At 42.8% G+C, this 128,392-nt stretch overlaps 1 protein-coding gene across 2 annotated transcripts; it reads right to left on the minus strand.

Annotated features, from left to right (window-relative positions):
- Positions 1-2,691: 2,691 nt before the first annotated feature.
- LOC140199640 (bile salt export pump-like) lies at positions 2,692-94,973 on the minus strand. Of its 2 annotated transcripts, XM_072262059.1 has the most exons (26): positions 94,957-94,973; positions 94,797-94,845; positions 85,526-85,767; positions 71,351-71,438; positions 64,472-64,605; positions 61,004-61,175; positions 57,670-57,794; positions 56,298-56,472; positions 53,366-53,479; positions 53,169-53,279; positions 45,333-45,458; positions 41,725-41,928; positions 35,606-35,776; positions 34,579-34,780; positions 34,395-34,470; positions 30,508-30,622; positions 26,011-26,166; positions 25,813-25,917; positions 22,462-22,623; positions 17,718-17,921; positions 17,372-17,613; positions 16,243-16,399; positions 10,800-10,997; positions 10,491-10,697; positions 9,405-9,551; positions 2,692-3,320 (listed from the first exon to the last, which is right to left on the minus strand). In XM_072262059.1, coding segments are annotated over exons 1-26 (3,885 nt in total). In that variant the 5' UTR covers positions 94,959-94,973; the 3' UTR covers positions 2,692-3,119. The 2 variants fall into 2 exon arrangements, with proteins under 2 accessions (XP_072118160.1, XP_072118161.1); XM_072262060.1 differs by lacking the exons at positions 94,797-94,845; positions 94,957-94,973 and adding an exon at positions 26,814-26,828 and having other exon boundaries at positions 26,011-26,160; positions 30,511-30,622; positions 34,395-34,467; positions 85,526-85,749.
- Between the last annotated feature and the right edge of the window lie 33,419 nt (positions 94,974-128,392).

Below are 128,392 nucleotides of genomic sequence, written 5' to 3' on the forward strand. Positions count from 1 at the left end.
CCCAGCACTCCAGGTTTGCATACAATGTGGAGTCACGTCGAAGAAAATATGCTATTGCTTCTAACTACTTGCATTGTTTCTTAGCTTTGGGTCATATTAGTGTATCTCCAGAGTTGGTGGTTGCCTGAGATACTGGGGACTGGAAGTACAGTACCAGCATGTGCCAAATTGACATGCACTCTATTAGCCCAGGCTTGTAGATGTGGTCCTCCTACTAAGCATGTAAGCTGCCAATTCAGTTCAAGTTTAATTGCCTTTCAACCATACATGAATATAGCCAAACAAATTATCTTTACTCCGGGGCCAAGATGCAAAACAAAGCACAAGGCACACGTAGCACGTATAAGTCAGCAGTAAAATAGAGTCACAGAAAATATAATCCAAGTCCCTGAGTCTGTGATCTGGTACATCTGGTCTTCTACTGAACAAACACCAGAGGCACTGACTCCAACATGTATGCCACGCCATGCCACACCGCCTCCAACGCTGAGCGTACCAAGTCCAATGCCTCCTCCCTGGGTGGCTGCAAACGTGTGACAATCAGACATCCCACCCTGCAAAAACTTATTTCAGGGAGGTAGCACCCCCGACCCCCACAATCCCATACCCCCCCCCCACCACGGTCGACCCCCAAGGGTGTATGTAATACTTTGTTTAGTGATTTTGTCTAATCTGTAAACCAAGTTGGGTATATGCAAAAAATGTGACATTAAAATATGTACTTATATTTATCATTTTATTCTATTACAATTTTAAGCAAGTCTACAGGGAGTTTGGACTCATCACGTAGGACATCAATAGAGTATCTCCTTAGCAGCTAGCCAGCTAGTTTAAATAACGTTAGCTATGCTAATGAATGAATGACACCTGTTAAACTCACCGCAACATGTCTTTTACATTTTAACCCACCATGGGCAATAGAAAAGTCACTGTTGCAAACAGTGCAGCGAGCAACACTGTCATTATTTTTGAGGTCGACTGTGAAGCCCGCCCACAGAGAAAACTGATAGGTCTACTTAGCAGGGGTTCACAATTGTTTTTGCACCGCAGACCGGTTTAATATTGACAATATTCTTGCGGACCGGCCAACCGGGGGTGGGGGTGTTAATCACAACCGGACTATAGGTGATAAGTCAATCGCACCATAACATTTTAAGTAACACAGCACATATTAAACACACAGCGCATGTTTTCCCCATATGAACATATAAAATCATTGCAACACACCAATATCGCTGAATCAGTGGGAGCCCTGGGCTTGTTTTCCTGCAACAACACAGTCCTATCGAGGGGTGATGGGAGACAGCGATACTCGAAGGGGGTTCCTTATGTCCAGTCTATTCCGCAAATTAGTTTTCGTTGCATTCATTGCAGAAAACTCTGCTTCACAGAGATATGTTGGAAATGGAAGCAACGTTTTCAGTGCTTCCGTGGCTATCGCAGGATATTCAGCCTTGTCTTTGATCCAGAATGCTGGCAGAGATGTTATGTCAAACATACTTTTCAGCCCGCCGTCATTTGCAAGCTCGAGGAGTTGATCTTTTTCCCGCGCTGACATGGATGATTCACCGGGGACATTCACAAATGGGTTACGGACCCATTCCTTTGCATGTCTTGGGTTACTGATGACCTCGCATGCGTTAAAATTCAACAGTGTGTGATAGGGAATGAGGAAAGGTGCAGCTGACTCATATCGTTTCATACCGCCAAATCATATTGTTTCCTCGTGGCTGGGGACCACTCTTAGCATGAAGAGAGACCAGTCAGGATGCTCGCTCTCCCTCTCCCTATCCCGCTCAAAAAAATATATTTCCGGGATATTGTATATAATTTCCGGGTGTCAAGGAGCCACTATCGATTTGCGGGAGACTCCCGGAACTTCCGGGAGAGGTGGGATGTCTGGACAATGCAGCCTGAGGCCTAGTTCTCATCACAACTGAGGCCACACAGCTCCCCCACTGTCCAGCAACAAATCCGTGAATCAGATTTGCAGCATTCCACAGTGACAATGTCCAACAGGGAAATGCATCTAAGACTATCGCTGTTAAATTGCACACCTCCTTCGCTCACCAACTCCAACTCTCCGACGCAGGCAGCTGCACAATCCACACCAAGTCCATCTCCTTCAGTTTCTCCGCCAATGAGCAACTCTCTAATGGGGTAGATCTGCAGTACTTTAAGTTCTTTCAATTGTAAAAAATACATTTAAAAAAAGACAGATACACCTTTGGTTGGTCCCATAGAAGCTGCTCCATCCAAACACACCATCTTACCGGAATTCAGCGTACATGGCATTAGCTAGGGTGATCCCAGTACATCTTCTGTGATTGCAACCTCTGTAGTTTTAGGTTCGTAGTTTTCAGTAATTCTTCAGTTCCAAAGCATTAGCATTAACTAATTTAATAACAATCACAAAAACGTGAAAGAACTCGGCAGGTCAATCATCCTAATAAGTGGTACGTTTCTGGATTGTGGGAGGAAACTGGAGCACCCTGAGATATCCCAAGATCTCTTGAGAAGGATGTACGGACTCCTTAAAGACAGTGCCAAAATTGAACTCTGAAACGCCCAAGCCGTAATAGTGTCATGCTAACCACTACGCATTGGTGAGATTGTTCATACCTTTTGTTAAAATTGGATAGTTAGGCATAAAACCAAGTTAGTATAATATTAATAACACTACATCCAGACAACCATACACTGATTTTATTTTAGATTCCGATCAAGCACTTTAACTCTGATTAAAACATGCCATTATTTCAGGTATATTTGTATTTTTTCTATATAATTGAAACTTTCTGAACAAGATTATCAACTGTCTTGCATTTAATGCAAGTTAGATAGCTTTGACAGTCATTGACATTATAGAGAAATAATAATGTATTTTACTAGCTCACAGGAGCAGAGCTAAATATTGTTCTACCAGTTTTCAAGATCTAACACAATGTGTGAAGAAATTTTACTTGGACAAGCAGGCATAAAAATCTATGTACAGTATATATTTTTATATGTTGCTATATTTAAAACAATGGGCCGTATGGAGAAGAAAACTGGAATAGAAATCAATGTTTGAAAGGGCACATTGTTTAACCAGTAGAGTGAATATGACTTGAAGTTATTTAACTGATAGGAGCACCAGTTGTGACAAGTTTATAATAAGCCCCTTGAGCAGCCATTAGTTCATCATGAGTTCCCTCTTCAATGAGTATTCCTCGAGACATGACTGCAATGATATCTGAGTTCTGAATGGTTGACAGACGATGCGCAATCACAATACAAGTTCGTCCTTTTCTTGCTTCATCTAAAGCAGCCTGGACAGTCTAAAAGAGAATATATTAAAATTTCAATGAACGACCCTGGAATGTATCTTGCAACACATTAGAAATGCTGATAATTGCTGGTTGTGGCAACTGGTGGTACTCTGTCAAAAGGCACAGGTTCCTGAGACAATATTCAATTTTAAATCCTAAGAAAGTAGTGCTCATGGTACTTGTGTTATGAACAGCTGGAAATAATGAAATAGAAAATGGTGCTGTTGGGTCTTTGGTTGCCTGCAGGTTGTGTAGGCAAATGTTGATCTTTTAATGTCAATGGTAGTAAATGTCCCTAGGAATCATATCCAGAAAGAGTTGTATAGACCTCAATATATGAATGAAGTTAAGAGCTTATTTACTAATTGCCCATTATGCTGCAGGCGTTTGGAGCAACAGTGAAGGTCCTCCATCTCTGTCTGTGTAAAAGGATTCTTCTTTGCTGTTTCTGTAGCAACTGTTTTTTTGACCAGTCAGGGTTGTTAGCCCTGAGCTGAACCCCTGAACCTGGAGGACTGTGGACTTCTCTCAATCTGGCCTCTACCCTCTGACCTGTTTAGCATGGATGACCCTACCAAGAGCCAAAGCACAAGGCCTCGACTCCAGCCAACATAGCTCTCCAGGATGTTTAGGCACGCAAGCCTCCAAACCATAACAAGGTTGTGGTCCCCTTGGAGTGGAGTTAAGAAAGTATATATAAAAGGAAACCAAATAAGTGAGAGAAAGTGGAAAAGGATACTTTAAGTTATGTGAGTAAACTATTGGAGAAGATTCTTAGGGATAGGGGCCCCTGTCTCCTTGTGCTTTTTATAAATGAATTGGATGAGGAAGTGGAAGGGCAAGTTTGCAGAATTAATAAATTGGTGGTGTTGCAGGCAGTGTAGAAGGATGCCATAGGTTACAGCGGGATAAAGGTGGGATGTAGAGTTGCAAAGAGAAGTGATGGATAGGGTTCAATCCAGAAAAAGTATGAAGTTGCAATCACAAACAAGAGGAAATCTGCAGATATTGGAAATCCAAGCAATACAAACAAAATGCTGGAGGAACTCAGCAGGCCAGGTAGCATCTTGGAAAAGAGTATAGTTGACGTTTCGGGCTGAGACCCCTTATCAGGACTTGTGAAGTTATACACTTTGGGAAATTGAACTTGAAGCTGGTAAATGGCAGGATTTTAGCAGTGTGGAAGAACAGAGAGATCTTGGAGTCCAAGTCCATGGATTCCTCAAAGATGCTGTGTAAGTTGATAGGGCGGTTAATAAGGCATACGGTGCGTTGGTGTTCACTAGTTTGGGATTGAGTTCAAGAGTATGAGGTTATGTTGCAGCTCTGTTAAACTCTGGTTAGACTACATTTGGAGTATTGTGTTCAGTTCTGGTCATCTCATTAAAGGGAGGATATGAAAGCTTTAGAGAAAGTACAGAGGTGATTTACCAGGTTACTGCCTGGATCAGCAAATATATCTTATGAGGAAAAGTTAAGTAAGCTAGTGATTTTCTGTTCAGAGTGTTAGAAGATAAGATGCAAATTGATAAATTCATATAAGATTATGACAGTCATAGATAGAAGGGACAGACATAATCTTTTTCCCAGGGTAGCAATGACCAATACCAGAGGACATCTATTTAAAGTAAGTAGAGGAAAGTTGAGGGGAGATTGAGGTAGTTTCTTTTTCACAAAGAATGGCAGGTGTCTGGAACACACTGCCAGGGTTGGTGGAAGAGGATGATAAAATAAGAACATCTGGAAGACTCTTAGAAAAGCACATGGATGTAGGAAAAATGAACAGTTATAGGCTGTGTAGGAGGGAAGGCTTAGATTGGTCTTGGAGTATGTTTATGTACAGTACCGTGCACGTATATACATGTATAGCTAGGGTGCCTAAGACTTTTGCACAGTGTTGTATTTGTCAACATGGAGAGGAGAGTGAGCTTGTAAATCTGGGGAGAGCAAAGAATGTTGGGAATGGTGAAGGCGGAGCGCCATGGGAGAGGAGGAAGTGAAGGAGTGCTGGGGCGGGGGTGGCACAGATGAAGACACACCCATCCCTGAGAAACCAGGCAACGTGATTTGATTCCAAACAATTGGTTTATTGATCATTACACAATGTCTGTCTGGTGCTACCTGCTCCCTCTCCTATCCCTTCCTCTTTTCCCAACCATGATTCCCCTCTCCCACTCGCAGTCCATAACAGAGACCCATATCAGAATCGGGTTTCTCATCACTTACATGCCATGAAATTTGTTTTTTTTTTGCAACAGAAGTACAGCATAATGCATAAAATTACCTACAGTACTGTGCAAAAACCTTAGGCGCCCTAGCTATATATAAATACAGTGCTTATAAAAATTATTCAGCCCCCCTTGGAAGTTTTCATGCCTTTTTGTTTTACATCATTGGATCACAGTGGATTTAACTTTGCTTTTTTGACACTAACCAACAGAAAAAGACTCATTTGTGTCAAAGTGAAAGCAGATCTCTACAAAGTGATCTAAATTAATTACAAACATAAACACAAAATAATTGATTGCATTAAGTATTCACCTCCTTTAATATGACACACCAAATTATCACTGGTGCAGCCAATTGGTTTACAAGTCACATAATTAGTTACATGGAGATCTGGTTTTGGAAACCTGTGTGCAGTAAAGGTGTTTCAATTGATTGTAGTAAAAATACATCTGTCTCTGGAAGATTCAACTGCTGGTGAGTCAGTATCCTGGCAAAAACTACACCATGAAGACAAAAGAACACTCCAAGCAATTCCACAAAAAGGTTACTGAAAAGCAAAGGTCAGGAGATGGATACAAGAAAATTTCCGAGTCACTGAATACCCCTTGGAGCACAGTTAAGTCAGTCATCAGGAAATGGAAAGAATATGGCACAGCTGTAAATCTGCCTAGAGCAGGCCATCCTCAAAAACTGAGTGATCGCGCAAGAAGGGGACTAGTGAGGGAGGCCACCAAGAGACCTATGATAACTCTAAAGGAGTTACAAGCTTCAGTGCCTGAGATGGGAGAGGCTGCGCATACAACTGTTGCCCGGGTGCTTCACCAGTCGCAGCTTTTTGGGAGAGTAGCAAAGAGAAATCACTGTTGAAAAAACTCACATGACATCTCAGCTAAAGTTTGCCAGAAGGCTTGTGGGAGACTCCGAAGTTAGCTGGAAGGAGGTTCTATGATCTGATGAAACCAAAACTGAGCTTTTTGGCCATCAGACTAAACACTATGTTTGGCATAAGCCACACACTGCACATCATCAAAAACACACCATCCCTATTGTGAAACATGTTGGTGGCTGCATCATGCTGTGGGGATGCTTCACTGCAGCAGGCCTAGAAAGCTTGTGAAGGTAGAAGATAAAATGAATGCAGCAAACTACAGGGAAATCCTGGAGGAAAACCTGATGCAGTCTGCAAGAGAACTGCGACTTGGGAGAAGATTTGTTTCTCAGTAAGACAGCGACCCCAAGCATAAAGGCAAAACTACACAGGCATGATTTAAAAAAAAACAAAGTTAATATCCTGGAGTGGCCAAGTCAGAGTCCAAACATCAATCCAATTGTGAATTTGTGGCTGGACTTGAAAAGGGCTGTTTACCCATAATCCCCATACAATCTGACAGAGCTTGAGCAGTTTTGTAAAGAAGAATGGGGAAAAATTGCAGTGCCCAGATGTGCAAAACTGTTAGACACCTATCCACAGACTCAAGGTTATAACTGCTGCCAAAGGTTCATCTACTAAATACTAACTTGAAGGGGGTGAATACTTAGCAATCAATTATTTTGTGTTTTGTATTTGTAACTAATTTAAATCAGTTTGTAGAGATCCATTTTCACTTTGACACAAGAGTCTTTTTCTGTCAGTTAGTGTCAAAAAATGCCAAATTAAATCCACTGTGATTCAATGTTGTAAATAATAAAGCATAAAAATTTTCAAGGGGGGGGGGTGAATATTTTTTATAGGCACTGTATATACTGTATGTGTCTAAGACTTTTGCACAGCTCAGCACAATATAGAAACATAGAAAAAACATACAGCACAATACAGGCCCTTCAGCCCACAAAGCTGTGCTGAACATGTCCCTACCTTAGAACTACCTAGGCTTACCCATAGCCCTCTGTTTTTCTAAGCTCCATGTAGCCATCCAGGAGTCTCTTAAAAGACCCTATTGTTTCCGCCTCCTCCACCGCCACCTGCAGCCCATTCCATGCACTCACCACTCTCTGCGTAAAAAAACTTACCCCTGACATCTCCTCTGCACCTATTTCCAAGCACCTTAAAACTATGCCCTCTTGTGGCAGCCATTTCACCCCTGGGAAAAAGCCTCTGACTATCCACATGATCAATGCCTTTCATTATCTTGTACACCTCTATCAAGTCACCTCTCGTCCTCCGTTGCTCCAAGGAGAAAGGCCGAGTTCACTCAACCTATTCTCATAAGGCATGCTCCCCAATCCAGGCAACATCCTTGTAAATCTCCTCTGCACCCTTTCTCTGGTTTCCACATCCTTCCTGTAGTGAGGCGACCAGAATTCAGCACAGTACTCCAAGTGGGGTCTGGCCAGGGTCCTATATAGCTGCAATATTACCTCTCGGCTCTTAAACGCAATCCCACGATTGATGGAAGGCCAATGCACTGTATGCCTTCTTAACCACAGAGTCAACCTACGTAGCAGCTTTGAGTGTCCTATGGACTCGGACCACAATGCCCCTCTGATCCACCACACTGCCAAGAGTCTTGCCATTAATACTATATTCTGCCATCATATTTGACCTACCAAAATGAACCACCTCACACTCATCTGGGTTGAACTCCATCTGCCACTCCTCAGCCCAGTTTTGCATCCTATCAATGTCCCTTTGTAACCTCTGACAGCCCTCCACACTATCCACAATACACCCAAACTTTGTGTCATCAGCAAATTCACTAACCCATCCCTCCACCTCGCCGGCTGGTGGCGTAGTGGCATCAGTGCCGGACTTTGGAGCGGAGGCTCCCGAGTTCGAATCCAGCCGGCTCCCTTGCATGCTTTCTGTCTGTGCTGGGTTGAGTGTCGAGCTTGCAACTCAGCCTCATAAAAATAAGAAAGCCTGCTAAGAAAACACCATCATGACAGCATCTGATGAGTCCACTCGGATTTAAGGGCTTTCTTCTCTTCTCCTTCTCTCCACTTCCTCATCCAAGTCATTTATAAAAATCACAAACAGTAGGGGTCCCAGAACAGACCCCTGAGGCACACCACTGGTCACTGGCCTCCACGCAGAATATGACCTATCTACAACCACTCTTTGCCTTTTGTGGGCAAGCTAGTTCTGGATCCACAAAGCAATGTTCCCTTGGATTCCATGTCTCCTTACTTTCTCAATAAGCCTTGCATGGGGTACCTTATCAAATGCCTTGCTAAAATCCAACATTGTGGACTGTAGGGCCTGTACTGTGCTGAATTTTTTGATGCTCTGTGTTCTGTGTTAAATATCAATGGATATTTATTGTGATTTGTATATATAAAATATATATTTTTTATTAATTGTTAGGATATTTTAATTTTAATGGCAAAAGAAGAGACCAAAACAACTGTGGAATGTCAGTTGAACAGCAAATGCTTGGTCAAATGGTAATTATTTATTAAGTTAGACTAGTAGTTATTGCCCTGCTACGTTCTTGCTCCAAATCACAGTGGAAACCTATAAACTTACAGTAGGAATGTCTATAATTCCATCTCCTTTATTTGATGACCTTACAAAATATATTCTCTTCAAGCTTAATTACAATATGGATTATAGGGGAAAAATCAAATAGTAGAAAATGAAATTACTGAAAACAAAATATAGTTAAGACAGAGTTTCCTAATCTTTTTTATGCTATGGACCCCTACCTTTAGCTAAGGGTAGGGACCAGGTTGGAAACCTCAGAGTTAAGAGATAACTGAGGGTATGGAGAAGATGGCAACATATCTGAGACGACATAATTTTGGTGAAAGCTTTTAATGAAAAAATAATGAGCTAATATGTCTTTTATAAACTATTGCTTTGCCATATATTCCTGCTATCTTCAATATGTTAACTAAACAAAACACAATTTTCATTGTTGGTACCTTTTCGCTCTCCGTATCCAGTGCAGATGTTGCTTCATCGAGGAGAAGAATTTTCGGATCCCGGACAATGGCACGGGCTATAGCAATACGCTGTTTCTGTCCACGGGATAATTGAGAACCTTGGGCACCCACTGATGTGTCATATTTCTGAATGGAAGGAAAACAACTGTGTATACCCGGCAGTCTCTTTAAACGAGGGAACACCTTGAATGTTCTAGTATTTATACCTGATATGAATTTTTTAAAGTATTTCCACACATGGCCCCATAATGCAAATTTTTTTTTCCAAAGGAAGTTAGTCATTAGGTCAATTCCACCCATCTACCATTGCTCAATGACTCTTTACACATGAACCTAATTCAGTTCCATCTGAATACCCACAGACGCACATTTAGAACTCTTTCCAGGTTGCTCCCCTTTGTTATTTCAGGAAGACATCGGTCAACTACATGCTTTCTAATGCAAGTCAGATATGGCTTAGGTAATAGTCTCTCCTTAGATAATAGCACTCTTGCCTTTGAAAGAGATGATGCACAAAACTCTAGACCAGGGGTTCCCAAACATTTTTTTTGCCATGGACCCTTACCATGACCTGAGGGGTCCACGGACCTGAGGCTGGGAACCCCTGCTCTAGACTACTATTTGAATTTATTACTAGGAATGCTGCAGGGTCAGATACACCGATGGGATTATAAGCAAGGCCCCACCTGCTCATAAGAAGGTTTGAATCAACAGTCTTCTCATTGAGGTCACTTTCAATGGCTTTGTGGTTGATGCTTTATAATCTGTATTTTTCACTCTTTTTTTGCCATTTGTGCAATTTTTTTGTGCATTGGGAAGGGGGAGGGGTTAATGTTTTTCTTTGAATAGTCATGGTTTCCTTTATTTCATGGTTGTCTGTGGGGAAGATGTCAGGGTTGTCTGCTGCATATATACTTTGATAATAAGTATACTTTGAATCAATAGGAAAACAAGCAGCTATGACACAATTCCACTGGTTTCACATTACACAATTTCCCAAGAGCAATGCTCACATCTTGTAAAAAAAAATTCCCAATTCCAGTTCAATAATGTAACAAACCGTACATCTGGTAATGACATCACAAAGTCATGGAGCTGGGCCTTCCTTGCAGCTGCAATGACTTCATCCATACTAACTTGACGGCTGTTGTCACCATATATAATATTGTCTGCGATACTGCAGTTAAAAAGTACAGGTTCCTGGGACACGATTCCAATCTTGGATCTTAAGAAGTTAGTGTTTATGGTCCCTGAGTTGCGACCGTCAATCAGCTGGAATTAATGAAAGAGAATAAAAGAAGATTGGTGTAAGGAACATTGTTGGAGTAATTACAAGCAGATATTACATTTTCCAAACAGGATATATTCCCTCACCAGTTGTCCGTCGTTAGGATCGTAAAATCGTTCAAGCAATTGCACACTTGTACTTTTTCCACATCCACTACTGCCAACAAAGGCAAGTGTCTGGCCAGGTTTCACTGAAACCGAGAGGCCATTTAGGGCTTGGAAGTCTGGCCGAGATGGGTATGTAAATTTGCAGTTAATGAATTTAACTTCTCCTTTAAAATTGTCCTGTTAAAACACAGCATAAATTTAGATGTCATCATTAAAAATAAACTGGCTGAAAAACATAATGGTATTACGTTCATTCACTGTTAGGCTGCACACCCCCTTCGCACATTCACTCCAACGCCTCTCTGAAGCCGGCAGCGACATGATCTGCACCAAGTCCAGTCTCCTTCCTATATTTAAATCAATTTTCCATAGTGATATCGGAAACCTGTGTTAATTAGTGGCTGTTTGAGCTTCCAAGGGTTTGGAAAAGGAATCAAGAGCTATTGGCTCCAGAAAAGGATGCATTTTATAGGATTTCCTATGGGTCAGGAGAAGAGTGGGAGCTATCTTCAGAACATTAAACCAAGTCTTTTGTCTCTCCTTTCTCATTACTGGTGTCTCTCCAGCCACTGCCACAATCATCGACCTCACCCAAGCTTGAAACTTCAACCTCACCCATGAATGGTGAAGTGCTCAATGCCAACTACAACCATTCCATGACTATAGCCATTCCTATCCTTCAGTTCTGATATTGTGATTGCTGAGGCATTCCTGCCAGAGCTTTAGGTGTAGCTACCACCTTTTCATTTCCCCTACTGGTATCTGCTAACCAGGCAGATGGGAAACAGAAAACAAACTTACTATGATCTTGTAATGTTAAATTCAATTCAGAAGGACCTCAGCTGTCACATGTGCCTCTGGCACAGATCGATTTCTCAGCACTCTTGTAGCAACTTTTCAGGCACCTCTTTGGACACCTAAAGCTAATTTTAAGTTCTTATACCACGCACAACTGCATTCTTTTATTTATTTGTTAAGATAGAGCACAGAGTAGGCCCTTCCTGCCCTTCAAGCTATACTGCCCAGCTATCCCCGATTTAGCCCTAGCCTAATCATGAGACAATTTACAATGATTAATTGACCTACCTACTGCTACATCTTTGTACTGTGGGAGGAAATTGGAGCACCAGGAGGAAACTGATGCGGTCGTGCGGAGTCCGTATAAACTCGTTATAGGCTGTGATGGGAATTGAACCCAGGTCGCCTGTGCTGTAAAGCATTTTGCTGTAAAGCACTATGCTACCATGCCACCATAATATTATTCTGCATAAATAATAATGTTAATAATTCTGCAAATAAGCTATTTACATTTGAACCAGGTTCATTAAGGGAAAGTTTAAAAATAATCAATAGTTTGATTAATAAAGTGGGAACATTTGAAAGGATGAGAAGTTTTAAAAGAACAGAATATCTGACTAAAGTATACAACATAGATACAACTGTATATGCATAATAAAGTCCAGAGTCATGGGGGACACAAAGGCTGAATGTTTGCAGGTTTCATCACAGAAAATGTTGAAATTGACCTGCTAATGTTTCACTGAAAAGGACATTTATTTTATTTAAAGCAGTCATTTCTTGCTACAGGGAATTATCAATTATACGCAAGGTTGACTGAAACATTCCGCCTGACCTGTAGATAAACAAGGAAATTGTTTTGTTTTGCAACTTCAAAACATTAAACTAATTCAAAGGAAAGTGCCAGAGTCCAAAATGTGAGTCTAACTTTGTGCTTACATTAAGTGAGGCGCACATGTATCACGTGGTAGCGTGATGACATATGCAATTCACATATTTTTACATATAACCAATAATGAATTATTTAAACAAACAAGAATGCTCACTCAAACAATATCTTTACATTACTCAAATATTACTTATATATTAAATACGCAACAGAAATAACTATTAAAATTGCCAAACATGAAAAGAAAATACTGCAGATGATTGAAATATACAGAAGTGCAACTTGCTGGAAATGCTGAGCAAGTCAAAGACGATAATCTGTGATGAGAGAAGCAGAAGTAATCTCTCAGGTTGGTGATTAATCTGAAAATCAGAAAAAAACTGCTAATGCTGGTAACCGTATATAGAGACAGAAAGTGCTGGAAATATGCAGGGGATCAGGCTATCTCTGCAGTTTGGGGAATTCAGGATTAAACAGTTTATTAAAAAACCGAGCTAGGTTTCCCAGGCAGTTAGAAAGGTTAATGGCACATTAGTCTTCATTGCAAAGAGATTTGAGTACAGGAATAAAAGTCAAGTCAAATTCAAAGTAAATTTATTATCAAAGTATGTATATGTCACCATATCAAGTTCAGGTTTAATTGTCATTCGACCATACATGAATACCCATGAATACAGCCAAATGAAACAACATTGTTCCATGGTCAAGGAGCAAAACACAGTACCAATAGTCACACACAGCACAAGACACATATAGCACATATAAGGCAGCAGTAAAATACAGTCACGGAAAAAATTAGTCCAAGTCTGAGTCCATGAATATTGCAGCAGAGCACTGTTCACGTTGTTTGTCAATGATTGGATAATGGAATTGCTGGCCTTGTGGCAAAGTTCGTGGATGATACGAGGACAGGTGGAGGGGTAGGTAGTGCTGAGGAAGCAATGTGATTGCAGAAGGACTTAGACAAATTGGAAGAAATGGGCAAAAAAAGTGACAACTGAATACAGTGTTGGGAAATGTATGATAATATATTTTGGTAAAAGGAACAATAGTACAGACTATTATCTAAATAGGGAGAAGGTTCAAATACCAGAGGTGCGGAGGGACTTAGTGCAAGATTCCCAGAAGGTTAATTTATAGGTTGTCCGTGGTAAGGAAGGCAAATGCGATGTTGGCATTTACTTCAAGGGGAATAGAATATAAAAGCAAGGAGATAATGAAGACCCTTTATAAGACACTAGTCTGGCCACACTTGGAGTATTGTCAACAGTTTTGGGTCCCATATATCAGAAAGAATGTGTTGTCATTGGACAGAGTCCAGAGCAGGTTCAGGAGGAGGATTCCGGCACTGAAGGAGTTAACTTACAGGAGCGTTTGGCAGCTTTGGGCCTGTATTCACCGGAATTTAGGAGGATACATGGGGATTTCATTGAAACCTACTGAATGTCGAAAGGACTAGATAGGGTGGATGTGGAGAGGATGGGAGGATGGTGGGGTATCCAGAGCTAGAGAGAACAACCTCAAAAATGAGGGGCAACCTTTTAGAACAGAGGTAAGGAATTTTTTTAACGAGCAGGTAGTGTACCTGCAGAATGCTCTGCCACAGACTGCAGTGGAGGCCAAGTCTATGGGTGTAGTTAAGGTGGAAGTTGATCATTTCCTGATCAGGCAGGGCATCAAAGGATATGGCGAGAAGGCAGGTGTGTGGGGTTGAGTGGGATCCACGTTCAGCCATGATAGAATGGCGGAGCAGACTCAATGGGCTGAATGGCCCAGTTCTGCTCCTAAGTCTTAAGGTCTTATGGTCTCATGTTGAATGTCAGTACAGGTTTGAAGGTCAAATGACCTACACCCCTTCCCAGTTCTTATGACTAATTAAGGAATATTTCTACACACAAAAGTGGTAGATGTTTGGAATTCTTTCCCATTTGATGGCTCAATTGATAAAAGGACAACCTTTTTTAGGAAGTGTTGCTTGCTCAGAAGTTTTTTTTGTTTATGATAGACTGCTTGAAGCCAAATACAAATATATTTTCAGACTACTTATATCACCTAGGAATTTGGACAAACAAGAAATTAATTTTTATTGATTATAATTGCATAACGGTATTTATGCTTTGCAATGGTTCAATTAAGCTAAAAATGTTTCATTGATGATTTTCCTTTGTACTCAGTGTCTGAGGCTTCTCGCTTAGGAGTCCAACAATAATCAGCCAGCATTGATGGATTCCAGTTGCCCCGATACTATTTCTCCATGACCACGATGTCCTGGTGAAACCTTTCACCATGTTTATCACTGACAGTGCCAAGATTTGTGGGGAAGAAGTCTAAATGGGAATGCAGGAAATGAATCTTTAGTTACATGTTGCACTTCTTGGTTTTGTAAGCTTGAAGTGTGTTGTATGCTTGATGCACGTAGTTTGGTGCTCTGTAGTTGCCAAGAAAATTATCAACAACATCCATGAATGGCTTCCATGCGACTTTCCCTGGTCCCACTAGAAGTTCTCCGAATTGCCTGTCACTGATGATCTGTTTGATTTGTGAACCAGCAAAAATGTCTTTCTTAATCTTGGGATCAGTTATTCCGGGAAACATCTGTCTCAAATATGAATATACTTCACAGAAATTTATAGCCTTTCGGTAAAATCTGTCCTGCCATGCAGCGTCTGCTTTGCCTTAGTATACCCAGGCATGCCTGGCCAAGATACAAAACATTCCAGCTTACCTTGTTAGCAGCATTTTAATTGACTTGAATTATGAATTGAAGCAACAAATATTGGTGATTTCATAATAAATATTGTGTGATAGGGAAATATCATGGAGATTTTCATGCTCAGCAGCCCAAAATACACCCAACAGTATTCAGGAAGTAAAATCTTTGTTGTACAGTGTATTTTTAAGTGTGAGGTTGATAGTTTTCGATTAACCAGTGGTTTTAAGGGATATGTGAACTAAGACTGAACATCAGCCACGTTCTTACCAAAAGGCAGAATAGACTCAAGGAGATAAAAGGCCCAATCTACTTCCTACGAGGGGTGATTGATTAAGTTTGTGGCCTAAGGTAGAAGGAAATGAGTTATACAGCTCTTGTTACATGCACATGCAGTTCAACTCTTTCAGTGATTATGCCGAAAGTTTGAGGTTAATAACTAATCTCCTTCTACCTTAGGCCACGAACTTATCAAACACCCTTCGTATATCCTTTATTCTGTTTTAGATTCCCGTGTGTCTTTTTTTGTCTTCTTATTATTGCCCTTAACAGAGTGAGTGAGTGAGGCCTCTCTCAGTCAGCGTTGACCATGAATGTTACATCCCAGTTGTCTAGATACACAAGCCTGGGCAGTACGATATGGAGAGTAAGCTGTTGCCCATGTAGCAAGCTCCCCTTCTCCATGCATCTGATGAAGCCACAGGAATGGCAGAGGCTGATGCAGTCTGGCACCAGCAGCATCACAGGAGTTGCAAGTTGATGTTGAACTCAAGGTAGCATGGCCTTAGTGCTTCAGCTCCAGAATTTTCCCTCAGGGTTTACTCCTGAAGTGTTCCCCTAAGACAGCAGAGGTTTGAGATCAGAGATAAGCTGCCTTCTCCTAGATAAGCTGCCAACCACGGCTGTTGAGCCCCATCTGCCGGAACTATTATCATTAAAACAGTTAAATGTAACAGTAATGATATATGCAGCACTGTTTTGATACTACGGCCTAGCCGACTACCAACAAAAGGTTGTTACAATACCCATTTTTCTCCTTCATTGCTGTAGGTACTGATTTCAGGAACACGATCGATCAGCTGGAAAAATCGCGCTGCTGCAATTTTTGCTTTTGCATAGTCTGGAGTGTACGAAGAGGCTCTTCCCAGTGCTGTCCCACTCGTTACAATGGCAGAAATCACTCTGCAGTAAAATAATACTGATCATTTTAAAATGATGAAACCTTGTACGTTACACATGAATCAAAGAATCACAGAGCAATACAGTATTGTGCAAAAGTCTTGGGCGCATATATATATATAGCCAGGTTAACATTACACAGAATGCTGACGGAACTCAGCGTGTCAGGCCGCATCGATGGGAAAAAAGACAGTGACGTTTTGGGCCAAGACCCATCTTCAGGACAGAGAGGGAAGGGGGGAGATGCCCAAATTAAACAGTGGAGGGAAGGAGAAGGAAGACTAGCTATAAGGTGGTTGGTGAAGCCAGTGGGTGTGAAAGGTCAACGGCTGGAGAAGGAAGAATGAGACTGGAGAGAAGGGTGGACAGTAGGAGAAAGAGAAGGAGGAGGGGACCCAGAGTGAGGTGAGAAGAAGTGAAAGGTCATCACGTGACATAGTCAGGGCACCTAAGACTAGCTAAGTATAGCTCGGGTGCCTAAGACTTTTGCATAGTACTGTATTTGATAATGTGGAGCAGAGAGTGAGTTTGTAAATCTGGTGGGAGCACAGGATGTTGGTAACAGTGAGAGGGGAGCGGTGCAGGGGGGGGGTCATGGGTTCAGACACACCCAGTCGTGAGACACCAGCCAAGTTCATTTGATTCCAAACATTTGGTTTATTGATCATTACAGCACGTTTCTCTGGAGCTTCCCACTCCCTCCCCTCTCTCTTCCCCTTTTCCCAATCATGATTCCCTTCTCCCTACCCCTTTCCTACTCTCAGTCCACAACAGAGCCCGGTATCAGAATCAGGTTTATCATCACTCACATATGTCATGGAATTTGCTTTCTTTGTGTGGCAGCAGTACAGTGCAATACATAAAATTACTACAGTACTGTGCAAAAATACTAGGCACCCTAGTTATATACATGTGTGCCTAAGATTTTTACACACCACTATACAATTTTTTTATTATATAATGGGGGAACCTTACCTGAATACAATGCTGAAGTGAAGGCTTTCAGCAACAACCAAATGACCACCAAATCTGTATGATGCGGCATTGGCCAAGAAGATTACAGACTGAGCAAAACCAAAGCACAAGCCATAAACATTGGCTTTCTTAATTGCAGCTTGGTAAGGGGCCTCAAGCTGTGCATCATACAGTTGCACAAACATTTGTTCTTTTGCCAGACCAGCTATGGTTCGGATGTTAGTCAGTGCTTCACTGGATATCTAAAGAGCAAGAGGATGTTGGCATGAGAGTTTGTTCATTTGATGGTGGCGAGGGGGTGGGGAACATCTAACGTTTAAATAAGATCATCTGAAATATACTGCACCTGGCCAGCAACTTCAAGGGCCGCTTTGTCCTGGTTTGCAAATCCTGTTAACATCTTGGCTTGCAGAGCACCAGAGAGCACCAGAAAAGGCAGAAAGCAAAGTATAACTAGCGTTAGCTTCCAGCTGAAGTAGAAAGCAATGATCAATGACACTCCTATGTTGGTGAGAGAATTCACTATCATTCCAATCTGAGTTCCAGTTGCCTGAGGGAAGAAACAATAGAAACGTAATTATTGGGGTTACATACAGTTACCAATTTTCAATTATATAATTATTTTTCAAACTAAATAAAATTCTTTATCCTGACTATAGCATTGTTGTAGAATTGATTTTCAACATAAAATAGATATAATATTTAACAATCCACGGTAGCATAGTGGTTAGTGCCACACTATCACAGCCCGGGGCATTGGGGTTCAGAGTTCAATCCTGGTGTCATCTGTAAGGAGTTTGTACATCCTCTCTGCGGAACGTATGGGATTTCTCTGAGTGCTCTGGTTTCTTCCCAAAGTCCAAACATGTACCGTTGAGTAGGTTAATTGGTCATTGTTTCCTGGTGTCATGGATTCTTGATTACCTGACTAGCAGACCACAGTACGTGTGCTTGCAACACTGTGTGTCCGACAGAGTGATCAGCAGCACTGGGGCTCCACAGGGGACTGTCTTGTCTCCCTTTCTCTTCACCATTTACACCTCGGACTTCAACTACTGCACAGAGTCTTGTCATCTTCAGAAGATTTCTGATGACTCTGCCATAGTTGGATGCATCGGCAAGGGAGATGAGTCTGAGTACAGGGCTACGGTAGGAAACTTTCTCGTCACATGGTGTGAGCAGAATTACCTGCAGCTTAATGTGAAAAAGACTAAGGAGCTGGTGGTGGACCTGAGGAGGGCTAAGGCACTGGTGACCCGTTTCCATCTAGGGGGTCAGTGTGGACATGGTGGAGGATTACAAATACCCGGGGATACGAATTGACAATAAACTGGACTGGTCAGAGAACACTGAGGCTGTCTACAAGAAGGGTCAGGGCTGTCTCTATTTCCTGAGGAGACTGAGGTCCTTTAACATTTGTCGGATGATGCTGAGGATGTTCTACGAGTCTGTGGTGGCCAGTGCTAGCATGTTTGCTGTTGTGTGCTGGGGCAGCAGGCTGAGGGTAGCAGACACTAACAGCATCAACAAACTCATTTGTAAGGCCAGTGATGTTGTGGGGATGGAACTGGACTCTCTCACGGTGGTGTCTGAAAAGAGGATGCTGTCCATGTTGCATGCCATCTTGGACAATGTCTCCCATCCACTACATAATGTACTGGGCGGGCACAGGAGTATATTCAGCCAGAGACTTATTCCACCGAGATTCAACACTGAGCGTCATAGGAAGTCATTCCTGCCTGCGGCCATCAAACTTTACAACTCCTCCCTTGGAGGGTCAGACACCCTGAGCCAATAGGCTGGTCCTGGACTTATTTCGTGGCATAATTTACATATTATTATTTAATTATTTATGGTTTTATATTGCTATATCTATACTCTATTCTTGGTTGGTGCAACTGTAACAAAACCCAATTTCCCTCGGGATCAATAAAGTACGACTATGACTATGACTATTGTAAATTGTCCCGTGATCAGAATAGAGTTAAATCGAGTTGCTGGGTGGCTCGGCTCAAAAGGCCTGAAGGGCTATTCCCCACTGTACCTCTCAATAAATAAATGAAACAAAATGGATTTTCAAAGGATGTAAGGTGACAAGGAACATTAAAATGGTGATGAATTCTACAGTATAAATGAACAATGAAGACACACACTACAGTGTAAGCACAACTCAGAATTCTGCTGAGCATCTATGGCCACAAGAATAAAATTCTTAATGTTTTTAGGACAAACTCTTTCTGCGTTGTGATACTGATATATTATTAACTGATATTATCTATGTAAAACAGCTTATACATCCACGCTCTGCACTATTCAATCCATTTGATAGAAAAGAAAGAAAAAAAACATTTAAAGACATTTATATTGTCCTTTTCAAGCCTGCATAAAGACACCTCATAACCAACAAATTGTAGAAAAGTTGCTGGATAGGTTATCAGGATGTTGAAATTTGTGGATACATGGTTGGGACTTTAACTTCTAAAATTAAACAACTTTAGTTTCCATGGATTTCGAATTGTAAAATTTCTTAATCTTTGCTCCACACTGTCCATTTCTAGCTTTAACAGGCATGGACAACTTGTTCATAATAGATGAATCCTTCAAAATTTATATTACTATATGATTTAGAATTAGCTGCAAGTTTAGCTCAAACATGAGTTAGCCAGACCTTAGGTATCCATCCATGTAAGGCAGGGTTCATAACCTGGTGTCCTCAGAGGTCTGTGAGCTTGGTTGGGATAAAATTTGCATCTTTATTTTCACTAACCACTAGTTGAAATTTAGTATTTCCTTCAATGATGAATGTAGGCAATAAATTACTGTAGTATTAGCAATACCTGTGACTTTGTCACCAATAGAAATCAGATATTTTCATATCACATTACAGTTATTACAAATATCTCACAATATTGTTTACGGCATTCTCATCACAAGTTCAAAATGACGGTAGTTATTGATCCGCTGCTAGGTCGAACGTAATCGCTGCTGACATAGCCGGCCAACTATCGGGCAGTCCTGTGATTGGATGTCCAACATGGCATGCGTGTTGTTTTGTCAAAGACCACCCCTCAGCTTGATGTTCTTATTCAAAAGCACCAACAGTCTTCACACTGATATGGCTTTAAAAAATAATTTTTAATTTTAACTTGCCAATATTTTAAATGTATAGTCTTGTTATTTAATAAAGAAGCACATATATTACTCTATCACAAATTTGTTTTTGATATTTTGATAACTGTATTTCCATGTAATTGGTTTATTTTGTAAACCTGTGTCTTTTATTTTATATTGATCGTGTGGATAGTCAGAGGCTTTTTCACAGGGCTGAAATGGCTAGCACGAGAGGGCACAGTTTTAAGGTGCTTGGAAGTAGGTCTAGAGGACATGTCAGGGGTAAGTTTTTTATGCAGAGAGTGGTGAGTGCTGGCGACGGTGGTGGAGGCAGATACGACAGGATTTTTTAAGAGACTCCTGGACAGGTACATGGACCTCAGAAAAATAAAGGGCTATGGGTAACCCTAGGTAATTTCTCAGGTAAGGACATGTTTGGCACAGCTTTGTGGGCTGAAGGGCCTGTATTGTGCTGTAGGTTTTCTACGTTTCTATATATTTAAATACATTATTCTGAGAAGGGATCTCTAGGCTTCACTGGACTGCCAAAGGGTTCATGGCATGAAAAAGGTGAAGAACCCCTCATCTAAAGGGAGATAAGAGCTTGCCCTCTTACCTGCTGAACCTTGTTTACTTGTTTCACCCATGCCTGTATTTAGTATGTTTTTATGAATTTGATTTCCTTTCCTGCTTCTTTTCCTCAGTGTGTTTTTTTTAAATTTACCACTCCAAACTCCTGGCTGATATTGTGGTCTTTAAATCCCTAGTGGAGTCTGTTCAATATCATTCTCCTCTTGCCACTTTCTGTTGGGGTTTTGCAACGTCTTGCAAAAATCTGTGCAGGCGATATCATAGGCATTACTTATCCCATCTCCTCAAAAAATTCAAACACGGGTTAAGTTTGACCTTCCCAAACCACTTTTTGGGTCAGATTAAGCCATGTCTTCCTGAAGTATAAATTATACAGTCCTCTGGCTTTTTTCTTATAATTCAGCTAAGTATATGTTTAATTTTTCCTTAAAGCTGTTATAGCCAGGGGCCAGAATGGGGACAAGCTCCCACCACGTATTAAATGCTCCTAATGACATGTGCCTCAAATAGCCTCTGACAACCATGTCCAAGTCCTGGCCTTCATATGTGGCTTAACTACTAAGCCCAGTGGAACCATTTTTATTGACAGGAGAAGGAGCAAAGGTGGCTTACTGGTGCCTTAAAACCAGTCGCTTCGGGCAGATGGGAATCATTAGCTGTAGTTGTCAGTTTATCTTGGAGAAGGAAAACTCTGATCTGAAATCTCCGCTGCCTTGCAGCTATATCCACTGATGGGGAAGGCTTCAAGAGTAACCCTGGCCCTGGCACTGGCCAGGCTTGTGTATCCAGTCAGCTGGCATGTAACATCCATGGTTGACCCTGACTGATGAGGGCCTCATATGTTTAATTATTTTCTCCCTGTATAATCAATAATACCTTGGTAACACTATGCTCACAGGCAGAAATGTTGGAGCATGATGGCCAGGGCCTCCTCTTTCCTCGTTTCCCTTATCAGGCTGGACAAATTGCATCAGAGGCTTGTGATTCAATGCTCGGAATGTTTTAAACCAACCTGGGGTCTACGGACTCCTTGCTTAATGGTAATGGTCCACAGCATAAAAAAGGTTGGGAATCCGTGTCCTAAACACTTAATGTTCCTTTATTTGACCCAAGCCAGGGATGTAATGAACCCAACTTTAACTCCAGCACAATTCTCTAATACAATTTGTCCACAAGATTAAATTAATGACAACTATCCGTCCTCCAGTTGCTATTAATTTATTCTTGCGGACCTGATGTCAGAGGAGTTTGGGTTTCATTCCCACCCAACTTCCATAGAGTTGCAATCCTTTGTATTGATTACAATCATCTTTTTTCCGAGTCTTTAAGATTTATATTGAAATAATTTTTACTTCTTAATCTTATTGACATGAATTACCATGGCTTACCCCTTGAACCTGTGACGCATCTGTGGCCAGCCTTGTTGTTAATGTCCCAGGGCTATTCTTCCGATTATCGAACCAGCCAATTTCTTGTCCTAACATGGCCTGGAATCCCAATTTCCTCAATCTCCGTGTCAGCAGTTCACCAGATTTCGCAAAAAAGTAACCCTTGTTAAGGAATGTACAAGACATGGTTACTATTAAGCTTTCAGGTAACACTAAAATAGATAATATTTTATCCTGTTAAAGATGGTGCTGGCAGTACCTGCCATCGCTTTGTGGGTAGCAAACAAAAACCACTAACAATTCTATTAATTATACTTTTCTTGGACTACAGTTACTGTACCCGCAACCTATAATTTTCCTTTTGGGGTTGTGCTTTTGAACCTTCTGTGCATCTTGGTGTTTTTGCAGTATCCCGAAGAATTTGGTGAACTGAACTTTCAGGAGTGCAGGTACTGCCATGGCAGCCATTGCTACAGTGGATTTAGGGCCAGATTGAACTGGTGGGGCCTGGGCTGGAGAGCAATAAATGAACTGATGTTTAGCCAATTTAAGAGCTGAGCCAGATTAAAAAGATGAAGGTGTTGATGCTGAGGGCGAAATATGAATTGATGGTTAGCTCACTACTCCATGAGGCTTTGCTCACCTCAGCACTAAACTGGCTCCACGGATATGACCTGCAGCCATTGGCACTCGTCTCAGCACTGAACTGGCTCTGTGGCTGTGGCCTGCAGCCATTACACTCACCACAGCACTAAACTGGCTCCACGGATGTGACCTGCAGCCATCACACTTGTCTAGCACTGAACTGGTTCCGTGGCTGTGGCCTGCAGCCATTAGGCTCCTGGCCCAGCTACAGCGCTGAACTATCTCCGTGGCTGTGGACTCATTTCCAGGGTCTCTGTAGTTCATGTTCTGAGTGTTATTTGTGTACCTTTTTATTGCTTGCACAAATTGTTCTTTTATTTTGCACATTGGGTGTTTAATGGTTTTTGTTGTGTGCTTTTTAATGGGTTCTTTTGTGTTTCTTTGTTTTGTTGTTGCCTGCAAAAAGAGCAATCTCAAGTCTGTATATAGTATACATACTTCGATAATAAACGTACATTGTACTTTGAATGAAGATGGTTGTCCAAAATTTAAAGAGGCATCTTGATTATCTAGATACGAGGACCAAGGAAAGGCAAATGGCATTCAATAAGTTTGAGCTGTTGCAGTTTGGGAAGTTAAGCCAGGGTAGGACTTCCACAGTGAACAACAATATCCAAGGGAGTGTTGGAGAACAGAAGGACCGAGGAGTACAAAGACATACAGTAGCTCCTTAAAAATGGCACCACAGCTAGACAGGGTGGTGAAGAAGGAATCTGACGTGCTGGGGTTCAGTCAGGGCATTGGATATAGGATTTTGGACAATTTGTTGCAGTGGTACAAGACATTGGTGAAGCCACACTTGAGTATGGTATACAGTTTTGGTTGCCATTCTAGAAAAGATGTCATTAAACTGGAAAGAGTGCAAAAAAAAATTTACAAAAATCTTGCCAGGAGTCAAGCACCTGAGTTACAAGCCTGAATTGGGCAGATTAAGGCTTTATTCTCTGGTGTGTGGGAGACTTGTGGGGGGGGGGGGGGGTGGGAGTGATGAGGGATACCTTGTAAAGGTGTATAAAATCCTGGACATAGAAAGGGTAAGGTTCTTTAAGGTTGTCATAGCCAGGGGTGATAGTGGGACAAGCTCCCACTACCTATCAGATTCATGGACAGAAGGAAGCTTGCTACATGGGCAACAGCTTGCTCTTGCTCTTGCTCTTGCTCTCCATATTGTACTACCCTGGCTTGCATATCTAGACAGCAAGGATGCAACATTTACGGTCGACCCTGACCAACGGTGGCCTCATCATCATTAGATAGGGTTAATGCACAGTCTTCTTTTTACCTCAAAGGCTAGAGAGCATAGGTTTAAGGGGGAAAAAGATTTAAAAGGGACCTGAGTGGCAGACTTCTCATGTGGAGGCAGGTGGTTATATGCATTAAGCCGCCAGAAAATAACTCCCAAATGTAGAGCATCTCATGGTTCTGGGTCTCTACTCACTGGAATTCAGAACAATGAGAGGGGATCTCATCGAACCCTATCAAATGGTGAAAGGCCTCGATAGAGTGGATGTGGAGGGGATGTTTTCTATGGTGGGATAGTCTAGGATGAGAGGGCACAGCTTCAGAGAAGAGGGACATCCATTTAGAACAGGGATGAGAAGGAATTTCTTTCGCCAAAGTGGTGAATCTGTGGAATTTGTAACATGGACAGCTGTGGAGGCCAAGTTAATGGGTATATTTAAGGCAGAGGTTGATAGATTCTTGATTAGTCAGGACATGAAGGGTACAGGGTGATGGCAGGAAGAGGGAAAATGGGCCAGCCATGATGAAATGTTGGAGCAGACTTGATGGGACAAATGGCCTAATTCTGCTTCTATATCTTATGGTCCTATTGTCTTATAAAGTGTTTGAGGCAGGTACAATAATAATACCCGAAAGACATTTGGACCGGTATGTGGATAAGAAAGGTACAGAGGGAAACACACTTCCTACAAGAGAACCACAACCTTGTCGTAGGGTTTGGAGGCTTGCATGCCTCAATGACTCAGAGAGCTATGTTGGCTGGGGTCTGGGTCTTGGGCTTTGTTTCTTGGTAGAGTAACTGATGCCAAGCAGGTCAAGGGTAGAGGCCAGACTAAGAGTGGTCCACTGGTCCTCCAGGCTTGGAGGTTCAGCTCAGGGCTAACAACACTGGCTGGTCAAAAAATTGTCACAGAAACAGCAATGAAGAATCTTAATCTGTGTGCGACGATATGGACAGACAAAGATGGAGGATCCTTACCTACTGCCCATTACATCGTTGGCATTTAGGCAGCAATGGAGGGAAATCTGGGTAAGTTGTTGGGCATTGTGAGCCACTTGTACTGTATTCTAGAAGCCAAAGCTAATATTTGGTGGCATGAAATTAAGTACAATTACATTGTATAATAAAATTGAATATATTACTGTTGTTTTGTTTGGCAGTATCCATGTCTGCAGTTAAATGACCATAAACTTGACTTGATATTATATCTCGCTGGATTACAATCTCTCAGGAAAGTTGACAATGTTTTCTGAAAGGTCACAGGAATGGTTCTGTGGACAATGAGAATCTTATGCATCTGTAGACATTGAAGACAAGACATATTTTTAACTTGGAGAGGAGAAAACATTTTCATACACCTAACCCACGCTACATTCGATCTTCTAGGCTACAGAGTACAAAGCATTAATGAGAACAGAAAGAAACAGCAAGGACATGCTGGAATCAGTTGTGACAAAATATACCTGCAGGAACTGTGTTACGAATGATACAAGTCCAACGATAACAAAAAACATGCATATTGAATTGATTTGATTTCTTTTTTCTTCTTCATTTTGCAGCGAAAATGTCTGGGGGTCATAAATGGAATAATAGTTAGCTGAAATTTGGACTATCCAGACTGAACTAATGCTAAAGTGGAGCGGAGAAAAAAAGCTTCTTACCCCAAGAATCTGGCTGAACAATAGTGCATAAACTGGATTAACTCCACCGTTAACCGCAGCACCAAGTGAACCGAACAACAAGTAAGGCCATTCATGAACATTATATTTTAGAATTCTAGTTACTGGTGCTGGCTCTATGGTTTCTTCTTCCTCTTCCTCTGTGACCTTAAGGTAAAATAAATACATTTAGACAATAATTAAATTGGTTTAGATTACATTTGAAGGCAATTTATTTGATGGCAGATATTGCAAAGAATACAATGATATTTCATAATATCATTGAGTAAAGGGAGCTCTTTGCTGGCAATAAAAATACAAATCAACTGAATACGGCTATAAATTGAATCAAACCCCATACAAGTACAATGCTTCTTTGCATTGTATTCAATTGTGAATGAAGCACAATTGAAACAAACTAATAAAATTTCATGGCAGTAGAACGTAACTCAGTAACCCTTGATATATGATGATTTGCATTTTTGTTTTTTACTTGAGGATTTATAAAGCATAAAATAAGATCCTGGAAACAAGAACAACAGGAAAAAAAGATAGTGATATATTAGAATGCCAGGGTTGTCATAATGAAAATGCAGTTAAAAAGGCACAGTAGTGTTGTGGTTAGCACAATGATTTACAGTACCAGCAACCTGGGTTCAACTCCCAGTGCTGTCTGTAAAAACCTTGTACGTTCTCCCTGTGACTGCATGGGTTTCCTTCCACAGTCCAAAGATATACCAGTAGTAGCTCAAAGGGCTGGAGGGCCTATTCTACACTGTATCGCAATGAAGAAATAAACCCAGAACTGTCAGAGGTATATCCTTGGTCCCTTTACTTATCCACACTTCTCCTCCATCAGTGCCCCCCCACCTGTAACTTATAAATGACTTATTTTCTCACTTTAGAATCGTGTTAAAGTCTTCAACCTGAAATATTAACTTTCTCTTCTTGCAGATACTGCCTGTCATGCTGAGGTTTTCCAGTATCTTCTGTTTTTATATGAGATCCTAGTTGTCTACCTTGTGGTAAAATGTAAAGTCAAATTCTTATAAGAGTCTGTTATAAGGAACAGAAAGGTTGGAAAGACTCCTTGATGCTACAAGTTGTATTGAAGTCCAGGACTGTCAGTGTCATGTCTTCTCTGGAATTTAGCAGATTAGCTCATGTCCATAAATCTATAAGACACAGGAGCAGAAATAGGTCATTTGGCCCATCGAGTGCTCTGCTATTTCATCATGGCTGATCTAATTTTCCTCTCAGCCCCAATCTCCTGCTGTCTCCCCTTACCCCTTCATGCAGCAACTAATCAGGAATGCACCAACCTCTGCCTTAGTTATACCCAATGGCTTGGCCTCCACAGCCAGCTGTGGCAACAAATTCCACAGATTCACCACTATTCCTCATCATCTCTATTCTAAATGGACGTCGTCAATTCTGAGGCTGTGTCCTCTGGTCTTTAGACTCGTCCACCATGGGAAACATCTTCTGCACATCCAATCTATCGAGGCCTTTCAACATTCGATAGGTTTCAATGTGATCCTCTCCTTCCCGCGCCCCCTCCCCCATTCTTCTGAATTCCAGAGGGTCAAGGCCCAGAACTATCAAATGCTCCTCATATGATAAACCTTTCAATCCCAGAATCATTTTCATGAACTCCTTTGAACCCTCTCCAATGTCAGCACATAAACAGCCCTAAACTGCTTACAATACGCCAACACCTGACGAAGTTGTCTCGGCCTGAAACGTCGACTGCACCTCTTCTTAGAGATGCTGCCTAGCCTGCTGCATTCACCAGCAACTTTGATGTGTGTTGTTACAATACACCAAGTGAGGCCTCACCAGTATCTTATAAAGTCTCAACATTACAAACTTGCTTTTATATTCTAATCTTCTTGAAATGAATGGCTTGGGTATGGCACCCACTCTTGTCTCTGTTGTCATCTACCTCTCTTTATTGTTTGGTGAGACTGATTGAAAGAGCTGTGGGAAAAAGAATGCCGGATGTTTCCATTGGGTGAGAACTGCAAATAAAGGCCAGGGAAAGGGATGCTGAAGTAGACCAGAAGTGTGCCAAGTGTGGTGACATAAAAAGAAGCCAAAACCAGAAATGTAGTACAGTCAGTTAGATTAGATTAGGAGGACACTCAGTCCTCGTTTATTGTCATTTAGAAATGCATGCATTAAAAATGATACAATGTTCCTTCAGAAAGATATCACAGAAACGCAGGACAAACCAAGACTAAAACTGACAAAACCACATAATTATAACATATAGATACAACAGGGCAAAGCAATACTGTAATTTGATAAAGAGCAGACCATGGGCACGGTGAAAAAAAAAGCCTCAAGTCTCGATAGCCCCATCATCTCATGCAGACGGTAGAAGGGAGAAACTCTCCCTGCCATGAACTCCAAGTGCCGCAAACTTGCTGATGCATTGGAAGCTCCCGACCGCGGCGGACTCTGAGTCGTCCAAAAACTTCGAGCCTCCGACCAGCCCTCCGACACCGAGCACCATCTCTGCCGAGCGCTTCGACCCTGCCCCGGCCGCCGAGCAACAAATAAAGCCGAGGACTCGGGGCCTTCCCTCCGAGATTCTGGACCACACAGTAGCAGTGGCAGCGAAACAGGCATTTCAGAAGTTTCATCAGATGTTCCTCCGTGCTCTCAACGTCTGTCTCCATCAAATCAGGATTGTACACGGCATCCTACTTGACAGATAACAGATATCGACCAGAGTGGCCATTGCGAGCTGCGTCGCGCCGCCACCTTCTCCTCCTGCCTCTGGATTCTGAGTGGAACTGAAAAGAGCTTATTCTTGCAAGCAGAGTCCAATTTTCCACTAATACAGGGGTTCCCAACGTGGACTCTACAGACATCTTGGTTAATGTTAGGGATCCAATGCATATAAAAGGGATGTGAGCCTCTGCTTCTTTCAGCCACCTTGTATTCTGGTTGTTCTATTATTGTCCCACTTTCAGGCACTTAAGAAATATAACCCAATTTATCTGTGCTTTATGTAGTGCAATTACTAGGTTTTAACACTGCAAAGTCAGTTAACAATGCCTAGTTTTGATTCACTGACTTGAAGGAACACACTCAACGATTCAGGAGCAGCTTCTTCCCCTCTGCCATCAAATTTCTGATTGGACACTGAACCCATGAACACTACCTCACTACTTCTTTATTTCTATTTTTTGCACTACTTGTTTAACACTTAGTATTTATACAGGCATCCGTCAATCTCATAAGACCATGGATTTGCGCCTTGGAAGGTTTCCAGGACGCAAGCCTGGGTAAGGTTGTATGGAAGACCGGCAGTTGCCCATGCTGCAAGTCTCCCCTCTCCACACCACTGATATTGTCCAAGGGAAGGGCACTAGGGTCGATACAGCTTGGCACCGGTGTCGTCGCAGAGCAATGTGTGGTTAAGTGCCTTGCTCAAGGACACAACACGCTGCCTCAGCTTAGGCTCAAACTAGCGACCTTCAGATCACTAGACTGACGCTTTAACCACTTGGCCATGCACCAACACATTTAATACCTACATTAACTGTAATTTATATTTTTGTTCTTCTCAGTTGTTATGTATTGTGGAAAGTTGGAGGTTGTTTGGCTGTTCCGGCGCTCTGCAGCCTCCAAGAGGATTCCAGGAGGCAGAGGCAGCAGGCGCAAACCTCGTAGCGAGCAGGCTGCAGGACGAGGGGCAAGTTGATGTTCGGCTCCATTTCACCAGTTAAAGCTTCCATTGTTTGCCGATTAAAGCAACAAGGAAGATCGAAGCATCGAAGCGAGCGCTGGGTGCTTGCCTTTTGATTGGTTGCTCTGTACCGGAGAGGGGAGATCCTGCCGCTGCACCAGGAATGCACTTCCTGGAATGACGGTAGAGGCAAATATATTAGAGACATTTGGATAGGCATATGGATGTAAGGAAGATGGAAGCATCTGGACATGGTGTAGGTAGGAGGGATTAGTGCTTGAATGATTTTGATTTGCTGGTTCGGCACAACACTTCGAGCCAAATAGCCTATTCCTGTACTGTACTGTTCTATGTTTTATGCAGATTTCTAGTTCTGGAGAAAAAGCTGACTTCCTACACAACATTTTTTAGAATTTAATTATAAATGCAATTGCTCCAAAGGGAGTACATCATTTGTTCTGCAATCTGAACAAAATATTACCTTGTGTAAAGCATATTGAGTTTCCATATTACCGAAACAAGTAACATTAACACTTTTTAAAAGACTACATTTTAGTTATGAAATATTTAGGATTGTAGTAATGAACAGCCATTTTTTTTTCAGAACAATCTACGGAGGACAATAAAGAATGCTTATGGAAAGAATTGCATTAAATTGCTTGATTTTGAGGAAAGTACATGACCTGATTTACATTATATATTCATTTTATATCATAAATTTCAAAATTCCTGTGTAAACAGTAATAAATCCAAAGTAAGGTATTCAATAATACTCTCTACTTCAGATAAATAGAATTTACAACCTTGTCTTCATCCTCAAGATATCCGGATTGATGTCGGATAACTGAAGCAACATCTCCAGGCACAGACAGATCAGAAAGTGGGTGAGATCTGGAACGTTGACGAATCGATGCTCTGCAAGTGTACATGTATGGTTGGTTCAAAATGTACTTACACTTTTCAATATGCATTGTAAACTTACAGATGTTTCAGGACAATTCATTGAAAATTATAAAGTACACAAATTTTGATTTGCTTTTTTTTGCTTTCTCTCGTCCTTTATCATAATTGAAGCTTAGCTAAAATTGAAGAATTTAACTAAATCAAACTGTCTGAAAACAAAAAAAAGAATTTAAAGTTGATACAAATAAGCACCAGGATAGTGTAGTGGTTAGTGCGACACCATGAAAGCTCAGGGCATTCAGGAGATCAGAGTTCAATTCTGATCATCATCTGTAGGGAGTCTGTACGTCCTCCCCGTGGAATGCATGGGTTTTCTCTGGGAGCTCTGGTTTCCTCCCACAGTTCAAAGACATACCTGTTAAGCAGTTAATTGGTCATTGTGAACTGTCAGGTGATTAGGCTAGCATCAAATCGGAGTTTGCCGGACAGCATGGCTCGAAGGATCGGAAGGGCATATTCTGTGCTGCATCCCAATAATTAAACAAACCGAAACAAGTCCCAGGATAATATTATCCTTCATGCATCTGCATCCACTCTATGGGAATTACAGTAACTTGTATATTATTGTGAAGCTTGGTTGTTTTAGATACTGAAAATAATACTCATAGATGATATCAATTCTTGGAATATTGCTTTCTAATCCAAATTTTCACTGAATCTAGAGTAAAAATCATCCCAGATATAAATGGATTTCTATTTTACCAGAAGAATTAACTTGTGTCCTTAAAAACATAAGAAAAGGCAGCATGGAAGTTGGTTTCTTAAAGGAGCAGAAAGTCTTTCAAGATTAGAAAAAAAACAAAAGAAAAATTATTAGGCTTCAGCAGAAGCTGAGGTGCCCAATGAGTAAATATTTGGGGATTAAGACTGGAATTAAGGTCTCAAAACATTATTTACCACATGATGGTGTTGTTTTCCCAAGCAGGTGTGTTCTGTTTGCTCTCCACCATTAGAATGCAACACATGGCAAAAGAGAAGAGAGAAGTCACTGCTGGTTCAGAGAGATTGGAAGAGGAAAATCTTTGTCACTGAAACGGAAACTGACCCATTGCTGGAAAGCGTATTGAAGCTTTTTTTCATAATAGCTAACATTAAAGTTTTAATGGAAAAGGCTGAATAAGAAAATAGGGAAGCAATTACTAAGTAGTCCTTCATATTCATTAATTTAGAATATAGAATATAAAATAAGAGAAAATCTGCAGATGCTGGAAATCCAAAACAACACACACAAAATGCTGGAAGAACTCAGCAGGCCAGGCAGCACCTATGGAAAAGAGTACGGTCGACATTTCAGGCCGAGACACTCCAACAGGACTGGAGAAAAAAAAAAAATGAAGAGTCAGAGTTAAAAGGTAGGGAGAGGGGAGGGAGAAACACAAGGTGATAGGAGAAATAGGAGAGTACATGATGCTGTGTTGACCTTACAGCCTACTCTAAGACCAATCTTGCCCTTCCTTCCCTCATAACCATCCATTTTTCTATCATCCATTTGCATATCTTAGAGTTTCTTAAGTGTTCCTAATATATTTGCCTCTACCATTACCCCTGGCAGGGCATTCCACACACTCACTACTCTGTAAAAACCTACCTCTGACATCCCCCTCTACTTTTCACCAACGACCTTAAAATTATGCCCCTTAGTATTAGCCATTACCACCAAGGGAAAATGTCCCTGGTTATCCACCCTATCCCTGCCTCTTATCATATTGTACATCTCTACCAAGTCATCTCTCATCCTCCTTTGTTCCAAAGAGAAAAGGTCTAGATTGCTTAGCCTTTCCCCAAAAGACACACTGTCTAATCCAGTCAGCATCCTGGTAAATCTCTGTTGCACCCTCTCTAAAGCTTCCACATCTTTTCATAATGAGGAAACCAGAAGGGAACACAGTATTCCAAGTGTGTCTAGCCAGGGTTTTATACCTTGTGGTTCTTGAACTCAATCCCCTGACTAATGAAGAAAACACACCGTACACCTTCTTCACAACTCCGTCAGGAAACTTTGAGAGATTAATGGACGTGGACCCCCAAATCCTTCTGTTCCTCCACGCTGCTAAGAATCCTGCCATTAGCTCTATATTCTGCGAATAATTATTTGTGAGTTACGAAAATTTACTTTGCTAGCAAATCTAGTTTGTAGTAAGCTGGATATGATTCTAACAAATGGTCTGCAGTATTTTATAAGACTGAAAGTAAAAGCTCAACTTTTATATTCTATGTCCTGGCCTTTGAAGGCATGCGTAAGAAGGAAAGCCTTCTTCTCTCTGTGTCATGTACCACTTTAAGGGAGCTATGGACTTGAATCTAGGTGTCTCTGTTCATCAACACCCTATCATTTACTACTTATATTCTATCCCTATTTGACTTTCCAATGCATCATCTTTCCATCTCCTAAAGCCCAGTTTTCCAACTGATCTACATCTTGCTGTAACACCAGAGAACATTCCTGACCATTCGTTATAAATAACAATACATTTTCTAACGAAGTTTGTGAGCAGCAGCAGCCTTTAGAATGGCTCCTTTGGTCCAGGTCAAGCTGCTTCTAATGTGCCAGTCACCAATTGGCTCATTTGAAGGATGCAGCAGTTCTTTCCCGTTGGTTGCCTTGTGTGCCTTGGCACTGGTGTCTGGGTTCTGGTGTCTCAGGGGCTTTCCTTTGTCTCGGGACACTCACCTTTACACTGAGGTCACGGCCAGTGCTGAAGAACCACTGGGAAAGTATGCTGCAGGTACAGGAGGGCTCACGTGCTCTCTGAGCTAAACATCTGTTGAATGTTTAGTCATAGTCATAGTCATACTTTATTGATCCCGGGGGAAATTGGTTTTCGTTACAGTTGCACCATAAATAATTAAATAGTAATATGTAAATTATGCTGGGAAATAAGTCTAGGACCAGCCTATTGGCTCAGGGTGTCTGACCCTCCAAGGAAGGAGTTGTAACGTTTGATGGCCACAGGCCATCAGTTTTGTAGTTTGTCTAGCTTAGGGAGACTTAGATGTCTGGTTGAATGTTTTACTGTTTGTCTGTAAATAACTGAGTAACGTGCTTATTTATAATCAGTGTCATCTGTCCCACTCACCAAACATGTGAACCTGCTTCCTCATAACAATATGTGATATGCAAGCCAGGGTAGTACGATATGGAGAACAAGCTGTTGCCTATGTAGCAAGCTCCCCCTCTCTATGCAGCTGATGAACTCAAAGGAACAGCAGAGACTGATATAGTTTGGCACCAGTGGTGTTGGAGGAGTTGCCAGTCAGCATTATGTAGGACTGCCTTGGGGGCTCCAGCTCCGGATTTTTCCTTCGGGGTTTACTCCCAAAGCCTCCCCCATCAGTGGGTATAGCCGCTAGGCAGTGGAGGTTTAAGTTCAGCGTTTTCCTTCTCCTAGGTGAGCTGACAACCCCGACTGACGAGCTCCAACTGCCCGAAGCGACTGGTTTTAAGGTGCCAGGACCCCACCCTTGCCCATCCTCCTGTCAGTAGAAACAGTTCCTCTGGGCTTAGTAGCTAAGCCACACATGAAGGCCAGGAGCCGGACTTGGTTGGTCAGAGACTATTTGAGATGCGAGCCATTGGGAGCATTTAATAGGTAGTGGGAGCTTGTCCCTACCACCTCCCCGGCTATGATAACCATAAGGAACCAGCAGCCTTTAACATTGCACTTATTTGAATACAAGGACAATCCTGACCCAAGTTTTCTGAAGTATATTATCTGCTTCCTACCGTAAGCTTGTACGAGTACTCCCATGCCTGATGAACTGCTGCTTTTCACTTGCTCTTTCTTCAGCTGTAGAACCTGCTGCCATTAAGAAATTCAGCATGTTGACTAAACAACATTTCAAAAATCATCCAGTGATGTTTTGTTTTGAATAAAATAATTCAAGTAAAATAATTTTAAATTGCTTACTTTGTCTTCTCTTTTCATTGAGAGCTTGGTCTCCCTGAGTTTGTAGAGTTACTAATGTGAAATAAACCCCTTTTCTCTCAAGCAGTTCTGCATGTTTCCCCCTTTCTACAGCTCTTCCATGTTCAAAGCCAATGATCACATCAACATTTCTTATTGTGGATAGTCGATGAGCAATGGAGATAGTTGTTCGACCCATCTGAACCTTTGCACAAAAGTAATGCTTTGCTTTTCAAATATTCTGCTCTTAGCTTGTGTCAATATGCAATTATTTACTAAATTAAACCACCACAGTAATGCCACAGTAATTATAGCTTAGTTAAAGTTGAAGAATTTAACAAAATAAAACAGTTTAACAACTTTAAAAATTGATACAAACGAGCACCCAGTACAGCGTAGTGGTCCGTGCAACAGATCACAGCTCAGGGCATCGGAATTCAGGGTTCAATTCCAACGTCATCTGTAAGGAGTCCGTACGTCCTCCCCGTGGAATGTGTGGGTTTTCTGCGGGTATTTGGGTTTCCTCCCACAAGTCCAAAGATGTACCGGGTAGGTTAATTGGTCATTGTAAATTGTCCTGTGATTGGGTTAGGTTAAATTGAGGTTGTTGGGGGTTGCTGGGTGGTGTGGCTCAAAGGGCCACAAGGGCCTATTCAACACTGTATCTCAATAAAAAAACTAACTGATACTGAGCTTCAATTTAATCATTTAGACACACACCAGCAATAACATAAGAGATCACCGTAGAGACATATGATAAGGCTCTTCCCAAAGGTTTAAAAAAAGGATATCAAATCAAGAGATGGACAAAGGAAAGTAATATGCATTGAGGCAGATGAGGTTAGGAAGATAAATCTTGGGCAGGGAGTCAAAAAGAACAGAAAAAATAAAGTGGGTCAGAATGCACCAAACACCAGAATCACAAGAGCTGAGAATCCAGGGAAATTGTAAAGATGAACGAAATATCAATGATTGCCATTTCTTAGTGCTATAGGTCAATTGATAAATGTAATTTTCCAATTAAACAAACCTTATCAAGTGCCATTTGAACGATTGCCTCACTCTCATTGTCCAATGCAGATGTTGCCATATCCAGCAGCAGAATTTTGGGATTTCTCACGAGAGCTCGAGCAATGGCAATACGTTGTTTTTGACCTCCGCTCATTTGCCCTCCGCCTTCTCCTACAAGGGTGTTAAATTTCTGAGAAAAATTATGGATAAGCAAACATGAGTTGTTCATATTACCAAGGACAACTGTGAAGCATAATGTCTTTGAAATTCTACCGTATGGTGCAACATCTAGAGAAACTAAATATTGTAATTTCTAAGAATAAAATGCTTAGAAAGGAAATTTGGGAAACACTGTTCCTTCTAAGCTGTGTGGGTGCATGGCCACGCAGTAACTGAAATACTCCTGCACACATAGCCTTTGCTGGTATGTAGCTGGAGTTTTCTTTTATGTAATGCTAATATAACTTTGAAATTATGCTAATATAATTTTGAAATTTATGTTAATATTATTGTGAAATATCTGTATTATGTACTAATGAATATAATCCATAAATTTTCTAAATAATCAATGTACCACTACTTTGAAACATTTTGGAGCTTCAATGTATTTGCATTGTCACTGTAACAGCTTTGAGAGTCCTATGGACTCGGACCCCAAGATCCCTCTGATCCTCCACACTGCCAAGTGTCTTACCATTAATACTATATTCTGCCATCATATTTGACCTACCAAGATGAACCACTTCACACTTATCTGGGTTGAACTCCATCTGCCACTTCTCAGCCCAGTTTTGCATTCCATCAATGTCCCGCTGTAACCTCTGACAGCCCTCCACACAATCCACAACACCCCCAAACTTTGTGTCATCAGCAAATTTACTAACCCATTCCTCCACTTCCTCATCCAGGTTATTTATAAAAATCACGAAGAGTAAGGGTCCCAGAACAGATCTCTGAGTCACACCACTGGCCACTGACCTCTATGCAGAATATGACCCGTCTACAACCACTCTTTGCCTTCTGTGGGCAAGCCAGTTCTGGATCCACAAAGCAATGTCCCCTCGGATCCCATGCCTCCTTACTTTCTGAATAAGCCTTGGATGGGGTACCTTAAGAGATGCCTTGCTGAAATGCCTTTGCCCATTCTTCCAATTTCTCTAAGTCCTGCAGTAATCACAATGCTTCCTCAGCACTACCTACCCCTCCACGTATCTTTGTATCATCCACAAACCTTTGTCACAAAGCCACCAATTCCATTATGCAAATCACTAACAAACAATGTGAAAAGTAACGGTCCCAATACTGACCACTAAGGAACACCCCTAGTCACTGGAAGCCAAATAGAAATGGTCATTTTTATTCCCACTCACTGCCTGCATTCCTCTATCCATGCCAGTATCTTTCCTCTAATGCTATAGGATTTTATCTTCTTAAGCAGCCTCATGTGTGGCATCTTATCAATTGCCTTCTGAAAACCCAAGTAAATAACATCCACTGCCTCTACTTTGTCCACCCTGTTGGTTACTTCCTTGAAGAACTCTAGCAGATTAGTCAGGCAAGATTTCCCTTTACAGAAACCATGCTGACTTTGACTTATTTTATCATTTGTCTTCAAGTACCTCGAGACCTCATCCTTAATAATAGACTCCAACACTTTCCCAGCCACTAAGGTTAGGCTAAACGGCCTATAATTTACTTCCTTTTGCCTTCCTCCCTTCTTAAAGAGTGGAGTGACATTTGCAATCTTCCAGTCCTCCGGGACCATGCCAGAATTAAGTGCTTCTTGAAAGATCATGACCAATGCTTCTATTATCTCTTCAGCAAACTCTTTTAGGGATGCAGTCCATCTGGTTCAGGTGACTCAACCACCTTAAGACCTCTGAGTTTGCCTAACACTTTTTCCTTTGTAATAGCAATGGCACGCACTCCTGCTCCCTGACACTCACGGACTCCTGGTACACTGCTAGTGTCTTTCACAGTGAAGACAGATGCAAAGTACCCATTTAGTTCATTTACCATTTTTTTGTCCCCCAGTACTACCTCACCAGCATCATTTTCCAGTGGTCCAATATTAACTTTCACCTCCCTTTTATTCTTTATATAACTGAAATAATCTTTTGTATCCTGCTTTATATCATCGGCTAGCTTGCCCTTATATTTCATCTTTTCCCTTCTTATAGCTTTTATAGTCGAATTTTGTTGGATTTTAAAAGCTTCCCAATCATTCAACTTCCCACTCACTTTTGCTACCTTATATGCCCTTTCCTTCACTCTTATGCAAACCTTAACTTCCTTTGTCAGCCACAGTTGCCTACCCCTTTCATTTGAGAACTTCTTCCTCTGTGGGACATATCTATCCTGTGCCTTGTGAACTATTCCCAGAAACTTCAGCCATCTCTGCTCTGCCATCATCCCCGCCAGTATCCTCCTCCAATCCACCTGGCAAGCTCCTCTCTCATGCCTTTGTAATTCTTTTTATTCAATTGTGATACATAGAAACATAGAAAATAGGTGCAGGAGTAGGCCATTCAGCCCTTCGAGCCTGCACCGCCATTCAGTATGATCATGGCTGATCATCCAATTCAGAACCCTGTACCTGCCTTCTTTCCGTACCCCCTGATCCCTTTAGCCGCAAGGGCCATATCTAACTCCCTCTTAAATATAGCCAATGAACTGGCCTCAACTGTTTCCTGTGGCAGAGAATTCCACAGATTCACCACTCTCTGTGTGAAGAAGTTTTTCCTCATCTCGGTCCTAAAAGGCTTCCCCTTTATCCTTAAACTGTGACCCCTCGTTCTGGACTTCCCCAACATCGGGAACAATTTTCCTGCATCTAGCCTGTCCAATCCCTTTAGGATCTTATACGTTTCAATCAGATCCCCCCTTAATCTTCTAAATTCCAGAGAGTACAAGCCTAGTCGATCCAGTCTTTCATCATATGAAAGTCCTGCCATCCCAGGAATCAATCTGGTGAACCTTCTCTGTACTCCCTCTACGGCAGGAATATCTTTCCTCAGATTAGGGGACCAAAACTGCACACAATACTCCAGGTGTGGTCCCACCAAGGCTTTGTACAACTGCAGTAGTACCTCCCTGCTCCTGTACTCGAATCCTCTCGCTATAAATGCCAGCATACCATTCGCCTTTTTCACCGCCTGTTGTACCTGCATGCCCACTTTCAATGACTGGTGTATAATGACACACAGGTCTTTTTGCACCTCCCCTTTTCCTAATCGGCCACCATTCAGATAATAATCTGTTTTCCTGTTTTTGCCACCAAAGTGGATAACCTCACATTTATCCACATTAAATTGCATCTGCCATGAATTTGGCCACTCACCCAACCTATCCAAATCATCCTGCATCCTCTTATCACCCTCCTCACAGCTAACACTGCCGCCCAGCTTCGTGTCATCTGCAAACTTGGCGATGCTGCATTTAATTCCCTCGTCTAAGTCATTAATATATATTGTAAACAACTGGGGTCCCAGTACTGAGCCTCGCGATACCCGACTAGTCACTGCCTGCCATTCTGAAAAGGTCCCGTTTATTCCCACTCTTTGCTTCCTGTCTGCCAATGAATTCTCTATCCACATCAATACCATACCCCCAATACCGTGTGCTTTAGGTTTGCACACTAATCTCCTGTGTGGGACCTTGTCAAAAGCCTTTTGAAAATCCAAATATACCACATCCACTGGTTCTCCCCTATCCACTCTACTAGTTACATCCTCAAAAAATTCTATGAGACTCATCAGACATGATTTTCCTTTCACAAATCCATGCTGACTTTGTCCGATGATCTCACTGCTTTCCAAATGTGCTGTTATCACATCTTTGATAACTGACTCTAACATTTTCCCCACCACTGATGCTAGGCTAACCGGTCTATAATTCCCCGGTTTCTCTCTCCCTCCTTTTTTAAAAAGCGGGGTTACATTAGCCACCTTCCAATCCTCAGGAACTAGTCCAGAATCTAAAGAGTTTTGAAAAATTATCACTAATGCATCCACTATTTCTTGGGCTACTTCCTTAAGCACTCTAGGATGTAGATCATCTGGCCCTGGGGATTTATCTGCCTTTATTCCCTTCAATTTACCTAACACCACATCCCTACTAACATGTATTTCCCTCAGTTCCTCCATCTCACTAGACCCTCTGTCCCACACTATTTCCAGAAGATTATTTATGTCCTCCTTAGTGAAGACACGACCAAAGTAGTTATTCAATTGGTCTGCTGTGTCCTTGTTCCCCATAATCAATTCACCTGTTTCTGTCTGTAAGGGACCTACATTTGTCTTAACCAATCTTTTTCTTTTCACATATCTATAAAAGCTTTTACAGTCAGTTTTTATGTTCCCTGCCAGTTTTCTCTCATAATCTCTTTCCCCTTTCCTAATTAAGCCCTTTATCCTCCTCTGCTGGGCTCTGAATTTCTCCCAGTCCTCAGGTGAGCCGCTTTTTCTGGCTAATTTGTATGTTTCTTCTTTGGAATTGATACTATCCCTAATTTCCCTTGTCAGCCACGGGTGCACTACCTTCCTGATTTATTCTTTTGCCAAACTGGGATGAACAATTGTTGTAGTTCATCCATGTGATCTTTAAATGCTTGCCATTGCATATCCACCGTCAACCCTTTAAGTATCATTTGCCAGTCTACCTTAGCTAATTCACGTCTCATACCTTCAAAGTTACCCTTCTTTAAGTTCAGGACCTTTGTTTCTGAATTAACTATATCACTCTCCATCTTAATGAAGAATTCCACCATATTATGGTCAATCTTACCCAAGGGGCCTCTCACGATAAGATTGCTAATTAACCCTTCCTCATTGTTCAATACCCAATCTAGAATTGCCTGCTCTCTAGTTGGTTCCTTGACATGTTGGTTCAAAAAACCATCCCACATACATTCCAAGAAATCCTCTTCCTCAGCACCCTTACCAATTTGGTTCACCCAATCTATATGTAGATTGAAGTCACCCATTATAACTGCTGTTCCTTTATTACACGCATTTCTAATTTCCTGTTTAATGCCATCCCCAACCTCACTACTACTGTTAGGTGGCCTGTACACAACTCCCACCAGCGTTTTCTGCCCCTTAGTGTTATGCAGCTCTACCCATATCGATTCCATATCTTCCCGGCTAATGTCCTTCCTTTCTATTGTGTTAATCTCCTCTCTAACCAGCAATGCTACCCCACCTCCTTTTCTTTCATGTCTATCCCTCCTGAATATTGAATATCCCTGAATGTTGAGCTCCCATCCTTGGTCACCCTGGAGCCATGTCTCTGTGATCCCAACTATATCATATTCATTAATAACAATCTGCACTTTTAATTCATCCACCTTATTACGAATGCTCCTTGCATTGACACACAAAGCCTGCAGGCTTGCTTTTACAACACTCTTGGCCCTTATACAATTATGTCGAAAAGTGGCCCTTTTTGATTTTTGCCCTGGATTTGCCAGCCTGCCACTTTTACTTTTCACCTTACTACTTTTTGCTTCTACCCTCATTTTACACCCCTCTGTCTCTCTGCACTTGTTCCCATCCCCCGTTGTGAACTAACCTCCTCTCTCCTAGTCACTTTAATTTGATTCCCACCCCGCAACCATTCTAGTTTAAAGTCACCTCAGTAGCTCTCGCAAATCTCCCCGCCAGGATATTGGTCCCCCTAGGATTCAAGTGTAACCCGTCCTTTTTGTAGAGGTCACACCTGCGCCAAAAGAGGTCCCAATGATCCAAAAACTTGAATCCCTGCCCCCTGCTCCAATCCCTCAGCCACGCATTTATCCTCCACCACATTGCATTCCTACTCCCACCGTTGCGTAGCACAGGCAGTAATCCCGAGATTACTACCTATGTGAGTTATGCTTCTACCTCTCCAAATGCAGTATGAATTCAATCATATTATGATCACAGCCTCCTAAAGGTTCCTTTACGTTAAGCTCCTTAATAAAATCTAGGTTATTACACAACACCCAATTTAAAATAGCCTTTCATTGTAGGTGTAAGATTCTTACAGAAGTTAATTAAGGCAGGTTTAATTGCTTTGTCTGGGAGCCTGTTCCATAGAGGTATCTTGCTGTTGGGGATTACACCTACTTTTGTTACACAACAAAATGGTAAGTGGTACCTCTGGCAGATCCATAATGAAATTATAAGCATTGGCTTCCTTGGCTGCTCTGATAATCTCATCCTTTGTCACATTGTCACGACCATATCGAATATTCTCCTCAATGGTGGTGGCAAACAAGACAGGCTCCTGTTCAACAATCCCAATCAAAGAACGCAGCCACTGAATATTTAAAGAGCGGATGTCATGACCATCCAGAGTGATCTGCAAAAAAATATATAACAGATACAATAAATAATTATTCAGAATAGAGAAACAGAACGCTGGAAGAACTCAACAGGTCAAGCAACATCAGTAGAGGCGAAGTGTGTAATTTACAGATGCAGCATACCTGTAGGAGTCTTCCAGTAATCTGAATTAGTACTAGATTTCAGCATTTGAAATAATTTTGTCATGAATGAAATAGAAAGATCTTATATTAAAATATTACCTTATTGCAATAGAGATATTATTTCTGATTTAGTACTAGATTTCAGTGTTTGAAATAACTTTGTCATGAATGAAATAGAAAGATCTTATATTAAAATATTACCTCATTGCAATAGAGATATTTCAAATGCAATATATAAAATATTATACATTATTTTCAGAATAGTCTGTGTTGAATATGAGATGGTTTAAATTGAATCACAAACACAAAATGTTAAATATAAATTTTTTAATAAGTGCACAATTAATTTATGTTCTTATCAAAATAAGATAGACATCTTTCTCTTCTCAGATAGTTTAACTATTGCTTCTTCCCAAAGAAATAATACATTTCTACAAGACAACTGACGACTATGGTGCAACCAAATGGATTTCATAGCAGTTAGTTTATTTTTTAAAGTATAGAGAATTAATTTACTTTAAAGTTATTGTGATTAATATACTAAGTGTATTGAGCAATTTCTGTGCAGAAAATTCTCCACGGTATTGAGATAAATGGCAGCTAAGTATTGATATTCTGTTGCTGTTACTGAGAAGAATATCACCCAAACATTTCCATCTTTTTTTGTGAAAGGTGGGAAAGGATCTTTTGCATTTAACTGAGCAGGTAGCAAGGCCTCAATTTCTACAAAGTAGTACTCCCTTAGTATTGTCATCTTTATTAAAGTTTTTATGACAAAGCTGTTGAGTTTGCTGTTGAGGGAGAGTGCAGAGCACACCAGGGTGTCAGCACGCAAGATACTCACTGAACTTTATTGACAACCCTGCTTGTACAGTATGTGAACTCCTTCCATGTAGGAGTGGCATAGAAATACCACTATTAACTACACCTACAAAACCATGTTCAGTTCTGTAGAAGATTGCTTATTAGGGAGGACTCTTATTGAAGATTATTTGTTAATTTATAGTAAATATATGACGGCTGCAAATGTGAAACACAAATTAAATTGCTAGAAAATCTTAATCTGTTATCCTGGTGAGGCTGCTTGATATATAAAAATATAATATTGACATAGGATTCAATAATTGGCTTAGATCTCCCGGTCCACTGTTTAGTTTTCGGTTTTGATGCAAAAGAAATCCCTTCATCTTTTGTTTATGAGAACAAATTTAAAAACTTGGACGTTCTGTGATACAAGCTCTGACAAGTTTTGCTCTCAGTTAGCTGTAGTTGGAGTTTTTTAAAACTATAAATGCAAATAGAACAGTGTTAGGAATAGATTCACCAGTAGGTGAAATTTGTTTATTAACATGTTTCATACGGGAATTCAAACACAATCTTAATTCCCAAACAAAATTCAATAACATAGTAACAACCTGAGGTAAAAAATAATATCTAAATTTACTGAACACTGCAGGCATGAATATAGGTGACCATCTCTAGCAGAAATAGTGATAATGTGGTTCATTTAAAGTGAAACAATATGTCTCTAACCGAAATATAAAGTTTACCATTTTAACCAGAGCTAGAGAATCATTGGCATTTAGACCATAGACGATAAGATATGGGAGCAGAATTAGGCCATTCAGCCCATCGGGTCTGTTCTGCCATTCAGTCATGGCTGATAATTTCAACCCCATTGTTCTGCCTTCTCCTTTTGTCCCTTTGATTAGTCAACAACCCTTCAATCTCTGTCTTGACTATATCCAATGACTTGGCTTCCACAGCCCTCTGTGGTAATGAATTCCATAGATTCACCACCACCTGGCTGAAGAAATTACTCTAGTTTAAAAAAAAACACAGTTTTAATGGGACATTCTTAATCAGAGGCTGTGCTCTGTGATCCTAAACTATACCACTAATGGATACATCCTCCCCCATCTACTCTATCCAGGACTTTCAGTATCCAGTAGGTTTCAGTGAGATCTCCATCTTTCAGTATCATATATTAAGCCTTTCATTCCCGGGATCATTCTTGTAAACCTCCTCCAGACCCTCTCCCAACACCAGCACATCCTCCCTTGGATACGGGCAAATTGCTCATGGTATTCCAATGCAGTCTGGCCAGTGCCTTATAAAACCACAGCAGAACATCCTTGCTTCTATACTCTGCCCCTCTTGAAATGCACGTTAACATTGCATTTGCCTTCTTTACTACTGAATCACCTGCAAATTAAACCGTCCTGAACTAGGACTTCAAGGCCCTTTTGCACCTCTAATTTCTGAATTTCTTTACCATTTAGAAAATAATTTACAGATTTATTATTCCTGTACATAACCCCACACATCCCGACACCATATTCCATCTGCCAATCCTTTGTCCATTCTCCAACCTGTCCAAGTCCTTCTGCAGACTCCCTGCCTCCATGATACTATTTGTACCCCGACCTATCTGGGTATCATCTGCAAACTTGGCCACAATGCCATAGTTTTTCCATACAGATTATTAATGTATGAGTTGAAGGTTCTGGTCCCGACATTGACCCCTACAGAACTCCACTGGTCACTGGCATTCATCAGGAAAATGGCCCTTTTATGTTCACCCTCTGAATTCTGCCAATCTGTCAATCTTCTATCTATACTATTAGCTCACCTCTTATCTTATCAGCTTCATGTATGGCATTTCATCGAAGGCCTTCACAAAATCCAATTAAATTAACATCCCCCAACTCTCCTTTGTCAAACCTGTTGACACCTCAAACAATTCTAAAAGATTTGTCAGACCAACTCTCTCATCAATGAAACGGTTAATTTTGTCCTACTTTATCATATAATTCCAACATGGACTCTAAAATCTGATCAACCACCAAGGTCAAGTTAACCGACCTATAATCTCCTGTTGTTTGCCTTCCTCCCTTCTTAAACAGCACTGCCATATTTGCAATTTTCCTGTCCTCTGGGCCCCTCTCTGACATCAGTTATTCTTGAAAGATCACAATGAAAGCTCAATTTCAATGATTAGGAGAAGTTTGGATGGGTACATGAATGGTAGGGGTATGGAGGACTATGGTCCCAGTGGAGGTCGTTGGGAGTAGACAGTTAAATGATTCGGCATGGACTAGATGGGCTTGTTTCCAAGCTGTACTTCTCTTTGACTCTACTAATATATCTACAATCTCTTTAGCTACCTCTTTCAAAACACTGGGGTGTAGTCAATCTGGCCCTGGTAACTTATCCAACTTTAGGCCTTATCTCTATCAAATTTGTTTACATTTTTGGAAGCAATTTGAATACATACCATTCCTTGTTTGGGATCATAGAATCTCTGAATTAGCTCCACTGATGTGCTTTTACCAGATCCACTTGGTCCAACAAATGCTGTTGTTTCACCTGCTTTAATAACCATACTAAGTCGATCGAGAATCTGGGAAATGTGAATGTGAGACAACAAGATAAAGCTCCATGCAAGGCAACTTAAAATACATTTGAGTAAAGAAAGGCAGTTATTGAAACAAACCAAACATTGTGAATTGTTTTTATTATGCATTTCTAAAAATTAAGTAATGGGTGGTGGGATGGAGGTACATCTCTATCAAAGGAGGTGTAAGGTGTTCCTTCCCTCCGCTAGCCTGCAGGTCACCCTTGGGCAAGGTGTAGCACCTGCTTAGCCCCCCTCCCACCCCCTATCAGGATCACATGAAGCCATATGAGTAGGTGGTGGCTAGCCATATGTTGATTATGTGACGACTGGCTACCCCGTTGCCTGTTCTCTCCAAGTACTCTTTTAATAGCTGTGTCAGTATTCAAAGTTCCAAGCTTAAAGTAAATTTATTATTGAAGTACATATATATCATCATAAACAACCCTGAGATTCAATTTCTTGCAGGCAGACAAATCTATAAAATAGTAACTATAACTGAATCAATGAAAAGCCACCCAAATAGAGTGCAGAAGACAACAAACTGTGCAAATGCAGAAGAAGAAACACTAATAAACAAACAAACAAACAAATAAATAAATATATAAGCAAGCAAGCAAGAAATAAATACTGAGAACACGGCATGAAGAGTCCTTGAAAGTGAGTCCATTGATTGTGGGAACATTTCAATGATGGGCCATTAAAACTAGTAACAAGGAAACATAGAAAACCTACAGCACAATACAGGCCCTATCTTAGAAATTACTAGGGTTACCCATAGCCCCCTATTTTTCTAAGCTCCATGTACCTATCCAAAAGTCGCTTAAAAAACCCTATCGTATCCGCCTCCACCACCGTTGACGGCAGCCCATTCCATGCACTCACCACTCTCTGCATAAAAAACTTACCCCTGATATCTCCTCTGTACTTCCAAGCACCTTAAAACTGTGCCCTCTCATGTTAGCCATTTCAGCCCTGTGAAAAAGCCTCTGACTATCCATATGATCAATGTCTCTCATCATCTTATACACCTCTATCAGGTCAGCTCTCATCCTCCATCGCTCCAAGGAGAAAAGGCCGAGTTCACTCAACCTGTTCTCATAAGGCATGCTCCCCAATCCAGGCAACATCCTTGTAAATCTCCTCTGCACCCTTTCTATGGTTTCCACATTCTTCCTATTGTGAGGCGATCAGAACTGAGCACAGTACTCCAAGTGGGGTCTGACCAGGGTCCTATATAGCTGCAACATTACCTCTCAGCTCCTAAATTCAATTCCACGGTTGATGAAGGCCAATACACCGTATGCCTTCTTAACCACAGAGTCAACCTGCGCAGCTGCTTTGAGCGTCCTATGGACTCGGACCCCAAGATCCCTCCGATCCTCCATACTGCCAAGAGCCTTACCATTAATATTATATTTTGCCATCATACCTGACCTACCAAAATGAACCACTTCTCACTTATCTGGGTTGAACTCCATCTGCCATTTCTCAGCCCAGTTTTGCATCCTATCGTTGTCCCACTGTAACCTCTGAAAGCCCTCCACACTATCCACAACACCCCCAACCTTTGTGTCATCAGCAAACTTACTAACCCGTCCCTCCACTTCCTCATCCAGGTCATTCATAAAAATCACAAAGAGTAAGGGTCCCAGAACAGATCCCTGAGGCACACCACTGGTCACTGACCTCCACGCAGAATATGACCCGTCTACAACCACTCTTTGCCTTCTGTGGGCAACCCAGTTCTGGATCCACAAAGCAATGTCCCCTTGGATCCCATGCTTCCTTACTTTCCCAATAAGCCTTGCATGGGGTACTTTATCAAATGCCTTGATGAAATCCATATACACTACATCTACTGCTCTACCTTCATCAATGTGTTTCATCACATCCTGAAAAAATTCAATCAGGCTCGTAAGGCATGACCTGCCCTTGCCAAAGCAATGCTGACTATTCCTAATCATATTATACCTCTCCAAATGTTCAAAAATCCTGCCTCTCAGGATCTTCTCCATCAACTTTTCAACCACTGAATTAAGACTCACTGGTCTATAATTTCCTGGGCTATCTCTACTCCCTTTATTGAATAAGGGAACAACATCCACAACCCTCCAATCCTCCGGAACCTCTCCCATCCCCATTGATGATGCAAAGATCATTGCAGAGGCTCAGCAATTTCCTTTCTTTTTCAATCTTTTTACTAAGTTTCAAAATTAATAAACATAACGACAATAGTAATGATACAAAGAGGATTATAATGATACAAGGATTACATTAATAATGGTTAACATGTACAAGCACAGATTCCAAGTGTCAAATATAGTTTAGCCTCCCAATCAAAGTCAGCAAGACCAAGGAGATGACTATTGACTTCAGGAGGGGAAAACCAGAGGTCCTCATTGGAGCATTAGAGGCAGAGAGGGTCAGCAACTTTAAATTCCTCAGTGTTATCATTTCAGGCGATCTCTCCTGGGTCCAGCACATAAGTGCAATTTTGAAGAAGGCCCAGCAACACTTCTACTTTCTTAGAGGTTTGCGAAGATTTGGCATGTCATTTAAAACTTTGATAAACTTCTGTAGCAATGTGGTGGAGAGTATATTGACTGGCTGCATCACAGTCTGGTATGGAAATATCAATGCCCTTGAATGTTAAATCCTACAAACATAGATCACAGGTAAAGCCCTCCCCAGCATTAAGCACATCTACACAGAGTGCTATAGCAGGAAAACAACACCCATCATTAGCAGCCCCCACCACCCAGGACATGCTCTCTTCTCGCTGCTGCCATCAGGAAGAAGGTACAGGAGCCTCAGGGCTCACACCACCGGGATGGGGAGTAGTTATTACTCCTCAACCATCAGACTCTTGGATCAGAAGGGTAAACTTCAGCATCCTCGTCACTAACCTGTTCCCACAATTGATAGGCTCTCTTTCAAGGACTCCTCATCCCATGTTCTCGATATTTATTGCTTATTTATTATTATTTATTTTTGTACTTGATCAGTTTATTGTCTTTTGCACGTTGTTTGCTTATCTGTCCTGTTGGGTGCGGTCTCTTATTGATTCTGTTGTGTTTCTTATATTTACTGTGAATGCCCTCAAGAAAAGGATATTAGGGTATATGGTGACATATATGTACTTTGATAACTAATTTATTTTGAACTTTGAACTTGATTGAATAACCATTACCAATACCTTTGTACTAAGATAGCAGTGAACGGATTTTTTTCTGAAAATCAATACAAAGAATGCAGCCTTGTGGTGGATGCAGTCTTCATTAGACCACCTGGGACAACAGAGATTTCTTGAGGTATTTTGAAAGGATCCATTCTTTTAGCAAATGAAGGAGACAGTGTCCACTCTTATGGTGACAATGGCAATGGAGAGTGCATGAAGGTCATTTAAAGTTCAAAGTCATTGGCTTATTCTACTCAACTTCATAGGCCACTCCTCTGCATGTAATCAACAATGATGCCCAAGAGAAAACAACACACACAAAATGCTGGAGGAACTCAGCAGGTCATGCAGCATCTATGGAAATGAACAAACAGTCAACATTTTGGGCTGAGACCTTTCTTCAGGACTGAGAAGGAAAGGGAACGATGCCAGAATAAAAAGGTGGGGGGGGGGGGAGTGGAAAGAGGCTAGCTAGAAGTTGACAGGTGAAGCCAGGTGGATAGGAAAGGTAAAGGGCTGAAGAGGAAGCTATCTGTTAGGAGAGGAGAGTGGACCATAGGAGAGAGGAAAGTAGGAGGGTATGCCAGGGTAAGTGATAGGCAGGTGAGAAGACCAGAGTGGCAAATAGAAGAGGGGAGGGAGGGGAGATAATTTTTTTTACTGGAAGGAGAAATCGATACTCATTCCATAAAGTTGGAGGCTACCCAGACGGAACATAAAGTGTTGCTCCTCCATCCTGAGGGTGGCCTCATTGTGGCACAACAGGAGGCCATGGACCGACATGTTGGAATGGAAATGGGAATCAGAGTGTTTGGCTGCCGGTTAGTTCCACTTTTTGACAGATGGAGTGGAGGTGCTCGATGAAGCAGACCCCAGTTTGTGACGCCATTGTAGGGGAGACCACATCAGGAGCACAGGAAACAATAGCTGACCCCACCAGAAGTGTTGCTTCACCTGGAAGGTCTGTTTGGGGCCCTGAAAGGAGGTGAGGGGGGAGGTGAACCGGCAGGTGTAGCACTTGGGCTGCTTGCAGAGATGAATGCCGTGAGGGAGATTAGTGGGGAGGGACAAAGGGACAAGGGAATCACAGAAGGAGTGATCCCTGTGGAAAGCGGAGAGTTGGGAGGGGTGAGGTAGGATGTGTTTGGTGCTAGGATCCCTTTGGAGATGGCAGAAGTTGTGGAGGCTGATGTGCTAGATATGGAGGCTTATTGGGGTGGCAGGTAAGGACAAGAGGAACTCTGTAACTGTTAAGGCAGTGGGAAGATGGGGTGAGCATGGATATCCAGGAAATGTGTGAGATGTGGGTGAGGGCACCAGCAATGCTGGAGGAAGGGAAGCCCTGTTTTTTGAAGGAGGAGAACATCTCCGATGCCCTGGATAGGAAAGCCTCATTCTGGGATCAGATTCAGCGGAACCGAAGAAAAGGGAAAGGTATTTTTACAAGACACAAAATCATGTGGGGGGGGGGGGCGGGGAGGCATACAATACTGTGCAAAAGTCTTAGGCACATATACATAGCTAGGATGCCTAGGACATTTGCACAGTACTGTAGTAATTTTATGTCTTGCACTGTACTACTGCTGCAAAAAAAATCATGGCATATGTGAGTGATGATAAACCTGATTCTGATATGGGTCTCTGTTATGGACTGAGAGTGGGTAGGGGTCAGGGAGAGGGGAATCATGGTTGAGAAAAAGGGAAGGGAGAGGGCAGGGAGCAGGAAGCACCAGACGGACATTCTGTAATGATCAATAAACCAATCGTTTGGAATCCAATGACTTTGCCTGGTGTCTCAGTGCTGGGTGTGTCTGCACCCGCCCCAGCACCCATTTCTGCTACCAGTACCAGACCCATCCCAAGGCGCTCCACCCTCATCACTCCCAATGTCCTTTGTACACGCCAGATTTACAAGCTCACTCTCTGCTCCACATCGACAAATACAGTATTGTGCAAAAGTCTTAGGCACTCTAGCGTGATATATACACACATATATTCCAAAGGTGTTCGTTTGCACGGTATTGTTGATTGAGTGAGTAGCTGAAGTCTTCTCTCCAGGGTAGGGGAGTTCAAAACTAGAGGGCGTATGTTTAAATGGAATGGAGAAAGATTTAAAAGGGACCTGAGGGGTAATCTTCTGTACAGAGAGGTTGGTGAGCAAATGGAACAAGCTGCTGGAGGAAGTGGTTGTGATGGGTACAAGAAAGATATTTGGACAGTTACATGGATAGGAAGTGCTTTGAGGACTATGGGCCATAGGCCAGCAAATGGGACAAGCTCGGTTTGGCAACTTGGTCCACATGGGAGATTGGTCAAAGTGCCTGTTTCCATGCTGTCTAACTCTAAGATTCAAGAGTCAGGACTGTGAGTTCTCCTGAAGTTGATAAGCATCTCACTTGTCTTGTTTCAGGATCAGAATCATCATCAGGTATCATCGGTAAGCTGTCTGTCATGAAATTTGCTGACTTTGCAGCAGCAGAACAATATATATATATATATATATATATATATATATATATATATATATATATATATACACATATTCAGAACAATATATATATATTACCATTACTTCAGTTTTCTTTTTGTTTAAGGTTAGGCCAAGTCTTTCGCTCTCTGTGTTGATGGTAGATACTAGTTCCTGTAAATTTACTTCACTGTTTGCTATCAGTACTGTATCATCTGCATAGCGGAAGTTGTTGATATTGTATCCTCCGATACTTATTCCAGGTAGGTTTTGTATGATTCTCATGATGTTTTCACTGTACAGGGAGAACAGGTCTGGTGATAGAACACAACCCTGTCTGACTCCTCACTTTATTGGCTGATATTCACCAGCCTTGTTGTCTATCCGTATGGCTGCATTTTGTTGCCAGTAGAGATTCCTGATTATTGTTAGATCTTTTCCGTCCATATTAATATCTTTAAGTACTTTCATGATGACTTGGTGTTTCACTGTGTCCAAGACTTTTGTGTAGTCAATGAAACAGATGTATAGGTCTTGTTGTACTTCTGTTGACCTTTCGATAATATTCCTGAGAATATAAGTGGCGTTTGATGTTCCCTTGCCTTCAACAAAGCCACACTATTCTTCACTGATCGCTGGTTTAATTTTGTTTCTTATTCTGAGCATGATGATTCTAAGTTGAATTTTTGTGAGGTGGCTCATTAAACTAATTGTTCTGTGTTGTCCGCACACCGTTGCACCTGGTTTCTTTGGCAGTGCAATGAAAACTCTCTCTAAAAGATCTTCTGGTACATTGTCACTGTTGCATATTCTATTCAATAAGTATCTACCGTCAACAGAGAGAGCGAAAGACTTGGCCTAACCTTAAACAAAAAGAAAATTGAAGTAATGGTAATATTAAAGAAACGTGATATCCCAAACTGTAGGATCGTATTGGGAAATGAAATCCTGAAACAAGTTCACAACTTCAAGTACCTTGGATCATGGGTAACATCTGATGGCAAATGCAAAACAGACATAATAGCAAGCATTTACAGAAATGAGAAACATCCTAACGAACAAGAAAATAACAATTGACATCCGCCTTAGAACTCTCAGCTGCTACATTCTTCCTATATTGATGTACGGCTGCGAGTCATGGACCATCACAAATGCAATGGGAAAAAGAATCAATGCAGCAGAGATGTTGTTCCTCAGAAGAATGCTATGCATAACATATACGGACAGGATAATCAATGAAGAAGTTTTACAGAGAACGAAAACAAAACGTACATTACTTTAAGAAAAATCAGAAAACAGCAATCAAAATTCTTTGGACACATCATGCGAAAAGAGACATTAGAACATTTAGTTACAACTGGAAAGCTGGAAGGAAAAAGAAGCATAGGCAGACAGAGAATGAAAATAATAGATGGAATAACATCATGGTTAGAAACAGGGGAGACAACAACTACAATTCGGAGGGTCAGGGACCGTGATGGATGGAGAGACATGATCGCCCACGCCGAACGGCAAGGCACCTGAATGAATGAATGAATGAATATATTATATATATATATTAGTTAAATTAAATAAGTAGTGCAAAAAAAAAAAGAAAGTAGTGAGGTAGTGTTCATGGGTTCAATATCCATTCAAAAATTGGATGGGAGAAGGGAAGAAACTGTTCCGGAATCAGTGACACCAAGGAAGAGGTTGCTTGCCCAGCACCAGGCCTTGGGCTCTTCCACTTCCAATCAGTAGGTTGTTGGTGATGAGCCCCACCACTGTCACGTCATTGGCGAACTTGACGATGCGACTGCTCAGATGTTTGGCTGTGAAATCATGTGTGAACAGAGTGTAGAGCAATCGGCTCAGCACACAGCCCAGGAGTGGTGGGGTGGTTGGGGAGAAGGGCACCAGTGTTGAGGATGAAGGGAACTAAAAGCTGTAATATTTCAAACAACTTCTTGTATCATCTCATTGATTCTTTAAATCTGGTACTATCAGAATAATGCTGAAACCTCTTGCAAATCTTTTTGACATTCTATTTAAATAAATAAATAACATTTTTAGATGACAATCTGTGTACCTTTACTTCTGGCCTGGAGGGATAATTGAAAGTCACATTGTGGAATTCAATATCACCTTTCACTTTACACAGTTTGTATCCTTCTTCTGACATGCAGTCAATCTCGGGTTCCTAAAGTGAAGAGGCATAACATCCATTACACTTGCCTGTTGAGTCCTGTGCCTTGGCTTGTGCCTTCACTGTTTTCTTTAACTCACCCGGTCTATAGCTTCAAATATTTTCACAGCCGCACCACGGCCAGATGCAAAAGCTTCCAAACAAGGTGAAGCTTGGCCAAGATTCATAGCAGCCACCAGAACCCCCAGGAACACCTGAGACAAAGAAAAAACATTCTCAGTTCACTTTAAATCCAGTTGTGGCATACAATCTTTTAAAATACAGGGAAATCAATCTCAACAATGACCTCAAAAATCTTTTGAATTCTAAACATCACATTAACAAATTCGTTCAGAGGGGAATTAGTATAGTGTCATAACCTGGCCAAAAAGTAGGCTCAGTTAGTATAGTGTCATAACCTGGCCAAAAAGTAGGCTCAGTTGTTAATTGTATTTTTTTATTTAAGTTTATCAATACAGCACGGAGTAGGCCGTTCCGGCCCTTCAAGCCATGCCTCCTCTCCTCCACCCCCCCAACCTAATCACGGGACAATTTACAATGACCAATACACCTACCCGATACGTCTTTGGACTGTGGGAGGAAGCTGGAGGACCCAGAGAAACCCCACACATTCCACAGGGAGGAATTCCAAATACCCTGCAAAGAGTGATGCACTGTTCATCTCTGGAATCTACAGACGTTGATTGGGTCTCGAACGAGGACACTAGAATATTTGGACGGCTCTATTGTCCATCTGGTCCATTGCTAATTCCCGTGGGGAAGTTAACCTGGGTCGGTAGCAGTTTGCAATATTTTCACCAGGCCACCAAGGCACACAGTCTTCATGGCAGAATAAAGAGGTTACATATCATTTTTCTAATAACTTTTATTTATCTGTTTCTGGAAGGATTGCTGGTTAACCCATGGCAAACTACAAAATCTGATCAGAATATGCGTAGTGTGTATTTTTTTCTGGCTGATGTTAGGTTTCGAACAGGATCCAATATAACAGGTGCCTGGTTTAGACTTTGGTTTGCATTCTCAAGTTAACCAATGCCTGTCGCATCCAGTGCTTCCTGATCACCTGCACATGAAACGCTGTCACAGGAAAGCAGCATTCATCATCAGGACATGCCCTACCACCCACAACATACTCTCCTCTCGCTGCTGCCATCAGGAAGAAGGTACAGGACCCTCTGGCCTCACTCCAGCAGGTTCAGGAACAGTTACTACACCTCAAATATCAGGCTCTTGAACCAAAGGCGATATCTTCGCTTAACTTCACTTGCCCCATCAACCTATTCACCTGGTGGAGAATCTCACCTGGTCCCTCAGCACTACCTCCATAGCAAAGAAAGCCCAGCAGCGTCTCTACTTTCTGCGAAGGCTGAGAAAAGTCCATCTCCCACCCCCCATCCTCACCACATTCTACAGAGGTTGTATTGAGAGCAACCCGAGCAGCTACTTCACTGCCTGGTTTGGGAATTGCACCATCTCGGATCACAAGACCCTGCAGCGGATAGTGAGGTCAGCTGAGAAGATCATTGGGGTCTCTCCTCCCGCCATTACAGACATTTACACCACACAATGCATCCGTAAAGCAAACAGCATTATGAAGGACCCCACACACCCCTCTTATAAACTCTTCTCCCTCCTGCCATCTGGCAAAAGGTACCGAAGCATTCCGGCTCTCATGACCAGACTATGTAACAGTTTCTTCCCCCAAGCCATCAGACTCCTCAATACCCAGAGCCCGCCATCAGACTCCTCAATACCCAGAGCCCGGACTGACACCAACCTACTATACCCTCTACTGTGCCTACTGTCTTGTTTATTATTTATTGTAATGCCTGCACTGTTTTGTGCACTTTATGCAGTCCTGGATAGGTCTGTAGTCTAGTGTAGTTTTTGTGTTTTTTTTCTTACATAGTTCAGTGTAGTTTTGTATTCTTTTATGTAGCACCATGGTCCTGGAAAACGTTGTCTCATTTTTACTATGTTCTCTACCAGCAGTTATGGTTGAAAGGACAATAAAAAGTGACTTGACTTGACTTGACTATGGACTCACTTTCAGGGACTCTTCATCTCACGTTCTTGATGTTTATTTACTATCATTACTACTTCTTCTTTTTGTATTTGCACAGTTTGTTGTCTTCTGTACTCTGGTTGAACACTCTAAGTTGGGTGGCCTTTCATTGATTCTGGCAAGGCTATGATCCTATAGATCTTATTTATTTATTTATTGAGAAACAGCACCAAGTAGGTCTTTCTGGCCCTTCATGCCACACTGCCCAGCAATTCCCCAATTCAATCGTAGCCTAATCCCGGGACGATTTACAATGACCAATTAACCGACCAACCGGTATGTCTTTGGACTATGGAAGGAAAACAGAGCACCCGGAGGAAACCTACGTGGTTTCTCAAGGGAGAACATACTTACAGACAGCTGCGGGAATGGAACTCGGGCTGCCTGTGCTGTGAAGCGTTGTGCTAACCACCACGCTACTGTGCCAACTCCACCGTATTCCCACAAGAAGATGAGCCTCAGGATTGTTTCTGGTGACATATATGTACTTTGATAATAAAATTCACTTTGAGTTTTAGCTCTGAGAGACTGGATGTGACAGGTTGCAGCCTGAATTCAAAGTAACCCACAAATGAATTCATGATTTTGAAATCAGAAACACCTATGGAGTCAATTAAATAGTGTAACATCATGGTCCACCTCAAAACTAACAAGAAAGTAACTAATTTTAAAGTGATTAAAATAATATAAAAGTACGTAGACACTTGCATAAAACCAAAATCAGGGTGATTTATACACAATGCCTCTTTATTGGTCTTGTACAAGTTTCATTAACTAATTTTTGGACTTGAAATACAATATACACTATACTAGTTAACTGCACTCCTAGTCATTTGATTCAGGCAGAAGTATAGTCAATATTACATTTCAAGTCCAAAAATGTTTCTTTCAATTTCCTGCATTTAATTAAATATACATTTATGATCAAAGGTTTGCTATAATCATACCTGTAAAAGACCACCAGGAGTATATTCATTCAGTTCTATAACCAACTGAGATCCGTACCAGAATGCTAGAGCATAGCAACAAAAGATTATCATCCATACGTAGCCTGTGAAAACTCCCATGATGATCCCTTTCCTAATGCCCCAGCGTTGAGCAAACACCAAGTTTTTGTCGTATCTGTATATAAATTTAGTAATAATAGGTATTACACAAAGTATAACTAGGTAATGGTTTACCTTTCTCAGTACATTATATTTCTATGCTGTTAAATATATGAGTCATTGTGTCATCAGTCACGTAGGTGAGTGGTGATGATCTTTAATTAGCACATTTCTGAGGGACTCAGAATGACTGAATCATAATTTTATTGACACATATTTTATTTTATAGAATTTATTTCTATTTCCTAACATACTGTTGGCTCTCTGTTTATTTTCTGATCCTTAATGTTCTTCTGGGAGTCATGAATGATGAGCAGTCTAAATTTGTAACGATTGTTTATTTCAAAGTACAAGCGAACATACAAATATTAAGCAAACTAAATAAAGAGCTGAGAAATGAAGCCAAGAGGTGGCTGAGCAGTAAATAATGTGAAGATAAAAGAAAAGATGGCGCCTCTGAAAAATTCACCTTTATATTTGAGATAAGGGAAATTCCTTAGATTAAATAAACTAATCAATAATTATATAATTACATTACGTGGGTAATGTGCTAATACTTAGTCAATGAAAAATGAGAAAGGGGACAAGCCAACACACACAAAACACTGGAGAAATTCACCAGGTCAGGCAGCATCAATGAAAAGAATAAACAGTTGAGGTCTTGGGCCAAGACCCTTCTTCAGAGCTTTTATTAGTCCTGAAGAGGGTCTCGACCCGAAACATTGACAATTTACTCTTTTCCAGAGATGCAGCCTGGCCTGCTGAGTTCCTCCAGCATTTTGTGTGTGTTGCTTTGGATCTCCAGCATCTGTGGACCCTTGTGAAAGTGATAACCATTATTTTAACTGCTATACCACTTTCTGCCAGTGAGTGGGGATGAACCACCATACACTTGTGAAAAATACATGATTTTGTTAAAAAGTCCAAATGATTAAACTACAACTTTAGTAAAAAGTACAAATCTTATAAAAATTATTATTAAAAAAACAGTGGTTTCCCACAATGCAGTACAGAAACTCAGAAACAAGTGGTAGACCTTTTGTCAGTCATTAATTTTTTTATGACTTAGTATCTGAACCTATACCTTAAGGTCTGTAGCCAATTAAAACACATTTCCAAATGTTAGATCTCACATGAATCATCACCTTGTATCTTTGTTAAAAATTAATAGCTCAATTAATAGGCAATAGATAGCCTTATCATAGCAACTGACCTTTCCACCTCTTTTTTCTCGCCACTGAATGCAGCCACTGTTCTTATGGATGAAAGCACTTCATCTGCTACAGAACCAGCTTTAGCATAAGCTTTCAATCCAAGACCAGTCAGTTTTGAGATAGACTGTAATTAAAATGAAATTTTTCATGAAATTCTTAAACTTTTTTTACTCCATAATTAAATACATTAGGCATCAAGTTTCATACAGTTGTAGGAGCCATGCATCTGTTTTCTATCTGCTTTGTATTCTGTGTTGGGTGTTTATTATGTTCATTATGGTAACTAGTCACGTGGGTGGGGGGGCGTGGTAAAAATGAAGGGAATAAGTCACGTATTCATGCTCTGTTCTGGGGACTGCCGGGTGTCATATGAATATCTTTTGTTGTCCGTTCTATCATGCTTAGTTTTGTCGCCTCATTTTTTTTTTGCCAGTTGCTAAAATAAGGATCGAATACATTTCATCGACTTTGTGGAACATTATGACTGGATTGATTGGAGGGCACATCATACAGGGATAACATCCCACGTGGTTGCCAGCAGCAACATTGGTTTGTTCGAGTAGCCACTACACAGAGTACTTTTAGTTCTACCAGAACAACACTGACAAAAAAAAAATCAACTGTTGTTTCAGTGAAAGCAATTATGCAAATCTGGCATTCTTAGCAATGGCACAGAATGTCAAGAAATTTAGCAAATTGCACAGGAATCTTGAGGAAAAACATTAATTTTTTTCAGTAATTTTCAACAATTCCATTCGTGACAACATTTGCAATTATTCGTTATGTGTGGAAGGAGCTAGGAAAATGTAGACCTGTCAACTTAATGTCAGAATGAAACTGGGGAAGAGATAGGGGTTTCCAAGGACCAAACCAGTAAGTGTTGATGGCCATGGGAGGACTGCAGTGAGGAGGAGTCTGTGACCCACCTCTTTGCACACTGTCAGTTTGCAAAGAGGGTATGAAGGAGGATGGATGGACTAGTGTCACGCTTCATCCCCAGCAGCTGTGTAACAGAGGACTCTCTGATCTACGGGCTGTTCCCAGTGACGCACACGGAGACCAACATCCGGTGCTGCTGGCAGATCATCAACTCGGTGAAAGACACTCTTTGGTCAGCCCGAAACTTGATGATCTACCAGCACATGGAGATGTCCGTGGGAGAATGCTGCCGACTGGCACATTCTCGGCTTCAGGAGTACATGCTGAGGGACTCACTGAAACTCGGTGCAGCCACCGCAAGGGCCCGGTGGGGAAGGACCACAGTATAGGTTTCTCCACCCGTGGGAGTGGGAGGGGTTGGGGGGCGGGGAGTATACCCCTCAACAATGATATGGTAAGCAGAACGACTGGAGTGCCACGTGGGTGGCTATAAATACGGATATGTACTGACTATAATGGAAACGTATGTAAAGGATGGAAAGTTATTGAATGGTTTATTGTATATACTTATTTTTGAATGAAGTATATTTTGAAGTAAAAAAAAGTGTTGATGGCCAGGTGAAAGAAGCGATTAAATTAAACAGAAGCATTCATATTTAATGACAGGCTATACCTATATTTCATTTTATTTATTGAAATACATGGAGCATGGAGAAGGCTCTTCCTGCACTTCAAGCCACGTCACCCAGCAACCCCCGATTTAACCCTATCCCAATCACATGACAATTTACAATGACTGATAACCTACTAACTTTGGACTGTGAGAGGAAACTGGAGTCTGGGAGGAAACCCACCTGGTCACAGGGAGAACGTACAACGTCCTTACAGACAACAGCAGGAACTAACGCCAGGTCGCTGGTACTGTAGAGCATTGTGCTAACCAGTGCTCTACCGTACCATATCTGATCTGAATATAAGCTTGGTATTTTTATTTCAAGAACATGGGTCTTCATTTTGAGGATGCTAAAACATAAAGGGAAAGAAATTATGCTTTTGCAAGACCTTTGTCAGATCTTTCAGTTAGGGCACAGCTAGGGGCTGTATGAGGTATATTTATGCAAGTTAAAGAGAACCCACCTGATCTAGGTCCCCAGCACCAGCTTCAATGGTATGGGATTTGCTTTAGGTCTGGCACCTTTAACTGATCCTAAAACATACCTCCTTTGTGTTATGAAATACCGTTCTACCAAAATGGCGTCCATGTAAGCAAATGACCATCTTACAGGGTTGGATGCCACCAAAAGATCTACATACCTAGATGTACTAGCCCATCAAATTCTCAGGAAGCTGGGGAAAAAAATAGTGGACGTTTTCACCTTGGAGTAAGTCCCTGATTTCTCTTCAGTCATATACAGTGGATTCCGGTTAATTGGGACACATTGGGACCAGTACATTTTGGCCCAGTTAAACGACTGCTCCAATTAGCTGAAGTTTCATGGAAATAGTTAAAAAGGTGTAAGAAAGACAAACTACTCTTTAAATGAGTAACAAATTATGTACTTAAATTAAAAAAACTGAACAAATTGGAACACCATGAATACTACTATAAAACTGTGTATTAGTTCCTAATAGTTATCAATGGAGGAATTAATCCAGTGTATGTAGCCAAGTTCTTCTGATTGACTAAATGAACGAAATCAACACAGACACCAAGTGTGGGTAAGGGACTTTCTTCAAACAATCCTTTCGATGATTGAATCCCCCAGATCTTTATTTTCAAGATGATTGTTGATATCTTCAAATTGTTTGTGTTTCCTAATTTGTTGAAGTAGAGAAATCGTTTCATTTTCACTCCTGTTTGTTTCTGGTATCTTCAAGCCCGAGTGTTTGAAACTACACTGAGCAAAACAGTCTTTCTCACCAACTATCAATAGCAAAAATCACGGCTTTTTGAACACAAACACATGTAACTGACGCCGTATAAAAACTGTCCCCCCTAAGCACAGTGGAGTGTCTAATGGCCACACAAGTGCACGTGACTGGTGCTTATCAGAAGTTGTTTGGCAACAGTCTCCTGCCTCAATTAAGCTGCATAATGGCAAAAATAAACAAAGAAAATCCTGGCTATTTTCTCAAACAGTTTTTGTTCTTTAAGAGTTGTCCCAAATAAGCAGCTGCCCTGATTAGCGGATGGCCCAATTAGCTGGAATCCACTGTATTTTAGTCAGATTGTAATGTGCCACACAGTAAAGCATTGTGGGGAAGGTAAATTTTCTCAGCTAAGGTTCCTCTGATTCACATGAATTGCATCACATTTCTTTTCAATTTGCTGGGTCATTCTCATTGAAGCTTGTCTACTCAGGCTAAAAATTGGTGAGCTGGGTACTGATGTGTGATTGTAATCTGACTTCACAGGTATGGCGTTAATCCTTGCACACACAGTTGTTTCCTCACCAATGCCATGACAGCAGCTCCAACTCCAATCAGGGGACTGACAGCAATGATAACCAGCGTAAGCTTCCAACCACTGACAAACCCTAGGAGAAATCCACTAACAAAAGTTGCAAAACGTTGAATGAAAATCCCAACTTGATCAGCGATAGCATCATTAATTTTATTAATGTCACTGTAAGAGAGGAAGAATACCTGTGTCAAAAATTCACATAATTCTATGATTAGAGAACAATGAATATAAAATGCTGCCACAATGGTTTTTTTTCCCCCCCCCAAGGCTAATTTCACAGTGAACGCAGAGTTTAATTAAAGCTCAAAAACTACTGATACTTTGCAGTATTTAATGATAGAACCTTGATGTAAAGAGAATTCAACTGAAATCATATCGTAGAGATGAAATGATATACAATGTATTTAAGTTCTTTCAAATGTGTATTATAATCAATCAGACAATTTAGAGCTCCTTTCTGAAAACATTAGAGATAGTTGTGTGTTATGGACCATGAGGCGATAAGATATAGGAGCAGAATTAGACCATTTGGCCCATCGAGCTGGCTCCACCATTTCATCATGGCTGATCCATTTTTCCTCTCATCCCCAATCTCCTGCCTTCTCCCCGTATCCCTTCGTTCTCTGACTAATCAAGAATCTATCAGCCTCTGCCTTAAATATGTCCAATGACTTGGCCTCCACAGCCACCTATGGCAATGAATTCAACAGATTCACCAACTGCTTTATTGTAAAGACAGAAGGAAAATAGGGTGTAACAAAACACCCAGAATGGTTGCAAAATTTGACTACATTACAACCATCATTTAAGTATTACTTACATGTACCAAAAAGTTCCAAAATAGCAGTTGATACACACATGTACATATGTGACACGTGTCACACTGTCTGGCATCACATAAACTGATTCTGAAACCAATAAACTGGAGATCACCCTCTCCTCACCTTGCATAGATTAATGTATTTAGCGACACCTAGGAACCCTTAATGACCATGAGACCCGATGATATAGGAGCAGATATAGCAATACACACAAAACTGCTGTGGGCCCAAAGACCCCAGATCCTTGTGATCTTTTGGCACAGAGCTCGAAAAAAGCACCGTAACGGACTTCTAACATTGTAAACCAGCGAGTTGTTGTTATGTCTCCCCGCTCGCTGGGAAAATGGAGATTCCTCCCTCTCCCTTATTATGGAGAGGGAGAACCTGTGGTATGTCGAATGCTGAATGAAACGTGAAGTCTTTGGGGTAACTGCAAGTCGGTGTCTGCTAATGCCTTGCTTACACTTGAGTGCTCGGTACTAATGCTTGCTTTATTTGCCGGTGGGGGGAGGGGGGATTGTTGCTTGCTGCCGCTTACGCACGGGAGGGGGGAGTTAGGGGGGACTTTGGGGTTCTCATGTTTAACTGTCGTTCATTCTTTGGGGCACTTCTCTGTTTTTGTGGAAGTTTGCAAAGAAAAAAGCATTTCAGGATGTATATTGTATACATTTCTCTGACATTACATTGGACCTTTGAAAATGCCGGAGGAACTCAGCAGGCCAGGCAGCATCTATGAAAAAGAGTACAGTCAACGTTTCCGGCCAATACCCTTCAGCAAGGCCTCGACCAGAAATGTCAACTGAACTCTTTTTCCATAGATGTTGCCTGGCCTGCCGAGTTCCTGCAGCATTTTGTGTGTGTTGCTTGGATTTCGAGCATCTGCAGGCTTTCTCTGCCTTTAATATACAAAAAGACTTGGCCTCCCCAGCTACTTGTGGCCAAGAATTCCACAGATTCACCACTGTCTGGCTAAAGAACTTCCTCCTCATCTCCATTCTAAAAAGATGTGCCTCTTTTTTGAGGCTGTGTCCTCTGGTCTTAGACTCTCCCACCATAGGAAAGATCCTCTCCACATCCACTTTAACAAGGCCTTTCACCATTAATAGGCCTCAATTAGGTCACTCCTCATTCTTCTGAATTCTGGTGAATACAGGCCCAGAGCCTGTAATGAAAGCATTCTGTCTGGATGCATAATGGCTTGGTATGGCAACTGCTCCACACGTGACCGCAGAAGACTACAGACAGTTGTGGGCACAGCTCAGCGTATCATAAGAACCAGCCTCCTCTCCATGGACTCTGCCTAAGCAAAGCAACAGGCAAAATCAGAGACCTCACTCACCCCAGATATCTTCTCTTCCCCCTTCTTCCATCAGTCAGAAGATACAGAAACCTGGAAGTACATACCACCGGGCTCGAGATACAGCTCCTATCCCACTCTTGAATGGACTTCTTGTATGGTAAGATAGACTCTCACCTTCACAGTCTACCTCCTGCTGATCTTGCACATTATTGTTTAATTGCATTTGCACTCTTTCAGTAGCTGTTAGACTTTACTCTGCATTGTTATTGTTTTACCTTAATCTAGCTCAATGCCCTGTGTAATGACTTGATCTGTATAAACAGTACGTAAGGCAAACTCAAGAAAATCTGCAGATGCTGGAAATACAAAGCAACACACACGAAATGCTGGAGGAACTCAGCAGGTCAGGCAGCATTCTTGGAAATGAATAAACTGCCGATGCTTTGGGCTGAGATCCTCCTTCAGGACGGGAAAGGAAGAGGAGAAGTCACTCAGTTACTCTGACCTCTCCCCTTCCATTCCAGTCTTGATGAAGGGTCTCGGCCTGAAACGTTGACTGTGTACTCTTTTCCATAGATGCTGCCTGGCCTGCTGAGTTCCTCCAGCATTTTGTGTGTGTTGCTGTAAGACAAATTTTTTTCCACAGTATCTTGGTACATGTGATAATCATAAACCAAACCAATACCAACACCATTACTTAACAGGATCATCTCCTGCTTGCAAGTTAGTTGCTGGGAAGTACAATGGTTCTACCATCTGATGTTTCTTAGAATTCCTAAATTTGCTAACTTCCAGGGGGAATGGATGCCAGGTGCTGTAGGGTATCATCTTGGCTTCTGCAAAGATCAGTTCTTTCCACACAAATGGAAAGCTTTCCATTCCCCTTGTGGTAGGGCAAACCAGGGAGAAGGGCCAGACAAGTTGTTAGGAAGAAGGAAAGGGGAACGACAGAGGATAAACAAAACAGGATTTATTTATCTATTGAAATACAGCATGGAGCAGGCCCTTCTGGCTTTTTGAGCTGCACCACAGCAATCCCCAGTTTAACCCTTGCCTAACCACAGAATAATATACAATGTCAAATCAACCTAGCAAACGGTAGGTCTTTGGACTGTGGGAGGAAACAAGAGCACCCGGAAGAAAGCCACTCGAGAGCAGACAAACTCCTTACAGGCAACGGCAGGAACTGAACCCAGGTCGCCTGCACTGTAAAGCGTTGTGCTAACCACTACGCCAGCCTGCCGCCCTCCCCCGGTAGCAAGACTCCTAACTGAACCTAGGCGAGGAATTGCTTTTATACCCAGAAAGATGCAACTTCACAGAGATAACATGCTTACTCTGACATCCTTGTGTTCAATTCTCCAATCGAATTACAGTCAAACCAACCCATCTCCATCCTCATTATCTGTCGAAAGTAAGCTTTTCTGATCTTTTGAATCTGACGTGCAGCCGCTGTGACCCAGAAACATATCTAGCAAAAGTAGAAGAAACAAAATTATACAAACACTTTCATAATTATCAGTGTTCTCTTCTAGCTTTGCAAGGTCAGCAAAGGGAATTTATGGATATAGTGGATAAGTTGGCACACTGTTACCTAACACTCGATTCTTGTTTCAATTTTTCCCAGAATAATTATAACAAGGCCTTCTCACTCTGCTTCAGGTGTAAGTTTTTCAATGTGTATTGAATGCAAACACATAAACCTAGTGCCTAAAGTTGCATTTGTGAAGGTAATTTATGGTAGTGGGAAAAGAGATGGAAATTTACTAGATGTCCAACTCAACCTAATCATGATTTATGAGTACAAGATGTAGACATTATGTCTAAAAAAACTAACAAATATAAGCAATCTAACAGTCCTTCAACAATCCTTTTGTTATATTTAGGTCTCAGTAATTAGAAGGTTGTTGTTCACAAGGTAAATTGTATTTGAATTACTATTAGTATTTGTAACATCAGTGTAGTGCTCGTCTTATCTCATGTGACTGGTTGCCACATTTTTTATGAGAAAATCAAATTACATAATCCTGCACTAAGTGCTAGTACTACACTATGCTGTCAGAAGTTCTAAGTATTGGAAGGAGGTAGTGAATAGAAAACACACACTTCTGGAGGCAAGTTTGTTTATAAATTTTAGCAATATGTACAAAATATTTACATGGGTAAGCACAATTCAAAATTGCAATATTCTGTTTTAGGTTCCAAATCTTGGATATCAAATGAAAACCAAATTCCTTTTTAGCTAGAATCAGTGAAATTCATCAGAGTAACCTTTATTATTCCAATTTCTCTAACTAATTGGATCCAGTCTTATTCCATATTTAAAGGTCAACAGACTAACATTTGCCCTTCTGTTTATCCCTAGTTAGATAGGAAACTAATTAATTGAATTATTATGGTTAACCTCAGTTTCAGTTTCGGGTCAGTATGTCTACAAATTCAAATTCAATGCCAGAAAAATACTAATTATATACATATACACACACATAACAAGTTCCTTGCATAACAAGTTCTCCAACTTTTAAACAAAGTAAATCTCATTCTGTCACTTATCAAAGTCTTTGCAAAAATAATCAGTTCTTCCAGAAAATCAAATTCAGATCCTTCGAATAATAAATCTATACATCTAACTGTAGTGGTGTGCTACACACAGCGCTGGAATAACCAGACGGAGTCGGTGAGTTGGAGTTGCGATAAAGAGATTTATTCAAACTTCGCAGCCTGCTTTAAAGCCTTCCCGTTCCCACCCTCCCTGGGGCGGGACTGCTGTGGGGAATGCATATTCCCAGACCCTTTCCACGCACGGGATTTTCCCCCTGCTGGTGAAGATGGCCTGGCGCCCCTTCTAGGGCCGGCCCTCTGCCTGCGCGCGCTGTTTCGTGGGCCGGTTCGTGGGTGCTAGAAAGTGGGTCACCACATAACCGCCCCCAGAACCGGCGATACCTCCCCCAATGTCCACAGTCTGGATCAGCCTCTGGTTGGGAGGTCTGCCCCTGCGCCGCGGTGCCTGAGCCTGGACCGGCTGCGCCAAGTCCACATGGGCCGGTTTGAGTCGGTCCACCGTGAAAGCCTCCTCTCTCCCCCCAATGTCCAGCATGAACGTGGACCCGTTGTTCATGATCACCTTAAATGGCCCCTTGTAGGGCCGCTGTAGCGGTGCCCGGTGTCCCCCCCGTCGTACAAAAAGAAACTTACAGTTCTGCAGGTCTTTGGGTACGCAGGTCGGGCTCTGTCCGTGCTGTGAAGTGGGTATGGGGGCCAGGTTACCGAGCCTCTCCCGTAGTCTGTCCAGGACAGCTGTGGGTTCTTCCTCTTGCCCCCTTGGGGCTGGTATGAACTCTCCTGGGACGACCAGGGGTGTGCGTACACCAACTCGGCCAACGAGGTGTGCAGATCCTCTTTGGGTGCCGAGCGGATTCCGAGCAGGACCCAGGGAAGTTCGTCCACCCAGTTAGGCCCCTCCAGGCGGGCTATGAGAGCCGACTTCAGGTGACAGTGGAAACGCTCCACTAGTCCGTTCGACTGTGGGTGGTAGGCAGTTGTGTGGTCTAGCTGCGATCCTAAAAGGTTGGCCATAGCCGACCAGAGGCTGGAGGTGAACTGGGTGCCCCTGTCGGAGGTAATGTGGGCCGGTACCCCGAAGCGGGCTACCCAGGTTGCGATCAGTGCTCGGGCGCAGGATTCGGCGGTGGTGTCGGTGAGCGGGACTGCCTCTGGCCATCTGGTGAACCGGTCTATCATAGTTAGGAGGTACCGCGCTCCTCGCGACACTGGCAGGGGCCCCATGATATCCACGTGGATGTGGTCGAACCTCTGGCGGGTGGGTTCGAACCGCTGCGGCGGAGCCTTGGTGTGCCGCTGCACCTTGGCCGTTTGGCACTGCATGCACGTTTTGGCCCATTCACTGACCTGCTTACGCAGCCCATGCCACACGAACCTGTTGGAGACCAGCCGGACAGTTGTCCTGATGGAGGGGTGCACTAAATTGTGAATGGATTCGAAAACCCGCCGGCGCCAGGTGCTGGGACGACGGGCCGGGGTTGGCCGGTAGCTACGTCACATAGTAGAGTTCTTTCATCTGGGCCTACAGGGAGGTCTTGGAGCTGCAAACCGGAGACTGCAGTCCTGTAACTGGGGATCTCAGCATCTGCCTGCTGTGCCTCTGCCAGCGCTGCATAGTCCACCCCCTGGGACAGGGCCTGTATGGTAAGTCTGGATAGTGCGTCCGCCACGACGTTGTCCTTTCCCGAGACATGCCGGATGTCCGTCGTGTACTCGGAGATGTAGGACAGATGTCGCTGCTGGCGGGACGACCAGGGGTCGGACACCTTCATGAATGCAAAGGTAAGCGGTTTGTCGTCTGTAAATGCGGTAAAGGGCCTACCTTCTAAGAAGTACCTGAAATGCCGGATTGCCAGGTATAGTGCCAATAGCTCCCAGTCGAAAGCACTGTATTTGAGTTCGGGTGGTCGTAGGTGTTTGCTGAAGAACGCCAGGGGTTGCCAACGACCCTCGATGAGTTGTTCCAGCGCTCCACCGACTGCTGTGTTGGATGCGTCCACCGTGAGGGCAGTAGGAACGTCCGTTCTGGGGTGCACTAGCATCACGGCATTTGCCAAGGCTTCTTTGGTTTTAACGAAAGCGGCTGCGGCCTCTTCGTCCCAGGTAATGTCCTTGCCCTTACCCGACATTAGAGTGAACCAAATGGCGCATGGTTCGGGCTGCTGAGGGGGGGGGGGGGGAAACGGTGGTAGAAATTCACCATACCCACGAATTCCTGCAAGTCTTTGATTGTGTTGGGTCGGGGGAAGTTGCTGACCGCGTCTACCTTGGCGGGCAGCAGGGTTGCCCCATCTTTAGTAATCCTGTGGCCCAGGAAGTCGATGGTATCGAGTCCGAACTGGCATTTGGTTGGGTTGATTGTAAGGCTGAATTCGCTCAGGCGGGAGTAGAGCTGGCGGAGGTGGGACAGATGCTCCTGCCGACTACTGCTGGCTATGAGGATGTCGTCCAAATAGATGAATGCAAAGTCCAGGTCGCGTCCCACCGCGTCCATTAGCCGCTGGAAAGTCTGTGCAGCATTCTTTAGACCAAACAGCATTCGGAGGAATTCGAAAAGTCCGAACTGGGTGATGAGTGCTGTTTTGGGGATGTCGTCCGGATGTACCGGGATTTGATTGGATCCCTGGACGAGGTCTACCTTGGAAAAGATCCTTGCGTCATGTAGGTTTGCTGCGAAGTCTTGAATGTGCGGCACAGGGTAGCGGTCTGGTGTTTTAGCCTCGTTCAGTCTGCGGTAGTCACCGCATGGTCTCCAACCCCCCATTGCCTTGGGCACCATGTGCAGGGGGGAGGCCCATGGGCTGTCGGACCGTCGTATGATCCCCAATTCCTCCATCTTCTTTATCTCCTCCTTCACCAGTCGGAGCTTGTCCGGGAGAAGCCTTCGAGCACGGGTGTGGAGGGGTGGTCCCTGGGTCGAGATGTGGTGCTGGACTCCGTGTCTGGGTATGGCTGCTGTGAACTGCGGTGTCAGTACTGATGGGAAATCCGCCAGGACCCTGGTGAATTCATCGTTGCACAGCGTGATGGATTCCAGGTGTGGGGCTGGCAACTTTGCTTCACCCAGTGAGAACGTTTGAAAAGTCTTGGCGTGGACTTAATTGCTTCCCTTGCAGGTCGACCAGCAGGCTGTGGGCTCGCAGAAAATCCGCCCCCGGGAGTGGTTGGGCTATGGCAGCCAATGTGAAGTCCCATGTGAACCGGCTGGAGCTGAACTGTAGCCGCACCGTGCGGGTGCCGTAGGTTCGTATTGTGCTGCCATTTGCGGCCCTCAGGGTGGGTCCCGGTTCTCTGTTGCGGGTGTCGTAACTCGGGGGTAAAACGCTGATCTCTGCTCCAGTGTCGACCAAAAATCGGCGTCCCGACTGCTTGTCCCAGATGTACAGGAGGCTGTCCTGATGGCCAGCCGCCGTAGCGATCGGCGGCGGCTGGGCCTTGGCGTTTCCCGGGACTTTGCAGGGTGATCTACAGCGGCGGGCCTCTGTGCCCCACCGCTGGTGGTAGAAGCACCATTGTTCGTTGGACTCTGCTGCCGGGCCTGGTCTGGTCTGTCGTTGGGCACGCGGCTTGGTGATCTGTGCGATGGATGCCCCTCTCTCCTTCTTGGCATTCCACAGCACATCTGCTCGGGCCGCCACCTCCTGGGGGTCGCTGAAATCTGTGTCGGACAGTAGCAGGCGTAAGTCCTCGGGCAGTTGCTCTAGGAACGCCTGCTCAAACATAAGGCAGGGTTTGTGTCCTTCAGCCAGGGCCAGCATTTCGTTCATTAATGCTGACGGCGGCCTGTCTCCCAAACCATCCAGGTGCATTAAGCGGCGTGCTCGTTCGCACCGTTAGAGTCCAAAAGTCCTTATGAGCAGGGCTTTAAATGCTGTGTATTTGCCGTCCTCCGGGGGCGACTGTATAAACTCCTCAACTTGTGCAGCAGTCTCCTGGTCGAGAGAGCTCAGCACGTAGTAGTAGCGAGTGGACTCTGAGGTTATCTGCCGAATGTGGAATTGTGCTTCTGCCTGTTTCAACCACAGACGGGGTCACAGCGTCCAGAAGCTTGACAGTTGTAACGAAACTGCGTGAACAGATGCAGCATCGGTCATCGCTGGCCCAAATATCGTTTGGGCCGTCGGGGTCACCAAATGTAGCGGTGAGCTACACACAGTGCTAGAATAACCACACGGTGTCGGTGAGTTGGAGTTGTGATAAAGAGATTTATTCAAACTTCGCGGCCCGCTTTAAAGCCTTCCCGTTCCCGCCCTCCCTGGGGCGGGACTGCTGTGGGGAATGCATATTCCCAGACCCTTTCTGCGCGCGGGATTTTCCCCCTGCTGGTGAAGATGGCCTGGCGCCCTTTTTGGGGCCTGTGCACACTATTTTGTGAGCCGGTTCGTGTGTGCCAGAAAGTGGGTCTCCACATAACCATATTAAATCCTCCATGTCTTAAAACATTTCATTCCTGTGCTGGTTCTGCGATCTTGAGAGGCTCACCATCTTGTTCCTTGGTTCATTGGATGAAACGGTGGGTCATCCACAGAAAGTTGATTCACAATACTTATACAAAAAAAAACTGACCAAATCCTTTGCTATGATTTAACAGAACTAACTCCCGATGATATGGTAAAGATCTTACACACTACTCACTGCCGATATCTTCTCACTATAGCTGATGCTCGTTATAGCCGTAGCTTCAATAAATCTTTTATCAATATCGTCTCTCCTCCAGGGGTTTCACTGAGGGTTTCCAGTAAGTAGAGAGAGATACTAAAGGAGATACTAACTACTAATTCCACATTTAATACTTATGCTTAGTTAGTTTCTGTAGTTAGCTGCATTCTGTTGCTTGTTCACACCTGCATCAGCCACACCTCATTCTTGCATAGCTTCCCCACCCCACCCACCCCTACCCCTGAGTTCTCCTTTGAAAAAAAAAATTCGGTAAACCTTCTTTCCATCCCTCCAGTGGTAGAGCTTTCTAACATCACGTCTTTTGGCTTAATTAACCTAGGTTACATGTTCCTGATTAGACAGAAGACATTTTACATATTGTTGATAATTGACTAGCGTGGTGGGTTGGAAAAACATCTCTACCAGAGGAGGTGTAAGGTGTTGCTTCTCTCTGCTAGCCTGCAGGTCACCCTTGAGCAAGGTGTAGCACCTGCTTAGTCACCCCACCCCTCCAATCAGAATGACGTGAAACCATGGGAGTAGGTGGTGAGCAGCTGGTGCATATCACAAGTCCTAGTTATGCGGCCACTGACACCAGGCGGACAATCTCTGAAGAGTATTGATAATGGCTGGAACCACCCATCTTGTAAAGACACTGCCCAGAAGAAAACAATGGCAAATCACTTCTGTAGAAAGTTATGACAAGAACAATCATGGCCATGGAAAGAGCACGATCACTACGTCATATGATGTAACACATAACGATAACTGACTATTATTCCACAGCAGCAAGTACTTTCAGTTTAAACGCAGTGTGAAAACATGTCTTAAGTTTCAATAAATGAATATGAGTTGAAAATCACAAACAAAAGACAGGTCTGCAGATGCTGGAAATCCAAACAACACCCACAAAATGCTGGAGGAACTCAGCAGGTCAGGCAGCATTTTGTGTGTGTTGCTATGAGTTGAAAATGTAACTTGACCTTATAACTTACTTGAAAGTAACCCAAAATTAGCACAGAGAATCCGATTCCAATGTAATAAAAAGCAAACGTGGTCATTTCTCTTTCAATGTCTAAGACCCTGAAAATATAAGAACAAAAAGTTATAGAATTCATATTTCGTTAATTGATAAGACATCCATCACAATGTTGGCATTGTTAATTTTCCAATGTTTTGTTAAATTATGATCTATTAAAGGTCATATTTCTCAAATATACAGTACTGTGCAAAAGTCTGAGGCAAATATATAGTCGGGGTGCCGAAGACTTCTGCACAGTACTGTAGTAATTTTATGTACTGCACTGAGCTGCAGCCGATGCAAAGCAAACACTAATTTCACAAAACTAATTTTGGATATTATAGAGAGAGGGCAGAGAAGATTTACAAGGATGTTGCTTGGATTGGAGGGCATACCTTATGAGAATAGGTTGAGTGTACTTGACTTTTCTCCTCGGAGCGACGGAGGATGAGAGGTGATCTGACAGAGGTGTATAAGATGATGAGGGGCATTGATCGTGTGGATAGTCAGAGGCTTTTTCCCAGGGCTGAAATGGCTAACACGAGGGGGCACAGTTTTAGGTTGCTTGGAAATAGGTACCGAGGAGATGTCGGGGTAAGTTTCTCACACAGAAAGTGGTGGGTGTGTGGAATGCACTGCTGGCGGTGGTGGTGGAAGTGGATACAGTACAATAGGGTCTTTTAAGAGCCTCTTAGATAGGTACATTGTAAATTGTCCTGTGATTAGGTTAGGACTAAATTTGAGGATTGTTGTGAGGCACGGCTCAAAGTGCCGGAAGGGTCTACCATATATAACATAACAAGGCCTTAGGAAGGCACACCACAGTAACATTATAAAACAAAATCAATTGATGTTGAACCATATAAGGAAATATTAGGGCGATAGTCAATCGATTTCCTCCAAGGGGACTACAACTTTTTCATGGTTTGGAGACTTGAGTGTCTCAATGACCTGGAGAGCAACGTTGGCTAAAATTGGAACCTTATGCTTTGGCTCTTGGTAGGGTCACACATGCAAATCAGGTCAAAGGGTGGAGGCCAGACTAAGAGTGGTCCACCAGTCCTCCAAGTCCAGGGTTTCAGCTCAGGGCTAACAACTCTGACTGGTAAAACAAACTTGTTATGGTAAAAGCAATAAAGAATCCTTTTACATCTGTGTGTGACAGTATTCTTGAGCTTCCTGCTGGGAGTTACATGACTAACAGTAGTGAAAACCAAGAGGAAGCTATTGACATGATGAAGGAATCCCTGAACACCACCAGAGATGGAGGACCTTCACTGCTGCCCGAAACACCAGCAGCATAATGGACAGAAGAGAAGAGAGTCGATAGATTTATATAAAAGTAGTTTTAAAGGAGTGTGCTAAAGGGGAGGGAAAAAGATAGAAAATTAGGGGGTTAAGGGAGATCATTCCAGATTTCAGTGGCAGGGGAGGTGAAGGCGTGTCTTCCATTGGTGGCATAGTGGTACACCTGGTAAAACTGTCTCCCAGTGCCAGAGACCCAGGCTTAATCCGGACTTTGGGTGCTTTATCCCTATGACAGTGTAGGTTTAGTCTGGGTGCTCCAGATCTCTAGATGCTTTCCCTCATCACAAAGACACGCAGGTTGATTGGCTGCTGTGAGTTGCCCCTTCTGTATAGTATTGGCTGCTGTGAGTTGTCCCTTCTGCAAAATGTGGGGGAGTTGATGAGATTCATTCGTTATAATACCAAAAAACATAGGAGCAGAATAGACCACTTGGCCCATCAAGTCTGCTCTGCCATTCAATCATGGCTGATCCTTTTTTCCCCTCCTCAGCCCAACTCCCTGGTATCCTCCCCGTAACCTTTGATGTTGTGCCCAACGAAGAATCTATCAAGCTCTGCCTTAAATACATCCAATGGCCTGGTGTCCACAGCTGCCTGTGGTAATAAATTCCACAAATTCACCACCCTCTGGCTCAAGAAATTTCTCCGCATCTCTGTTTTAAATGGACGCTCCTCTATCCTGAGGCTGTGCCCTCTTGTCCTAGACTCCACCACCATGGGAAACATCCTTTCCACAACTACTCTATCTAGGCCTTTCAACATTTGAAAGATTTCAATGAGATCACCCCCCCATCCTTGTAAATTCCTCTGAATGCTGACACAGGAATCAAATATTCCTCATATGACAACCCTTTCATTCCTGGAATCATCCTCAGGAACCTCCTCTGAACCCTCTCCCATAACCAGCACATCTTTTCTTAGATGAAGCGCCCCAAACTGTTCACAATACTCAGGATGAGGCCTCACCAGTGCCTTATAAACCCTTAGCATTACATCCTTGCTCTTGTATTCTAGACCTCTTGAAATGAATCCTAACATTGCATTTGCCTTCCTCGCGATCAAATCTACCTGCGTTAATCTTTAGGGTGTTCTGTACAAGGACTCCCAAGTCCTTTTGCATCTCAGTTTTTTGTATTTTCTCCCCACTGAGAAAATAGTCCACACATTTATTTCTACCACCAAAGTGGATGACCATGCATTTTCCAACATTGCAGTTTATTTGCCACTCGCTTGCCCATTCTCCTAATCTGTCTAAGTCCTTCTGCAGCCTACCTGTTTCCGCAACACTACCTGCCCTGCCACCACTCTCCATATCATCTGCAAACCTGGCAAAAAAAACTATCTATTCCATCATCTAAATAATTGATATACAGCATACAAAAAGCAGTCCCAGTCGCAATACCGACCCTTGTGGAACACCACTAGTCACTGGCAGCCAACTGAGAAAGAATCCTTATATTCACACTTGCTGCCTCCTACGAATCAGCCAATACTCTAACCATGCCAGTAATTTCCTATGATACCATGGGCTCTTAACTTGCTAAGCAGCCTCATGTGTGGTACCTTATCAAAGGCCTCCTGAAAGTCCAAATATACGATATCCGCTGCATCCCCTTTACCTATTGCTGACTGGAGTACTGCGCAGACGCAACAGGAGCATTCCCTCACAGGTCCAACAAAGAGCTTGAAAAAGCAGCGAGCTTTTCGATGGAAGTCGTTGATTGGAGTACTGCGCAGATGCATCAGGTGTGTTCCCGCACAGGCCTGACAAAGAGCTTTTAAAAACCCAGTCTCCATAAAGGAGATGTACCGCCTAGCGGACCCATCATCGTCAGAGTAGTAAGGCTTTGGCTCAAACAGGGCTTCAGCAAGTACAGGCAGAGGCTAGGTAAGTTCTTTCCTTATTTCTTATTCAACTCCAGAGAGAATAGGGAGTATGTCTACAGAGCCAGTGTTCTGTTCTGGGTGTCAGCTTGTGGGTATTCCAGGAAACTGCCAGCCTTCCCGATGGCCACACCTGCACCAGGTGCATTGAGATGCACCTCCTTAGAGGCCATGTTAAGGAACCGGAGCTGCAGCTCGATGACTTTCGGCTTGTTAGGGAAAGTGAAGCAGTGATAGACAGAAGCTACAGGGAGGTAGTCACCCCAAGGCTACAGGAGACAGATAAATGGGTGACCGTCAGGAGAGGGAAGGGAGAACATCAGATAGTGGAGAGCCATCCCCTCAACAATAAGTACTCCATTTTGAGTACTGTTTGGGGGGGGGGAGCTCCCTACATGGGGGAGGCAATAGTGGCCATGCCTCTAGTACTGAGTCTGGCCCTGTAGATGAGAAGGGTAGGGAACTGAAGAGTTTGGCAGCAGTAAAATGGGTCTCTTGCCAGGGGGATAGATAGGTGATTCTGTGGACGCACAAAGGAAACACGGATGGTAGTTTGCCTCCCAGGTGCCAGGGTACACTGAAAAGGGAGGGTGAGCAGCCAGGTGTCATGGTACATATTGGTACCAATGACATAGGAAGAAAAAGGGATGAGGTCCTGAAAAAAGAATACATGGAGTCAGGAAGGAAGCCGAGAAGATTGCTGCCTGTGCCGCACGACTGTGAGGAGAGGAATAGAATGAGGTGGCAGATAAATGTGTGGCTGAAGAATTGGAGGAGGGATTCAGATTTCTGGATAATTGGGAACTCATCTGGGGTAGGTGGGACCTGTACAAAAGGGGCAGGTTGCACTTGAATCTGAGGGGGACCAATATTCTTATGGGCAGATTTACTAGAGCCTTTGGGAGTGGTTTAATCTAATAAGGCAGGGGGATGGGAAGCAGTATGATAGAGCTGAGGAGCAGGTTTACAAGTACATGATGGGTGTAACATGAATGTAAGGAAGGACAAGCCAATGATTGGGTACAAATGCAAATAGAGTAAAAAATTAAATTGTACCACAGAGGCGAAATTCAAAAATGCAAAGAATGCAGGACTGAAGGCTCAGTATGTAAATGTGCGTTGCATTCAGAATAAGGTGGACAAACTCGTGGTGCAATTAGAGATTGGTGGGTATGACATTGTGGACATCATTGGGTCGTGGCTGAAAGAAGGCCATAGTTGGGAGCTTAACATCTGAGGATGTACTCTGTAACTCTGTATCGAAAGGACATGCAGGAAGGCGTAGCCGGTGGCTCTCTTGGTAAGAGATGGAATTACAGTACATCCACAGAAAGAGCTGACATGGGGTTAGAGAATGCTATATCTTTGTGGGTAGAGTTAAGAAATTGCAAGGGTAAAAAAAACTATAATGGGAATCATATATAGGCCTCCAAATAGTAGCCAAGATGAGGGGTTGAGATTGCAAAGAGAGCTGGAAAAGGTAATGACACAATTGTAATGGGGGATTTCAATTTGTAAGAGGATTGGTTGGTGTTGGATTGCAAGAGAGGGAATTTGTTGAATGGTTCTGAGATGGCTTTTTAGAGCAATTTGTGCTTGAGCCTACCTGGGGAAAGGCTATCTTAGATTGGTATTGTGTAATAACCCAGTTCTTATTAGGAAGTTTAACAGAAAGGAACCCTTAGGAGCCAGTGACCATAATATGATTGAATTCATACCGTAATTTGAGAGGGAGAAGCATAACTCACATGTATCAGTATCGCAATGGAATAAAAGGAAATACAGAGGCATAAGAGAGGAGTTTGCCTAGGTGGATTGGAGCAAGGCTCTCAGATCTTTAATTTACCAGTAGAGTCTGTGGTAAAGCATGCAAATGCAATGTTGCCATTTATTTCAAAGGGAAATGAATATAATAGAAGATAATGCTGAGCCTTTATAAGACACTTGTCAGGCTGCACATGGAGTATTGTCAACAGTTTTGGGCCCCATATCTCAGAAAGGATGTTTTGTCATTGGAGAAAGTCCAGAAGGGGTTCACGAAGATGATTCTGGGAATGAAGATGTTAACATAAGAGGAGCATTTGGCAGCTTTGGGCCAGTACTCACTGGAATTTTGAAGAATGCAGGGGGATCTCATTGAAACCTATTGGATGTTGGAAGGATTAGACACGGTGGATGTGGAGAGGGTTTCCTATGGTGTGGGTATCTAGAAACAGAAGGCACAGCCTCAAAATTTGGGGTGACCTTTTAGAGCAGAGGTAAGGAGAATTATTTTTTTAGCCACAGTGTGGTTTATCTGTGGAATGCTTGGCCTCCACCACAGTCTGTGGCAAAGCCTGTGGGTACATTTAAAATAGAAGTTGATAGTTTCTTGATGGGTCAGGGCATCAAAGGATATGGTGAGAAGGCCTGTGTATGGGGTTGTGTGGGATCCGGGATGATGGAATGGCGGAGCAGGCCCAAAGGGCTGAATGGCCCAATTCTGCTCCTATATCTTATGGTCTTATTCAACTTGTAATCTCCTCAAAGAATTCCAACAAGTTTGTCAAGCAAGATTTTCCCTTAATGAAACCATGCTGACTTTGTCCTATCTTGTCCTGTGTCACCAAGTACTCCATAACCTCATCCTTAACAATTGACTCCAACATCTTCCCAACCACTGAGGTCAGGTTAACTGGTCTGTAATTTCCTTTCTTAAAGAGTGGAGTAACAGTTGCAATTTCCCAGTCCTCTGGGACCATGCCAGACTCCAATGATTCTTGAAAGATCATTACTAATGCCTCCATGGTCTCTACCACTACCTCTTTCAGAACCCAAGGGTGCAGTTCCTCTGGTCCAGGTGACTTATGTACCCCTAGGTAACTGCACTCAACTCCCTTCCTTCACACACTATAACATCAGGCATACTGCTAGTGTCTTCCACAGTGAAGACTGATGTAAAATACTTATTTAGTTCATCTGCCATCTCCTTATTATTTCTCTGGCTTTATTTTCTAGTGGTCCTATATCCACTCTCGTCTCTCTTTTATTTACTATTTTTTACACACACTTGAAAATGCTTTTGATATTGTTTGCTAGCTTGCTTTCTTATTTCATCTTTTCTCTCCTAATTATACTTTTAGTTGCTCTCTGTGAAACTTCCCAATCCTCCATCTTCCCACTATTTTTTTGTTTTGTTGCATGCCCTCTCTTTTACTTTTACATTACCCTTGTCAGCCGCAATTGTACTATTTTGTCATTACTGCTACGTCAGACTTTACTTCTTCCCTATCAAATTTCAAGTTGAACTCAGTCATATTGTGATCACTATCTCCTATGGGTTATTTTACCTTAAGCTCCCTAATCACCTCCGGCTCATTATATAACACCCAATCCAGCATACCCGATCCTCTAGCAAACTCAATGACAAATTGCACTAAAAAGCCATCTCCTAGGCTTTCAGCAAACTCACTGTCTTGAGATCCATTACCAACTTGATTTTCCCAATTGACTTGCATGTTGAAATCTCCCATGACGATCATAACATTCCCCTTTCGACGTGCCTTTTCTATTTCCTGTTGTAATCTGTGGTCCACATCCCAGCTACTGTGGGGAGACATGTATATAACTGCCGCCAGAGTCATTTTACCCTTGCAGTTTCTTAACTGATCTTCTGATCCTATGACACATCTTTCTACTGATCTGATGCCATTCTTTACCAGCAGAGCCACACCACCCCCTCTGCCTACCTTCCTGTCCCTCTGATACAATCTGTAACCTTGGACATTTAGCCCCAACTACAACCATCTTTCAGCCACAATTCAGTGATGGCCACAACTTCATACCTGGCAATCTGTAATATCGCAACAAGAGCATCCACCTTATTTCTTACACTCCATGGATTGAAATATAACACTTCCAGTTCTGTATTTGCTACCCTTTTGTTTTTTTGTCCCTAATGCACTGATACTCACCCTGCTGGCTGCAATTTTGTCCTATCATTTGCCTGCCCTTCCTGACATTCTGACTGCGCAGTATTTTTGCTTTTTTACCATCCGTCCTAACCTGAGTCCCTTCACTCTGGTTCCCACTACCCTGCCAAATTAACTTAAACTCTCCCCAACAACTCTACAAACTTGCCCATGAGAATTTTGGTTCCCCTTGGGTTCAGGCGCAACCCATCACCTTTGTACAGTTCATACTGTTACATACCTCAAGGAGATCTTGTGATTTTTTTGTGAGAATGATGTAATGGTCTTTTGGAGGTCACCTGATGTAATTTTCCCGCCAATGTGAGGTCACGTGATGACATGTTCACCACGGGTATATAAAGGAAGACCTCAGGTGACGCAGTTAGTTTTTAGATTTTAGTTTTCCAGCTAGAACGTTGATGTGTCTCCATTTCTGTTGCGTATTGTTTTTATGACGCAGTTTCATTTTTAAAACGGAATGTTACGTTCTATTGCAAGGTACAATAGTGCTGGACTGCAATTTTTGCTAGACGTGTTGATGTACCTTTTTCCAGCAGTATTGGAGAGTGAAGACTTAATCAAAGTACAGGACCCGAAGGATTAAGAGAAGTTGGTATCGTTCGGCAGTTTAACAAAGGATCGACCTTATTGTGTCTTCGTTGAAGAAGTAGCGACCTGCATCGAAGATAACTCTTGCCAAAGGAGTCAGGAAGTTCATGCAAGGTTTGTTCTGTAGAAATTAAGGTGAGTTGTTTTAAGCCGTTTATTTCCTGCATCGTGAATCCGTTGGACAGAACCAACACGAAAGACGCGTTTATGAAGAAATCCTTCTCCAGAGAAGTCTCTCCCAATTGAATGTATAAAGCTGTTGGACTTTCGAATTTACCATTTTAAGAACTGTATCTTACTTTACCGCTTTAAGAACTGTTTTCGCATTTAATGCTTTAAGAACCAGTAACAAGTGACGACTTGTTGAACGGCCACGTAGCGGTTACCTTCCGGTTAAGGTTTTCGTTTGTTTTTATTATTTATCGGTGTTTAATAAATGCTCGGTTGTTTTTATATAACCTGTCTCAATTGATATTCACTGTTGCTGGTTATGTAACAATACCTCCCCTAGAAAAGATCCCAGTGATCCAAGAACCTGAAACCCTCAATGCACCAGCTTCTCAGCCGCACATTTATCTGCCAAATCATCCTGTTTCTACCCTCACTGGCGTGTGAAACAGGCAGCAATCCAGAAACTTCAATGCTGGAGGTCCTGCTTCTCAGTTTTCTACTTAGCTCTCGAAATTGTCTTTTTAGGACCTCTTTGCTTTTTCTTACTATGTCATTGGTACCAATATGTACCAAGACATCTGGCTGCTCTCCCTCCCTCTCCAAAATGCTGTGGACGTGATCTGAGATGTCCCTGACCCTGGCACCTGGGTGGCAACATACCATTCGGGTGTCCTGTTCACATCCACAGAATCTCCTGTCTGTACCCCTGATTATGGAGTCCCCTGTCACTACTGCTCCCCTCTTCTCCCTCTTTCTCTTCTGCACCATGGACCCACGCTCAGTGCCAGTAACCCTGTCTCCATGGAACTCCCGGGAAGTCATCCCCCACAACGGTATCCAAAACGGTATACTTGTTATTGTATGTGCCATATCATATGATGTGAGCGATCTTGATCTTTCCATGACCATGGTTGTTCTTGGCAAACTTTTCTACTGAAGTGGTTTGCTATTGCCTTCTTCTGGGCGGTGTCTTCCCAAGACGGGTGACCACAGCCATTATCAATATCCTTCAGAGATTGTCTGCCTGGTGTAACCAGAACTTGTGATATGCACCAGCATATGACTTGTGATATTTAACTCTGAACAGAGGACTATGTAGGTGCTACATTTTGCTTAAGGGTGAACTGCAGACTAGCGGAGAGGAGGAACACTTTACACCTCTGTTGGTAGAGGCGTATCTCCACCCCACCATCCTAGATGATTTGAATAAAATATAATTGGATTAGGACCAAGCATAAACAGGTTTGATGGCTGGCATGAATTTGATGGATCAAAGTGCTTGTGGCCATGCTGTATCTCTACATTAGTCATTAGTAGGGTGACTAAAGCTAGGTTTAAGTAAAGGGACAGAAGGAGGCCAGTTTTAAGGAGAGTAGCAAGTTAATATGAACTAGATCTATTGTCTAATCAATAATTCAGTCAAAATAGTCCACCAGAAAATGAAACCTCTCTCACGTATTCCCTGAGATAAGAATTCCATGAAATTCTCCCAAAAACATGAGTAACTCATTAAAAGATCTTGGAATGTATAGATAAGCTGTTTACAACAGTTCTCGGGGGTTTCCTCATTATATTGTTGAAATTGTAACAAATATTGAGGAAATCATGTATCATGAAATTGCAGAAATTCGGCGGGAGGAGAGAGAGCAGTGCGCTGCGCGTGCGCAGCCCTCTGGTGAAAAATGATATCGTATCTGTTAAATAGGGGCCATGGACAATTCTGATTTGATGGAGACGGACGTGAAAGTACAGAGGAACATCTGGAGAAATTTCTGAAACGCTCTTTCACTGCTGTTGTTACTGCGTGGTCGGGAATCTTCCGGAGGGTAGGCCTCAAAATCCCCGACTTTGCCTACTGTTGGTGACCGAGATTGAGGTCGAATCATTCAGACAGAGATGGCGCTCAGTACTCGGTGTCGGAGAGCTGATCAGAGCTCGAAGTTTTCCGATGACTCAGAGACGGATTGTGGTCGGGCATGGCAGGGAGAGTTTTTCTTCCTTCTCTCGTCTGTGTGAGATGTGGGACATTTGAGAGACTTTTTACTGTGCTCATGGACTGTTCTTCATCAAGTTATGGTATTGTTGCACTGTTGTAACTATATGTTATAATTATGTGGTTTTGTCAGTTTTATCAGTCTTCGTCTGTCCTGTGTTTTGTCATATCACACCGGAGGAAATATTGCATCATATCTTAATGCATGCATTACTAAGTGACAATAAAAGAGGACTACATGTCTTCATAATCTAATCTAATCTAACATATATTGCCAGTTTGGGCCAGACCTTCACAGATCCTTCATGTGCTTGTCGAGCATATCACACCCTAATAGGGCACATGTGTATTCTACAGGACAGAGTTAAGCGTGAAAGGTGAAATGTTTCAGAGGAGCATGAGTGGAAACTTTGTCAATCAGAGGGTGGCAAGAGTGTGGAACAAGCTGCCTGTGCAAGTGACGGATGTGATTTCAAATTCAATGTTTAAAAGAAGTTTGGTTGGATACATGGATTGGAGGGGTACGTAGGGCTATGGTCCAGCTGCAGGTCAATGGGAGTAGGCAGTTTAATTGGTTCAGCATTGACTAGATGGGCCAAAGGGCCTGTTTCTGTGCTGTGGTTGTCTCTGACTCTATGACCTTCAAAGACCCTGACAGTTAAAATTATTATAGAACATAGAACATTACAGAAGGTACAGCACATTACAGGCCCTTCGGCCCACAATGTTATGCCGACCCTCAAACCCTGCCTTCCATATAACTCCCCCCCCACCTTAAACTCCTCCATATACCTGTCTAGTAGTCTCTTAAACTTCACTAGTGTATCTGCCTCCACCACTGACTCAGGCAGTGCATTCCACGCACCAACCACTCCCTGAGTAAAAAACCTTCCTCTAATATCCCCCTTGAACTTCCCACCCCTTACCTTAAAGCCATGTATTGAGCAGTGGTGCCCTGGGGAAGAGGCACTGGCTGTCCACTGTATCTATTCCTCTTATTATCTTGTACACCTCTATCATGTCTCCTCTCATCCTCCTTCTCTCCAAAGAGTAAAGCCCTAGCTCCCTTAATCTCTGATCAAAAGCAGATTTTTTTTTCCCTGTTTGCTATAAGGCCCCTTATACTATACAGGACAGGCTGCATGCCGTGAGTCAATGGAAATCAATTAGATTAGCTTTTTAATTTGTCACGTACATCAAAACACTGAAAAGTACAGTGAAATGCATCATTTGTGTTCACCAACGTAGTCCAAGAATTGTGCTGGGGCAGCCCACAAGTTTTGCCATGCTTCCAATGCCAACAAAGCATGCCCACAAATCAGTAACACTAACCGTACATCTTTGGAATGTGGGAAGAATCTGGAGCACCCAGAAGAAACCCATACAGTCATGGGTAAAACGTACAAATTCATTACAGATAGTGGCAGGAAGTGTACCCCGATCAGTGAGCCCTGGCAATGTTGCATTAAGCCAGGGGTTCCCAACCTGTGGTCCACAGACTCATCGGTTAACGTTAGGGGTCCATGCTATAAAAATGGTTGGGAACCTCTGCACTAAGTGCTACATTGTCATCATGCACCATGAATCAGGGTACAATGCACAGGAAAGTTAAAGCATTGACTGGTGATTCATTTCTAGACAAGAGAGAGGACAATCAAACAGACTTGATTTGGAAGACAGTTCGCTGAATATTTGGTACAGTGTAACTTGGAGAAAAAAAAAACAAGGTTTCTGGAGGAAAGGAAAGGATTGAGAGAATATAAGGAAAGAAGCCCTAATCCTGTTATGTTACGTGGGTTGTGACCAAAGAAAAGACGGCTGGAGTCACTTAGCACTATAGTGCAAGGGTGTTTATTAAGTGTGACAAAAATTCAAACTTACAAAAATTAGTGTAATGTCCTGGTTAGGATTTTGCTTCTAATTCTGTAGAATATTTCATTTAATAGTTTTCTGTAGAAGCAATGGGTTCTGCTGATTATTTGGGTTTCACTTAGAGATAAGGGGGTTTGATGTTCTATTTAAGAATGTTGCATCAGCCAATCAGAATGGCGGAATTGGGAGAAGGTTCTAGAGAAAGCTGGGCGGAGAGGTTTTTGGTGATGGACACTGGTGTGGGTCGAGGTCTTCTTGATGGGAGCTGGGAGAAGACAGGAAGGAAGATGGCTGAAGATGCCATCCCGGTTGCACGGGGTGCCTTGTGCAGATGAACGGCTTCACGAAAGAATGACCTATACTCCCGTGGGGGAGTCCATTTGTTCAAGATGGATTTCAAGTGATGTTCGCAAGATGGTGTGTGCTTTCACGTAGACCGTGGGTCCGGCGTGTGAGTTAAAGAGAACTACAACATGAGCTTCAACTTTGTGTGAGCATTTGGACTGGGTTAAATTTAATGGGCTCTTTTCTTTTCATTTTTCCAAAGAACTGTTTATATACTTTATAAACGGTTAATTATACTTCCTTTATAATTATACGCAGTGTACAATCTGTTATTTCATGCCGATGGCTAGTTGGATGGGGGCAGTATCTACACAGTATTCACTCAGATAGGGGTTCAGGTGGTCGAGACATCCCAACTTCCCAGTTTTGGTGGGACCCATTTTTGGTTGAATGAACTTGGCCTTTTCTCCTTGGAGCGATGGAAGTGACCTGATAGAGGTGTATAAGATGATGAGAGGTATTGATCGTGTGGTTAGTCAGAGGCTTTTTTCCCAGGGCTGAAATGGTTAACACATGAGGGCACAGTTTTAAGGTGCTTGGAAGTAGGTACAGAGGAGATTTCAGGAGTAAGAATTTTTTTAAGCAGAGCGGTAAGTGCGTGGAATGGGCTGCTGGAAACTGTCGTGGAGGCGGATATAATAGAGGCGGATATAATAGAGTCTTTTCAGAGACTCCTAGATAGGTACGCGGAGGTTAGAAAAATAGAGGGCTATGGGTAACCCTAGCTAATTTCTAAAGTAAGTACATGTTTGGCACAGCAGTGTGGGCCAAAGGACCAGTATTGTGCTGTAGCTTTCCTATGTTTGTATGACCCAGGTCATACTGACCCTAGACAGATGGAGTTTAAGAAAGGTGATTTTCTCATTGCTGAGTCCAGTGGTTGTTAGTGAGGGGACCATGAGCCATGTTTCTACAGACGCCCAGTAAAAAGGGGTTTCACTGGTGTAAATAATGAAAAGAAAACCACCCATATTTACAAAAAAGCCATTTATCAGAACACACAATACTAGCTCTGTACTTTGTCAAGTGTGAACACTTGATCTCTCTCTCACACTGAGAGTGAAGAGCCCTGTTTATTAGGCACCAGGACATACCATCTTTAATTACTCACAAAGTTCACTTTAGATGACGCATGAATTAGAATATGATGCACCGCATAATGTAATTACAATCATATTACAAAATAAGCATGAGTGTCTACCTTAATTACAGTATACTAACAATATATACTCATTTACACATCCCCATTACTAAAGTCGTGGATATTCCGCTGTGTATGGCAGGAAAGCAGCATAAAGCCAGCATGAGCGAATCAGCTTGGCTTAGGACGCTTATAAGAATATTTGGAGATACAGAGTGGAATGGGCCCTTCTGGCCATTTGAGCCATGGCACCCAGCAATGCTCTGATTTAATCCAAGCCTAATCACGGGACAATGTACAATGGCCAATTAACCTGCCAACCTGTACATCTCTGGACTGTGGGAGGAAACCAGAGCACCCGGAGGAATCCCATGTGAGAACATACAAACTCCTTTCAGGCAGTGGCGAGAAGGCATTGAAGTGGGCACACTTAGCGCGACGAGAGCAGAGTGACGGGGCTGAGTGTGTGGGCATGCGCGCGCACACGTATAAATGCACATGTGTACGCAGTGCATTAATGAGCACGCTCTGTCACAGCCTTCTTCAATGTCAGCCTCAGTACCTTCTAAGATCAGGGGTTCCTAACCCTTTTTTTTAATGCCACAGATGCCTACAGTTAACTAAGGGTCTGTGAACCCCAGGTTGGGAAGCCCTGATCTAGATTGATGTGAGATGGTAAAGAGGGATACAAATATGGCACTTGACATGGAAAGGAAAGGGTTTGATGGATATGGGTCAAACAGAGCAAAAGGGACGAAAGCAATGATGACATGAATGGGGATCTGTGTTGCCACGCTCTCTGCTTCTTTCACTCGGCTTCTCTTTGAGAAGTCTACAAACCGGATAAATATGAAATATAATCCAACAACCACTTACCCACAGGGCACTTCCTCGTTATTTTGATTTTGGTAGTCTGAGCCATTGGCCCAACTGATGGTATTATTTATGCAGATTTTGTTCGGGTCATTTAATTCTTGCAATTCTATGTCATATGCGATGAACGTGTCTGTCAGCAAGCCAAAGACCAGTAACACAGCAGGCTGGGCTGTGCCGTGAACTAGTGCACAGAGGCCACCAAACACCATCAGAGCAATTTCATAGCAGGAAGCAAACCGAAACTACCAGAAAAAGAAACAGGAAATATTACATGTAAGAAAAATAATCACTTTTTATATTCCATTGGTGGAAAATCCATGCAGTTGCTGAACAAGACAATGTTCTAACTGTGAGGATGCTGCGACATAATGAATTGGTAAGTGTTGTGTATTTAATATTTCAGTGGATTTGTAAATGCATTGTTTGAGTTAGCATTCTTGTTCTTAATCATCATGCAACCTGGTGATGAACTAGACTACAATATTAGCAGAGTCATGAAGTTAGTGGATTCAGCCCAGTATATCACGGGTAAAGCCTCCCCAGCCATTGAGGACATCTACATGAGATGCTATTATAGGAAAGCAGCATCCTCACCACTTAAGCCGTGCGCTTTTCTCACTGCTGCCATCAGGGAGAAGGTGCAAGAGCTTCAGGAACAAGAACAGTTGCTACCCCTTAACCTTCAGGCTCTTGAACAAAAGAGGACAACTACACTCACTTGTCCATCCATTGAGATGTTCCCACAACCAATGATCTCACTTTAAGGGATCTTTATGTCATTATCTCATGTTCTTGTTATTTATTTACTAATTATTTATATTTGCATTTGCAGTTTGTTGTCTTCTGCACTCTGGTTGATCTTTCATTGATCCTGTGGGCATGTGGCCAAGAGGTTAAGGCATTGGACTAGCGACCTGAAGGTCGTGAGTTCGAGCCCCAGCCGAGGCAACGTGTTGTGTCCTTGAGCAAGGCACTTAATCACACATTGCTCTGCGACGACACTGGTGCCAAGCTGTATACGTCCTAATGCCCTTCCCTCGGACAACATTGGTCTCATGGAGAAGGGAGACTTACAGCATGGCCAATTGCTTGCCCAGGCCTGCGCCCTGGAGGGTGAAGACTTTCCAGGCGCAGATCCATGGTCTCGCAAGACTTTAATTTACTATACTATAGATTTGCAATTTGCCCACAGGAAAATGAATCTCAGGGTTGTATATGGTGACATATATTGTACTTTGATAATGAAATTTACTTTGAGCTTTGAAGCAATTCCATACAGAACAAATGCTGAGAGATAAATTGGCCAATGCTGAAAACTCCTGCTTTGGAATGGTTCAGCTTTAATTAAAGAGTGGAATGAATTTTTACTGTTGAAAAGCCACGTTGCTCTGTTATGATTTCATACCAAAAATCTAGCTTTTCAGTTATACATCACATCCAAATCAGTGATAGAAGTAGTAGATAAGGCCCAGCCCATCATGGGTAAAGCCCTCTCCACCACTGAGCACATCTACACAGAGCATTGTCACAGGAAAGCAGCATCCATCATCAGAGAGCCCTACCATCCAAGGTCACGCTCTCTTCTCGAGGATGCCATCAGGAAGAAGGCACAGGAGTCTCAGGAATCACACCACCAGGGTCAGGAGCATTTATTACCACTCAACCATCAGCCTCTTGAACCAAAGGGGATAAATTCACTTGCTCCATCACTGAACTGTTCCCACAAACAATGTACTCACTTTCAAGGACTTGTCATCACATGTTCTCAATATTTTTTTTAAATTTGCATAATTTGTTGTCTTTGCATTTGATGGGTTGTCTACTCTGTTGGGCGCGGTCTTTCACTGATTCTATAATGATTCTCGGACTTGCTGAGTACGCCCGCAAGAAAACAAACCTGAGGGTTGTATATGGTGACACAGAGTATGTATTTTGATAATACATTTATTTGAACTTAAGAACTTTGAAACTGAACTGCTAAATATTTCCAACATTTTCCAATCATATTTCAGGTTTCTAGCAACTGCTTCCTTTCAGTATTAGGACTCTGTATGTTGGATGATCGCACCTGCATTTGCACATGCATGAAGGCCAAGCTCCAACTTTATTTTCAAATGCAGAAATGCATATATCCATAGGTCATTCTCATATCAGACTGTGAAATTCTAGAGCCACAGAAAACAAACTGTGCAAACAGAAAAATAAGAATAATGATAAATAAATAATCAATAGATATCTAGAACATGTCACGAAGAGACCTTGACAGTGAGTCTTGAGGCATTTTAATGCAAGGGATTTGCAGTAACTTGCACATCTTGTGGAGATCCATGCCAACTTTGGGAATAGTGGGCAGGTTTGTGACATCTATTGCAACGCTGTTTTCTCTTCAGCAGTACTAAAGTCTCCTTGAAATTGACATCTATGATGTGCTCTCTTCAAAGTAAATATATGTCAGCATATATCAGAATCATAACGAGAATCAGGTTTATTATCACTGGCATGTGACGTGAAATTTGTTAACTTAGCAGCAGCAGTTCAATGCAATACATAATATATAGAGCAAATATATACAAATCTATAGAATAGTAACTATAACATGATCAATGAAAGATAAACCAGAGTGCAGAAGATGACAAACTGTGCAAATGTAAATATAAACAAATAGCAATGAATACCGAGAACATGAGATAATGAGATAAAGAGTCCTTAAAGTGAGATCATTGGTTGTGGGCTCATCTCAACGGATGGGCAAGAGAGTGTAGCTCTCCTCTTTTGTTTCTAGAGCCTGATGGTTGTGAGGTAGTGATACGAGTCCAGAGCCTCTTGTACCTTCCACCTGGTGGCAGCAGTGAGAAAAGATCATGGACTGAATGGTGAGGATCTCTGATGATGGATGCTGCTTTCCTGTAACAGTGTTTCATGTAGATGCACTCAATGTTTGGGAGGGCTTTGCCCGTGATGTACTGAGCCAAATCCATTTTTTTTTGTAGGATTTTCCATTCAAAGGCATTGGTTTTTCCATACTAGGCCGTGCTGTAGCCGGTCAATCTACTCCCCACCACACATCTATAGAAATTTATGAAGGAATAGTAACTTTTCTTGAACCTGACAGTTTAGAGAATCAAGAACATTGTGCACAGCATGGCACAGGCAAACAGATAAATGACTACTGACTCACTACTGAATCATCCTCTGTTTCACAGCAGGAGTTGAGGAAAACTGCCACAACATGACTCAACAAGACAAAGACAATCTGTCAGCTGGCCATGAATCATATCTACTTCTTCTGTAATCATGACAAAGAAATTCGTCCTTTGTTTTGGTTACCAAATTACAGGAAGGATATAAATAAGGTTGAAAGAGTGCAGAGAAGGTTTACAAGGATGTTGCCAGGACTTGAGAAACTCAGTTACAGAGAAAGGTTGAATAGGTTAGGACTTTATTCCCTGGAGCGTAGAAGAATGAGGGGAGATTTGATAGAGGTATATAAAATTATGATGGGTATAGATAGAGTGAATGCAAGCAGGCTTTTTCCACTGAGGCAAGGGGAGAAAAAAACCAGAGGACATGGGTTAAGGGTGAGTGGGGAAAAGTTTAAAGAGAACATTAGGGGGGGCTTCTTCACACAGAGAGTGGTGGGAGTATGGAATGAGCTGCCAGGCGAGGTGGTAAATGCGGGTTCTTCTTTAACATTTAAGAATAAATTGGACAGATACATGGATGAGAGGTGTATGGAGGGATATGGTCCGTGTGCAGGTCAGTGGGACTAGGCAGAAAATGGTTCGGCACAGCTAAGAAGGGCCAAAGTGTCTGTTTCTGTGCTGTAGTTTCTATGGTTCTATGGTTCTATGGTTTCTTCATCACCAAAATCCACCCAACCTGATAAACCAGGAACAGTACCTTCCTGAGCTTCCTTTAGGTTATGTATGGTATGCAGAGAGCGCAGGAGAAGCACAATGATAAAAATGAAACACTAGGAGATTTGTGATCAGTAGCACTACTTTGTGTGGAGCAAAAATAACACGTTGTTGTTCAAAGAGATATTTTTTAAAGATCAGTTTTTCTTGATAAATTGACATAGAAAGACCAAACAGTGAAAATCAGCCACAAGCAAAAGGGCAAGACAAGGGAACGCACCAGCCCGTGTCGAGGTTTCAGAAGCGGAAAGGGTGAGCAGTCCCAAGTCCTGGGTGTCAGCTTCTCTGAGGATCTATCTTCAGCCCAACATATTGATGCAGCTACAAAGAGGGCACAGCAGCAGCTAAATTTTACTTGGAATTTGAGAAGATTTGGCATGTCACCAAAGACACTAGCAAATTTCTACAGATGTACCATGGAGAGCACTCTAACGCTGTCTAATATGAGGGGGAGCACTGAACAGGGTTGATATAAGCTGCAGAATGTTGTAAATTCAATCAGCTCCATCATGGGCCCTAGTGTCCTCAGCATCCAGGATTCTGTTCGCATTGCTGCCATCAGCGGGGAGGTACAGAAGCCCGTAGGCTTCATTAGTTGCAACTTTCTGGGAGACTGGCAAAGGGAAAGCCACTGCTGAAAAAAAAACTCACATGAATTCTCAGATAGTTTACCAGAAGACATGTGGGAGCCTCTAAAGTCAGGTAGAAGAAGGTTCTATGTCTGATGAAGCTAAAATTGAGCTTTGCAGCCATCAGACTAAACGTTATGTTTGGTGTAAGCCACACAATTCACATCACCAAAAACACACCATCCCTACCGTGAAGCATGGTGGTGGCTGCATCACTTTGTGGGAATGCTTCACTGCAGCAGGTCTTGGAAGGCTGGTGAAAGTAAAGGATAAAATAAATGCAGTAAATGCAGGGAAATCCTGGAGGGAAATCTGATGCAGTCTGCAAGAGAACTGTGACTTGGGAGAAGACTTGTTTTCCCGCAAGACAATGATCCCAAGCATAAAGCCAAAACTATACAGGAGTGGCTTAAAAACAACAAAGTTAATGTCCTAGAATGGCGAAATCAGAGTCCAGACCTCAATCTAATTGAGAATTTGTGGCTAGACTTGAAAAGGGCTGTTCACTCATGATCCCCATGCAATCTGACAGAGCTTGAGCAGTTTTGTAAAGAAAAATGGAGAAAAATTGTAGTGTCCTGGTGTGCAAAGCTGATAGAGACCTATCCACAGAGATTCAAGGCTGTAATTGCTGTTAAAGGTGCATCTACTAAATACTGACTTGAAGGGGGTGAGTAATTATGCAATCAATTATTTTGTGTGTTTTTTTTCATTTATAATTAATTTAGATCTCTTTGTAAAGATCTGTTTTCATTTTGACACGAGTCTTTTTCTGATGATCAATGTCAAATAAACCAAATTAAACCCACTGTGATTCAATGTTGTAACACAATAAAACATGAGAACGTCCCGGGGGGGGGTGGGGTTAATACTTTTTATAGGCACTAGGTATACTTCTTACGGCAATTTACTGTATTTATGTATTGCAGTGTGTACTGCTCTCACAAAATAACACATTTTATGACACATGCCGATGATATTAAATCTGTTTCTGATTCAGATTCTGCAAAATGCATTCTTAGCAGCACAGTTAAAAGGTGATATTGCTAATTCCTTGTATAAGACTCTAAGTTATATTTGAGGAAGAAATAATCATAATGGGCCAGCATGCTAGGGTAGTGGTCAGTCCAAATGCTTCACATCACCAGTAATCATTGACCAGGATTCAATTCTTGCTGCTGTATTATAAATTTTATATATACATCATTATAAGAGGATTATAAGTTCTCCCTGTGACCACATGGGTTTCTTCCTGGTGTCCTGGTTTCCTCCCACATTCTAAAGATGTATGAGTTAGGGTTAGTGAGTAACTGGCTTGCAATTTTGGTAGTAATCTATGCATTTAGCCGAAAGAGATGGGGGAGATTGTACTTGGAATTTTATGTCCGTATTTACTCAGGATTTGGACACAGCGTCTATGAAGTGAGACAAAGGAGCAATAAGGTCATGGACCCTAAACAGATTACAGAGGAGGAGGTGTTTGCTGTCTCTAGGGTCTGACAAGGTGTTTCCTCAGATCCTGTGTGGGGCTGCAGGGGTCCTAGAAAAGATATTTGAAAAATCATTAGCCACGAGTATGGTGTTGGAGGTTTGGAGGACAGCTAATTTTGTTCCATTGTTTAAGAAAGGCTCTAAGAATAAGTCAGGAAGTTATAGGGCGGTGAGCCTGACATTAGTAGTGGGTAAGTTATTGGAAGGCATTCTAAGAGACTAGAAATATAAGTATTTCGATAGACGGGCTGATTTGGGATAGTCAACATGGCTTTGTGCATGGTGGGTCATATCTAAACAATCCTGTAGAGAATTTCGAGGGAGTTAGCAAGAAAGGTAATGAAGGAAAGGCAGTGGATGTTGTCTACAAGGACGTTAGCAAGGTCTTTAACAAGGTCTTGCATGGGAGGTTGGTCAAGGAAGTTCAGGCACTTGGCATTGAACATGAGGTTATAAATTTGATGAGACTTTGCCTTTGTGGGAGAAGCCAGAGAGTGGTAGTAGATGGTTGCCTCTCTGACTGGAGGCCTGTGACTTGTGGTGTGCCACAGGGATTGGTGCTGGGTTCATTGTTATTTGTCCTCTATATCAATGATCTGGATGATAATGTGGTAAACTGGATCAGCAAATTTTCTGATGACACCAAGATTGGAGGTGAAGAGGACAGTGAGGAAGACTATCAAAGCTTACAACAGAACTTGGATCTGCTAGAAAAATGGGCTGAAAAATGGCAAATGGAATTTAATGCAGACATCTGTGAGGTTTTGCACTTTGGGAGGACCAACCAGGAAACGTTTTATACAGTGAGTGGTCAGGCACTGAGAAGTGTGGTAGAACAGAGGGATCTGGGAATACAGATCCATAATTACTTGAAAGTGGTGCCACAGGTAGATTGGGGTGTAAAGAAAGCTTTTGGCACATTGGCCTTCATAAATTTGAGTACAGGAGTAGGGATATTATGTTGAAGTTCAACAAGATGTTGGTGAGGCCTAATTTGAAGTACAGTGTGCAGTTTTGATCACCTACCTCCAGGAAAGATGTCAATAAGATTGAAAGATTACAGAGAAAATTTACAAAGGATGTTGCTAGGATTTGAGGATCTGAGTTATAAGGAAAGGTTGAATTAGTGGAACTTTATTCCCTAGAACGAAGGAGAATTAGGGGAGATTTGACAGAGGTATACAAAATTATGATCAGTATAGATAGAATAAATGCACTGAGGTTGGATGATACTAGAAATAAAGGTCATGGGTTAAGGGTGAAAGGTGAGAAGCTTAAGGGGAACTTCTTCACTCCGAGATCAGTAAGAGTATGTAATGAGCTGCCAGTGCAAGTGGTGTAGGTGGAATCAATTTCAACATTTAAGAGAAACTTGGATAGCTATGTGGATGGGAGAAGAATGGAGGGCTATGGCTCAGGAGTTGGTTGTTGGGACTAGGCAGATTAATAGTTCATCATGTACTAGATGGGCTGAAGGTCCTGCTTCTGTACTGTAGAGTTCTATAACTATAACTGTAATGGAATGCAGTTACACATTTTTCCTTCAGAAAGTATAATGAACATATCTAGTGAGCTTCTCTCAAAGTTCAAAGTAAATTCTATTATTAAAGTACATGTATGTGACCACATACAATCCTGAGATTCATTTTCTCACGGGCATACTCAGTAAATCCAAGAATCAATGAAAGACCAAAACCAACAGGACAAACAATTGATATGCAAAATGCAACAAACTGAGCAAGTGCAAATGCAAAAGAAAAAAAGGAAATAATAATCATAAATAAATAACCAATAAATATGAAGAATATGAGATGAAGAGTCCTTGAAAGTGAATCCATAGGTTGTGGGAACAGCTCAGTGATGGAGCAAATGAAGTTATCCCATCTGGTTCTGTTGGGGGGGGGGGGGAATCTGTGTCTGTGTGTGTCTTTGTGTGTCTGTTTTTGATTCTGTCTTATTTTTAATAATTTATTTATGAGTTTCTACAATACAACAAAAAAACCATCAGCAAAAAAGAGATTTATGCAGTGCAAAACAAACATGACTAATGCACAATTCATAACAATAAATAAAAAGCACCCAAAATAAAATCGTATATAGTTGGTTCTGGACTTGTTTATTTGCATAAATCCATCGGGTAAAGGTTTAATATCTACTATTCACGATAATTCAACGACCTTGAGGCGTGCCCCCTTTGATAAAATTAGAACTGCCTGTGTCATGATTTAAATATTTCTCTGTCCGATGAGATTTGGGATTCAATTCTTAATTCAGTTAACTCAACCTCTTTATGCACTCGCCATTGTCTTTTGCAGTTCAAGGCTCATATGTCTAAAACTAAATTATTGCGGTTCTATCCTGATATTAGTCCCTTTTGTGACAAGTGTAAAGGGGGGAGCGAGGCTTCTCTTATCCATATGTATTGGGCTTGTCCTAGTTGGAGAAATTTTGGAGAGAAGTGTTTTTAACTTTATCCCATATTCTTAATTGCCACTTAGAACCTAACCCTTTGATTGCTCTTCCTGGCACCTCGGGTGAAGTTGACATGCATTTGAGTCCGACTAAACGTCGAACATTATCTTTTGCCTCTCTTTTGGGCTAGATATTTAGTTCTTCTTAGGTAGAGAGATGTTACCCCAACCACTCATGCTCAGTGGCTCGGAGACATTATGTCCTGTTTAGACCTTGAAAAGATTCATTACTCACTTCTTAATTCGGACATTAACTTCCATAAGGTGTGGGGACCTTTTCTTGAATATTTTCATAATTCCTCTTTAGATTAAAAGTTTATCTTCCTTTTTTTTGTATTTTATTCCCTTACTTTCAGCTTTTTTTTCTGGTTAAGTTTTATGGTCTTTTTCATGTGAAATATGTTATAGTTTAGGTAGTAGACAATATACGTTTTTATATTTGCAGCTCTGTGGTGACAAAAGCTCTGTTTAACTTTTCTTTACATTGAAATGGTTGACTTGGAGTTGCGTAGTGGGAGGGTGGGGAGGATTCTGTCTTTATGTGTGTGTTGGTTTATTTCTTATGTTCTTAAGAACCAGTTAATAACTCTTAACACATTATTGTACCCTGGCATCACGGAGAGTTTACCTGAGAGTTAAGAATAGTCTATTTCTAACTCTACTTGTTTGTTCTAATATAAAGGAACCAGCAGACCCCCATTTTGAAGCTTACACAAAAATTTAAAATACAGAAATACTGTCAATAAAAAGAATTCAGAATTACCAGCTCAAAAAATCCGATTTTAATGCTGTCTTCCTTTTTCAATGCTGACCTTAAATACAATAAACTTAAAAGTCAATAAAGCCCAAGGGTAGCCCAACATGAACAAATTGCGGTTAGTGTATAACTAACATCAAAATGTTAATACTTTGTTTGGGCTTACATCTTTTCATTGTTATTGTCAGTTTTTGAAGAATTTCCATTTACCGTGTAGACGTTTCTGTAAAACAGGAACCAGACAAGGAGTGAAAGAGAAGAAATAATTTCAATGTCAACAACATTCATTATTTTATTGCCATGCCATGAAGCACGTAATTTTATAAACGTATATCATTTTACATTATCAGTATACTCAGTATACTCACTTTTCACTTGAATCATGAATATCTGTAATAGGAAAAGCATCTGTCAAATGATATAATAAAAACAGCAATGACACACTCTGAGTGGCAGGGTGGAAATATGTCCATACCTTCCCGCCACTAGCCTGCAAGTCCCCCTTGGGCAAGGTGATGCACCTGTTTAACGCCTTCCCCCACCCCGATCAGGGTCATGTGAAGCCACAGGAGCAGGTGATGGATGAGCAACTGGCACAATGTCACAAGTCCTAGCGATGCCCAGCAGACAATCTCTGAAGAGCATTGATAATGACTGGGGTCAGCCATCTTGTAAAGACACCTGCCCAGAAGAAGGAAATAGCAAACCACTTCTGTAGAAATATTTGCCAAGAACAATCATGGTCAAGTCCATAATCACCCACGTCATAAGACAGCACATAATGATGATGATGAATGATATACTTACCTTTAATTGGAGAATATGCCCAAGGCCCTTTTCAGAGTTTATTGAAAAACATGGAAACTAAGGCAACAGTGTGTAATTTCCCTATTGCTATGTACAGTAAGTATATAAGAGAGGAAAACAAGGCTCTGTTACAAACAAGGCAGAGGTTCATTTAATCTGATGCCCATTCAACCCAAGATTGATTAATTTTATTAAGAAGTGGTCCAGATAGTTATTTCTAGCGACATGGATAGCGATTAATATGCCAGATAATGGGCACCTGTGGTAATTCAAAAGGGAAGAAGGTAACTTTACAAACAACTTTTTCAGCACCCCAAAGTTTTCCTAAAAAATTGAGCTTTTTTACCTAGATATTCTGACTCAAATGCCCTATTGTCTTCACCAAGCGATCGAAAACGACGAAGAATAACAGAATTTGACATTTTCAAAGTAGCTTGCTTTCATGGAGCTGTTCAATTCTGTTGATTAACTGAAGAAAATGAGGAAAAATTTAAAGTTAAAATATAATATTAAAGAACATAGAACAATTTAGGAATAGGCCCTTCTGCCCACAAAATCTATGCCAAACACAATGTCAAATAAAACCAAGTCATTAATTAAACCAAACCATTCCCTGCATATTCATGCATCTATTTCACAGTCTCTTAAACACTAATATTTATTTATTGAGATACAAGGCCCCTCTGACCCTTTGAGCTGTGTCATCCAGTGGTGGTTGTCTCTCGGGGTCCGAGGAAGACTAAACATTGTGCGGTCATCTGTGGATACGCATATGGCTTCGGAGGCTGAAGTCTGAAGCACACAAGCGGTTGCAGGTTGGACATGGAATGGCGGTTGTTAGAACAGGTGCACACAGCTTTGTGGCGTCGGTCTCGTGCTGCTGCAAGGTGCTGATTTCGGTCATCCTCAAAGTCAGACGCAGCTTTTCTGGTCAGGGCGCGCCACGCAGCCCTGTCGGCTGCGGACTCTTCAAGTCGTCGAGGCTGGAGGTCTGCCCATTTGATGTACGATTTCAGATTGTCTTTGAATCTTTTTCTGGGGCAGCCCTGATTGCGACTGCCATGATTAAGCTCACCGTAGAGCAGCTGCCTGGGGATTCTTGTTTCACCCAGCCCCAGAAGAGGTCCCAATGATCCTGAAACCTGAAACCCTGCCCCCCACACCAGTTCCTCCAGTTCCTTCCTGTAAAGAGGCAACCACAACTGCACTCAATACGCCAAGTGCAACCTAACCAGAATTTTAAACAGCTGAAAAGAAATTTTAAAAAGTTAATAATTAGTGAGTTCAATGGATGTTCCAAGGACTGTTCTCTGTGTAAAAATGTAAGGGAGATATCCATATTTCTGTAATTTTAAACCTGCTAGCCTCATAACAGGGTGGTGGGGTGGTGATGTGTCTTTACCAAAGGAGGTGTAAGGTGCTTCTTCCCTCCGCTAGCCTACAGGTCACCCTTGAGCAAGGTGTGGCACCTGTTTAGCCCCTCCCTCCCCCCCGCCCAATCTGGGTCACGTGAAGCCATGGGAGAAGGTGGTCAGAATCTGAATCAGGTTTATTATCATGGGCATGTGACGTGAAATTTGTTAACTTAGCAGCAGCAGTTCAATGCAATACATAATATAGGAGAGAAGAAAAAAATAAATTAAAAAATAAAAACTTAATAATAAATAAACAAGTAAATCAATTACGTATATTGAGTAGACTTTAAAAATATGCAAAAAACAGAAATAATGTATATCAAAAAAAATGAGGTAGTGTCCAAAGCTTCAACGTCCATTTATGAATCGAATGGCAGAGGGGAAGAAGCTGTTCCTGAATCGCTGAGTGTGCACCTTCAGACTTCTGTACCTCCTTCCTGATGGTAACAGTGAGAAAAGGGCATGTCCTGGGTGCTGGAGGTCCTTAATAATGGACGCTGCCTTTCTGAGACACCGCTCCCTGAAGATGTCCTGACTACTTTGTAGGCTAGTACCCAAGATGCACAATTAACATTAACATTCATTTTTGTTGGAAGGATTATCTATACAGATTCCAGGAAAAAGAATTATTTGTTGGATTGAAAGGCTCACTTGAGATTAAGTTATTAGCTGCTACGATCGTGGTGGGTATTTAACAATCTGTTTACATCTACCACTAGTAGTTCCAAAATCTGATGACCCAATATTCTCTAATGACTACTTCTGTAGATTTTTATTATCATCCATCACAATATGCATAGCTATATGGACAGAAAAGGAATGGATGGTTATGGGCTAAGAGCAGGTCGGTGGTTCTAGGTGAGAGTAAGCGTTTGGCAGGGACTAGAAGGGCCGAGATGGCCTGTTTCCGTGCTGTAATTGTTATATGGTTATATGGAGCTGACTAGACATACAACCTTCTGCAGCTTCTTTCGGTCCTGTGCAGTAGCCCCTCCATACCAGACAGTGATGCAGCCTGTCAGAATGCTCTCCACAGTACATCTATAGAAGTTTTTGAGAGTATTTGTTGACATGCCAAATGTCTTCAAACTCCTAATGAAGTATAGCCGCTGCCTTACCTTCTTTATGACAACATTGATATGTTGGGACCAGACTAGATCGCTGGTCATATGAGCAGCTGGTGCATATCACAAGTCCTGGTTATGTGACCACAGACGCCAGGCAATCTCCAGGATGGAGATGTCTTTCTTTTTTAAAGAAAGAGGCTTCCATTCCTCCACCATCAACTCTGCTCTCAAACGCATCTCTCCCATTTAGAACATAGAACATAGAATAGTACAGCACATTACAGGCCCTTTGGCCCACAATGTTGTGCCGACCCTCAAACCCTGCCTCCCATATAACTCCCACCTTAAGTTCCTCCATATACCCGTCTAGTAGTCTCTTAAACTTCACTAGATTATCTACCTCCACCACTGACTCAGGCGGTGCATTCCACGCACCAACCACTCACTGAGTAAAAAACCTTCCCCTAATATCCCCCTTGAACTTCCCACCCCTTACCTTAAGACCATGTCCTCTTGTATTGAGCAGTGGTGCCCTGGGGAAGAGGCGCTAGCTATCCACTCTATCTATTCCTCTTATTATCTTGTATACCTCTATCATGTCTCCTCTCATCCTCCTTCTCTCCAAAGAGTAAAGCCCCAGCTCCATTAATCTCTGATCATAATGCATACTCTCTAAACCAGGCAGCATCCTGGTAAATCTGCTCTGTACCCTTTCCAATGCTTCCGCATCCTTCCTATAGTGAGGTGACCAGAACTGGACACAATACTCCAAGTGTGGCCTAACCAGAGTTTTATAGAGCTGCGTCATTACCCCACGACTCTTAAAATCTATCCCTGGACTTATGAAAGCTAACACCCCATTAGCTTTCTTAACTACCCTATCTACCTGTAAGGCAACTTTCAGGGATCTGTGGACATGTACCCCGAGATCCCTCTGCTCCTCCACACTACCAAGTATCCTGCCATTTACTTTGTACTCTGCCTTGGAGTTTGTCCTTCCAAAGTGTACCACCTCACACTTCTCTGGGTCAAATTCCATCTGCCACTTCTCAGCCCACTTCTGCATCCTATCCATGTCTCTCTGCAATCTTCGACAATCCTCTACACTATCTACAACACCACCAACCTTTGTGTCGTCTGCAAACTTGCCAACCCTCCCCCTACCCCCACATCCAGGTTGTTAATAAAAATCACGAAAAGTAGGGGTTCAAGAACAGATCCTTGTGGGACACCACTAGTCACAATCCTCCAGCCTGAATGTACTCCCTCCACCACTACCCTCTGCCTTCTGCAGGCAAACCAATTCTGAATCCACCTGGCCAAACTTCCCTGGATCCCATGCCTTCTGACTTTCTGAATAAGCCTACCATGTGGAACCTTGTCAAATACCTTACTAAAATCAAAGTAGATCACATTCACTGCACTTCCCTCATCTATATGCCTGGTCACCTCCTCAAAGAATTCTATCAGGCTTGTTAGACACGATCTGCCCTTCACAAAGCCATGCTGACTGTCCCTGATCAGACCATGATTCTCTAAATGCCCATAGATCCTATCTCCAAGAATCTTTTCCAACAGTTTTCGCACCACAGACATAAGGCTCACTGGTCTGTAATTACCTGGACTATCCCTACTACCTTTTTTGAACAAGGGGACAACATTCGCCTCCCTCCAATCCTCTGGTACCATTCCCGTGGACAACGAGGACATAAAGATCTTAGCCAGAGTCTCAGCAGTCTCTTCCCTCGCCTCGTGGAGCAGCCTGGGAAATATTCCGTCAGACCCTGGGGACTTTTCCATCCTAATGTATTTTAACAACTCCAACACCTCCTCTCCCGTAATATCAACATGCTCCAGAACGTCAACTTCACTCATATTGTCCTCACTGTCTTCAAGTTCCCTCTCATTGGTGAATACTGAAGAGAAGTATTCATTGAGGACCTCGCTCACTTCCACAGCCTCCAGGCACTTCTTCCCACCTTTATCTCTAGTCGGTCCTACCTTCACTCCTGTCATCCTTTTGTTCTTCACATAATTGAAGAATGCCTTGGGGTTTTCCTTTACCCTACTCGCCAAGGCCTTCTCATGCCTCCTTCTTGCTCTTCTCAGCCCTTTCTTAAGCTCCTTTCTTGCTTCCCTATATTCCTCAATAGACCCATCTGATCCTTACTTCCTAAACCTCACGTATACTGCCTTCTTCCACCTGACTAGATTTTCCACCTCACTTGTCACCCATAGTTCCTTCACCCTACCATTCTTTATCTTCCTCACCGGGGCAAATTTATCCCTAACATCCTGCAAGAGATATCTAAACATCGCCCACATGTCCATAGTACATTTCCCTGTAAAAACATCATCCCAATTCACACCCGCAAGTTCTAGCCTTATAGCCTCATAATTTGCCCTTCCCCAATTAAAAATTTTCCTGTCCTCTCTGATTCTATCTTTTTCCATGATAATGCTAAAGGCCAGGGAGCAGTGGTCACTGTCCCCCAGATGCTCACCCACTGAGAGATCCGTGACCTGACCCAGTTCATTACCTAGTACTAGATCTAGTATGGCATTCCCCCTGGTCGGCCTGTCCACATACTATGACAGGAATCCGTCCTGGACACACTTAACAAACTCTGCCCCATCTAAACCCTTGGAACTAATCAGGTGCCAATCAATATTAGGGAAGTTAAAGTCACCCATGATAACAACCCTGTTATTTTTGCACCTTTCCAAAACCTGCCTCCCAATCTGCTACTCTGTATCTCTGTTGCTACCAGGGGGCCTATAGAATACCCCCAATAGAGTAACTGCTCCCTTCCTGTTCCTGACTTCCTCCCATACTGACTCAAAAGAGGATCCTGCTACATTACCCACCCTTTCTGTAGCTGTAATAGTATCCCTGACCAGTAATGCCTCCCCTCCTCCCCTTTCCCCACCTCTCTATCCCTTTTAAAGTGCTGAAATCCAGGAATATTGAGAATCCATTCCTGCCCTGGTGCCAGCCAAGCCTCTGTAATGACCACCACATCATAATTCCATGTATGTATCCAAGCTCTCAGTTCATCACCTTTGTTCCTGATGCTTCTTGCATTGAGGTACACACACTTTAGCCCTTCTACCCTACTGTCTTTACACTGTTTATTCTGCTTCTCTTTCCTCAAAGCCTCTCTGTATGTTAGATCTGGCTTTACTCCATGCACTTCTTTCACTGCTCTATCGCACCGGGCCCCATGCCCCTTGCAAATTAGTTTAAACCCTCCCGAACCATTTCATGCACATCTGCTCTCACCCCATCCTCCCGCCACCCCACTAGGAATAGGGTTCTCCTTGTCCTAACCTACCACCCCACCAGACTCCAGGTCCAATATATAATTCTCCGTAACTTCCGTCACCTCCAACGGGATCCCACCAGTAAGCACATCTCTCCCTCCCCTCACTTTCTGCTTTTCGCAGGGATTGCTCCCTACGCGACTCCCTTATCCATTCGTTCCCCCCCCCCATCCCTTCCCACCGATCTCCCTCTTGGCACTTATCTTTGTAAGCGGAACAAGTGTTACACATGCCCTTACACTTCCTCCCTTACCACCATTCAGGGTCCCAGACAGTCCTCCCAGGTGAGGCGACACTTTACCTGTGAGTTGGCTGGGGTGATATACTGCGTCCGGTGCTCCCGGTGTGGCCTTCTATATATTGGCGAGACCTGACGCTGGCTGGGAGACCATTTTGCTGAACACCTACGCTTTGTCCGCCAGAGAAAGCAGGATCTCCCAATGGCCACACACTTTAATTCCACATCCCACTCCCATTCTGATATGTCTATCCACGGCCTCCTCTACTATTAAGATGAAGCTATACTCAGGTTGGAGGAACAACACCTTATATTCCGTCTGGGTAGCCTCTAACCTGATGGCATGAATATTGACTTCTCTAACTTCCGCTAATGTCTCTCCTCCCCTTCATACCCCATCCCTTATTTATTTATTGAATATATTTTTAATATATTTTTTTATTTTTTCCCCCTTTTTTCTTCTCTCTCTTTTTTCTCCCTCTGTCCCTCTCACTATAACCCCTTGCCTGCTCTCCACCCTCCGGGCTCCCCTCCCCCCTTCTCTTTCTCCCCAGGCTTCCCATCCCATGATCCTCTCCCTTCTCCAGCTCTTGGCTCCAGCCCTCCCACTCCTGTTTTTTCCTATCATTTTGGATCTCCCCCTCCCCCTCCTACTTTCAAATCTCTTAATAGCTCTTCCTTCAGTTAGTCCTGACAAAGGGTCTCGGCCCAAAACGTCGACTGTACCTCTTCCTATAGATGCTGCCTGGCCTGCTGCGTTCACCAGCATTTTTTGTGTGTGTTGCTTGAATTTCCAGCATCTGCAGATTTCCTCGCGTCTGTGAGTCTCTGAAGAGTATTGATAATGGCTGGGGTCACCCGTCTTGTAAAGACACTGCCCAGAAGGCAATGGCAAACCATCTATATAGAAAAAATTGCCAAGAACAACTATGGGCATAGAAAGACCATGATCACCCAGATCATCTGACATGGCACAAAATGAATGAATGAGCCTAATAACAGGAATGTACAATGTATCACAAACACAAGAACATCTGCAGATGCTGGAAATCTAAAATAACACACTCAAAACGCTGGAGGAGCTCATCAGGCCAGGCAGCATCTATGGAAAAGAGTAAAAAGTTGACAGTTTGTGGCAAGACCCTTCATTCATGTGTTGATGTACATTATATGAATGTCATTTTATTGTTAAATGAAGAAATCATGACCAATCATGCCGAATTATTCCAGTTGACTCTGCCTCTAAATTTTTAAGGTTGTCTCTTTAATGTTTCAATTGTGATGAAAGGTTTTTGACCTGAAACACTAACTCTTGCTCCATAGATGCTGCCTGGCTTTTGGAATAATCTCAATTATTCTTTTTCTTTGTCTTTATTTATTTTCAGACAGACAGAGACTGCAACTTGGCCAAGTAGTCCAAGAATGAGAAGTGAACAAAGATAAAGGTGTACTGTCACTTGATTTAACAATCTCACAGCCATGCAGGTACAGGTATATAAATTAGAACTCAGCGCAGCCAGAACAGAGGGAAAAGTCGCTGCAGGTTCCTCTCTGCTTGACGGTTGGATGGTTTTTCTGTTCTGTTGTCCAATGAGAAATCCAATGAGAAATTCGATTGGTCACTCAACAGGAGAAAGTAGTTGGGTATAGACGGTTACATTCTCAGCTCTCAGTAACACAAAGGAGTCAGGCCACAACAGGAAGTACAAACAAAAGATATTTATTAAACTAAAGGTAAAGGGAAAAAGGGTGATGTTTGTTGTGGTAGTTCTGGCTACAGAATGTGAGGGAGGGAGTGGCCTTGTTTTTAAGCAGTCCCCAGCAGGTGAAAGCAATGAAAAGGTGTTCCAGAGAACTGAAACTCAGGTTAAAGAGGAAACACAGGCCAGAAATGTACAGGACATAATGCCCCCACCCTTAAAAAGGTTGCTGTGAGATCTGCAGTGAGATGGAGGAACAGGGGGAAATACATGTTAATAGGGAAGTGGTAGGTAAATTGAAGGGATTAAATGCAGATAAATCCCCAGGGCCAGAAGGTCTGCATCCCAGAGTGCTTAAGGAAGTAGCCCAAGAAATAGTGGATGCATTAGTGATAATTTTTCAAAACTCTTTAGATCCTGGATTAGATCCTGAGGATTGGAGTGTGGCTAATATAACCCCGCTTTTTAAAAAAGGAGTGAGAGAGAAACCGGGGAATTATAGACCAGTTAGCCTGACATTGGTGGTGGGGAAAATACTAGAGTCAGTTATCAAAGATGTGATAACAGCACATTTGGAAAGCGGTGAAATCATCGAACAAAGTCAGCATGGACTTGTGAAAGGAAAATCATGTCTGACAAATCTTATAGAATATTTTGAGGATGTAACTAGTAGAGTGGATAGGGGAGAACCAGTGGATGTGGTATATTTGGATTTTCAAAAGGCTTTTGACAAGGTCCCAAACTTAAAGCACACGGTATTGGGGGTATGGTATTGATGTGGATAAAGAATTGGTTGGCAGACAGGACGCAAAGAATGGGAATAAACGGGACCTTTTCAGAATGGCAGGCAGTGACTACTGGGGTACCGCAAGGCTCAGTGCTGGGACCCCAGTTGTTTACAATATATACTAATAACCTAGACGAGGGAATTAAATGCAGCATCTCCAAGTTTGCAGATGACACAAAGCTGGGCTGCAGTGTTAGCTGTGAGGAGGATGCTAAGAGGATGCAGGGTGGCTTGGATAGGTTGGGTGAATGGGCAAGTTCATGGCAGATGCAATTTAAAGTGGATAAATGTGAGGTTATCCACTTTGGTGGCAAGAACAGGAAAACAGATTATTATCTGAATGGTGGCCGATTAGGAAAAGGGGAGGTGCAACGAGACCTGGGTGTCATTGTACATCAGTCATTGAAAGTGGGCATGCAGGTACAGCAGGCGGTGAAAAAGGCGAATGGTATGCTGGCATTCATAGCAAGAGGATTCGAGTACAGGAGCAGAGAGGTACTACTGCAGTTGTACAAGACCTTGGTGAGACCACACCTGGAGTATTGTGTGCAGTTTTGGTCCCCTAATCTGATGAAAGACATTCTTGCCATAGAGGGAGTACAAAGAAGGTTCACCAGATTGATTCCTGGGATGGCAGGACTTTCATATGATGAAAGACTGGATTGACTAGGCTTATACTCGCTGGAATTTAGAAGATTGAGGGGGGATCTTATTGAAACGTATAAAATTCTAAAGGAATTGGACAGGCTAGATGCAGGAAGATTGTTCCCGATGTTGGGGAAGTCCAGAACGAGGGGTCATAGTTTAAGGATAAAAGGGAAGCCTTTTAGGACCGAGAAGAGGAAAAACTTCTTCACACAGAGAGTGGTGAATCTGTGGAATTCTCTGCCACAGGAAACAGTTGAGGCCAGTTCATTGGCTATATTTAAGAGGGAGTTAGATATGGCCCTTGTGGCTAAAGGGATCAGGGGGTATGGAGAGAAGGCAGGTACAGGGTTCTGAGTTGGATGAACAGCCATGATCATACTGAATGGTGGTGCAGGCTCGAAGGGCCGAATGGCCTGTTTCTGCACCTATTTTCTATGTTTCTATATAAAGCTACCCCAATAATGCACTCAGTATTTTCAATAGAGGATATAGGGCGTATGCAGATGTCAGAAACACCTATGACCTTGAAAGGGCATCTGCTAGCACTCTGTCTCTTCAACAGATATGGCAAAGCTTCAGGTCATGCCCCTGCAGGAATAAAATCCACTGCATTAAATGTTGGTTAGAATTCCTCATTCTGTGGAGTAAGACCAGAGGGTTATAGTCTGTATATAAAGTAAGTGGAAAATTGGGAAAAAAACATTGACATCAGAATGATTCAGGACAAGAATAAGGGCGAAAGCCTCCTTCTCCGTTGTGGAGTACTGCTTGTGATGGACCTCAAATTTCTTAGAGATACAGGATGATTCACGCCCAGAGAATCATTGAGGAGGAGCACAGCCCCGACACGAACATCACGAGCATGAACAGCTAGCTTAAAGGGCCTACTGAAATCAGGAGCTGCTGGGATAGGAACACTACTTAGCAATGCCTTCAAATTGTCAAAGGCATGCTGACATGTGTCCGTCCAAACATAAGGAAGCCTTGGGACTAAGCAGGTAGTTCAGGGTGCAGCACCGGTGGAAATATTTTTGCAAAAAACTTCTGTCGTAACCTGCCATCCTGAGGAACTGTTTCAGACCTCTCTCCGGGATGCTGGCACAGCAAAGCTCACAAAGGCCTCTACTTCTCAATAGAGCAGACTTGATCATGGCTTACAACGTTACCCAGGTACGTAACTGTAGCTTGGAGAGGACTGGGGTCAAATTTGCTGCCACTGATTGCTTGAACACTGCCTGTAGCTGGACCTTATGTGGAGACCAGGTAGAGCTGTAAGTTACCGAATCATCAAGGTAAGCCTCACAACCTGCAACTCCCTCCAGCACCTTATTGACCAGATGCTGAAAAGTTGCTGGGGCACTCCTCGTTCCAAAAACCATGACCTTGTACTGGAAAAAAGCATCAGGAGTCACAAAAGCAAACATCTCACGGGCTTGCTGGGTTAATGGCACTTGCCAATAGCCCTTTAAGAGATCTAGCTTCATGACGAGGGATGCAGTCAACCTGGTCACTACAATCCTCTAGACGAGGAGGAGGTTAGGATTCAGGCCTAGTTATAGGGTTTACATTGCCAGCGTCTGTGCAAAAACATACTGAACTGTCTGATTTATCAACCAAAAGACAAGGGGAACTCCAGGGGCTTGAGTTGGCGCTTAACAGGGTTTAACCCTGTATGGATGCTGGTGAAGTACATTATTACTGATGGAATACCAGAGAAGAGGGCCAAATAGATTACCTGAATGATGTCAGCACACCCAGGAAGGTTTAGGTAAGACAGCCAAGTGTCCAAATCAGCCAGGACTTTGGAATTTGGCAACCTATCCTGAAGGATCTCTTTCGAAATGGCACCAACATTTCCCTCATCACCTGCAGATGGAGACTTCAGCACCGCCATGGGCTTAACCTGTGCGGACACAGTGTGTTTCCAGTCATTGTAAGGTTTCAAAAGTTAACGTGGCACAGACGCGTCTTATGCCTACGCTCTGGAGTTTTTACCGGGTAGTCACACTGACGCCACTCTGTGATCGATCATTGTACTGAGCTTCAAGGCGGAGCCAGGCAGTGGCAGCAGGACAAGCACTTGGTCTCCTGGAGGAAACACTCTGTGTTTAGCCTTCCTATCACACCAAGTTTTCATCTTTTTCTGAGCTGATTTCAAGCTTTCCCTGGCCAGCTCACATGCCCTACTAAGCCTAAAGCGAAAGTTAGACACATAGTCTAACAGGTTAGCAGGAGAAGGTTCATCAGCCAGCCACATCTTTCAATAGTTTCAAAGGCCCTCTCGCTATATGGCCAAACACGAGCTCAGCTAGACTGAAACTGAGGGATTCCTGAGTTACGTCCTTCACTGCAAAGAGAAGAACGGAAATGTCATTATCCCAGTCCCTCTCAAACTCTTTGCAGTAGGCTCGTAGCATTGACCTGAGGGTTTGATGAAATCTTTCAGGTGCCCCCTGAGATTCTGGATGGTAAGCAGATGAGATACAATGCTGGATGGATAGCTGCTTTAGAAATTGGGAGAAGAGGTAAGATGTAAAATTTGACCCTTTGTCATACTGGACAACCTTCTGTAAGGCAAATACTATGAAAAATATAGTTGGAAATGGCGGAAGTTGGAATTTTACTCAACGAGGCACCTTCAGGAAATCAAGTAGATGCGCATACGATGGTCAGAAAATTCTGATTACCAGACTTGGCACAGGGAAGAGGACCAACACAATCAACTAAGATTCGCTCGAAAGGCGTCCCTTTGGCAGGGATAGGATATAGATGAGCAACGGCGATCTTTTGATTAAGCTTACCAGCAGCCTGACACACCTGGCATGACCTACAGTACTGAGCTACATCAGGCCTCACACCAGGCCAGAGAAAACGCCTAAGCACACGGTCAAGAGTTTCCTAGTGCCCGAATGACCAGCAGGGCAATGATCATGAGCCAAACACAACAAGTCAGGCCAGTAAACATCAGGAACAACAATTTGATAAACACTACTCCAATCATCCTGAATGGACATTTTTGGAGTCCACTTCCTCACTAATATTCCATTGCTAATAAAACAGCCACAGAAGGCCTCTACAATTGCTTCCTTTGAGACCACTTCTTCACACAGAGGAGACAGAGAGGGTCTCCTTTCTGTTCAAGCACTAGCTGTTCACAAGAGGGTAACATTTGGCTGAACCCTGTTAGATCTACATCACCTTTGGCCATAAGGGTGTGACAAGGGCAATATCAGGGAGATTGTCAGAGCCCTTGCCTTTGCTTTGATCTTTCTGAGACATTGTACGAGTAGTAACACAAACAGGAAAGGTGTCTGGGAAAGTCATTTCAGGCTCATCTGGGCACCGCCCATGCACCATAGGATTAGAGGTAACTTCCAGAGAAGGTAGCTGGCAGTCTACCGCCTGCCAAACCACTCTCTTGAATGAAAGGCACACCTTCAATTGGAATTTGGGAACAGAGAGCAACAACAACTTCACCAGAAACCAAAAATGATTGGAGACAAACATAATGCAAAGGCATGGACAAAAAACCTACACCAAACCCTTTTACAAGTGTCTCAGAACCCAATGCAGACACATCAGAGAATGGCAAAACATCCTGGAGAATCACGGACTGAAAAGCTCCTGTGTCCCTCCAGATCTCAATGGGCTGCTTTGACTCAGGCTCAGAGGAAAGAGAAATGAAACCATCCATCAGGAAGGAAGAAGAGCCAGCCAACTTGTGTTTCTTGCTTGAGACATCACTATCTGGAGATAGAGAGGAATTTGCCACAGTTTTCGCAAAAGGTACAGGCTTCACAGAGTTCTGCTTTAAATTAAGCATTGAGCATTCAGCAGTTAGATGACCCTTCTTCTTGCGGTAGAAACACACTTGGTGAGCTGTGGCGTTCTCAGATACAAAATTCTTAGCCAAGGGCGAGGCAAGGCGTACTGGTTTTAAAAGTCGTGCCTGATGGGATAGGGCTTTACCCCTGTATTCGGCTTGCTGTTTGCTGCCAAAACTGATTTTGACAAAACTGGGTTAAGACATACTCAGCAGCCAATATGGCAGCTTGCTCAAGGGTTGATGCCTTTTGCTCATTTCAATAAACAGATACAACATCAGGCAGACGGCTCTTAAATTCCTCAAGCACGATGAGTTGACTAAGTTGTCCCTTCATTTCTATTTGTTGAGCTAAACACAACCAGTCAAAAGAGTTTCTTAAACACAAAATAATCTGCAGATGCTGGGGTCAAAGCAACACTCACAACGCGCTGGAGGAACTCAGCAGGTTGGACAGCATCCGTGGAAAAGATTGGTCGATGTTTCAGGAAGGAACCTTGCGTCAGGTCCTGACGAAGGGTTCCGGCCCAAAACGTCGACCGATCTTTTCCAAAAGAGATTCTTTTTCTCTCTGGAAAACTCAACATATGTTTGCTGGTCAAGCTTAATATAGCACCTAGCACACTGGCAATAAGCCTTAGGAACTAACTCATAAGATTTCAAGATAAAAGCTTTGACCTCATCATAAGCTGAACTCTCTTCAATGCTTAGAGCAGAGTAGGCTTCCTGAGCAAAAGCAGAGTCCAGATGTGTTTATGCCAACCTGAAGTGGTAGCCACCCATTCAAAATGAGAGAAGTAATTCTTAACATCCCTCTCTGCAAATGGTGGAACTAACTAAATATGGCTACCTACATCAAATACAGAAGGATCAGCTTGATGATCTTTCTTAAACTCTAATTCCTTAAGGAAACACTCATATTTTAAATGCAGTTGAATTTCTCTTAACAATTGTTCCTTATGTCTTGTCCTCTAACTGCTTCTCTTGCAGCACCATCTCCTTTAACCTCAACTCAATGGCAGCCTCTGACAAAGGAACACACATAAAAATTGCTGGTGAACGCAGCAGGCCAGGCAGCATCTATAAGAAGAGGTACAGTCGATGTTTTGGGCTGAGACCCTTTGTCAGGATGTTCTGACGAAAGGTCTCAGCCCGAAACGTCAAACTGTACCTCTTCCTGGCCTGCTGCGTTCACCAGTAATTTTTATGTGTGTTGCTTGAAATTCCAGCATCTGCAGATTTCCTCGTGTTTGCTCTGACACTGGAGTAGGTTTGAGCACCGGGGGACTGAACTAACCTCTAGAATCCCAGTATTTATCAACACTTCCCCGATGACCATTTTTACGCTCCCTTTTAACCAGTTTTCAGTGCTGGTAAACTCAATTTTGTAACAAGAAGCCAGCTGCAAAAGTTGATCTTTTGTGAACGGCTCAAGAAGCTCCTCAGAATGTTCTATAATGAACTGTTCAAGAGATGCCATGTTTAAAAAGATTTCCTACCCCACACTAAAGTACTGACGAAGTTCAAAGTTCAGCACAAACATATGAATGGGGCGTTTAATACAAAGCAACGCTAGCTGAGTGCAAAGTGAGTATGGTCATCAAGTGCTAATCTAAATAATACACGATAAGTGAAATTCCAGACAAACGCAAATGGAACCTGCCACTGCCCCCCCCCCACCCCGATACCGGCTTAGCCTTTGCTCTATCCTACTTATCTTTAAGGTGTACTGGGCAAGTTTAAAGCAAAACTCCATGAAGCATAGACCAACAGGCTAATGGTCTTGTAGTACTGAAATTCTTACCTCCACCTGAAAACAAGTTTCTACCCAAGGCAACCTCGAAAACAACAAAGGAGTGAACCACAGGAAGAACTGATTACTCAGTCCAGCCGGAAAACTCCCCTAACTAACCAGGGTACTTGTGCACTAGTTAACCTAGCACACAAACAACCGTACTCATCTAGCAGCAAACAACAGGAATTCTGCAGATGCTGGAAATTCAAGCAACACACATCAAAGTTGCTGGTGAACGCAGCAGGCCAGGCAGCATCTGTAGGAAGAGGTGCAGTCGACGTTTCAGGCTGAGACCCTTCGTCAGGGTCTTGGCCTGAAACGTCGACTGCACCTCTTCCTACAGATGCTGCCTGGCCTGCTGCGTTCACCAGCAACTTTGATGTGTGTTGTCACCTAGCAGCAGTTGTACCAGAAGTGTGGCAAATGGCAAAGTGACAGCACGCCACAAAACAAAGTAACAAACAATCGAAAGGCCTGTGCACCACAAAAAATCTCAAACACAAACACAAATTACGCCCATCCTTTCAAAAGAACAAAAATTGGACGAGCCCCAATTACGTTACAACCTCGGCTCTCCGGAAGTGACACAACGGGAATTACAAACAAAAGATATTCATTAAGTTAAAGGTAAGGTAAAGGGTAAAGGGGAAAAGGGAGAAGCATGGTGTGATAGTGCTGGCGACAGAATGAGAGAGTGCGACTGGGAGCGGGAATGATCCTATCTTTAAGCAGTCCCCAGCAGGTGCCGGCATTGGAAGAGTAATTGCAGATGTCCCAGCGAACTGCAACACAGGTTAAAGAGGAAACACGGACCAGGAAATGTACAGGACATAACACAGACAATTAAATATTTAATGCATTTGCGGGTATTCCAAAAAGCATTGGTACAACATCAAAACACATGTAGTACCGAGCTCTTGCACACTACAGTATTAATTATATGTACTGCACTGTACTGCCGCTGCAAAATGGATTTCATGGCGGATGTGAGTGATAATAAATCTGATTCTGATATGGGTCCCTATTGTGGACTGAGAGTGGCAAAGGGGGCAGGGAGAGGGGAATCGTGAGTGTCTCTGCACCCACGTCACCCCTCTCACCCCTGGCACTCCTTCTCTACCACCTGTCCCACACCACTCCCATGGCACTCCACCCTCACCATTCCCAGCATTGTTTGCTCCTGCCAGATTTACAAACTTGCTCTCCCCTCCATATTGCCAAATACTCTTTTTTAGGATGATTGCATTCACAATCCCACCATTACCAGAATCTTTGCTGTTGCACATTAGGCAGCTAGCACATGTTGTCAAGCCCACCTAGGCTGTGGAGACTTCATTTGAGAAAAGTTCCGAGATGCATATACTATGTGAACTCAGTCAGCTCCATCCCCAGCATTCAGGACATCTTCGATACCTCATAAAGGCGGCATCCATCACTAAGGACCTCCATCACCCAGGACCTGCCCTCTTTACATTGCTACCATCAGGGAGGAGGTATAGAAGCCTGAAGGAACACACTCAACGATTCAGAAACAACTTCTTCCCCTCTGCCATCTGATTTCTGAATGGACAGTGAATCCATAAGCACATATCTCATTAGTTTTTTTTCACTAATTAAGTAAAAACAAAAGTAGTGAGGTAGTGTTTATGGGTTCCTGGATCATTGAGTGTGTGCCTTCAGGATCCTGTACCTCCTCCCTGATGGTAGCAATGAGAAGAGGGCATGTCCTGGGTGCTGGAGGTCCTTAATGATGGATGCTGCCTTTCTGAGGCATCGCTCTTTGAAGATGTCCTGGATGCTGGGGATGGAGCTGACTGAGTTTATATATATACTGTGTATATACCGGTGATAGTAATCCTGATTCAGATTCTGAAAGCATGGCTTTTGTTGCATCCATATACATGTGTACTGCAACAGACTCAGGAGTTAGATGTTAACCAATATCCCACATATGTTTGACTTTGGAGATTTAAGTATTGATGACATAGTATACTGATGCAAGATGGATGTGTATTTGCTAACATTATGTCTGGTAACACAATAGCTGGACATTAATGATGTGAAATCCCTCCTGGTTGCAGAAGATCTCCAAGCTTTAAGAAGGGCAAGACAAGGGAACACACCAGCCTGTGTCGAGGTTTCAGAAGTGGAAAGAGTGAGCAGTTCCAAGTCGTGGTTGTCAGCTTCTCTGAGGATCTATCTTCAGCCCAATATATTGATGCAGCTACAAAGAGGGCACAGCAGCGGCTAAATTTTACTTGGAATTTGAGAAGATTTGGCATGTCACCAAAGACACTAGCAAATTTCTACAGATGTACCATGGAGAGCACTCTAATGCTGTCTAATATGTGGGGGAGCACTGAACAGGGTTGATATAAGCTGCAGAATGTTATAAATTCAATCAGCTCCATCATGGGCCCTAGTGTCCTCAGCATCCAGGATTCTGTTCGCATTGCTGCCATCAGCGGGGAGGTACAGAAGCCCGCAGGCACACACTCAACGATTCAGGGACAGCTTCTTCCCCTCTGCCATCTGGTTTCTTAATGGACATTGAACCCATGAACACCACCTCACAATGTTTTTTTTGCACTAATTTAATTTAACTATTAACTACAGGCATACTCAATAAATACGATAACCATAGTAGGATCAATGAAAGACCGCACCGACAGGGCAGACAATCAGTGTGCAAAAGACAACAAAGAGTGCAAATACATAAAGAAAGGAAAAAAAGAAATAATAATAATAAATAAACAGTAAATATTGGAGAACATGAGATGAAGAGTCCTTGAAACTGTCCATAGGTTGTGGGAACAGTTCAGTGATGAGATGAGTGAACTTGAATAAAGTTATCTCCTCTGGTTCAAGGGCCTGATGGTTGAGGGATAATAACTGTTCCTGAACCTGGTGGTGTAGGTCCTGAGGCTCCCGTACCTTCTTCCTGATGGCAGCAGTGAGAAAAGAGCATGACCTGGGTGTAGGGGATCCCTGATAATGAAGTCGCTTTCCTGTGACAACGCTCTATGTAGATGTGCTCAATGTAGATGTACAATGTACATGTGAGAAATAAAGTTAGTTTTCTTCTTCAAATTACACTGCCAGTCCAATAAGAATAACTGGATATTGTGTAGCTTTCACATCAACACAAACTCCTTGAATTCCTGAAACACTACTCTCTATAGATTGTAGAAACTTTGTAAGCACAAAATATTACTTAATTTGATCCAGAAATGCATAGAAGTCATCCAAGATCTAAATTTGGCAGTAAAGCGATGGACTGTCATTCCTGTGACCAAGTGCTTGATTCTCTGTGGGAACTTGGCAGTGTTACTGTTAGTCAACTCATCCTCAAATGCAATTGATCCTCCAACATACATTTGTACAAAACTCACTAAATTTGGACCCAAATTGGCATCTGTAGTCCACAAATAATTGGTGCTAGCCCAGCCACTCTTTTGGCTTTCCACATATCAAATAATTTATGAAATTGGTGCAAAGTACTCCATATGATAAGATATAGGGGCAGAATTAGGCAATCTGGCCCATTGAGTCTGCTCCGACATTTCGTCATGGCTGATCTTTTTCCCTCTCAGCCCCAATCTCCTGCCTTCTCCTTGAATCCCCTCATGTCCTGACCAATCAAGATCAATTGAAACACTTGACATAAGAGTGGAGTAAATCATAGCTATTGCTAAAATTATACTGAACTTCAAAATCAACACTAAGGTCTAACATGCAAACTTGTTTACTTACAGCTTATTCAATGTAAAAATCAGTCAACAGATCCTTTCCCGTGGCTACTCTCATCTGTACTGAAGCTCTTACGGGTCCACCTCACCTCTTTGGAAAATAGTAACCAATAGTGTCAAAGTTTAATCAGCTACCATTAGCCTGCATAAAAGGTACATGACCCGAGGTTTATTGCATCTGCTGGTATTTTGCAAGTCCTGCTCGAAGCAAATAATTAAAAACACGTCAAATCGATTATTAGTTTTTCTAAAATCCCATATATTTCCTCAGATTAATCTGTGCATGTTCATTCCTGATATTTTATTAATTACAAACAAATAGAAATACTTGTTCAAGTTCTTTCCAATTTGTCAATCTGAGTTAGATTTCAGTGTACAAACACTGATTTTAAATAAAAGTAACATTTCATTCAATTTTTTTCAATGTAGGGAATTGTGTGAGAGAAAGCAGAAGGAACAATTTAAAATTAAAATATTTAAATATGGCATTTTTCTAATATTCAGGGTTCAGTTGAGTAATAACCCAACTGAAATGTGGAAATGTTAATTATTAATGATGGCAGTGAGGGAAATAGCCAGATGTTCAGGGTTTTCTGATTTAGCAATCTGATAGCCAGAGATTACTTTCTTTTTGTAGCAAATGGGTTCAAAAAACTTCATTGGCAACTTCTTAAAAATATGAAATCCCACGCAAATAACAACAGAAACAAGAGCTCCCTAATAGGTGATACATTTTTGAAAGTCAAACTAGTGTAGGGGTTATTCTATGAACGGTAGGGCACTAGGAAATGTAAGGGATCAGAGGGACTTAGAAGTACGATATACATGCAGACCTCACTGAACACAGTATCACAGACAGACAAGGTGAAGAAAAAGGCATTTAACATTTGTCAGTTTGGACACTGAGTAAAGGAAGTAGGGCATTAAGTTATTGGTGACGCTGCACTTGAAATACTGTGTACAGTTTCGGTCAGCCTGCTGTAGGAAAGAAGTGGTTAAACTGGGAAGAATGCATTAAAGACTTACGAGGATGTTGTCAGGACTAGAAGTCCTGAGTTATAGAGAGAGCTTGGCCTGGCTAGGTCTGTATTCCTTGGAACATAGGAGAATAAGGAGTGAGCTTGTAGAAATGTTAAAAATTACGAGAGGCATAATTAACATAGCTTTTATGTATTTATTTATTGAGATATAGTGCAAAATACGCTCTTTCAGCCCTTTGAGCAGCGCCGCCGAGCAACCCCTGACTTAATCCCAGCCTCATCATGAAACTGTTTGCAATGACCAATTAACCTACCAACCAGTACGTCTTTGGACTGTGGAAGGAAACCAGGGCAGCCAGAGGAATCCCACGTGGTCAAAGTTCAAAGGTTCATTTATTATCAAAGTATACGACTCTGAAATTCTTCTTCTCCAGATAGCCATGAAACCAAGAGAGAAAAGAACAGCAGCTTGATCATCAATAACCCCTCCCCGCACAAAAAAAACAAAGAAAAATGGAAAAGGCACATCAACCCCCAAATACCACTTCCCCACATACAAAAAATGAGGACGATCTGGCGAAAAATACAGAATATAAAAAACTATAAGACTGAGAAAAAGTCCACAGTCCAAGTCCATATCCAAAACGCAGAAAACCTGGTGAACATTCTATGAACACAGCGGTGGCCTCTCCCCTTACTGGCAGCAGTGCAATCGCACCAGCAAGCAAAAGGCAGTTTCCCTCTCCAGTAGCAGAGCAATCCCACCAGCAAGCAAAAGACAGTCTCCCCTCTCTGGTAGCAGAGCGATCCTACCAGCAAGCAAAAGGAAGTCTCCCCTCTCCAGTAACAGATCAATCCACCAGTGAGCAAAAGGCAATCTTCCCTGTCCAGCAACAGAGCAATCCCATCAGTGATCAAAAGGCAGTCTCCCCTCTCCAGTAACACAGCGATCCCACCAGTGATCAAAAGGCAGTCATAGGACTTTATGACTGTAAAAACAGACTACCCCAAGGACTTTCAATAACTGACGTGATGGTCTCAATTAACTTAAAATTGTTTATCTGAAAATTTAAAACAATGAATTCAAAGACAGTCACACTTTTCTTCTGGCTCTGCCTTGTCATGATAATGCTTTAGGCTACCAGTGACTAGCCTAAGGTTTAGTCACTAGTAATGCAAGTAACTCCAGTGAATGAACATTCCTTGTATTGGTGCCACATGTCGTGTACTAACATGTGGAATAGACTTTCTATTTTTGCATGAGCATTCCTGTGTTAGCTAAGGGAACATTAATTTCCACATTTGCTGAGTCTGTCATCTCGAGTTATTGTCGCAATCTACATTCCTGGTCATTTAGACTTGAGTCAGGATTTACAGTTATATGCCACCCACCTTTTCTAGTTTCTTCAACAAACATACAATCTGTTGTTTCATATTAAAATTTATAAACTTATGGAGGAACAGATCATTCCCCACAGCTCTGGCAATCAGTGTTTGATCCTGACACATGGTAGTATAGTGGTTAGCACAACACTTTACAGTACCAGTGACCCGGGTTCAATTCCCCAACGCTGCCTGTAAGGGGTTTGTACGTTCTCCCCCATGAACGCGTGGGTTTCCTCTGGGTGCTCTGGTTTCCTCCCACAGTCCAAAGACATACCAGTTGGCAGATCAATTGGTCATTGTAAATTGTCCCATGATTAGGCTAGGGTTAACTCGGGGACTGCTGGGCGGTGTGGCTCAAAGGGCTGGAAGGGCTTCTTCTGTGCTGTATCTCAATAAATAAATAAAATTAAAAGATAAATACTGCATCTGTGCAGAGTTTGCATGTTTTCCACTGGATGCCCTGGTTTCCTCTCGTGTAACAAAGGGAGAGTCATGGAAAAATACAGCACAAAACAGGCCACTTGGCCCATCCTGTCCATGCTGAACCATTCAGACTGTCTAGTCCCAAAGGCCAGCAATGAGACCACAGCCCTCCTGTGTACATTATCCAAACTTCTCTTAAACATTGAAATCAAAACTGTATTCTTCACTTGCAGACAGCTCATTCCACACTTTCACGACCCTCTGAGTGAAGATGTTTCCCCTCATGTTCCCCTTAAACTTTTCACCTTTCACCCTTAACCATAACCCCTAAATGTAGTCTCATCGAACCCCTGTGGAAAAAAGCCTGCTTGCATTTACCCTATACTCCTCATAATATATATATATATATATATATATATATATACCTCAAATCTCCCCCAATCTTCTATGTTCTAGAAAATAAATTTCTAACCTATTCAATTTTCCCTTATAACCCAGTACTGGCAACATCCTTGAAAATTTTCTCTCTACTCTTTCAATCTTATTTACATCTTTCCTGTAGGTAGGTGACCAAAACTGGACATAATATTCCAAATTAGGCCTCACCAACATATTATACAATTTCAACATAACATCTGCTGATTGCTAAGTTAATTGGCTACAGACCATTAGCCTTTGTGAAGGTGGTTAGTGGGAGAACCAGCAAAATTACGATCTGCATATGTGAGAGAACAGGTTAAAGTAAAAATAATTGAGAGAACAGCATTGATGCATCCATAGGGCATTGGATATTGACTATGTGGACTTTAGTAAGGACTTTGACAAGGTCCCACTTATAGGCATCCATTAGTCTCGTGAGACCATGGATTTGCGCCTTGGAAGGTTTCCGGGGCGCAGGCCTGGGCAAGGTTGTATGGAAGACTGGCAGTTGCCCATGCAGCATGTCTCCCCTCTCCACGACACCGATGTTGTCCAAGGGAAGGGCACTAGGGCTGATACAGCTTGGCACCGGAGTCGTCACGGAGCAATGTGTGGTTAAGTGCCTTGCTCAAGGACACAACACACTGCCTCAGCTGAGGCTCGAACTAGCAACCTTCAGATCATTAGACCGATGCCTTAACCACTTGGCCATGCGCCAACAAGGTCCCATATGGCAGGCTGATCTGAAAGGTTTTGGTTCAAAGATCCAATGATCAAAGTACATTTATTACTGAAGTATGTATGCAGAATAGAACCCTGAGATTTGTCTTCCCCACAGACAGCCACAAAACAAAATAAAACAGGGAAAGCCAGTGTAGTGGATTCAGAATTGTCTCCATGGTAGGAAGCAAAGGGTAATGGTTTAAGGGCAATTCTCTGACTAGAGGCCTGTGTCTAGTGGGTTGCCCCAGTGGCCAGCGTTGGGACCTCTGTTATTTATTATTTATGTCAATAATTTGGATGTGAATGCGTATGGAATGATTAGCTAGTTTGCTGAAGATACTAAATAAGGAGAGGTGTTGTTGAGAATGAATTACAAAGAAATGTTAAATCAACTAAGGAGATGCACTGAGGAATGGCAAAATGGTCTTCAACTTGGTTCAGAATGAGGTGATGCATTTTGAACATTCAAACCAGGGTAGGACCGATACAGTGCTTGGCAGGACATGGTGTGATACAGAGGGACCTGGGAGTGTAAAGGCACAGTTCGCCAGAAGTGGCCATACAAGTAGACATGGTGGTGAAGAAGGCATTTAGCATGCTGCCCTTCATTAATTAGGGTATCAAGTTTAGTAGGGATATTATGTTGCAGTTAACAAGTTATTGGTACATTGAATATTGATCACCCTGTTGCAGGAGAGACATTGTCCATCTGCTGAGGAGATTTATGAGGATACTGCCTGGACTGGAGGGCTGAGATAAAAGGGATATGCATAAAGTAGATGGTCATCGTTCTTTTTTCCCAGGGTTGGGGAATCCAAAACTAGAGGGCACAAGATAAGAGGGAAAAGATTTAAAAGAGACACTTTTAAATCCTTTCCCTTATAACCCAGTACTGGCAACATCCTTGAAAATTCCCATCCTTTCCATGTCTCATTGGAAAGTACCTGCTCAGAACCACTTGCAAATATCCCCTGAACATTTGCCACATTTCTTCTGTACGTTTCCCTGAGAACATCTGTTTCCAATTGATGCTTCCAAGTTCCTGCCTTATAGCCTCATAGTTCACTTTACTCCAATTAAACATTTCCCTAACTTATTTGTTCATATCCCTCTCCAATGCTATGGTAAAGGAGATAGAATTGTGATCACTATCTCCTAAATACTCTCCCACTGAGAGATCTGACACCTGACCAGGTTCATTTCCCAATACCAGATCAAGTACAGCCTCTCCTCTTGTAGGCTTATCTACATATTGTGTCAAGAAACCTTCCTGAACACACTTAGCAAACTCCACCCCATCTAAACCCCTCACTCTAGGGAGATGCCAATCAATATTTGGGAAATTAAAATCTCCCACCACAACAACCCTGTTATTATTACTCCTTTGCAGAACCTGTCTCCCTATCTGCTCCTCGATGTCCCTGTTACTATTGAAAGGTCTATAAAAACATCCAGTAGAGTTATTGACCCCTTCCTATTCCTAACTTCCACCACAGAGATTCTGTAGACAACCCCTCCATGACTTCCTCCTTTTCTGCAGCCGTGACACTATCTCTGATCAACAGTGCCACGCCCCCACCTCTTTTGCCTCCCTCCCTATCCTTTCTGAAACATTTAAAGCCTGGCGCTTGAAGTAGCCATTCCTGCCCCTGCACCATCCAAGTCTCTGTAATCACAGCTGTCTCTAAGCTGCATTCATGCATATGCAGACAACTCAGGTCGATGAGATATTTCCTGATTTGCCATCAGCCGCAGTCTCCAGCTCCACGAACACCATTGTTCTGACCTGCACTTTAAACTCAATCTACGATCTACACTCAGGTCTGAAGACTGGATGCTGTTGAAGTTAATATTTGCTATATTCCATAACTCCAGAATACACTATAAAATATTCAATAGGGTGAATGGACTCCTATGTTGTAAGTATAATGCAAATACAAACATTACAGACATTCTCTGACCATACCTCTTAAAACTCATTTCATTTCTGATTTTTCTCAGTGTGGAAGAAACGTTATTAAACTGAAATGTTTTTATTTTGTCTGGCCTATTTGCTCAATGTTTTCAGAATTTTCCATTTTGTTGATTTTCAAAATTTTTTGTCAGTTTTAAACACTTGTATCTTGTAAATGGTGAGCACACTTAAGGAAGCAAGTGGACTGCTCTTGCGTTCCATTTGTATTCATTCTTTTTATTACTCTTCACTGTGTCTGTACAGTACTGTGCAAAAGTCTTAGGCAAATATATCAAAAGTTGAAAGGTTCATATTATTGTCAAAGTATGCACGTATAATGCAACTCTAATATTCGTCTGCTCCAGATAGCCATGAAATACAGAAAAAAGATAGTTGTTTTAAGAAAAGGCATCAACTCCCCCCCACATGAAAAAGGAAAAGAAAAAGAAACAAAACACGCAACCCCCAAATCCCCAAGCCCCTTCCTCACACAAAACTAACTGATCGCCCGCATATAAAACTGCAAACCCCAAACCCCTTCCTCACACAAAACTAACTGATCGCCTGCATATAAAACTGCAAACCCCAAGCCCCTTCCTCACACAAAACTAACTGATCGCCCACATATAAAACAGCAAGCCCCAAGCCCCTTCCTCACACAAAACTAACTGATCGCCCACATATAAAACAGCAAGCCCCAAGCCCCTTCCTCACACAAAACTAACTGATCGCCTGCATATAAAACTGCAAACCCCAAACCCCTTCCTCACACAAAACTAACTGATCGCCCACATATAAAACAGCAAGCCCCAAGCCCCTTCCTCACACAAAACTAACTGATCGCCCACATATAAAACAGCAAGCCCCAAGCCCCTTCCTCACACAAAACTAACTGATCGCCTGCATATAAAACAGCAACCCCCAAATCCCCAAACCCCTTCCTCACACAAAACTAACTGATCGCCTGCATATAAAACAGCAAGCCCCAAGCCCCTTCCTCACACAAAACTAACTGATCGCCTGCATATAAAACAGCAAGCCCCAAGCCCCTTCCTCACACAAAACTAACTGATCGCCCACATATAAAACAGCAAGCCCCAAACCCCTTCCTCACACAAAACTAACTGATCGCCTGCATATAAAACAGCAAGCCCCAAGCCCCTTCCTCACACAAAACTAACTGATCGCCCACATATAAAACTGCAAACCCCAAGCCCCTTCCTCACACAAAACTAACTGATCGCCCACATATAAAACAGCAAGCCCCAAGCCCCTTCCTCACACAAAACTAACTGATCGCCCACATATAAAACTGCAAACCCCAAGCCCCTTCCTCACACAAAACTAACTGATCGCCCACATATAAAACAGCAAGCCCCAAGCCCCTTCCTCACACAAAACTAACTGATCGCCCACATATAAAACTGCAAACCCCAAGCCCCTTCCTCACACAAAACTAACTGATCGCCCACATATAAAACAGCAAGCCCCAAGCCCCTTCCTCACACAAAACTAACTGATCGCCCACATATAAAACTGCAAACCCCAAGCCCCTTCCTCACACAAAACTAACTGATCGCCCACATATAAAACTGCAAATCCCAAGTCCCTTCCTCACACAAAACTAACTGATCGGCCACATATAAAACAGCAAATCCCAAGTCCCTTCCTCACACAAAACTAACTGATTGCCCACATATAAAACAGCAAACCCCAAACCCCTTCCTTCTCACAAAAACTAACAGCCAGGGTGTCTAAGGCTTTTGCACAGTACTGTATTTGTCAACGTGGAACAGAGAGTGAGTTTGTAAATCTGGTGGGAGCAAAGGATGTTGGGAATGGTGACAGTGGAGCGCCGAGGGAGGGGTGTGGGACAGGTGGCAGAGGAGGAGTGCCGGGGTGGAGGGTGGTGTGGGTGTAGACACACCGAGCCCTGAGATACCAGGCAAGGATATTTGATTCCAAAAATTGGTTTATTGATCATTACAGAATGTCTCTCTGTTGCTTCCCGCTCCCTCCCTTCTCCCTTCCCCTTTTCCCAACCGTGATTCCCCTCTCCCTGTCCCCTTCCAACTCAGCCCAGAGTAGATTTCCACATCAGAATCAGGTTGATCATCACTCTTGTACGTCATGAGAGTTGTTATCTTTCACAGCAGCAGTACAGTGCAATACATAAAATTACTACAGTACTGTGCAAGTGGTTTTAGGCTCTCCAGTTATTTTCATTCATTCGTTCATTACGTGCCATGTCATATGGCATGGGCGATCATGGCCTTTCCATGACCATGATTGTTCTTGGCACATTTTTGTACATAAGTGGTTTGCCATTGCCTTCTTCTAGGCAGTGTCTTTACAAGATCGGTGTCCCCAGCCATTACTCTTCAGAAATTGTGGTCATCTAACCTTGACTTGTGATATGCACCAGCTGCTCATACGACCATCTACCTCCAGCTCTTACGACTCACATGACCCTGATCAGGGGGCTACACCTTGCCCAGGGTGACCCACAGCCTAGTGGAGAGAAGGAACGCCTTACACCTTCATTGCTTGAGACATATTACATTCTGCCACCCACCTACTGAGATATATGTGTCTAAAACTTCTGCACAGTACTCTACTTTTTGTGTTTTCTTTTCAGGGGATATGGAATTATGCTGGAAAATGAGGCTGAGGTAAAGAGTAATGAACGGTCTTGTTGAATGGGGAGCCAATATGATGGGCTGAATAGCCTTCACCTGCTTATGTTTCTTAACCTACCTTCTCATTCCTGAATTTTGACCTTTTTGTGAAGTTCCTGAAACACTTCAGAGGTTTGCTTTTTATTTCATTGTAAATTATATTTTAATTGAATATTCCTGAGGGTGGTTTTAAACATTCCCACATTGTTCTTGTTTGTCAAATTTTCTCTTTGTTGCTGCAGAGACACTATCTTCACAAGAAAGAAGAACACCTGATGAGAAAAAGGTAACAGAGTCATTGACAGCAAATCTCTTATTTATTGATTTGGAGATACAGTGCAGAATAGGCCCTTCGGGCCCTTCAAGCCACACCAACAAGCAACCCTTGATTTTTCCCTGGTTCAATCCTAACCTAATCACGGGACAATTTACAATTAACCTACCCCCAGGCGTCTTTGGACTGTGGGAGGAAACCAGACGACCCAGAGAAAACCTAAGCATTCCATGCGGAGGACATACAGACTCCGTACAGAAGATGACTGATATGAACTCTAAACTCCGACGCCCTGAGCTGTAACATCGTGCAGAACGCCGCATTACTGTGGTGAACGATTTGTTATAACTTAACTTCTGTGAGGAACAATTCATATTTGATAGCTATGAAACTAAGTTGAGTAGACGAATTAGAGGCAGAAGTTGGAGGACTATGGTGCATCTGCTCACCTACCTCCAGGAAAAATATCAACGAACTTGAAAGAGTGCAGAGAAAATTTACAAGGATGTTGCCGAGACTTGAGGAACAGAGTTATAGGGAAAGTTAGGACATTATTTACTTGAATGTAGGAGAATGAGTGGAGCTCTTATAGAGGTATACAAAATTATGAGCAGTATAGATAGGGTAGATAAGTACAGACTTTTTCCCCTGATGTGGGGTGAGAATAGTTCTAGAGGTCATAGGTTTAGGGCAGGAGTTCCCAACCTTTTTTATGCCATGGGCCAATACTATTAAGCAAGGGGTGCATGGATCCCAGGTTGGGAACCCCTGGTTTAGAGTGAGAAGTGAGATATTTAAGGGGAATCTGAGGGGAAACATCTTCCCTCAAAGGGTGGGGAAGGTATGGCCTGAGCTTCCAGTGGAAAATGAGGCTGAGGTCAATTGCAAATTTTCAGAGCTGTTTGGATAAGTACACAGTTAAGAGGGTATGAAGGTCTATGGTCCAGATGTGGGTAGATAGGACTAGGCAGAAAAACAGGTTAGCACGGATTAGATAGGTTGAAGTGCCCCATGGGTCTATTAACAGATTGTACATCACAAACAGGAGAAAGTCTGCAGATGCTGGAAGTCCAAAGCAACACACACAAAATGCTGGAGGAACTCAGCATGTCAGGCAGCATCTATAGGAATGAACAATCAACGTTTCGGGCTGAGACCTCTCTTCAAGACTGAGAAGGAAAGGGGAAGATGCCAGAATAAAAAGATGGGGGAAGGCAAGGACCATTGCTAGAAGATGATAGGTGAAGACAGGTGGGTTGGAAAGATAAAGGGCTGGAGAAGAAGGAATCTGATAGGAGAGGAGACTGGGCCACAGGAGAAAGAAAGAAGAAGGGGACCCAGGGGGAGGTGACAGGCTGGTGAGAAGAGGTAAGAGGCCAGAGTGAAAATAGAAGAAGAGGGGAGGGGAGGGAATTTTTTTTTTACAAGGAGAAATTGATATTCATGCCATCAGGTTGGAGGCTACCCAGATGGAATACAAGGTATTACTCCTCTACCCTGAGGGTGGGCTCATCTTGGCACAAGAGGAGGCTGTGGACCGACATGTTGGAATGGGAATGGGAACGGGAATTAAAATGTTTGGCCACCAGGACGTTCCACTTTTGCTGGATGGAGCAGAGATTGTACATCATCTTCTACAGTACTTTCATTCTCAAACTAAGTCTCTTGCTAGGACAACGTCTCACTGAAGCTGTAATATTACCCGCAGTCTCTCGTTGAGTTTCAGATAATGGTTTTAAGCTGTGAGTACAAATATCAGTGATTAATCATTAGTTGGAACTAATTCCCCCTTGCTCCCTGTTCAATGAATTGAGTTCTTTAGACTGAGGTCATCAGAGACTAATAATATTTGTTATCTGCTAATTCTTGTGTAATACTTAATTTGCATTGTGTCAAAGTTTATTGTTCTTCCTTAGGTTCCAAGTAGTGTCCAATGTCTGGGACTATCTCAGCTCTTACCAACCTTTCCAGTTATTTTAACTGTGTACAAGCTATATTTCTGTAAACAATAAGGTCAAAATCTTTGCGGTCATGCCTGATCTCAACAAATTTCATCTGCGCCTTTCAGATATTTTGGTGTTATGTTAAATGGTTATGTTAAGTCATACCTTTACATATATTTTTTTGAATTTACGTGTTTCTTGAGATACGTGGAATAGGCCTTTGAATCGCACTGCCCAGCAACCCCTGATTTAACCCTAGCCTAATCACAGTACAATTTACAATGAGCAATTAACCTACTAACCGGTATGTATTTGGATTGTGGGAAGAAACCAGAGCACCCGGAGGAAACCCGTACACTCCACAAGGAGGACGCACACGTATGGCATTGGAATTGAACCCCGAACTCCAACCTGCAAGCTGTAATAGCGTTGCACCACCAACTACACTACGGTGGCATCCAGTGATGCAAAATCATGCCTTTACCATAATATATGTCAGAAAGTATTTATACCATTAGTTGAGTCACAAACCCCAATCTACTCTCTCTCTTTCCTTCATTATTACTAGTTTTGTTGCAATACTGATTCAACTATTAAAAAGAATACTTGGTGAGACTAGGCAATGGGGTGGCCAGGGCTTAGCTAGTAGAAAATATACACATTGTTAGCCCCTTTGCTAAAAATATACAGTAGATCAGGCTATAACATCTGCCTTCTTAAGGGACCTGGTTAGGAAAATTACTTTTGTGTGGTTCAATGTATAGCAAGTGTCAAAGGAGGTGGCCATGGTAGAACTGACAGTGTCTTGAGTGGACTGGTTTGAGGGGGCAATTCAGCGTAAGAAAGCCAAATACCAGGAGCACAAAATAATCTGCAGATGCTGGGGTCAAAGCAACACTCACAACATGCTGGAGGAACTCAGCAGGTCGGGCAGCATCTGTGGAAAAGATCAGACGTTTCGGGCCGGAACCTTCGTCAGGACTGTAGAGGGAAGGGCAGAGGCCCTAAAAAGAAGTTGGGGGAGGGTGGGAAGGAGAAGGCCGGTAGGTTCTACCAGAAGGAGAAGGTCTGAAGGCTGGAAGGGTTCCGGCCCGAACATTGACTGATCGTTTCACGGATGCTGCCCGACCTGCTGAGTTCCTCCAGCGTGTTGTGAGTGTTGCATATACAAGGAGCTGGTAGAGCAGTGCCAGTGACAGGGGTGTGAACCTATAGAGCTGGGGTGTAGAGGTTTCCTAGCGGCTTGCTGGGCAGAACCACCCTCCCTCTGGTATTGCAGGGGCTGCAAAGAAAAGAGCCATCAGCATCTTCAAAAGCTGCTGAGCAAACCTCCAGATGGCTGTGAATCAAGAGGTGTGACCCATGGACCCGGTGCTGCTGGGACACAAGCCGGGGGCCTGATCAATCCTGGCTGGGTCACCTAGGTGACGGTGTGCTGTGGATGTGTTTTGAAAGACCCAAAACATCTAATGACCCCAGGTTACATCATGGATGATATGTCCCAGCACATCCTAGGATGTTTCTCAGCACCACAAACTGCTTTATTAGAATTTTAATTGCCATTCAGGATAATGTAGTCCATTTGATTGTTCTATCACCTTAAGTAAAATACATTGCAATTGCCTACCTAGCATCTTTCAATCTTGTAATGTCTTCCATGAGGAAGGGCAGACTGTACACCATCTTAACTTACAGATGTATCAATACTTTTATTTCAAACATGAGAAAGTCTGCAGTTGCTGGAGATCCAAAGCAACACACACAAAACGCTGGAGAACTCAGCAGGTCAGGCAGCATCTACAGAAAAGAATAAACATTCACCATTTCGGCCTGAGACCCTTCTTCAGGACTGAGAAGGAAGGGGGGAAGTTGCCAGAATAAAAAGGTGAGGGGAGAGGTGAGAGGGTAGCTGGAGGGTGATCGGTGAAGCCAGGTGGTTGGAAAGGCAAAGGGCTGGAGAAGAAGGAATCTGATAGGAGAGGAGGGTGGACAATAGTCGAAAGGAAGGAGGAGTGGACCCAGGAGAATGTAATAGGCAGGTGAGAAGGGGTAAAAGGTCAGATTGGGAAGAGAGGAAGGGGGGTGATTTGTTTACTGGAAGGAGTAATCAATATTCATGCCATCAGGTTGAGGCTACTCAGATGGAATATAAGAATTTGCTTCCCTGCCTGAGGGTGGCCTCATCTTGGCACAAGAGAAGGCCATGGGTTGACAAGTTGGACTGGGAACTGAATTAAAATGTTTGGCTACGAGAAGTCCATTTTTGGTGGATGGAGCGGAGGTCCTCGACAAAGCGGTCCCCCCATTTGCAACAGGTCTCACCATTGGAGACCGTATCAGGATCAGTGGACACAATAGACGAGTCTATCTGATTCACAGGTGAAATGTTGACTCACCTGACAAGACTTTAGGGCTGTGAATGGAGGGAAGGGAGGAGGTGAATGGAGGGGAGGGAGGAGGTGAATGGAGGGAAGGGAGGAGGCGAATGGAGGGAAGGGAGGAGGTGAATGGAGGGGAGGGAGGAGGCGAATGGAGGGGAGGGAGGAGGTGAATGGAGGGAGGAGGCGAATGGAGGGGAGGGAGGAGGTGAATGGAGGGGAGGGAGGAGGCGAATGGAGGGGAGGGAGGAGGTGAATGGAGGGGAGGGAGGGGACGAATGGAGGGGAGGGAGGAGGCGAATGGAGGGGAGGGAGGAGGCGAATGGAGGGGAAGGAGGAGGCGAATGGGCAGATGTAGCATGTAGGCAACTTGCAGGGATTCCTTTATTACTCTTTTATTGGGATGCAGCGCAGAACAGGCCCTACCAGTATTTCGAGCAGCACCGCCTAGCAACCCAGAATTAATCCTAGCCTAATCAAGGGACAATTTACAATAACCAAGTAACACACCTACAGGTACATCTTTGGATTATGGGAGGGAAACCAAACACCCGCCCAGAGAAACCCAGGTTGTCACAGGGAGAACGTACAAAGAGCTTTCAGGCAGTGGCAGGGAATTGATTCTAGGTTGTTAGCACTATAAAGCGCTGTGCTAACCATTAGTTCTGCCCACTGAACACCTTCTTTAAGCTGCAAATAAATGTTAGCTTTAATAATTAAACATTGATGAAGAAAAAAATTCTCAGACATTTCAGAGTTTGAAATGCCATCATTAGTTCTGCTGACATTGGAGTGACCCCACCCTTCCTTCAGCAGTATCTCTCTTCTCTCTTTCTTCCCCTCTATCTTTCCCCTCCCTCCATCTCTCTCCCTCGCTCCTCCCTCCTTTTCTCCCCCTCCCTCCCTTCTCTCCCCTTCCCTCCCTCTCCACCTCTCCCTTTGCTCCATCCCTCCGATCATTCCTTTCTCCCCTCCCACTCTCTCCCCTTCCTCCTTCTCTCCCCTTTCTCCCTCTCCCCTCCCTCTATCTCCCCCTCCCTCCCCCTCTCTCTCCCCCTCCCTCCCTCGTTCTCCCCTCACTCCCTCTCTC

The sequence above is a fragment of the Mobula birostris genome, chromosome 6, assembly GCF_030028105.1.
Source record: "Mobula birostris isolate sMobBir1 chromosome 6, sMobBir1.hap1, whole genome shotgun sequence".
Classification (NCBI taxonomy): Eukaryota; Metazoa; Chordata; class Chondrichthyes; order Myliobatiformes; family Myliobatidae; genus Mobula; species Mobula birostris.

Bases quoted from the DNA above. Each gene is read 5' to 3' on its own strand.
- LOC140199640 (XM_072262059.1), bottom strand. The intron at 64,606-71,350 runs GTAAGTTATAAG...TACTTTTGCTAG, and splicing joins TAATTTTGGGTTACTTTCAA to ATATGTTTCTGGGTCACAGC. The intron at 3,321-9,404 runs GTACCAACAATG...ATTCTCTTTTAG, and splicing joins TGGATACGGAGAGCGAAAAG to ACTGTCCAGGCTGCTTTAGA.